Source organism: Convolutriloba macropyga, chromosome 11 (genome assembly GCF_964194025.1).
Source record: "Convolutriloba macropyga chromosome 11, txConMacr16.3, whole genome shotgun sequence".
Taxonomy (NCBI): Eukaryota; Metazoa; Xenacoelomorpha; order Acoela; family Convolutidae; genus Convolutriloba; species Convolutriloba macropyga.
In genome coordinates, this window is record NC_134478.1 from 7007795 (window position 1) to 7151973 (window position 144179).

Consider the following 144179-nt stretch of genomic DNA (forward strand, 5'->3'; position numbering starts at 1 on the left):
TCCTGACATGGAAATCTTTCTGATAGGAATGGATATTTTTTTCACAATTTTACGTCCCTCTTCATCAGTAGCGATAAAACAATTGTTTAGCTCTGTTTATACTTCAACTTTTGAAGTAATGCATACTATAAGATGTTTGTTGAAAACGCTGTCGAATTACTCAAGGTAGTCAGTGTCAATTAAGAAAATACTCTATCTTTTATGATTTTTAAAGTGAGGTTTATCTCAAAAGTAACAGTAAATTTTTTGAGGTATGGATACCCAAGTTTCGGGTTCACTGAAATATGTAAAGGTTATAAAGTTGTATAAATATGTAAAGGTGCATAAGTAAATCAAATGCAAGTAAAACAGTTGAAGAGTAAATTTGTGCTGGATCAGAGTTATAAGGTGACTTAATAATTAAATTCGACTTTAAATCTGAGAACAACGGTAAATTGTTTAAGTTAACGGCAAAACGTGTTTTTTTTTCAATCACCTTCTTCGACTCGTACTTGTTAAATTAAGGCAATTCAATCTGTTAAGCATTAATTAAGGCAATCGTATCTGGCAGTAATATTTGACTATAGCCTTTTGACTGTGTTTTACTGCATCATATCAACGCTAAACGATCACTGATTTCTACCCGTTGATCATTGGACCAACTAAATTGTTTGAGCCGAACTTTTCGTGAAGTTTAGTTTTGCGGGAAATCTTCATGGTTCTGTGTTTACGTTTTTCGTCGTTCACGTGATTTTTTGAATATTAGTCTATTTATGAGATCCATAATGGAGGCTTATTAGAGCCATCTTATATCTTGGCATAATTTGTCATTTAATTTGTACCAAGATAAATCCGCCAACGAGATAATTTGATCAACTACTCTATGTTTTATTCGCCTCTATAGGCTATAAAATTAATAGTAGAGAAATTATTAGACATTCGATGACAATTGTGAATTTCATACCATAAACGGAGCGTTTAAAACAGTCAATTTTCAACATTACACTAAGCAATTCTAGTTCAAAATGCTACATTTTTTCACAACTATTTTCAATTATTCAGGAAACTTGATGTGAATGACATAGCTTTCAAACCATTTGATAATTTCAGTTCAAGTACTGCTCCCAGTCCTTCATGAGATCCGTCGCACCTGAGTATCTTGTTCAAGTTAGAATCGAAATGTAGCAACTTTTCTGTGAATCTAACTAACTTGGATTTTTTTGCATCAAAATTTTTTGGTGTTCGTCTGACGAAACGGGGTTCAAGCGGTTCTCTGATTGGAACACGGAATGGATAATTTAAACTTGCTCCATTTGGTACAAAAATTTTGGTGTGATGTATTGATATCAAGACGTTTGCAGTTGCTTTGTATTTTTGGGGGCTCAAGATTAGTGCCTGAGGACAGAACTAATGAGTTTTTATCCCTAAACGCTCTATTGACAATATTGCCAACTGACATTTTTTCTCAAAAATTGTGCAGAAATTTTAAAATTTTCATCATCCAGGGCTTCGAAACAGGCGTCGTGATCCAATATGCGTTAGCTTTTTGACCCTCGTGGTAATTTTAATGAATTTCTGGGAATGAGAACTTATATCTCAGTGGAGCTAGTTTAATGTATATTAAATGGCATTTGAGTGGAATCATGTTTTTAATATGTGTGTACCTGTACAATCTTCACCAATGATGCTAAAGTCGGAATCCTTGACGAAGTTGTGAATTGTTTTGAGCATAAGTTTAATTTGATTGCAAGCGTACTTCAGGAGGTCCATAGTACTAAACCACTCATGTTCTCTATGTTTTCCTTCAAAAGTAATATAATTGGCATTAGGTACATGTTTTTTGTTTACTGCTCTATTTAGTACACAAAACTCCAATAGAACTTTTATTGTCAAAAAAAAGTTACTGTTACCACCAACGGTGAAACAAAATGTTTTTAAAAACAACTTTCTAAGTTCACGACGTGACCACTGGATATCAACTTTTTTAAAAACTTTTGTTGTACTCTTTCCAACAGATGTATGTGTATTCGCCTATTTTTTCATGAGTAGAATTAAAACGTCTCTTTAATTTGGCGTTGACTACATGATGTTTTGCTAGTCCCATAACTGTCATCAGTTAGGGCAGTTTATTAGCAACATTTACTTCGACATGGCAAATATCAAATGTTGTCAGTTTTTGTCGGGCCTGTCACGCATTTGAAGTCTCTCCCAGTCTATGGCTGATTACCTATAGGTACTATCTGGTACTATCCACTACTGTTCGAGTGTCCATCCATTGGTTAGTACCGAAAACTGCAGTGAACCTATGATATTGATCGGGAAGCTTGCGATTATTACCAGATTAGTCAAATCACAGGTATTCCAGATTCTATCCGGAGAAGATGCTTGGGTATAATGTGCTATTGGCTTGTTTAGACGGTGAACGGACTTGCTTCACGGACTGTTTTTTTATACTTGTTTATTTTTGAAGATTTCTCAGTTTATGCACAATAGTGAGTATTCATCAAATATAGAGACAAGACTTGGAAATATTGTTCACTGAATTTTGCCGCGACTATCGTGTTAGAGTTGCCGGGATCTCCATATTCAGTTATCTCACTTATAGTTTTCTATTGTCGGTCACTTTGTCTGCTAGTAGGTTTGTATATCGATCTACAAACTCGATCAGAGCGATTTTTATGGCTACAATTATGGCATTTTATTTCGATTTCCAGACGATGTGGTTTGTTAACTTTCTTAAATGAGAGGCCACGATTTCTACATTTGTTTGTGACGAATAATTGCGGGCGTCCGTACGTTTTGTCTTACAACCCGATGGGCTCGTCTCTAAAGCTGAGGCTGTCTTAATTTGTGACCCTTGTGATGGGGCTGAATTGCGGGTGCTCATCTCTATTAAGCCACCGATTTTATAGATATTAATAAAATTTTTTTCAATTATTTGAACGCGTTCTGGGCTGACTGCTTCCTTGAGCAATGAGATTTGAATTTTGCCTTTACTTGTATTAAATATACCCGTATCTCTTATCATCTCAATCTCCAACTTTACCAATCTGCTGTTTTCTACAACTTCAGCTTTTTAACGCCATAAACTCTTCCAACGACTCATCTTGTTTCTGTTTTTGTTTCAACATTGTAAATCTTCCGAAAATTACGTTTCTCAGATTTGTGAACGTACCTTCGAGAACATTCCTTAAACTTTTGACTTCGATTGATTCAATGACCTTGTCGGATTCATATATTGAGTTGTTTACGATACTCCTTCTCTAAACTGAGAATCCTCAGTGAACAGATTTTTGGTCTGCTTTTTTCTATGGCTTGTTTACAAACATGCTAACAAGTTCCAAAATTCTCGTACATCTACTTTGCCATTTCATTCTGAACTGCCTATTGCGTATACGTTTTTCTGAATTGTCTCTCTAAGATATTGAATAGGATCATTTGCAATGGATCCTGAAGGTAAAATAAAATTTTCTGGGGTGGATTTTAGGTTGGAGCTAACAATGCGAGCTTCATGTATGCCATCCATTTTCCAAGGTAGCGGTGGTTCACTTGAGGTTCTCTCTTAGAACTGTTCAGTTCCTACAGGTGTTCTGACAATATTACATAGCCTACAGTTTAGACAGCCGAAGATACGCAATTGCGGACCGCTGTTCATGGCCTTGTCAGTCATCCGCTGTGAGATAAAATCAGGAAATCGCGGGTCGGTGATCGTGGCAAAGACGCGACGCGGTTGAAGTGCTGCCACTGAACCGCCAGTCCGAACTTTTTTTTGCTTTGTAGTCCAATTCAGATAATTGCCAAGGCATGGCCTATTTTATTATTTTCTGTTTGACATAGTTTGCGCATACGTGGAAAGTTAATAGTTGTCACCACTTGTTTAAAAAATCGCTCTTTCAAAATTTGTCCAGGAATAGCCACCCTTAAGCATAATATGGGGCACTTGTTGAAAAATCCGAGCCATGATACAATTTGTCGTTTCTCATTAAATCGCATTTGCAATGATTTTGATTTAAATTTGTTTCTAGTCATTAGTGTTGATTTCATTTCTAATAGGTCAAACGGAAAGCCCTCAGTGCCAAAATGGCTAATAGAAAATTCTATATCTTTAGTTATTTCATATCTTTTCAACAATTGCACCCCGCGATTTGACGCAAGGGTTTCGCTGCAATTTTCGGATTACATCCCACAGTGTTTGAGAAGCATGGCTATGAACAGCGGTCCGTGATTGCGCTCAAGTTGATGTTTGGCTAGCTTTAACCTAAGCTCTTGGAACCACTTCTTTTTCCCCTGTTGATGGTGTGATCCCTATTAGACAATTTAACGCTTTTAGATTGAAATACCAAAGTTTCGGCGAGTAATACCATCCTCTATGCTGCCTAAACCATGATCTGTGGAAAAAGAAGTATTGTCTCTGGTGGCCTTGTATCGGCCCACAGAGCGTTTAGCCAAAAACCAAAAAGTGAGAAATTTAGCCGAAATTTTAAGTAAAATGAGCAATCAATTTTATTTCGAAGCTGTGATCGGCCAATTTAAAAACTATTTCTTAAGCGGACTGATATACCGCAGTTTTTTTATTTATCAATTAGCATAACGAAGGTCTATCCGTGGTTGCAACCTCCTCCCCTCTCCCCATCAGGAGGGGGAGGGGGTTGCGGCTACATAGAGGCCGAGTAGATAGCCACGCGAGCGCACACTAAAAGATAATGGTCCAACGAACTACTGATTTACGGACCAATGAGACTTTTTTGACTTTAATTATAAAACTGTTGGCTAGATTTCTCATTTTTTCCTTGTCAGCTAAATGCCTTACCGGCCAATTTTCCTAACACCATTGTCTCTGTTCACTCACGGCAATGAAAACAAACATTTTTGGTAACTGATGCGTTCTACATTTTAAACTCACAACATTCTAATTCCTTGAACACTTTCCAGTAATATCTTGTTTTCCTCAAATGAATGTCTCTTGTGATCAAGTACAAGTCAAATAGAGAATGTGCATAGTTTTTGTAACCGTAGAATCACTTTTAAAACCTCCCAAGGTCACAAAAAGTTGAGTTAGAGTTGAGTCACACTTGAAAACTTTGGCTCCGTGGTTCTTGCACCATATGGTACTTTCTACCACAAACACAAAAGAAACAGCTACTTGAGAACCAACTTTTATTTAAAATAAACTTGCTGAATAAATACTGAATCACCAAATGGTGTGTAATTTCATCCTGCAACGTCAGATATCATCAACCCACCTGACGTGGCGCAAATGGTTCTCTCTCGAAACGAAGTGGAGAGAGAGAAATCTCTGAGTTGAAATAACAGAACACACCGAGAAGCCTGAAAATCAGTTGACAGAAAAATTGTAAAAAAACAGCCAAATCTTTTGACTTGTGAAACTCAACTTACTTTCGCAACATTTTCCTCACAGACAAACTCCCAAACCAAACTTTAGTTTTTTTTCTAAAATTTAATCCGTCCGTCTTGAAACTAAACTGGTGAGACGAACTTAGTACAGCTCATAAGTTCCAGCTATCCCCGCTGATCTAAGAACGAAGAGCCTTTTATAGATGTTCAATATTGTAGCTTTATAATTTAGATATTATTAGATTGGAACGGGTTTTTTAACTGTATACATAACTTGGTGAATTAATAACTTATTTAACCACATTAGTAATTTAACTGAGACTTATACGCACTAAGCGGTAAATCAAGAGCGATAACACAGCGATTGGTTTACTTTATCATTTTCGAGGTTGTGTACAATTCGGATATATTCTGGATACAGCCCCGATTATGATAACTGGTGCAACCAGAGGAAAGAATCACGCCTGATATTTTGTTTTTATTTAACTGATAATTCGGTTTTAACAAATAGCACGCGCGTATACCGTAATTGCACCGCTTTTATTGAAATCAACTGCTAGCAGTAACGAAAAGAATAAATTATCAGTCCAACTCAATCAGGCAGAAGTTTCTTTACTCTGTTAACACTATTTTTACCCAGGTGGGATATTTTTAACAGAGAAGTTAGTTGTTTAAATTAATTCTAACCAAACTTAGATATTGTTAACTCTCTTCTAGATTTATAAACCTTGTGGCTTTTTCAATTTAAGTTTACTATTCTAGCACCCCTCATCCTTTGATAACTTAGGTTTTAACAAATGATTTAATGGACAATGTGGAAACCATAATAGTTGAACATCAGAATTTTACGGTTACAACGAATAATAAAACGGGCAAAGTGACACGGTTTAAAACAAACAATAGCACTTTCCTAGCAATTTTCTACAAATTTGAGCCAGCTTCCTTTGCGAATATTTCTATCACGCACATTTGGAATAACCCTGAATTCTTCAATATACTAAACTTACTAAAGATTCCAAAGAGTAATATTGAAATACCCTCACACAACTCAATAGATGTTACAAATATTAACCAAAACACTTCTGACTCATAATTAATAAACTCTATTTTATCAAATATATATATATATATATATATATATATATATATATATATATATATAGAAAACCCTTACTAGATCGCTGAATTAAAACGTACTACATTTTTTCACCTTGTACTGTTAGCACTTCAAATTTATAGGTCTTCAGGCTTTCTAAGTAAGTCACAAGTTCGATAATCGTCCCCACGCATTGTTCATTGCGTACCGAACATTATGATGCGATCCACTCAATGCAGTTCTCTAGTCCTATAGGCTAGAGGTCCCACATTTGTTAGTAAGTTTAGCTGGGGCCTGAGTGGTTGAGGCTGCGGGTTCTCTTTTGAACCAACGCATAGGCCGTAGACGGGGATAGTCGAACATATATAGGTAACAAAGCCTGATTTCTCATATAAAATAGCGCCTTACATTTCAGCTATAACAATCTAACCCAATACAGGTATATCTAAAAAAATTATATATATGTATATATATATATATATATATATATATATATATAATAATAATAATAATAATAATAATATTACATTTACCCACGAAAAAACATAATTTTAAAACAAAATTTACGGTCCTAACTTTAATCAAAAATGGCAAACGTAGTAGCATATCCCGACATAGCACTTGAAAAAATCACTGGTTTAGACATATCAGAGGACGCACAAGACTTTATTAACCTTATAATAAGGAAAATACAATTCTCCCTCGGAACTAGACCAGCAGCTGACCCTGACCAAGCCGCAGTTTATGATGCTAGGCAAAGAGCACTTTTCGGTTCAGTTTTGCGAGGACCCGCCGCGCAGTGGTTTGAATCATTGAATCCAGCATTAGCGTGGAATGACATCCGAACGCAATTCATAGCCAGGTTTACAGATGAAAAACATAAGTACAGAAAACGGATTGAGGTAGAAAACTTAAGGAGACAACCAGAAGAGCTAATCAAAAGTTACATACACAGATTAACCAAAACAATAGAAAAAGGTTGGCCGGATCCCGATTTCAATGAAGCCTTCAGAGAGGGAAAAAGTATGGAATATTTTGTTAGAGGACTAACACCACCCACTCTAAAACAGAAAGCACATCAATTTCTAATCGAAAATGTAGGTGCCACTTGGCAACAACTTAGAGATCATGTATCGACTTAAGATTTGAGTTTTGCAGTGAGCAGTGAGTACACTGGCACATCATCCAACAACATGGATAACAAATTAGAAATTGAAGGTCTCAAAAATCAGATCAGGGAACTAACAAGTTTAATGAAAGACCACAAAATCAACGCAACATATAATAACAACAACCCCCGAATGAACCAAAATCAAACCAGATTTTGCAAATTGTCGAAAGTCTGGTCACACAATTGCGTACTGCTACAAGCGAAAAGAAAATAAAGAACAAAACAAACAGCCTCCGCAAACCAGAGATAAGTTTACAGATAATTATCGTCAAAACCGAGGTAGGTCACCAGGACAGCAAAGTCATTACCCGAACAATAACGATTGAAGAAGAGATAACTATCCGAGTGAAAACAACAGACAAAACACCGCTAACTATAGGAATAACTCTCCTCACCCATCCAATTACACTTCATCAAACCGATATCGGTCAGGTAGTTACGACTCTTGAGATAGACAAAATCAAAGAGATTCATACAGATCTGATAAAAGTAGTAGCAGAGATAGACCAAATAGTGAGCAGAGATACAGAAATTATTCAAACGAACGAAGCAATGATTCAAATAGACAACGTAACAGACCTAACAGTGGCTATAACTCACGAGATAATAGCCGAGAGCGAAGTCCTAAAGTGCATTTAATGAACAATAGTTCTAGTTCCTATTTCAGCGATGATGAAAACAACCATGCTAATTTAAACTAGACCAGTCTCCGTCACCCTCTGAAGCTAATAACACTAATAAAATTATCAACAAACCTATTTATATTAACTTATACCAACCCGTCGGAGACAAGAATAAAAATAACGGTCTAGAAACCCAGTTCCTTCTTGATACAGGTGCAACCAGTTCTATTATTAACTACTATACATACAGTGAAATATGCAAAACACAAAAATTAGATCTTGTCAAAATAAAAACTAACACTGTAGCCGTTAACGGAGAAAAACTAAAGCTCTTGGGATATATTACTTTCAATTCATCATTCGACATAGAAGGAAAATACAACGTGAAAATAAAAACATGGGTTTCAGCCAAAGACGGATGTAAGCCAAACATTTTGGGAATGGACTTTCTTGATAGCTCTACAAAATCAATTGATATTTAAACACCAAAAATTGAACTAAAAATTTATCCCGGCATTTTCATTTCACTTAGCAGATAGCAAACTAAAAGTTACCCCTATGTTAGTCTCTACAAAACGGTTTTTATGGACATCCAACTTCATCTAGCTCCCCAAACAACTCGTGTCATCACCATAAAGCCCACTAACGAATTTTTCCGAAAAGGAACATCCTTTATTATTGGATCAGAGTTACAGAAAAAAGGTATTTATACCTATAATGTAAGATGTTTCCAAAAGGAAAAGGAGTTACCTATAATGTTAAACAATCCGCAAAATAATAAGGTTGTCATTGCTAAAGGCCCAATAGGTCACACCTTAGAGGACATTCAGATTGAGCCAAAGAAAAACTTTACAGTTTTAGAAATCTTGCTTTTATAGACCATCTTTTGACTAGTGAGACCGATTTGAATCAAGTATTTCATGTAAGTGAAAATTGTGTATCTCCAATAATAGAACCTAACTCCGAAAAAACTCTTTCAAATCACAAAACTAATAAACAGAAAAAAACTGAAAAACGTAAGCGTGAACAAGACTTTACTGACAATTACGAATTAGAAACTGATTTCAGTGACGATCTAAAAATTTTAAAACCCCAAAGTGAAAGAGAGGATAGTCTGCGACCCATTGAGGTTAAACCAGAAATAATTGGCCGATTTTCAGACACAGACCAAGTTTTCCTTAAAAAATTTGACTTTGGCCAATCAGACATCTCTGACCAAAAACTGTTACAGTTAATGGAAACACTAGTTCATAATAAAGACGTATACTCACAACATAAATATGATGTTGGAAAAATTAAACAAAAATTCAACGTAGAACTATTGCCCAACGTCACGTTGTCAAAACAAAGACCATCCAAAGTACCCCTTCATTATCAAGAAAAACTAGAAAACATTTTGGATCAGTTGTGCAAAACAGGTATTATTCGTGAAATGGGAAACGAAAACGAAATGGGTTCTGAGTTCATTAACCCGATAATAATCCTCCCTAAAGGAAATACCATAAAACTTGTAATTGACGCACGCTATCTAAATTCAATTACTGATCTCAGCAGATATTCATGGCCCCTAGAACCAATAAGAAGCCTATTGGCTAAGCTCAAAGGGAACTACTTCACTACTAGTGATTTGCGTTCAGCTTACAGTCAAGTTCCCCTCACCGAGGAGACAAAACAGTTAGTAAGTTTTGTAATCGGTTCAAAACAGTACAGTATTTGAAAGAGGTTTTTACGGCCTTTGTGGTCTTCCTAACTTCTTTAGCCGAATAATGACTATACATTTTGCACCACTAATAAAACGAAAACAAGCCATAACTTACAATGACGACACTATCTTGAAAGCTCAAACTGAAAACGAAATGTTTGAAATTATTGAAAACTAACATTTTTTATTAACAAAGTTTTTTCTTAGAAAAGTTCAGTTCCTTGGCCACATTGTTGACAAAGAAGGAAATCAACCAGTCAAGAAAAGGGTAACAGATCTCAAAGCCTTGAAATCTCCAGAAAACAAACGTGATGTAATGAGAGTTCTAGGATGCTTAGTGTTCTACGGCATGTACATAAAAAACTTGCATGTAGACTGTAAACCATTCTACGACTAAACCAAAACCGAAACTAAGTTCGAATGGACACTGGAACATGAAAAATTTTTCCAAAGTATAAAAGACCGCATTAGTGAGGACACCATACTAGCTATACCAGACACAAAACATCCTTTTCACGTTCACGTAGACGCCTCCTCAATTGGCGTTGGCTCTATCCTAGTACAGGAATTTCCTGAAGGAAAGAGAATAGTGTCATTTAATTCCAGAATTTACACTAAAGAAGAGCAGAAAATGAGTACCACCGCACGTGAACTATGTGGTGTAATTTCAGCACTCCAAACATACGAGCACTACATAAATGGCTCACCATTTCCAGTTTATGTTTACACGGACCACAAACCACTAATGTACTTATGGGGAAGACAAGGGAACCTCTCCCATCGTTTTTTTAGATACCAATTAGTCATTTCACAGTTCCAAAACCTAAAAATCATTTGGACTGAAGGAAAGAATCTAGCCTTTCCTGACATTCTAATTAGAAACGTAAAACTCAAAGATCTTGACAAACATCAACTAAAACACAAAAAAATACCGAAAGACATTTCGTTCTACGATCAGAATGGAAACGAGGAAAAGTACTTCGTTCTCCATGACAACGGAAAAGGCAATGCAGACAATTTTTACCCAATACTTAAAGAAACGAAAACAGGTCCAGCAAAGTATACATTCAAAAACGACCAATTGACACAAGAACGTTATAAACCAAGCAAAGCAACAATTTGTGGAGTAACAAATTTTGTCGACTATTTCTCACAAGGTTCTGCAATTAATCATTTTAAAAAATTAAAAAATTTAAAAAAAAAACGATCAAAAACAAACAACGAATCGAATTGAGATCAATGAATTGGAAAAAGTTTCTAACCATTCCTTTTTAAACTCAGGTGAGGCTAATAGCGAAGAAAACTCTCCTTCAAATACAATTATCGACGCAACTAATGAAAATTTTTGCCAAGTAATTGATGAGCCAGACCATGAAATTCTTACTTTTGCAGAAATCTTTGCAGCACAAAATGCAGAAGAGGAACAAAATAAAACTTCCCTAACAAAACAATCACCATTCCCTGAAAAACTTGACGAAGAAATTGATGCTAAAGAATTGATCTTGAAACTAACTTCTTTTGCAAAAAATGTCGATCTAAACACTGAAATCCTATGTGAAGAACAATTGAAAGACCCAGTATTACAACAAATACGCAAGCTTTTTCTAAGTCAAAACAAAGATCTGAAAACCATTGAAAATTGCCAATCGAAAGCTATAACAAACTATCTCAATAACTTTGAAAACTTGTGCATAATTGGAAACCTACTCTGCATGAAACAACAGACAGACGATCCTAACACTGAATTAATCAAAGTTCGTGTACCAATCTCCCTACTCATAAAAACATTTAATTTGGCACACGACGATGTGTTAGCAGGACACAGTGGTTTAGATAAAACTCTTGCAAACATAAGACGCTTTTTTCACTGGGCCGGAATGTACAAATGGGTTAAGCACCCCATAGCCAGCTGCCTTGACTGTCAAAAAAAATAAACAAAAACGAAAAGATATATACGAAGCACCTTTAGAAAAATGGACCGACACAATACCATTTCCTTTTCACACGGTACACATTGATCATAAAGGACCCTTGAACCCACCATCAAAAGGAAAACACCATTGTCTGGTGATTGTAGATTCATTTTCGAGATTTATTCGAGTTAACACCGTCAAGTCTACGGACGCATCTGACACCATTAAAGCGTTTGAAAAATTCATCCTGTCTTTTGGGATACCTCAAAACTTAGTCTATGATAAAGGTTCAGCGTTTATGAATCAAGACTGCACTAGTTGGATACATGAAATAGGAATCACTCCAGCCCCAAAACCGCATTCTCACCATGGACTAATGGAAAAGTTGAAATACAAAACAAACACTTAGGAGCACATTTTAGGATGTTTTTAGAACAAGCCGGAGGAAAATGGGATGAACTTGCCCGAAGTTTGCTTTTGCTCACAACACATTACCTAACTCAAGTACAGGAATTTCACCGTATGAAGTTGTCTTTGGTCAAAACCTCAAATTCCACTCTCACTAAAATTAGGAATATTAAGAAATTCAAACCTTACGTGCAATTCTGACTTCTGTAAAGATCTACCATTACATAGACACAATCTACAAAAATCTGACAACAAAGAAATTGACAAATTGTTGAAGCCAAAAATAGAATCTTCATTACTAAACCTTGAAAACCAATTTAAACAGATTTACAATAACACATATAAACACAGTCTAGCTCACAACGCAAAAACACATAAAAATGGAAATAAACACAAATTGGGTAAACAACCAGAAATTGGACAAAAGGTTCTGATGGAAAACCACAGCATAGAATTAAGCAAATCAAAAAAGCTCCAAGAACTCAGATCAGGCCCATATACGGTAGTAAAGAAAATTACAAACGTCAATTACGAAATAGAGCTTGATAATGACAAAAGGGTTAGAAAGGTTGCACATAGAAATCATCTTGTTGAATACTACCCGGCAGAAGAGACACTTCCAGATCTAACAGTTGAATATGGTATCAATAACGATTCCCTAGAAACCTTCTACGAAAACTTAAGGAGTTCCCAACTAAAAAAACTAAACACACCTGTCAACAGATATTCCTTTCAAATTCCTATGCAAACAGAATTCTTGCCTATCACCGATTTTGACCGAACTCCTGTTGATTTAGATAAAACACCAACAATTTTTGACTCAGGCTTCATAGAAGGAAGCTCCTCTGGCGCAGTAAATGAACATCCCGCTAATAGGAATTTTGAAGTGATTAGGGAATGAACAAGGAGTTCAACACCACATTCACATGGGCAAACTACACGCCAAGCTAACCCAGAATTTAGTCCATTGCGTTCCAGTAACCCTCTTAATAGTACTATGCCTAATCCAAGTAACAATGAGGAAAATCGAAGAGTGTCAAACAGAAGAAAACAACAGACTAGCCGATATCAGGCTGGCTTCACTTAGTTTTATATGTTTCAGTAACGGAAAGACAATTCCCACATTACTGGATCAAGTCACAAACCTTTTATTTTTACCGTTTTTTTTTTACTTCTTTTATAATTCACATTAGCCAAAGTTAGAGATAATCAGACATCTCTACGTGAAAAAAAATAAATAATAGATCCTAAAAGAAAGTAAGCGAACTTAAAATGTTTAAAATTTCTAAAAATTTTATACTTATCTTAAAATTTTTTCACTTATTTCCTGCCGGCTCTCACAGCTTGACCAAAAAATAAACGAGCTCAATGATGTGTCGCACAAGTTGCGAGTTATACATTATGATTGCTCTCAAATGAAAGAAAACAAAATGTACTCTTTAAACCAGGTAGCACCATGTAGTATCAGCCCTGAAAACATTGATATGCGCAAAGTTAGAGTAACTCTTTATCAACGGTTTCATCGGACATTCGTAAAAGCTGATATGTGTTTCATTAGTGTAAGTGTTTTAAAATATCACTGCGGTATGTTTTCTCATTCACCAATTGTCCATGACGCACCCTTAATTACCTATAATCTAATTGTCTTACCAGAACAATGCAAACAAGCGAATAGAACGGGAAAACTTACGGTTGACGACTTCCAAGATAAAATTGACATTGAAATTGAACTAAACAATAGGTAAAATTTCATACAAAAACTACGGAGCCGATCTCGAGGACGATTTATCGACCTCATGCGACGATAGTTGCGATATAAGCCATTACTCCTTTGAAACTCTAATGCAGAAAATTTCGTTAGAAGTTAATGTTCAAGACAAGTCAGTCTACAACACCCAAGGGCAGAAACTGCCGTGTGCATTGAACGAAGGAGGATGTGATTCCACATCTTTAGATCCATTTGCATACTCTTGGGACATTCCTGAGAATTGTCTTGTTTTCAAAAAATTTACCCAAGATGTCAAAAATGATAAAAAATGACATTGAAGCCGGAAATCTTAAGTACTTTGTTGTTAGCGACGAAAAATCAGAAGTTCCGTATACAGGTCCAGGAACCCATAAACCTGCCCAAATGGATATTAAGTTGCGAGTCTTAGAACAATCTGAAACATTGTGCGGTAAACCAGAACCTTTGTAAAAAACTAATTTGGAGTCTCTTTTTGTTTCTTATTCAGGTGGCTTTAATATGAGGACTGGCAAACCTAATGATTTAAAAAGTGAACATAGTTATCACAAAGTTACGGTAGCATCCGGTACAGAACTGAGTTGGAACGGTTACACTAGAAAGGTAAATGGTGACTCTCATCGCTCTCCTTCACGTACACCCTGGGCCCATGTAGGTGAAGACGAGCTAGATTATGAGGTTCACTTAGCCGTTAAGCTGGATTACATTATTTATCACAACTATTTCAGGATCAAGCAATCCTGGCATAATGTTATTATGAACCAGTGCGAACTTGATAGAACTCAAAAACAAATGATTTTAATGTTAGCCCTTCAAAACAATAGGCTAGTTGGTTATATGCTAACAGGCAACTAGTCTATGTTCCTGCACACGGACGGTAGCATTGGTTGGCTTTACCACTGCCCGAAGAAAAACTCGCCATTAAAAGTTGTCGAACACTGCTACGATCGTATTCCTATTCATTATAATGATCAAACAATGTTCGTCGATCCTATTACTAGGCAAACATTTCCTTTTGCCAATGAAGTAAAATGCGTTGGAGGTTATAAAAATGCCTACCAACTTGACCTAGATAATGAAAAATCTTGGTACCGTTTGATGCCTGCCCCTGTTCCATTCAAAACTCCTTTCTTGTTCTCACCGCTTTCAATTGGCCATATCATAAATTCAGTTGGCTATGAATCCCAACGCGCAGGTATCTATACTCTTAACCAATTAAAAGATTTTTGGGACAACATTCTGCACAGTTCCGCTTCCAAATCAATACTTCAAAAAATTTCACATGAAGTACTAATTTCGAGGGAAATTGACTACAGTGAGAAAGATATCTATTTCTCAGCAATGGGAATAAATCGTCAAATTTATCTCAATTCCCTCCTGTCACCGAACTACTTCGTGACACAATTTACGGGAACATTTTGTATAATAACGTATTATCTGGAAAAACTTGGTATATACTTTGCAGTTTTCCTATGCATAAAGTTCATACTTGACGTAATTACCACAATGCTAAAAGCCTTCGAAATTCAAAAAATGTCAAACAGACCATAGGGTTTTGGAAAATTCTCTTAGGAGCAGCATACAACTTTTTTGTTCTTTATGTTTTCACCTCAATCTTTTCCGAAGGAAAACCTACACCATCCGCACCATCACGACAAAGAAGAGTAAGCTCAAACTATAGTATCGATAAAGAAAACTATCATGAGTATAGTTCAACCCAACAAAATTACGCTCTAATTGAAACCAAAATAGATGAAAACAAAAAAATTTACCCTCCTGTTCCGCAAATAACGGGAAACGTTATTGCCACTCCATAACTTAAACAATTTGACTTCCCTTCAATTATGAAACCATTGTTTATTCGACAACCAAATCAATTGTTTATTCGGTTTGAAGGATATACAGGACAGATACTATTTTCTCACCTGCCTTTGCTTCACACTATTATTCATATTAGAGTAGCTTCATTTCATTTCAAAGATCTTTTAGATATAATTGTTTATCCCAGTAAACCTAATTACTTTAAGATTTAAGAGCGTTTATTGACTTTAACATAACATTCATTGACATCGGAATAGACTTTGACTACTACGAGGACAAGATCAATCCGATTTACGGATATTTATAACAATTTATCTTTAGAATGATTCTATATGACAATTTAAGCCTATTTCAATTCTACATTTATATGACTATAGCCATTGTAACAACTGTTATAGTTATTAGTTTCGTTTTCTACGATATCGAATTTGTTTAGATTAGAGAATTAGAGAAGAAAAACCGTCAGCTAGAACAAAAACTAGAAGAAGCAAAGAACAAGTTCAAAAAACTTAAACGGAAAATGGCTCAGAGTGAAAACTAAAAATTTGGTATACTCAAGGTGATGGTTTATATTGTAAATGTTCATTAATACTTTTCAATACAGATCATGTACAACTGATGTAGTAAATCTTTCTTCGTTCTTAAAATCGGGGTGAGCTGTAACCGTAGAAACACACTTCTAGTTCATTTTTAAAACCTCCAGTTTTGTACAAGATTGTTTTATACCAAATATTTTTTGTAAGAAAAATAAGCTCAACTAATGCACTTCCGTTATAAGGGTCAATTGGTGTCAATACTCGGTTTTTCCAGAACATTTTCTTCAGAAAATAATATATTGACCCCTCAGCTAATAGTCGAGTTCGACTACTGGGACACTTGCGAGACAGGATTTATAACATTGACACCAAACTCTAATCACTGGCATTTCTTTGTATTTCTCGCTAATATAAATCCCACTTTTTGGCCCGACAACCTTGATGACTTATAATTTTTTTAAAAAGTAATTAATTCCCAAAAATGTTCCTTCTGAACGGAAAATTAGTACACAATAACACACTAGTACCCACGTTGATAATCCATTTTGAATATTTAGACTCCTGGGAAGACATTACAGTGCTGTCAACTTCCCCCTTTCGGTACTTTTTTCTCCACTTGTCAACATCTGTCTCCACTACACTCCCATTTAATCTTGATAAAATCTGACCCCCGTTTACTTCGATTCCTTTTTCTCCTTTTGACCGCCAAAATGTATTTTTATAATGAAGAACGACTAGTTAGAAACGCGTATCTCCAGAAATCTTTCGATCTTATTTGCCTGGCCTTCAAGATGTAGAACCATGCATCATTGTGTATTACGAAGATCGTGAGACAGGCCAAAAGGGAAACCTTAAAGTACGCCTCAACAACACGCAGTGGAAACTCTTCCTGTGCCATGTCGATTTAAGGGACACTTTTCCCATTACTATCCACAGCCTTTTTTAAAAAACACTTTAAAATTATGTCTGCTATTCTAAGTTATGTATATAATTGGTTCTTTCCCAAATCCTCGTCGTGAATAATTTAAAGTACAGCCTCAAACCGGAATTTAACAATTTTAGAGTAGAAGGGAAGACAACAATAACCAATAAAATTCTAAAAACAGTGCATGAAGTTTCTGTTTCAGAGGTCCCAGTAATTAACGTATTCCCCCTTCCAAGCTCAAAGAACGTGTTGAGGACAAAAGATTGCGATGTGAAAAATAGGAGCTACAATCTGTACAACAAAACTCTCTGCACGTACATAAAAGCTCCTTATGAAGCAATAACAGCCTTCCCTGAAGAAGAAAACGGGCAATATGAATTAACAAATGCAGCCCTCATAACAGAAAACTCAACGTTCCGGCAACAACTTTTCCAACGAGAACTAGAGGTGGAAGATTTGCAACTCCAATTAGATTAGATGAATTTGGAAAGGAAAACGACCGGAGCGGCAAACAACGATTAATGGCGCCGTCAATATTTGATATCGAATCGCCTCAAATGCCAGGGCGAAGATAATACGGTCAAGCTTGCAAGGTCTTACGCCACAACAAACCTCGAACTATCTGCAAAAACAAGAAAAGCTGAGCAGCAGATCGCAGTATTAGAGAAAAAAACCGTCAGCTAGAACAAAAACTAGAAGAAGCAAAGAACAAGTCCAAAAAACTTAAACGGAAAATGGCTCAGAGTGAAAACTAAAAATTTGGTATACTCAAGGTGATGGTTTTTATTGTAAATGTTCATTAATACTTTTCAATACAGATCATGTACAACTGATGTAGTAAATCTTTCTTCGTTCTTAAAATTGGGGTGAGCTGTAACCGTAGAAACACACTTCTAGTTCACTTTTAAAACCTCCAGTTTTATACAAGATTGTTTTATAACAAATATTTTTTGTAAGAAAAATAAGCTCAACTAATGCACTTCCGTTATAAGGGTCAATTGGTGTCAATACTCGGTTTTTCCAGAACATTTTCTTCAGAAAATAATATATTGACCCCTCAGCTAATAGTCGAGTTCGACTACTGGGACACTTGCGAGACAGGATTTATAACCCTGACACCAAACTCTAATCACTGGCATTTCTTTGTATTTCTCGCTAATATAAATCTCACTTTTTGGCCCGACAACCTTGATGACTTATAATTTTTTTTAAAAAGTAATTAATTCCCAAAAATGTTCCTTCTGAACGGAAAATTAGTACACAATAACACACTAGTACCCACGTTGATAATCCATTTTGAATATTTAGACTCCTGGGAAGACGGATACATTACAGTGCTGCCAACTTCCCCCTTTTGGTACTTTTTTCTCCACTTGTCAACATCTGTCTCCACCACACTCCCTTTTAATCTTGATAAAATCTGACCCTCTGTTTACTTCGATTCCTTTTTCTCCTTTTGACCGCCAAAATGTATTTTTATAATGAAGAACGACTAGTTAGAACCACGTATCTCCAGAAATCTTTCGATCTTATTTGCCCTGGCCTTCAAGATGTAGAACCATGCATCATTGTGTATTACGAAGATCGTGAGACAGGCCAAAAGGGAAACCTTAAAGTACGCCCCAACAACACGCAGTGGAAACTCTTCCTGTGCCTTGTCGATTTAAGGGACACTTTTCCCATTACTATCCACAGCCTTTTTTAAAAAACACTTTAAAATTATGTCTGCTATTCTAAGTTATGTAAATAGTTGGTTCTTTCCCAAATCCTCTTTTACTGACGAAAATGTTGTTGAATGCCCCATTTGTTACACATCCGTCAAGAAATTTAAGAAAATGCTCGCAAATTCCCAAAATCAGCCCCCTCATTTTGCATGCATCCCTTGTCGACAACAGTTATTTGAATATAGGGACCACCCCCATTGCCCCGTTTGCAATCAGCCGATTTATACGTCCAGTTATAGTTACTATTTCCGATGCGATCTTTGTGGACAAACCAAGAAGGAGGTAGCCGAAACTTAACTTAGCCCCTTTAAGACCCACAAAGACCACATTTTTTGCATAAAATGTATCAAGACCCTCAACTCCTGTCCTGTGTGTAACCACCCGATTACCCCCGACAATCCTTGGAGTTAAACCCAACCTGATAAACAAAACATTTAAGCCATTTAAGATGGGAAATAAAAACACAACCTTTTTCCAACCTTTGATCAATACACCCACTGGAATAGTATGTCCAATTTGTTTTAAGATTTGTAAAGCGTTTTGAAAAACTTCACCCCCCAAACGGTGATCAAGACCATTTTGTATGTTTTAGCTGTTATCGTGACTTGATAGCAAATAAAAGGAATACACATTGCCCACTGTGTAAAACACAAATGTACCCCTTTCCATTGTTTTTTATTGTCAGTGTGACTTATTCTATTGGATCAAAACTCAGTTATCTTTAAATCACTCAACTCATCTTTTATCGCACCCTTACTATAGTTTCTGTAATATTTCCATTTCAAATAGTCCGTCACGTCCTGTATGCAACGAAACTATTCAGCTTTAGTAAAATTTCTAAGAATAGCAGGTTTAGCAATGAATTTTTTCCTCTCGGAACAATGCAAAACAACGGAAAGTTGGTGTTAATGATTATTCCTTATGCACACAACACCACTACGGCTTAAGAAAATAAAAATGCCCGCTTATACCGCTCTGATTTCATTTCTTCCTTTCATCATGACTCTACCCCTCATACATTTCATTTTGCAAGCTCTGATTCATGCATTCCTATGTTTCTTTGCGGAAGAATTAGAGCTCATTCTTTGGGTGATTGTCCTTGGTTCCTTCTAATTCTTTCTTTTACCGTGGTGGTATTGCATTTAGCAAATACTAAGACCACCAGCTAGTTAATAATAACAAAAAGCATTTAGCTAATAGCTAGTTAATAATAACAAAAAGCATTTAGCTAAAAATTAACTTTCAGCGTTAAACTCCTCTGTAGTCCCTCAACTTCAGCACCAAAAAATCCAATCGAGTTAGTCCAACACCCAGCAAAGAAGATGTCCAACTGTCAACCCAAAGAATACGACCCAATAACAAATTGGAAAATTCATCACGAATCTGCAACGGCAACAATGCCAGAAATGGAAGAGCCATCCGACTCTCCAATATTGACGACCTCCTAACCGAACAAGATCACCGAAACATAAAATTATGTTTGGAAACACAAAAAGTTAGAGAATATCAGCTGAATACCGAAAACCCCAGATTCGTGAATAATTTAAAGTACAGCCTCAAACCGGAATTTAACAATTTTAGAGTAGAAGGGAAGACAACAATAACCAATAAAATTCTAAAAACAGTGCATAAAGTTCCTGTTTCAGAGGTCCCAGTAATTAACGTATTCCCCCTTCCAAGCTCAAAGAACGTGTGGAGGATAAAAGATTGCGATGTGAAAAATAGGAGCTACAATCTGTACAAAAAAACTCTCTGCACGTACATAAAAGCTCCTTAGGAAGCAATAACAGCCTTCCCTGAAGAAGAAAACGGGCAATATGAATTAACAAATGCAACCCTCATAACAGAAAACTCAACGTTCCGGCAACAACTTTTCCAACGAGAACAAGAGGTAGAAGATTTGCAACTCCAATTAGAACAGCTGAAAATGGAAAGGAAAACGACCGGCGCGGCAAACAACGATTAATGGCGCCGTCAATATTTGATATCGAATCGCCTCAAATGCCAGGGCGAAGATAATACGGTCAAGCTTGCAAGGTCGTACGCCACAACAAATCTCGAACTATCTGCAAAAACAAGAAAAGCTGAGCAGCAGATAGCAGTATTAGAGAAAAAAAACCGTCAGCTAGAAGAAAAACTAGAAGAAGCAAAGAAAAAGTCCAAAAAACTTAAACGGAAAATGGCTCAAAGTGAAAACTAAAAATTTGGTATACTCAAGGTGATGGTTTTTATTGTCAATGTTCATTAATACTTTTCAATACAGATCATGTACAACTGATGTAGTAAATATTTCTTCGTTCTTAAAATCGGGGTGAGCTGTAACCGTAGAAACACACTTCTAGTTCACTTTTAAAACCTCCCAAGGTCACAAAAATTGAGTTAGAGTTGAGTCAGACTTGAAAATTTTGGCTCCGTGGTTCTTGCACCATATGGTACTTTCTACCACAAACACAAAAGAAACAGCTACTTGAGAACCAACTTTTATTTAAAATAAACTTGCTGAATAAATACTGAACCACCAAATGGTGTGTAATTTCATCCTGCAACGTCAGATATCATCAACCCACCTGACGTGGCGCAAATGGTTCTCTCTCGAAACGAAGTGGAGAGAGAGAAATCTCTGAGTTGAAATAACAGAACACACCGAGAAGCCTGAAAATCAGTTGACAGAAAAATTGTAAAAAAACAGCCAAATCTTTTGACTTGTGAAACTCAACTTACTTTCGCAACATTTTCCTCACAGACAAACTCCCAAACCAAACTTTAGTTTTTTTCTAAAATTTATTCCGTCCGTCCTGAAACTAAACTGGTAAGCCGAACTTAGTACAGCTCATAAGTTCCAGCTATCCCCGCTGATCTAAGAACGAAGAGCTTTTTATAGATGTTCAATATTGTAGCTTTATATTTTAGATATTACTAGATTGGAAAGGGTTTTTTAACTGTATACATAACTTGGTGAATTAATAACTTATTTAACCACATTAGTAATTTAACTGAGACTTATACCTACTAATCGGTAAATCAAGAGCGATAACACAGCGATTTGTTTACTTTATCATTTTCGATGTTGTGTACAATTCGGATATATTCTGGATACAGCCCCGATTATGATATTTTGTACATTCATATAAGCAACGATTTATATGTAACTTTTAGCACTGTAGCTTTATGTGTTCAAGTAGCCTATATTGGTCATAAAATAATTCTAGAATATGTATTTTATCTCATCTGGCCATGCTTCAGCGGTCCGTGTGTCTTGATATAAATCTATTACAACCGAACAGCAGGTTTTTTGGCTAAAGTTTTTTTGGTAATTATACCATAATGGGGGGTTTAAAAGTTGATGGGGGGGCTATAATGGGAAAGACCCGGAAAATCACAGATGCCTCTGACCCATTTCTGGAAATAAATGCACTGAGATGAAGTTTAAGTATGATTTAGTTTCTATCTTTTTGGAATTATAGACGATCCATAGATTTGGTTGAACACATTGTACACAGTTAATACCTGTAATGGGCGCATTTTCTGCCCATTGGGGTGAAAGGGTGGGGTACTGTGAACATTAACGACTTCCAGTCTTCAAATTCATCCCAAAATTCGGAGTTCAGACTTCCCGATTCTTCCTCGTTGTCATTACTCTCTCCCAAACTGAAGCTGCCCTCACTTATTGTCACGCTTTGGTTTAGACTGACATCCGGGGTGGCGAGAACAACTGAAACGATATTTATTAAAAGTCTCTTACGTTTAGCCCATGTCACACTTTTGGTCTGTTCGGTGTGTAAATTTTGTCCTCGACCCGAGTTCACTGCGCCCATATCTGTTTTGGGTCCAGAATTTTCATCCTAGGAAGCATATCTGTAACTTTACCATATCTCAACATGAACGTTTTTTGGCTCTTTCCAATTATAGCCGCAATCCAAACTTTTAACCTCCATTACTGGACAGTACTGGATCTTTTCCGCTAGCACACTCCCCACACTCCTACATAGCCAAACCTTAGGCACCCAAATATTAATGTTTTGCTCCCTTTTGAAAACGTTGCCTATTTTCATAATTACATGTCAGGTATAATACATCAACAGCCATGGTTGCACCATTTTTTCAAGAAACTCACTCAAGGGGGGGGGGTTGTAGCGGAAAACATCCCATCTACTTTAACGGGCGTAGGTGGGATTTGATCGCAAAATAGAATTTTTTTTACGAGAAAGCCTGCATTGTTTGTGTGTTTACGGAAACGTTTCATACAAGGGTCAGAACATCTGAAAAAACAAATTGGCACCAGTAATATTTTCCCACAAACAATTTTTATCGTTCCATTGTGATCATATGTCTGCTAGTTTAAATCTCTTTCATCTTTTGGTTGTCAATTCTTTAATTGATGATCACATATTAAAGGTCTTCTTTGTTATCCTAGAATTTATTATTTTGGATGGAGGAGTTATATTTTAAAATAATGATTTACTATGTAATGGCACGTGCTCTGTAACTGGGGGTGAATAACGTACTGTGTGTGCGGGGGGCACAAACGGAAAAGATCCCTTTTTTGATAAGGCTTCGATGGCCCATCGAAAAGTATTCCCGAGAGAAATGATTAAGCGTGGAATCGATGAAAACCGCTCGACTAAGTAAGACTTCCTGTGGAAAACTCTAGCAAAGAATGTTCCAATATACGTTAACCAAAAATATTTCTTTCGTTCTCGAAGAAAAATTCCTTTTACTATCAATTTTGTGAAGCTAAAATTTTTTTGTGAAGCAGTTTTTTAAAGCAACCTTGAGCACGACTTACTTTAAACGGGAAATTGAAAATATCACGATCTTCATTTTGTTTAAAAATTGCTTTGTCACTTATTTATCAAATTAAAACAGAAATTTAAACAAGAGCAATCGGTCTACAAGAAAATTCAACAAAAAAATAAAAATGAGTAATTTACGAAATAATTTGGTGAATTAACCTGATATATTAGAAATAGCAAATAAATAGGCGGAATTGATTGACTTACGAACTCAAACAAAAAATGAAAAAAATGATTTCAAATTTACCAATGTATCTTTTTCCACTTTTTCTGTTTCGTTTATGCCAGACTGATGAAATTTTCTCCGAACAGTTTGAAGAATTTAAACTACCGAATGAAGGGAATTCATCAGAAATAAGTTGAAAGTGATGTTAAATTTTGTTTTTTCGACAAGTCGTCTAGTTCAAGTTATTATAAAATGCCGAACCAGGTGCCCTGAATTCGGAATGTTTAATTTTAAGTTTTCACAGTTAAATGAATTTAAGCTTGGGTGATAGGCCAGAAAAAATAGCTAAAAAGAGGAAAAAACTTTTTAAAAATTATTGTCCTCGTTCTATAGAATTTTTTTCTTTGTTTGCTTTTAAGATTTATCACAATTATTTCTTTTGAAAATATTTTATGCAATTAAAACCAGAAAAAAAATCAAGGTACTACAACTTTTGAAATTTTTTATACCAGCTCAGAGAAAACAAAAATTTAGCATGCATATCATTTACACCTGTTGTATCGACGTTTTCTTGATTTTGATGGTTTTTAAAAAGGATTCTGTAATTAAAAACTATAAACCTTAAAATCTAAAACAAGTGCTGAGAGGGAGCGAAACAAATGAGTAAAAATGTTGTAACAAAAATTGTGACATCTTGTGTTGCCTTTAAGTGAAAAGATATAATCCAATGTAACTTTTTCATCAACTTTAATAACGTTTTTATATACTACTACAGTAATTTATTATGTCTCCGCCAACCTCAAAACCACCCCCCCGCCCCCCCAAAAAACATAATTTCTTTACCTGTTTGCCTTTCATTTTTCAAAATCTGCTGCCGATATGGACCTGCACTAAATAATGCATGTATTTACAAAACTAAGCATTGGCTCTAAGGGTTAAATTTTGATGTTTCTCCCATTTTCTCTACGATGTGAAAAAAGTGATAGTTTACATGAAGAAAAAAACCAGCCTCACATATATGTTCCCTCATTTTGAAAAAAATATGAGAGCAACGAGGATTAGTAATCCGTCTCGTCAAGTTTTTAGTCAGATCAGTTACATATAACGTACGCAAATATCACTTGTGTGGTGTTCACACGTACGCATATGTGTGGTGTTTGCTTGTTTTGCGTATGCTATGTGCGTGTGTTTTGTATATTTGTGTATTGAGTATGCCTGTGGTACGTATGCCTGTGGTGATCAGTATGTCTGTGGTGATCGTGTGCATGTCAGCTATTCGTTTGGGCATTTGATTGTGTTTTCAGACTATATGTCTGTCTGACTATGTTCGTCTGCAACTTTTATGCGTACCAAGGAACAAGCAAATCACATAATTGTTTTCGTCTTTGTGGTACTGTTGGGAAAACTGCACTAGATTGTGATCGCAGATAACTGGGGTATGATATATTCATGACTTGTACATTGTTGACATGTTGTTATTTCACCTCCGTCTCCAAGGGATGTAAATCGTTTCATGCTGCCCACATTTGCTTCATTGTTCATTCATCCCAGTAACCTAATTCAATTCAGGTGTTCTTTCTCTCGCATTTTTGTTGAGCCAAAAAGTAGTTTGAGTGGAAACGCAACCAAGCTTTGAAAACTAATATTCCGACTGGATTCGCATCAGCTTTCCACTACCATTTCAATAACTTGCAATTTCCAGCATCACATTTGACCACGCATTCCCGTCGCAAAACCAATCTATTTAAACTGACGGTAATGGTGTCTCAATTGCTAGACTACTCAAACCGATTATCACATGGCGAAGACAGCGCCAAACGGATGTGCTCTTCTCGGGATTGAACCACTTTGGGAAAGATCAACCTTTTACCTCCACTACAACAAGAACAAGGGTGCATCATTTAGCAAAAGAAAGAATCTCGATCGACCTTTAACGAGGAGCACCACCAAATAAAGTAACTCTACCATTTGATCCGATCTATATGGAAGACTTAAATAAAAGCCTTGGCCAAAGTAAACGCGATCGTAGATTCCGAAACGAACTAAAGAAAACTTGGCTATACAAATGTCAAAAGAACGCGGCTGCGGCAGTTCTATGTTGTGATCAACCTTGGAAAACTTGTAATGGTAAAGCCGTCTCTCTCTCTCCTATCTTAGCCTGGGCACAGAAGGTTACCAGGCACTGACTGTCTAAATTGATCAGATAACAACGAAGGAGTTGTGGGATATTTCTGACAATGTCTTCGCAATACAGAGAAATATATCATTCGTTCGTTATGCCTTTCATACAAGAAAACACCTAAAGAGAGATCCTGTTGAAAAATATTACGGAATTCTGTGTGAAATTTTCCTTAATTGTAATCTCGGTAGTCATGAAGATTCGATAATTTGAGGCGTCCCCATTGCAAATGTGGAGGATGTTGAAATTCAACGTGAACTCCTAAAGGAAAAACGGGCTCCTAAAAAGCACTATAACAGCCACCATTGTAAAGATGGGTACTCAAAAACAACCTATTATCGGGAACTTCTGCCCATACGGTAATCATTTCAAACTCCAATCCACCTGTCAATAACACTCAAAACTCTTGAAACAATCCTTGCTCAACTTCACGTAAATACAAACTTACTGTCGATCCTAAATGCGGGAATACCTGTTCTCCCAGTCGTCATCAAAATTTGCAAGCTGGGGGTAAAACATGCAAAAATTGTGGCATCATCTATAGTTTTTTGCTAAAGTTTGTCGAAAATCAAGAAACATGAGGCCAAAAACGCTCTTCAACAAGGTTGAGGATGAACTATCTGAAGCTGCAAGAGTAGGAACATCGCCATCGATGGATGATGATTTCAATCATATAAACAATATGCTACAACAACATTACATCATAATGCAAAATATGATCCAGTTTACGATGAAACCAAAGATAACTTTGTTGCAATTATTGTAGATGACCAAAATTTCAGGGAGCTAGAAACAGTGAATGTACAAGTACATTTTGGGAAGGTCGAGACAAAATTGCTAGTGGATTCCGGCAGGGTATGCATGATTATACACAAAACCGAGCAAACGCGGTGGTTATGAACGGCAAAAACGGCTTTCGGGTGAAACCGTGCAAGACTTAAAACATTTTCGAATTATATAATCAAGATGGTTGGTTTCACTATCACAACAGTGAAATGCGACAACTGCAAAAACGGTTAAAAGTACAATTGTAAGACACCGACCACTCATTGGGAGTGATGACTGGTTTGTGTGGTCTCAGTGACATGCCGGCAGCATTCCAAAAGTATTGGGTTATACATTAACCGAAAATAAACAAATTGTTTTTAGATGATGTTATTGCCAGTACAGGATCTAAAGAGGAACACTAAAATTAGTTTACAAATATCTTAAAAAATTTTACACAGATAACCTTCAAATTAATCTGAAAAATGTCATTTTGCCAAAACTGAAATCAAATTGGTAGGTTATAATTTCAATCAATCAGGCATCTCTGCAAAAGAATTCAAAAAATGAGCAATCCTAATTATTTCGGTTCTTCAATTTCTCAAACAAAAACAATTATTCTGAGGCTCAGTAAATAATGAGGAAAGTTCACTCCCAATTTATCACGTTTATGCCATTCTTTGAGAACCCTCTTAATAACAACAAAAAATTCCAATGGAATGATGAATTAGAATTACATTTTAAAAACAATGAAAGCCAGGTAGCAAATACAACTGAAAACACGCGTTATAATCCACTCTTGGAAACCAGCATCAAATTCAATGCATCGCGTTTAGTCTTAGGTGCTGCACTAGAGCAGTGTTCACCGACAGCCTGGCAAACAATAGCATTCACATCACGCACATCACGTTTCCTCAACAGCAAAGAGGAAATGGATAGTGTAATTGAATTGAAACATTTTGGGGGAATTCTGGTCTGTAGAATTTTTTAATTAATAATGTAAGCATTACTTTAAATTATTCTCTGGTCGTTGCGCATTACTATCAATTATTAAAAAACATCGATCTAAAAATTTTTACAATAATCGTTTAAAACGATGTTTGGACCAATTATTACCCTTTGACTTCAATATTGATCGCAAACCAGGTTCTAAAACGGGAATGATAGATTATTTTACTTGCCAACCAAATTAAAAAACAAGAGTTACAAAGAACTTAGACAAAGAATTTGCGTTAGCAACAATTAACCGCTCTTGTGACGCTATTGAGGCAATTGATACAAACACCACACCATCAAACTGTCAAGTGCTTTATAATAATGAGGTAAAAAAAGCACATTACACTCGTGCCATTTATAGTTGGCTAATAAAAGATAATGAATTGCCTTTTGCATTAAACCGTCGAAGTGAACAGTTGCTAAATTCCCTCTCTGCACACGCAGCACTAACCCAATCACGAAATTCTAACAACATGGGCAGCTTTATTTTATCCCCATAAACACCACCGCCAACAACGCCAGGTCAAGTAAATTTCCAACCAACCCCCAACCCTGATGTAAACGCAAAAGTCTCTTCAAATGAGGTACAAATCACACCATATTCAATCAACTTTTAGTGAATGGTTTTCTTTGCAGTTTTGATCCTAAAAGGTGCTGTCTGGGAGGAAGTTCGTGACTGCTTCTTGCATAGCGGAGAACAGCGCTACAAAAACGTAATCTCGTACTTGCACTTGTACTGGCTTGAACCAGTTGTACTGTAAGGATGAGTATGTATTGACGTAAAGATTGCAATACCAAATTCCAGTCAGGAGTATTTAAGTCTCTCAATCTTAATCATCCGGGAGACTCGGGAGATTTCCCTTGGCCAATACGCGTTCTTGCCCTATTTGCACCCCGAAATCCAAATACAAACCCTGTACGGATTAAGTATGAACTGTATACCTGTACTTCCTTCGTCAAAGTGGACAATAGATGAAAATTGTTCTGAACCCAAGGCAGAAGAACACATAGATTTTATAAATAACCAACGAAAAAGTTCAAGATTTATATTTCCTTGCATGCGTCCATTGTTTGTTCTATTGTACAACAGTAGAATTAGTGAAAAGGATTAAAAACAAGTGGTCCTAATGCTGTTTAATTGCTAGATGAATACACTAAGACTCACGGAGTACTACGAAATATTCGTCTGATCAAGCACGGTGCATAAAAGAAAAAAAATTAACATCTTTGTTAAAAAAGTAATTTTAACACAATCACCTTATATGCAAATTGTCACGGAGCTATTGGATTAGTAGAACGTTTGCTACAAACTAAAAACGAGGCTTATATTGTATGAAAACAGCATGTAATTCCAATGCTTTCACGATTAATGAATCAGCAAAGTCAATATTATATCAATTACGCATACGTAAACAAAATACAACAAACACAACACTTTTCCAAGCAAATTTTAGCAAAAAAATTCAACACTTAGTAACATAAGTACAATTCAAGTTTATTTCAAAAATTTAACATAATAACAGACTTTAAAAAATTATTTAGACGCAGAAAAACACCTGGACGACAACGGCTGGGTCTTTGCAGAACGGAGTAATAACCAGATAGTGGAAGCCATGACTCGTGCTCAAGTAGACGCTGGACGCCGCTACAACGGCAAACAGTATAAGTTAGTCAAAGTCTTCAGTTTGATTCTACATCTGAAACTTGCGAAATCCATTCCACAAACGTAAGGTCTTTGGAGTTGAAGCTAGCAAGGAAAATGACAAAACGCTCCGAGAAAAATCTCTTTGGTTTTGTCGGACATCCCGCAACTGGTAGTATTGACACACGTACATTTCCCACAAAAACAGCAGTTGGAGAGCCATAAGTAATCGAAGTAAGGGTACGAAAAGAAGACATCGCCAAATTTGGCACCACAGCAGAGGGAAAGAACACATTTTGGAAACATGCGCAAGGAAGACCTCTACTATACGAAAAAGCGACAGATGAGAAGATTGTGCGTTATACTAGGGACCTCAAGAAGAAATGTAGGCGGACACAAAAATTTGTCACCGCCAGGCTGACAACTCATCAGGAAGTTCATCCGCTAACAGCAAAATCTCTCAGGCAATGTCAGCCCGAAAACCCTAGAATCAGCAGCCACTGATTATGCGTAGAAGAAGAAATAGCAAATATACAAGAAGAGAGCACTCAACCAACAGCGGGAAAAAGCAATTTTGAAATTCTTGTCGTCAGTTCACCTGATCCACAAATCCGGCCGGCCACAAACTTCCATTCAAATTATGACTATTCTGACTAGGAATGAGAGATCAGTATGTCAATTCTTGACGTTGCGAGTCCATTTTGTTTTAAGCAACTTCTAAACTATTTCGTTTGAAACTCTTTTCCTTTAAATCTTCAATGTCGATAATCTCATTAAAACTTGGTTGCTTTAAATTTAACCCATTTTTTGTTGCCTTTCAATTGAGCTTTGTTCTTCAACAATCGTAAAACTGTTGCGTTCCATTTATAATGGGTCTCAGACGAATATCATTTGTTATTTTTTTACTTTAATTTTTTTCAAAAACAGTGGAATAGTACCGCAATTCCATTAACAGTTTCAAATGTGTTCTTTTCCTACACTTAATGCTCACCAGAATTTGCCATAAATTGCGATACGTTTACTTAAATAAAAATTTTTAGCTATGATAGCCATCAAATATATATATATATATATATATATATATATAAAAATTTATATATATATATATATGTATATATATATACATATATATATATATATATATATATATATATATATATATATATATATAGATACGATAACCTGTAATTAATGTACTTGTCTATATTCAAATTTTAATTAATTATTGATAAATTCCTTACCGTTAATTAGGCTTTTCACTTTTTAAATATACCTAATTGTTGTTTTAAATTATTGACACATACAAAAATTTTCTAAAGCGGCGGGTTTTAGATGTTGTGGGGGAGTCTGCCTTAGATTCTAAGCTCAGTTCACTGGGGTATGATATATTCATGACTTTTTTAATTGTTCACATGATGTTATTTTACCTCCGTCTACAAGGGATGTAAATCTGTTCATGACTCCTTATTTTGCTGAAGTATGCGTTCTTCTCAGTAAATTATTTGAATTCATTTTTTCTCTCCCTCGTTCCTTTTTGAGCTTAATTGTTTTTTGACTGGAAACGCACCACGTTTCCAAGATAATTGTTCAGAGTGCAATTGCATCGCTTTTTCACTAAAATTTCAATAAGTTGCGATTTCAAGCAGCACATTAGACTACACATTCGCATCGCAATTCCAATTGATCTAAATTAGACGGTAATTGTAACGCAATTGCTAGACTACTCGAACGGTGTTTCACAGTCACTATTAATAGTCTCCATTTTTCTCTCAGTTTTTTGTTGCTGCCATGGCGATGAGTGTGGGGATAGAATTTTGAACACGTTTATTTGTTTACAATTTGAAAACGCTTTTGCTGTTCTTAGATATCTTCCGATTTGAACTCATTACTTGAACGGTTTTTGGTTTGCAAAAAGTTCATGGAACAGATGGAACTTACCCGAGTGTGGTGGAACTTGACCCCAATTTAGGAAATCAAGCAAATGACAACCGAAGCAATGCTATATTTCTTTTGTTTTAGGTTATTTAAGAAAGCTTATTTAGGAGAACCAGATTGCAACGAATGAGGTTGCTTGATTCATCCAAACTCTAGCATTCAATTCTCATACATTCTTTCTTATTCTTCTTTGAGTGAGCGCTCGGGGTCTAACTCCTAGCGCCGACGATACATCAAATAAAAGAAGCAAAATTTAACAAAACATGAACCCGTTTGAGTCAATTACATCGAGAAAAATTAAATACATCACAACGTATTTCAGCACTTACTCCAATCATCCGCTGTAGCTTGATTGTTGTTTATACATTTGTTTACCGTCAATTACAAAAATTTGCAAGATTCTGGGCAGAATTATTCTTCAATTGAATTGAATAAATTTTTTTAACGATGTAACATAGCCTCAGCTCCCTTTGTTCCCACTTTTTTTTTAAAAAAAAAAATTTCCGTCTTTTTTACAAAATATTTTGAGCATGCTTTTTTGTATAAATTTTCTATTGAGAAATTAGTCGACCCTGACTTTTTAATCCTGTCAATGAGTTTGAATGAGTATATCTCGAGGCAGCGATGCCATCAATTGAAGCTGAAAGCTTGTTTTCTGAATCAACTGGCGCCACCGATCTGTTTTCTTTTTGAAAGCAATGAGGCTGCAGCTCTTCAATATTCTTAATTTTCTGTTCAGCCAGAACATTTAGATAAAAAATCTTGGATTCTATAGCGTTCGAAAACAAAAATATGAAGAGCTGTTGTTATTGAGCTAAGCAACCTCTAATCAAATTAAAGTGCGGTCATTGACTTTTGTGCTCTCAAAACCTTTTTGAATGCACCTTTTATCACACAAAAAAGCGTTTAGTTTTTTCTGCGCTCATAGTGCGTTTTTAATTAACAATGGATCTGATTGGAGTCAAATACCCTGAAAAACCAGTTCTAATGACAAGACAACATCTTAATTAAATAAATAGAAAGAAATGCGATTGATAAATTGGATCTATTCTGTTTTGCCCCCCCCCCCCCCCCCGCTTAGTGAGCATAAATTTTTATAACCCCAGGCGCACGTGCTATTTTTTTACATAGTAACGTGCTATATAACAACATATAATTTGTAACTTGGGGTCATAAAAAACACTGGGGGAGGCGAAACAGAATAGATCCGATAAATTTCTGGCTCTGAAGACACCTTGGGATTAAATCCTCCTCTAATCAGACTGATGCGCCTTAGGAGCCATTTCGAGAACACAGACCTGACCAGAGGTTAGTTCAGTCTGGGTCCTCAGCCTGGATGGTCCTCTAATTAAGGACATTAGCATTTTTTAAAACCTCTAAAAGTTTACTCACCTTGAAACTCGAAAATGCTGATTGACAAAACCAACCAAATTAGCCATAATGTTTCAGATGTAATCACTGTGACCATCATAAAAACCGTAGTAGTTACAAATAGCATACATTTAACCTCGGTTCATCTCGAACGTTGTCTATTTGTTTATAAAACTGGTCTGGTATACAATCTAAGTAAACAAATTATATAAATGAACTATTTAAGTACCAATGAGGAGTAATTTCGACAGTTGGTTTTATAATCATGGCTAGAGTAGACTAAAATAGCAAAATCAACAGCTTCAATGAGCTGTGCGTTACCCATGCCAGCCCTGATCAGACCGACTGGTTGTATGCCGCGACCGCTTCACAGAGTCTGGCAGCACTATCTACGGTCTGAACAGTCTGATCAGAGCCCGCCCAGAGTCTGGATAGTCTGATCATAGCGTGGTCTAGGGTCTGGATAGTTGTGTGGCATGGTCTGGATAGTCTGACGAGAAATCTTGCCAGAGTCTGTACGGTCCGATTAAGACACTTTCAGGAGTCTGGAAAGTCTGCTCAGAACCAAGAGGTCCAACCAAAAAGTTCCAATCGACCGGAGTTCCAATCGCGGAGGTCCATGAAAAAAGAGAAGAGATAGTTAACCCCAAGGGGAATTTTTTTTTCGGGGAGCACTTCCAAATTTTACTGGATGAACATCAGAAACCACGCAAAAGACTAAGTTTTGGTAATTGCAATGATTACTGCTACTTCAACAGTTGAAAGTATCAGTCATGCTACCCCAAGTGAGCGACCGAAGGGGGGTCCCCCGTGCGCAACTGATGTCGGTCTACTCAGAGCGAGACTAAAATCGGTATGGCACACCCTTAGTGTGTGACTCAAATCAGTCTGGAACACCCAGTGTGCGGCTCAAGTTTAACTGATTAGAACCGATTTTGGACGGGTGGTCTGATCAGAGCTGGTTTGTGTCGTGCACCTTGTCCTGGGTAGTCTTTCACGTCAGAAGAAACTATGAAATCTCATTTTTATTTCAATAATTCGGTAATAATTCTTCAGGTCATTTTTAAAATTATCGAATTCAAAACTCACTGACAATCTGATTACAGAACCAGCACAAAACTAAGCGAAACACCAGAATGATTTCCAATATTTTATCGCGAAATATTCTAAAAAATACTCGCAAAAAAATTTTTTCGTTAGAAGTAACTCTTATTATGATCTCTGATTATGTTTAATTTGATCAAAATTTTGCTCAAGCCAATTATTTATCGTGCTAACTTCGATAAGATTTGCATTACATCAGTTCCTGCAAGATATATATTGATTGTTATTATCAAGATATTCGTGTATGATCTTAGAAGACATACTGACTTTCACAAAAAGTTTGATGCTCATAACGGAGAAAGTGGGATATCGTTGCACTTTTATAATTAGCCCACATTACTTTCTGTAAAATTATGCCTGCCGTGCAAAGAATCAACATAGAGTTTAGATAATGACGCTAAATAATACTTAATTATGTCAAGAAAAAAACCGTTCCTAGTCACAATATTGTACCGCTCAAGTAAAACATTAGGGCGGTATAACAAATTAAAGCGCCCTAACGCTTAAGCCTAATGCCATTAACTTTAAGTAACAAAAAATGTGCTTTCAAAAAAATTGTTTGGCAATTCAAACAAGTTTTTGAGGTCAGTTTCTGCGAGGCTCTACTAGGGACTGCAAATGGTAGCTTCCATTTGCCCTTAATGAAAATTTTGATCAGACAGTTTTTTTAACACAGATCAGCTCTTACACAAAAAAAAAAATCATACAAAATTTTTCTACAACGTCGATTTATTTTTCTGTACGATCTTATAATGTAAATCTTTTATTTGATAAAATCCGACAGTGGCTTTGTAGTCTTAGAGTGTGTTGACTAAAAGTGTGAAAATGTGTGTATCAAACAGTGCCTTTTGCGATTTGTGCTGGTAAAGAACTTTGTCAGAGATGTATACAATCTTACACAAAAAAGTTTTGGAATCAATTGGGTTTCATAAACAATTTAATAATCAAAACTATCCTTTTATTTAGTTTCAGTTGTTGCATCGCTCTTGGATGGCTATTATGTAGATCTCTTAAGTTTTCAAAATGCTTCTCTGTCATGCGTGGCTATCTTATAGAGCTCGTAAGTGTTCAAAATATTTGGCTCTCATGGGTGGCTACCACAAAGAGCTCAAAGCTTTTCAAATTGTTTTCTGAGAGTTAAACCTGCGTTATTACAGGCTTATAAAACAACAAGCAATCATGGTGGACCACTGAAATTGTGTTCCATTTTTATACCGGCGACGATCAAAGAGGGATTAGGTATAAATATTGAAAAATTTAGGACATCAAGGATGACGTTAGTCTGTACAAAAAACTTGTTAGTCAAATTAATTAATATTTTATGATCGAATTTTAGGACAAGTTTTGGGATAAAGAATAACCAGAAATTAGTAAACTATAAAATAAGAAGTGCATATTTTACAAAAAACGTCAGATTTTCACTGATTTCTGGAGTTGATTATTGTTACTAAGTAATTACTTGTCCACAATATGACTCATGATTTCGGAAATGTGCCACCATATTTGACATTCGTTTTCCTCAGGTTACCGTTCAAATATAATTTCATACGTATTTTGATTCGAAGGAAGGTTCACACTGCTATTTGTCCGCGTAGCTGTTTTTTCTTGTTTTATAATTTAGAGAAGATCCTGCAAAAATATTCTTCATTAGTAACAACGGATTTATAAATCAACGGGACAAAAATTTTACCCCGAGACAGGACTATGTTCTAAAAAAGTTGGGAATTATTCGTGTAAATTGTCCTGGTTCAAAGTTTTTTGACAATATAAGAAAGCAATCTTAAAGTCGAGTTTCGTTCTTCGCTTGTCACATTTACTCGTTGAGCTAACAAAGCGAAAGCGGTAACGTTCCGATTCAGGTGGAAAGATTAACCGGCTTGTTTCTAACTATGCGAAAATGTGCCCATTTTACAAGAAAATTAACAAAACGCTTATCGAATTTTTTTTCTTGTCGCAAGATGGTATTATCAAATTTTCTGATTGTCATCTTAGCAATAAGGAAACCACCCGTGATAAGTTGTTTTCATTTACGATCTGAAATACTTTAAAAACAAATTATTGTCAAAGCTAACAAATCGCTAGTCAAATTTTGAAACCGTTTCCGTTTTGCGAGGATAAGAGCGCTGAATCAAATACACAAGTTTTTGTAAATACCTATGCCAGCTTTGAAGCATTTAATATTCATTTCCTTATTCATTCTGAGAATATTTTAGTTTTTGATGGCCTTACTGTGAATTCTGTTTCTGAAACTATTGCGCGCTACTTTCAAATTACGTCATCTGTGTCAAAAGACACAGATGATGTAATCGTGGAAGTTAATTCAATTAGATCTCTGAGTTATCTCACTTCTGGTAGAGTTAATTTTGAGAATTTTTCTGATTACTCAGCATAAATAGTGCAAATATAAATCTCTAAAATAGCTAACGAGTGGAGGCAAAAGCACAGAAGAGTTGACGGAAAGAGAGACTTACTCCTAATGGAAACGTCTTCTTTAAAAATGCTTTGCTTTTAATCTTAAATTTAAAAACATAACTTTCTTAGCAGAATCCCAATATATTGAGAAAATTTTCTGCGTTTAATTTAGTTAATCTAAACATCTAAGATCGGCTTCTTTGTTTGACCAGTAGTTTTGCCGCTTGTTAAGCAGCAAATTATGGAAAAAACTTTAGCTAAATACCAATGCCCGTTTTTGAAGCATTTAATATTCATTTCCTTATTCATTCTGAGAATAATTTTTTGGATAGCCTTCTTATAAAATCTGTTTTCGAAGCTGTTGCGCGCTACTTTCACATTTACGTCATCTGTGTCAAAAGACAACAAATGATGTAATCGTGGAAGTTAAATCAATTAGATCTCTCAGTTTTCTCATTTCTGGTAGAGAATTTTGAGAATTTTTCTGATTAGTTATCATAAATATTGCGATTATAAATCTTAAAATAGCTAACGAGTGGAGACAAAAGCACGGAAGAGTTGAAAGAACGAGAGACGTACTCCTAATAAAAACGTCTTCTTTAAAAATGCTTTGCTTTTAATCTTAACTTTAAAAACATAACTTTCTTAGCATAATCCCAATATATTGAGTAAATTTTCTGTGTTTAAATTAGTTAATCTAAATATCTAAGATCGGCTTCTTTGTTTGACCAGTAGTTTTTCCGCTCGTTAAGCAACAGCTTAAAGAAAATCTTTGGCTAATTACCAATGCCCGTTTTTGAAGCATTTAATATTCATTTCCTTATTCATTCTGAGAATAGTTTTTTGGATAGCCTTACTATAAAATCTGTTTTCGAAGCTCTTGCGCGCTACTTTCAAATTTACGTCATCTGTGCCAAAAGACACAGATGATGTAATCGTGGCAGTTAATTCAATTGGATCTCTAAGTTTTCTCACTTCTGGTAGAGATAATTTGAGAATTTTTGTGACTATTAGCATAAATTTTGCGATTATCAATCTTTAAATTAGCTAAAGAGTGGAGGCAAAAGCATGGCAGAGTTGAAGGAACGAGAGTCTTACTCCTAACAGAAACTTCTTCTTTAAAAATCCTCTGCAATTAATCTTAACCTTAAAAGCATAACTTTCTTAGTAGTATCGCAATATCTTGAGTTAGTTTGTGTTAAAATTAGTTAATCTAAATAACTAAGATTGGCTTTTTTGTTCGACCAGTAGTTTTGCCGCTTGTTAAGCAACAGCTTATGAAAAAATTTTGGCCAAATAAAAACAAATGAATGCCCCTCTATCAGAAGCAGTAGCAACAGCCGATCAAACTTCAAAAGATGAACAAGATTTCAAAAATGTAAAACAAACGAAAAAGTTTGCGAAATAAAATACAGCCTAAATTATTGTCACAAACTAAAAGACAAATCGCTACAACAATCAATAATAAAACAATACACCGAATCGATAGGCGAAGCCTAAGGTGGTCATCGTGGAGGTCCGCAGGCAGCGTAAGATACAGAAGATGTAGATCTCATCAAAATGCTGTTACAGATGCAACAAACTTCAAAAACAACAAAACTCAAGTCTTTCGGCAAAAAACTTGAATTCTTTTATCTCGTAAGTGGTCAGCAAAATTCTGACATCATCAATATTGTTTGTTCAGGTGGAAAAATAAATCTAACCAACAAAATAAGCGGACAAAAAGCACATGACAAAATCAGATTGGCCAATAACAACTTTTTGAATGGAACAGCTCAACATAATTGAGCAAACAGCCATCAGTCCAGTCAAATTCAAGGAATTAAAACTTTGTCTGTCTGACAACACGCAGAAACTTCTCGCCCTTCTAACGGGAAGAAACATTCGCGTTGTCTGCTTAAATGAGGTGTCGTGTTAAGTGTCGTGGTCTCGAGCACGAGTAACAAGAGTTTTATTATTTTAACAATTGAATTCAAAATGGCCTGAACGTACAAAATTTCACAGATATTCATAGTCCGTATCAGTATGAAAAGTTAAAGATCCGTCTAGATATAGATAAACTGATATGGGTTAATTTACACCTCAGTTTTGTAACAAGTTTTTCCCCTTGCCGTATATGGCAAGTACCAGTGCAGTTTTTTGCAACTAACACATTGTTCTCCCTACCTGAGAACATGTAACTTCTATCTACTGGGAGGGTCGGAGAGCTGGTTTCTGATCATATCTGGTGGTGGGAAGGTCGAATCTATCGCACAAATTTATGGTTTATGTACACTGATAAACTTGTGGTATGAACGAATTTGAATAGACGATTCGGTTCAAATTAGAAGCCATTATTTAATTTCACTTCACCAAACATCAGGTAAGATAGTTTTCTTTATATATCGAAGTTTTAACTTAAGTTGCTAAGTTCGCCACTTCTCGATATATCACATCCCCTCACATCCTCCCTCCCCTCCTTTTTTAAGCTAGTATGTAGGAATGGCTTCTCCTAATCTTTCTGGTTGTTTTTTATTTCTGCTTGAAGTTCTCGAGGCCACCGAAGATTGTTCCTCTTCAAATACTGAGATTTCTTCAGCAGAGTTGGGTGATGCCACGTCTACGTCGTCCCTACTGCTCTCAGACTTTGAGTTAGTAGATTCAGTCTTGATGTCGTCAGGTTTCAGCCGTGCAATTTGATTGTCACTAACAAGCACTGTCTTGTTTGAATTCTCTGGATGAATGAACGAAGTGCTCTTTCCCTTACGGATAATGAAAGTAGCTGGAACCGTTGGTCAACTGTTCGACGCTTTGAAGAGGACTCGTTCACACAGATCAAAATCAGTGACCGCTGGAGGTCTTACTTTGCGTCCCAGTAGCAGTTCTACAGGAGTTTTGCCCCGCGTCTTGGAATTGTTCCGATGTGTCATCAAAGCTTGCTGTAGGAAAGCGCCAAATGACACATTCAGATTTGAACTCGAGGCTCGAATAGCCCGTTTCACTGTTTGGACTGCTCGTTCAGCAATCCCATTTGCTCTTGGATGGTAGGTAGAGGATTCCATCTTTTTGATCCCCACTGATTCACACCATTGCTTTAGGTCACTGCTCACAAACTCAGGACCTTTGTCTGATACTAATATTCTTGGTATCCCAAATCTTGCAAAGATTTGACACAATGCACCTCCACTGTTTTTGAGGTTCTATTTCCCACAGGGAACGCTTCTATCCAACTTGATCCTGCGTCTGCCATCACTAAGATATTACCGTGATCCTTAACGTAGCCCCAACCCATGTGGAGTCTTTCCCAAACTTCAGCTTCCGGCCAAGGGGTCTGTTTTCCCCAGGCTTGGCCTGTTTTCTTGGCATTCCTCTCATTTACAAACAAATCGAAGAACATCTTGACTGATGCCGGGCCACCAAGACATCATTCGAACTACTGTTTCAGTTGCTTTTTTGCCTGGGTGAGTCTAATGAGCTTTGGCCATCACCATGGGTCTTAGTTTGGGTGGAATGAAAGGCACAACTCCTTTCTCTGCTTCAGAGCACTGTTTCCAGATGCCGCTTTTTATTCGTTTGATGACATCTTGAAAGAGTCGATTCGATCACAGGTCAGTTTTGACGTCTGACTGGGTGACCAGGTTGGATTGGACGAAGTAGATATTGTCAAGAGTAAAGCAGACTCAATCATTGTCATCGTCGTCGTCAAAGTCTAGTCTGCTCAAAGCATCAGCGTGGGGATCTGTTCTGTGGGTGTATATTTCAATTCGAAGTCAAATCCCATCAGCTCTATCGCCCATCTCGTAATTCTTGCTGATGCTGTTTTCGGAATTTCTTCGTCTGGGGCGAAGATATATTTGAGAGGCTTGTGGTCAGTCTGTAGAGTGAACCTTCTTCCGATTAGAAATTGTTTCAATCTTGTGACCACAAAGACGATTCTAAGTGCTTCTCGCTCAATATTGGAGTAATTTTGTTCGGCTTGTGACAACATCCTCGAGACGTAGATCTCAGGATGTCCTTCTTGTGAGAGTACCCCGCCTATATATTTCTCTGAGGAGTCTGTTGTCACGGTTGCTTCCTTCGTCAAGCTGTAAGTCTGTACATGAGAGTTAGCACATAACTCGTTTTTGAGGTTTTCAAAAACATTTTGCTCTTCCTTTTCCAATCTGAATTCTTCGTTTCCAATTTCGTTTAGGGGTAGCCTTTTTGTTGCAAAATCCGGTGTCATTTGACCGTAAAAATATGCTAAGCCCAGAAAGGACTCGAGTTGTTTCATATTTCATGGCGGTTTTGCATTTCTGATTTTCTCAACATGTTTAGGATCGGGTGCTATTCCTCCTTTGGAAACAGAGTAACCAAGATAACTTACGCTTGAAACTGGTTTTGAGTTGGATTTCTTCTCATTGATGGTGATTTTTTCACGTAGCCGGCTATTGACTGCAAGCATTCTTTTCTCGTATTGATCCTCTGTTGTTCCATATACCAAGACGTCGCCTTGGAAGATGGCCACACTCTTGGTTCCTTTGAGAGTTGACTCAACAAAAGTTGAAAGTAAGAGGCCCCATGGAGGTTATGGAAAATGGTCTCCATGTCTGGGATTGGATAGTCCTCGTCCATAACTTTGCCATTGATGTGAACTTTCAGGTCCAGGCATAGTCTCAGAGTTCCATTTTTCTTCCGCTGCCACACTACTGATGATGCATTTGTGACCCTACCAGGTAGTACTGGCTCCAGGATGCCCTGTCGTACCATTGTCTCAAGCTACTCTTTGACCCTGTCTTGGAGAGGTAGAGGTATCTTTCTGGCTTTGCAGAACATTGGCTGTGATCCCGGTTTGAGTTTCACGTGCGCTTTGTATCGTTTGACTGCAGGTAGTCTTTTATCACTCACTGCATTGATGCCTTCTTGGGGTAGTATGTGTCTCCAAAGTGGCCAAAATTTTTTGTCGGATTGCACAACAGCTAGTTGTCGTTGCCTATTCTTGCTTCCGTTCCAGTCAACATCACATTCTAGTGATCCCAGAAGCGTCAGTTGATGACCATCAGAGGCCTCAAGACGTCTGACGTTCCCATTTAACTGAGGCTTACCGAGCTCAGTCCAGATTAATGACGATATCACGGTGCTATCAGCACCGGTATCAACTTGCATTTTTATTTTGTGGTCTTTTGCTGTAATGTACTCCCATGTCACCGACATGTTTAACACGTTTTCCCGTGCATAGTACATTCCCATCAGCGTTTCGGACGATGTTTGAACAAACAATTTACCCTCTTCATCGCAGAAATTGTTGAGTTGGTCAGACTTACCTGACTTAGGCTGGACACGGCTTGCTACTGTGTGGCTTACCTCCACATCTATTACACAAGTTAGCATTGCCTTTATTACCAGTGAACTTTTCACTAGGTTTTCTGAAGGTCTTTTTGAAGTTGTATCCCACTTCTTCTTCTATTACAAATGGTCTATTACCTGTTGAGGAACTCGCAAAAGCCATTGCTTGACTTCTGAACTGTAAGTTTTCTGTCAGTTTAGACAGAGACATCGTTGGCTTAGTTTTAATGCCCTCTAATAGTCTTGATTTGGCCTCAGGGTCTGTCAATCCTGAGATAAAATTAACTTTACCAATTCTCTTCCTCAGGGTTGGTTACTGTTTTAACTTTTTCGAAGTCACAATAACGTGCTTGTTCTCTGAGGTGCGCTAGAAAATCGTCGTCATATTCTCCAACGCCTTGGACAACGGACAGAAATTTAGCCCTTTTTGCCTTTTCTACTCTCTCTTTAGGGGAAATATAGTTTTGAATAGCTTGTCTGATCTCTTTAAAAGGAATGTCTAACAATTTTTAGGGCTCATAAGGCTCCTAAAATTAAAAAGTGCGTCCTGGCCGCATATAATAAAAAAAAAATTTTTTTCCCTGTAGGTCTACGATCGTAACGTCGGTGTTGACTTTATCTTATTTCTTCTCTGCGCAACATTTCGCCACAAAAGACATGATCCAAGCATTACAGGTTTCAGCATTCTGCAGATCAAAGGTTTGTTGGTCGTTTGGTGGTCTGGACACCATTGTCGTGGTCTCGAGCACGAGTAACAAGAATTTTTTTATTTTAACAATTGAATTCAAAATGGCCTGAACGTACAAAATTTCACAGATATTCATAGTCAGTATGAAAAGTTAAAGATCCGTCTAGATATAGATAAACTGATATGGGTTAATTTACACCTCAGTTTTGTAACAAGTTTTTCCCCTTGCCGTATATGGCAAGTACCAGTGCAGTTTTTTGCAACTAACACATTGTTCTCCCTACCTGAGAACATGTAACTTCTATCTACTGGGAGGGTCGGAGAGCTGGTTTCTGATCATATCTGGTGGTGGGAAGGTCGAATCTATCGCACAAATTTATGGTTTATGTACACTGATAAACTTGTGGTATGAACAAATTTGAATAGACGTTTCGGTTCAAATTAGAAGCCATTATTTAATTTCACTTCACCAAACATCAGGTAAGATAGTTTTCTTTATATATCGAAGTTTTAACTTAAGTTGCTAAGTTCGCCACTTCTCGATATATCACATGGATCATGAGTTTCAAAAAATTTTAGTCAAAGAGAGAACGGTAAGAACCGAAGTTAAATCTGTTAAGTATAACAGAAATGAACAAAGAAAACTCTGATCTAACTGAGGGCAGAATTTTCTGGTTTTATAGCTTGTTTGATGAAGTCCATGTTTCATAGCTGTAACTCACAGGACCAAGATTTGAATTCGAGAACCTTTGATATCAATCAAAGCGCATAGCGTCTTTTTGTGGATACTTCAACGCCCACCAAAAACTGAACTGAAAATTTAGCACTGAAAAAGGTGTAAAAATTTGAGAAATGATTGAAAACGGAGATTTTAAGCTATTAAAGAACCTTTTTCACAAAAAGGAAATGCTTAAGAGATATTACCGAAGTATGTTTCACCTACTTGTTACCGATCTAATTGTTTTCAAATACTTTGGCACAATTTTGTTGTTAAAAATTTTGATAGTGACTAGTGCGCGACTATCTAAACATTAAATCTAATACCACAAAAAGTTAATTGTTTAAAAAGCAAAAGAGGATTTCAGGAACATTAAACTGGTGGTGGGACAAGAATGCGAGAACTCAAAGCTGTATCCCCCAAATTTACGGAAACCAAGTGAACTGAATAATTTTATCAAGCACTTGGAACGATCATTCCCCTCATTTGCTAAAATTACTGTTTTTCTACACCAAAACCTTTTAGTATTCACAAAAAACTATTAATTTTACCCCCAAAAAATCAAAGACAACCGAAAATAGTTTACTAGGAACAGCATGGAAGCTTGATGAAAAAAATTTCCTCCAGAAAGAAGAACAGAAATCAATTAAACGGTCGGACAAAATCAAGCACTAGAGATTGACCACAAACTCTCAAAAAGGGTACAGCAGTTTCTGGAGAATTACTTACATTTATCGGGTGAGGTCAATCATGAAACCATCAAAAAACGAGCAAAGTGACGAAGTCTTTTGTGAAAAAAGAAGAGCGAAAACAGATAAGAAGAACGCAAATGTTTAAAGGTTTTATAGCAGATTTGTCAAAACTACAAAACTGATGGCCTGCAAACTTTAACGCAACAGATAACAGACGATATCAATAGTTCTTAATAAAACGATTTGTCTGCCTAGATGATTGCCTTTGATGCCGTGTGGAAACTGACTCCTAAACAAACTCCAAACCAATTGGGGAGAAAAAAACTGTGATAAATGCCTGAAATCTTTTCCTTTCTCTGGGAAGTGTGTCTGTAAAAATCATAAACTCAAACTATGACTGCACCAAGTCTCTTGCTTATTTGTGCTAATTATTTTCCAGATTTACCTCATCTAAAATTGCGGATGAGTTTGCCCTGTACTGCAGGTAGAGGTCTTGTAATTAAAAACTGAACATCTTGTCCTCTAAATTCGAAGATCACCGAGGTCAGTAATTTTTCGTACCCTGAAAACACTGAGAAAACGTGAATTTATAAAAATATATTTGTATTATTCTAATATTTTGCAGCACAACGGTTTTAATCTCATTTCGGCAAACTGTTAAAAATGAGAAAACGGAAATTTTAATCCTTATATTAAAAGAATTTAATAAATGGCTTAGTTTACACTATATAACTCTTCGTCGATAAAATCCTGTGTAAAAAAGCGCGTGGTGCCTCAATCCGTACAAACGCGAGGCTTTTTTTGCCTTTTTTTCTTTGCAAAGCTTTATTTCTTGTCTTCTTAAAAAATGTTTTTGGCAATATTTTTGATGGAACGATAGCTGGCATTTATTATGTTACCGCTCCTGCAAAACAATAATCAAATATCCCTCTAGCCCAGAACAACACGTATAAAAATCAGAATAAACAAAATCAGCTATAATTTCGTCGGGTGCTTGAAGTAGCTCCCAGCAATGAGTACAATCAGAATTTGGTTTCGTTAACTCTAAAGAACAATTGTTAGCACTTTTTATTTTTTGAATCAAATTTCTGTGAATTGTTGCCCTCTAAATTGATTTCACTTGATTGTGCATAAATAAATAGTTGATCTTGTAGTCAATGTTGCGAATGTGTTCGGTTTTACCTGTGCTTGTTTCTTCTGATCTATATTGGTTCTTCCCCAGTATTTTTAAAGCCCTACCTACAAATTATGTGTTGTTGTATAGAACGGGCATGAAAGTTATATGTCCACTAAACAGGGCGGGAGGATCGATTCGTTTCTTCTTTTCGGCACTATGTTAATTCTGGCCATTCTAATTGGTGGGCTGCTAATTTTATTAACATATTGAACGAAAATCAAGTCATACAATCAGGGCTTAGCAAGGCTTTATTAACATCTGTTGCAAAGTTCAGCGAGTCTCAAAATTAAAATGATAGAGCTGTGATAGCATACCTGTACTTTGTTTATTTGTGTTTTCTGCCAAGCAGCTCTGTCAATTTTTCATTGTTTATGTTACATTCCCAGCATTGTATGTTTAATCAGTCAAAACAATGAGAAATATATTGACAGAAACAGGTGGTTTTTAAGTAATAGGAAAAACTGATGAGAAACAAATTTCACGATAAAGGCTTCCAATTTTACTTGCATTCTTATATTCAAAGTTATTTATAAGAAGCTCAAACAAAAAAAGCTTTTCGACAAAACTGCTAACTCAAAACTAGTAGAAAAGCGTTTATTTTGAAATGTTTTCGCGGCACATATTTTTTGGCTAATACACGTAATACACTGCTATAGTTGAGTTGTTGTCAGCTATCAAATTTTGATTAAGTATGAATTTCAAAAATTTCACGTGCTTCATTATTGTTATTCATGGCGTTTTATGATAAGTAAGATACCATAAAAAACAACATTTTTTGACGTTCGTTGAATTCAAAACGCGGCCTTGGAACTGATCTGAAAAATAAATGAAAAAATGGGATATTTTGTTTGACAGCTTATTTTAGGAAAAATTGGTAACCATAAAACGGGTTCATATTTATTTATGGCTTGTCTGCGTAATCATAAAATGTTTTTATGGTGTTTTATGGTATGTACGACACCATGAAAGTAAATTACAGAATTTTGAATTTTCAATCACAGAAACGTTGTTGTGGAACTGCAGGTGGGCCTTTGGACTGCTTGTCATCCAAACTCAAAATGTTTTATCATCGTTGTATGTTTAGTAAGTTTCCATGAAATCTATATATGGCGTTTTATGATTCGTAAATTTCTTTTTTTGGTGGCCCGGGTCATCACCATTATAGACCCGGGTCGAGACGTCAGCGTCGTTTCAGCGCTTTTTTTGCAAAAAATGCACTGAATGCGCTGAAATTATGTAAGAAATGCACTGAATGCGCTGAAATTATGTAAGAAATGCACTGAATGCGCAGAAACTTTGAAAAAGCGCTGAGAATTCAAGTTTTCAGCGTATCTTCAGCGTATTTCTTACATAATTTCAGCGAATTTTGAGTAAAATACTTGCATAAGTGTCAGCTTGTTTTCAGCGCATTTCCTACAAAGTTTCAGCGAAAATTTAGCGCATCCGTAAAAAATTTCAGCGCTTTTGAGAAAACGCAGCATGAATTAAATTTCAGCGCATTTCTTACAAAATCTTAGCGCAAATTAAGCGCATCCGCAAAAAAAATTCAGCGCTTTTGAGAAAACGTAGAAACAATAAAATTTCAGCGCATGTATTGCAAAGTTTTAGCGCATTTTAGCGCATTATTATGTAAGGCTTTTGAGCTGAGTTTTTGAAAGATCAGCGCATTTCAGCGCATTTCTTACATAATTTTTGGAAAATTTCTCGACCCGGGGAAGGCGGGGAGGGAGGGGGGGCATCCTGGATACTTTGCTAAAGTTATCCAAAATATAACACATAATCAGACCAGCAATTTTTAAAAATGCACAAAATAATCAATATGCATGCTACAAAACATTATGCCATTTTAAGACTGTCAATTTATCATATTCGTATTGTTTTTGTTGCTCCAGTTAAATTTTTGGAACTCGAAACCGAAATCAGATGCCAAATTGGCATCAGTGATGTTTGAAAAGAGGATCGTGTATCGCCTTCTCGCGTAAAAATCATCTTCATTTTCATTGATATCATCTTCTTCGCCGTCTTGGTCACTGGCTTCACTGTCTGACAAAATGTCCCCTTCCAAATTGCACATCCAGGGTTGTTCATGACATAGGAACTGCTCTTTGAACCAACTGAATCGTATAAAAGACCTGGAAAAATACAAACAAAACCCAAATTATGCTACCTTGCTCTGGGTTGAGGGGTCTGCAGCTGCAAGCGGATATTTTTTGTTAGAAATCCGCTGAATGCGCGGAAATTATGTAGGATTTGTGCTGATTGCGGTGAAAATTGAAAAATATTTCAGCACATTTCAGCACATTTTTTATATAAAATCAGCATTCGATTCAGCGCCTTTTTTGCATATTTTCAACACTTGTAGAAATTTCAAACTCAGTGGCTTTGTTATGATTATCCCGAACATTATGTATTTTCACCACTACCAGACCATTATTTTTTTCACCACATTTAAACATTTATGTAATTTCACCGCATTCACCGCTTATCTTACAAAATTTCCAGCATTCACAGCTTATCATACATAGTTTTGCGTTGAGTGGCAGTAACAGCTCGACGCGGGTGGCTAATATCACAGATCGTTTGCTACAATATTTTTGTATTCAAACAAATTAAAGCAATCATTAGGAATTAGAACTTCTTGACTGTTTAAGGGTAGGCCGTTCATATATGTTCTGATCTATAAAAATAAGATATAAATACCAAAACTTTACCATGTGAGGCATATCTTCCTATTGATTAAAAATAAGTTCCAAATGTTTAGGATAACCTAATGTTATTTATGAGTTTTTATGCTTAGCGTTTTGTTGATCGGCAAAGCACTCAGAGTTTTCGGATACACCATAAGTATGACCTAAAAAGCAAACTTATATTTTCCAATTTATATATATATATATATATATATATATATATATATATATATATGGAAATATATATGCAAAAATTAATATATTTATATATATATATATATATATATATATATATATATATATATATATAAATATGCTTATATATATATATATATATATATATATATATATATAAGTAGTAACGTATACACCATGGAAGATCGGGGGGGGGGGGGTTGTCATCCCATGTAAGAGATAGGGTTGTCCTGAGGACAACCCTACCTTTTGCACTGGGAAGGACAACCCAACCCGATACATGCGCTATGACAACCCAACCTTTTGCATGGGATAGGACAACCCAACCTTTTACATGCAGGGACAGCTCCCTTCCGGCCGAATTATTATCCAAACCTATTCCCCCTCTATTTCCCGCTTTTGAAGGAATTATTCGGTTTATGCCGAATTATTATCCAAACATTTCCCGCCTCCTTTGAGGGAATTATTTATTCTTATCAAAGTGTGAAATATTTAGACTTATCAGAAAGACTGGATATAAACTGTGAATTTACTGTAGAACCAAACCACGCAATTTGCTCAAATCTAGCAATTGAAATTTAGCTAAACAACACAAACTTGGGTTGAGAAATTGAACCAAAACTGAACACAAAATCTGTACAATCGAAAGGTTACAAATCACGACAAAACGCGTTGTTACTGAAACCAGTGTTAAGCACGGGTAGGTTAGAGTTTTGAAATGGGTTTTGAACAAAAATGGAGCCATTTTTAACGAAAAATTACAACAAAATTAGCATGAAATGAACGAAAAAATGCAAATATTTAAATTTTTTGAAGTGTCATAGGGAAAATATATACAAATGGGGATAAAATAGAGTAGGTTAAACAGTTTTAATTGAAATATAAATCATAAAACACAATCTTAACAATTACAGACGTAAAAATAAGGCTGAAAATTGCTGTTTTTTATGTGCGTCGACCCCTTTTACGCGGTGGTATTGCTTCTTCCTCCTCCGAATCGGTTATTTCTCTTCCGTCCTCAGATTCAACAGCTTCATAATCTATGAATGGACAATTGATTGGAGATTCTTCGTCAATTACTGCCTCAAAATCGACATTATCGTCACTATCCAAGTCCGATTCGTTTATTATTCTGTTGAATCCGGGATCAGGTGGCTCCCAATTTTCAAGGGCAGGATCGGGTGGCTGCCAACTTTCAGTAGAAGCAGGGAGCGTGCTGTCCGACTCATTATCCGTTTCCCATTCTTCCCCAAAGAGATCCTCGATTTCATCTTGCGTCGGTGCATCCCACTCTGGATCACTTTCAAGATCAGTGGCTTCAATTGCGTCGGCATGACCGTACGGCAAAGTTTTTATACCGCCCTCAAGAATGAAACGTTTGTCATCGAAGGGACTCAGGGACAATTTATTAATTGAAACAGTCTGTAGAACGTGACGGTCTGACACAATTCTGTTGTTCGGTGTTCGTAGTGTAGATGAGAGGAACAGAGCGTCTTTGTATTTCTGGTGCGTTAATTGTTCCCTGGCAGCTCTGGTAACACCTTTTGCAGAGATTTTTCGGGAATCTAAATACAAAAAAGTTGCGAGAAGTTTTATCAATTTGTCCTCAGAAAGTTTTTCAAAGAAATGCTTGCTTGCTTCTCTTAAAGTTTAGTGTGATGTATGTGTGATAATGACTAACCATAATAACACAAAAGTTATAAATGAACATAAATCTGTTTTACCTGTTGAAGTTATGGAATATAACTTCGGCTTCAGCGAAACAAACTCGTCGATGAGTTTTCCGGCGAATTCATCTTTGTATTTGAGAACGACGAGTTTGTTGTTGTTGTTGAAAAGTTGATGCTCCTTAGGGTAATTTGAAAAATCAAACTCCGACAAAATATTGGGTTTTGCTGCTAATTCCTTGTAGAAATCGTCAGATCGAATTTTATATAAAAGACTGTCTGTGTCAGAATATAGCAGGCGACAATCAAAATGCGGCTTCATTATATTATAGTGAAACCTATACATTTGAAATTTAGCTAATTCTAGAATTGTCGCGCCAACAATTGTTGGCTTATCCCAAAAGATTCTCTTTGGCTCGTGCGTGATAGCAGCTAAATTTTCGCCGAAAATTTTGAATGTCTTGAAGGTAAAGCGTGAGACATTCTGGAGCACTTGATCTGCATTCTGCGCTAAGGTAAGTTTCATTCTCCTTCTTTTTGACTCACAGGTTTTACCATAAGCGCTATTGTTCATAAGTTTGAACAAATTTTCTTCGAATTTGTTCCGCGCGGTCTGTCTTTTTTCCGTGTTTAATCTGATATAGGGCTCCATCCAGTTTTCTTGCGAGAATTGGAGCACGCGATGTACTCTGTCAACAACCAGACCAAGTTGTACATAAAGTTGAAGATTCCGGTAATGGAGCGTGTACCGCTTTTTGTCCGTAACGGTTTGTAGTAACTTGGGGACAGATGACCGCGGCATGTTGACATTGAACTTCAACTCTCTCTGGTAAGTGCTCAACCACTCATCGGGTACTAGTTCTTTTGTTGGCGCGAGAGGGAAATCACGATGGAGGTCTCGTATATTGTGTGGGTACATCAAATCTACTTCAAGGATGTAACCTATGGGAGAATCTGTTGGTGTATTGAGTACCTGTTCGAGTGGGACTTCCACCAGCAAAAAGTCACCAACAGGTAGATGCTCTGTTTTCATGACGCCACCATACAAGTTGTTAGCATCTACCATGAAACCAAAAGTCGACTCGAGCGCACTGTCGTAATTCTCCATATACTTGTTGTTCGCCTTGAAGTAACGTTCATCGTACACCGATGCGAGACCTCCTCTAATCATATTTTCAACAATTTCCAGATGTTCTCGATTTGTCAACAATTGAATATTGGCCCGGCAAATTTTGAGAAATGCATCACCAGCGAGGTTTGAGGCACTGTAGTGATGTGCGCAGTCCAGTCCATATGTGTTCATACACAGTCTCCGAAACTCTTCAAACACGCACGCAAGCAAGAGTGTATCGCACTTCAGATATAAGTTATGATATCCTTCAAGGTTACAACATTGGAAAGTATCAAAAACAGTTTTTGCTTTTTGCAGTTCATCCTCTGTTATTTGCAATTTTCCATTGTCTAGGCTGTTTTTCCACTTTTCGAGTGGGGGAAGTTCTGTTTCTGCGAACTTTGAGCGGTCAGTCATGTACGAATAGGGGTATATTCCTTTCTCTTTAATCAAATTTAGAGCATCAGCTGACTGGTCACTATCGAACATTGAATCGAAAATTGCGAAAGCCGAAGCGGGTAGGTTAGCAACTAACTTTTCTAAGGATGAAGTTAAAAACTTGAAAGAATCGATGAAACCTAAATATTCGTAAATTTGTCTGACTTTTCCATCTCTCCCCGTGACTGTTTTGATTAGGACACCGAACGTCAACGATATGTACTTCTCATCTGTAGATGGGATGACGTTTATTGTTGTTGATGGCTCAATTTCTCGAAGTGCCAAGCATACGTGATGAAGGTCGTAGTTAGCGATGTTGTGACCAATTACGGGAGTGAAATTGATTGTGCGTCTTATACAGTTGCACTTTTCATGAGCAAAACCAAGGAAATCTCCGCGGTGGTGGCAATGGTCCAACACTTTTGTATCTTGGGGTCCGAAAGGTTCTTCACAAATCCAACACTCAATTGTACTACTTCGATTTGGCACTTGTTGTCCCAAATATATCGGAAAGCGTCTCTTTGAATAGTATACTTCTCGCGCCATCTCATGTAGTTTTTTAATAAAATTTGTCATGCAGTTTTCGGAGCTATCGATAACGAATTCTTTTGGTGTTGAAAAACCGTTCTCAATCAAAGTCAGAGCAAAACCGGAGGGTATGTGTTGTTCGATAACTTCAGTTGAAGATGCGTCCGGATTAGCTGGACAAGATGAGACTGGCATTAGAAACGACTCAAAGTCGAAGTAAATAGTGAATGGAGCAAACCATCGCGCCTTAAAATTTTTGAACCGGAAAGAATTTTTATCATCGCCGGGCATCTTTATTGTTGCTGGTGCATGGTTTCGACATGCATCATCGTGAACTTGATGTTGCTCTTCAGAGTGGGAAAAAGCAAAACAGTTCCTGCAAAGACGCAAATTGTTTGTGAACTGTTTTTCTTTCACAGTGCATACCAGTTTAATGAGGTTATTGATCAGAACATAATGATGTACATGTTCGTTAAACAGGAGTAGAAGATCCATCGTTGGTGCAATGTTCTTGTTATTGGAGACGTACATAGGAAGGAGGTCTCCTTTTGAAAATTGAAACACGTTGACCTGCACGTCATTCATGATTTCGAACTGATGAATATCGTGAAAGCCCATTGGCATAGAAAACTCACCACGGGGTTTGGTAGCCTCAGGTTTCCTGTATGTAGCCGGGTTAGTCAATTGTGTTCTAATGTCTCGTGAAGGGTCAGCTAAGTTGGGTCCGTGCAGTTCGTGGTACCAAGCGGTGAAGCAGTAGTTGAAACATTGGAAATCATCATGGTTGCGTATATTCAATAAAAAGCGTTGATTACGAAGACAGAGGGGCAGCTCAATAAAAGATGAACCACGTATTGGCGAAAATTTAGCGAATTTTATATCAACCCACAGAATTTTTTGAAGAATCCAACCACTTCCATTAGATGCGAATACGAAGAGGACAGTGAGCATCTTTTCCACCATGTGAAAAAACGTTTCGTCAGACAATTGATGATGAACAGGTGTCATTTCAGAATTGGCGTAGATATCAATGTCCGATGCTTCTCCGTTGTCGCGCGCTTCTTTATGAAGTGATAGTTTCGCACTGAATTGAACTTTTTGTGGACCTTCGTTCAATGTTTTTTGTTCTATAATGTCACTGATTTCATCTCTCTGAGCAGTCATGAAATCGAGAAGGCCAACGGTGTTGTTACTATCTACAATACGATAAGACTGGAGACTCTTTCTAAAGGCCGACTCTGTGAGGGTACCTCGTTGTTGTTGTTGTTGTTGTTGTTGTTGTTGTTGTTGTTGTTGTTGTTGTTGTTGTTGTTGTTGTTGTTGTTGTTGTTGTTGTTGTTGTTGTTGTTGCTGTTGTCGTTGTTGTTGTTGTTGTCCCTGTTGATGAACAATTGGGTTGACAACTCTCGAGTTGTCAAGAACAGGTAACACGTGTTGTTTTCTGATGTGTTCGTTAAACGAGTTTTTGTCGTTGAAAGCAAGATTACAATAATGACAAAGATTTGTAAATCTACCATGGCAGTCAGAGAGGTGAATTTGAATTTCAGATAATTGACGGCGAGTAACTGGACAAATTGAACAGCGGTATACGGGTATACCTTTCTCATCAGCATGAACAGTGCGTTCATGACGAGCACGGTTACTTTTGTTGCTGTAAACGTTGTCACAAAAGTTACACTTTTCTGGCATTTTCAAGATAAGTTTGAACAAACGGTTTCTCAATGCAAGAGTTCTCAAATATGGCTGACTTCAATCTGAGCTCACTGTTATGCTGTGCAAAGTTTGAAAGTTTGCGCGCGCAAGTTTGAATTTGAAATTAGCCAATCAAATTGAAGTAAATTTGAAAGCGCGCCAAAGATCAAATTCAAACTTAAAAATGACTATCACTCAGTCAAAGCAGAGACAGAAGTTAAACAACCAAAAAAATGGTTTAAAAAGCATGCAGATTGAACGTACCTTCCATTTTTATGGTTTTAATATACAATTAAAAATAACTTTAGTAAAAGTTGAAAATTTCGAAATTGATAAAGTTCTTGTTACATGTCGCGGAAGCATGCATGCTAAGGAGCATATAAAGGCATCTACACTAAGGGTCTATATTAAGTTATATCATACAAGAAAACAAGTCCTGGAGTCACCAAGGCTAACAGGAAACATCAGTTGAAACTGCATCGAAAGCCGAGTTTTTTCAGAAGACTTTAACCTCTAAATAAAGGACTTTACCAGGGGTTCATGTGTTGGCAAATATGACTGAGAAGCACAGGAGGACCTCTTTGTTGATGGAGTGTTCCTATATGAAACTTTTGTGTAAACAATTTAAAGAAAACATCACTTTTTTTAAATTTTTCAATTTTTTTGATCAAAAGGATTAAGGGGATTAGGCTTTTTCTCCAAGAATAAAGAAAAACGTTATACGTATGTTACTTCATCAGCTCTCTAACAGGTTCCTATTACAGAAAAACTTCTGTTTAGTAAGGGTAAAAATGTCCCCTTCATGTTAAAAAATGGCATTTTTTCACTTTTAGGGATTAAGAGGGATTAACTAAAATAACAAAAGAAAAAATGCAAAAAAAACCATGTTGCAGTAACAATTTTAAACTGGAACTTCTGAGATCTTTGATAGCGGGGAGAATTGTCCATCGTATGAGCCTATCCCCGTTCATTTGAGATAAATTTTTCATTGCTTTCGGATCATTACAAAAAAATATTTTGTTATTTTTGTAAAAATTGTTGAAAAAAAGACGGTTTTTGATAGAAAGATGGTACCTGTTACAGCGATCAATAGCACACTACTCATTGGAATCATCGCTAAGTCACTCTCGTTTTGGATGATCATGAGTTTCAGCTGATATAAAGCAAAAAAAATAGTTTTTTTTGATTTCAAGAAAAACGGTCAAAATATTTATGCAAATAACACAAGTTTGAAAGTTTTAAACTTTTGTTTAGTGAAAACAGTAAAAGAACAAACACTGGACCAATCTCACTGGAATTTCAATGCTGGAAAAAGCTCCTTGTTTTACCACAAAATCACCAGAATGACAATTTCTGTTGTTAACCACTTTTTGTTGAATTTTAGATTCGCTCTTAATATTCAAAGTTTTTTTTTGCAAACTTTTCCTCCAAACAAGAGCTTTTCACTGCAAACCTAATCGAAGCAAAGGTATTCTTCGGTTTCCTGATTAATTAACGTTCTTTCTCTTATTATTTATCGTTTTCGTAAATTCTTCATTTTTTTGAAATATTTCAAAAAATTTCATTTTTTGAACTACGATTTGAACAAACCTTAAAACATTAAATAGACAAGTCTAATAACTAAAGAGCGGTAGAAATCTATTTTTTTAATGACCTTGCTCAACCAAATACAATTTCCTCAAAGTGCAGTGTTCTTTTGGGACATGTTTGAACTTGTTCAATTCCTTATGAAAAGGTTGAAGATCTTTATTGTGAATTAAGTCTATATCAAAAATTGTACAAAGGCAATCAACACAATTTAATAAATGTCAGATACACAATTGAATGAATGTCATATACAAAACTATTGAGCAATCTAAAGCACGCATATATTTATAGTTTTAGTTTTAAATATCAAATATATCCATCAGGTTGCTTTCTGGTCTTCGTTTTTTAGGAGCAGCACAAACTTGCGGTGTCTCACCGCTTTCCGGCGTTTCAAATAGGGCTGAATTCGATTGCTGTGGGGTATGAAAGCTTGTCCCGGATAAAATGTTCAAGTCGAAATCTTGATTTCCGTTGCAAAACTTTTCTTGATAACTTTTACTGATTTCCGCAAACAGGGATGGGCTAGGAGTCGGTGTAACTGTAGGACTAGGGTCCACTGCAGGCGTCACTGGCACACTTGTGAGACTGGTGGGAGAATCGGGCGCAGACTTGAGTCCCCACATATCTGCTAATTCGTCGCATGCTCGATAAACTCCGAGTTGATTTTCACAAAGTGGAACACACTCACAATCGTAGCGATAGAATATCCTCCGCACTTCGTCTGTCAAGGTATCAACATCGTGATTTTCGAAAGCAGGCGTAGTTTTGGGAGGCAATAACCCACCCGAAGTAATAATGCTGCTCTCAGAAGGCTCCGTTTTGTTAGGTAGAGGTGCAATTGCATTGATAAAGGGTTATGGAATTAGACAATGCTGGTATACTGTCCAAACAACGCCAATTTTTTTCTGTTGAATCAAGACGACAAAATTTTCGTACAATGTCTGATAAACAAGAGTTCGTTCTCGGGAAATTGCAGATTCAGAAAGAATTTTTACAGACATTATAGCGATCAAAATATAACACTAGTTTCAAGTAGAGAGTGAAATTGTTTAGCAAGAGGAACCAAAAGGTTTCAAGTAGAGATTGACTGTTTAGCAAGAAGAACCAAAGGAAATGAACGCAATAATTTTGGTGGTGCAAATACGTTTTTAACACACCGCTTATCTAGGATCACATTTGTTTTTAATTTCTAATTAATATAACGTAGAAACCAAGTTAACTTTGCATTGCATTTCTTATCTAGGTTAACAACTGTTTTGAATTTTCTGTACGTTCCCACTAAATTCAACGCTTTATTCACGTCACACCTAGGGTCAAATCTGTTTTTAATTTTCATGTGTTATAACGTTATAACCAGTTGAATTATATTGGTTTCAATTCTTATCTAGGTTAACATCTGTTTTGAATTTACTGCACGTTCACGCTAAATTCAACTTGTGGTCGTCACACCTAGGGTCACATCTGTTTTTAATTTTCATGTGTTATAACGTTATAACCAGTTGAATTATATTGGTTTCAATTCTTATCTAGGTTAACATCTGTTTTGAATTTTCTGCACGTTCACGCTAAATTCAACCTGTGGTCGTCACACCTAGGGTCACATCTGTTTCAGTTTTTGTGGTACCACCAACCATTTCAGTAGGGAAACCTTATCTAAGGTCACATCTGAAATTAATTATGCAATCCAATGTGAATGCAAGAGACAGAATCAGGTACGCCATAGGCGTACTTGACTCTGTATTCACATGTCAGCTGGATTTAATTAGACTAAATGACTACACTGGTTTAATCCCAACTTGCCGCCGCCATTAGTTTGAATCTTTACACATTAGAGTACCTGAAAGTGATAAAAACAAGTTGCACACTATGCCTTTCACTTCCACTAAAGATACAGAATTTGGAGATTGTTATTTTGATATTTCCAAAACTGATAAGCGTTTAATAAGGGCAACGCTGAAAACTTATGAAAAGACAGGAACGTATGTGTTTCTGAAACTGTTTAAAAAAGCAGCAGAAGAATACGAGTTTGAACAGAGAATTTCGTTAACTCTGCAAGAATTTGGGAGTTTGGTCAATACGGCAGAGAAGATACTTGAATCAGAAGAAGAATCATCAAAAGACTGTTCAACAAAACCGCCACCAAATAAAAGGCCTAAGCTCGAGAGCAAGGATGGTGGAAGCAATGTATGAACGTTCTCCAAGTTATTTCAAACAATTTCAGAAACAATTTAGATTCAAAATTGTTGATCAAAAGCCAACAGACATTACGAGTTTGAATAATTATGCAGTTTGTCCTCACTTTGAGTCTGAGTTTTGCCAAATAGCAACTAACCATTTTCACCTTTTGATTGATAGTTCAACTGATATTGGCTGTACAAAGCAAAACAAATCTTTTGCTGTCCCCTGTCTTTTCACAACTTTCAAACACCTATTTTCAAATTCTTCAAAACTGGAAACGAATGGAGAAATATTTACAAAGTTGAAGTTAGCCGTTGACTTCAATGACAAAACAGGAGAAAAAATTGACCCAGCAACGGTTCACAAGCGTCTTCCAATTTCAAACACAGCAAAGATGTTGACGACGACAAAAACGACGGCCACAAAAACTACAGGAATCACACAGAAAACAATCCACAATACCATCTCAGCAGAAACCGGCCATGAACAAACTCAAACTGATCAAATTTGTACAGAAACTTTAAAACGAGTTGAAAACATTTTAAGTGGTCCTCATTCTGGTGCTTTTTGTAAAGTTATGGACATATTTGTGAGTGGTTATGGAAAATTAGATATTGATTCTGAGTTACTATTTGTTCGTCTTGTATTTGAAGAAAAAATAAAATTTTGAAAAAAAAAATTTTTTATTCAACAGATATTAAAACATCATATGAAGTGCAAAGCGAAGCAATTGAACATCATTAATTTTTACAATTTGTCTTTTACTAAATATAACATGCGCAATATAAATACAAAAAAGTCCACACAGTTCTGAGTTTTGACTCTGAATTGGTTGATGTTCGAGAAATTGACATATTTGTGCATTAGTGTCAGAGAGTCTGCGATATAAGTCTCTATAGGCAATAATCGATTGTCCCAAGGGGTCCGCAAAAATAATTTTTTTGGTTTCGATTACATAGAAGAAGCCAGTGTGTACCAGGGTTGTTCGAGGGCGAAGCATTTACGATGAGAAAACTGTTTCTGGGGAATTTTTGGGGAAATTTGTTTGCAGCGAATACACCACAAAATTTGTATTTCAGTTTTCTACATTTTTGAATAAAGTCATTGATGTCATCTTCATCCATTAGTTGGTTAAAATGTGATTTTTTGAAACCCGGCGCGCAGAATCCACAAAAATTGTGCTAGTTTTTTCGCCAACAATGAATATTTCAATCTTGTTGGGCAAGACAGCCGAAAATTTCAGCTCGATCGAAATTGAGCAATTTGTTAGCTCGGGATGAATAAAATCGTGAGAAGCTTGTTGAGTACTGGTCAAGTCAAAAACCATAATAAAATGGTTCGGGTAGTCCGTCAAACTTATGCCATGACCATTGTCAATATAGGCTAAGTCTGATATTGTATTGAAGTAAAGCCGTTTGTCATCATTTGTTGATATTGGACTATCAGCGACTGGCATTCCATTTCGATAGATATAAATCTGTTCCAAATCAAATTTTCGGAAATGAAATGGATTCTGTCTGTTGTTACCGAGAAAAGCTTCGTTTGTGTTCAGACATAAAGCTAGTCTTCGGATTGGTTCCCTGGCAAATATGTCTTCTTGTTTCCAACTGTGCAGACCAGTAGAAGCCAAAAATGTTTTTGTTAGGGATTCAAGGTACGGATAGGAAGCCGGGCTGGAAAGCAAGGTTTTTTCAATGGCCGACACGACGTCATCGTTCAAAGTCATCTTGCGCACATACAAATTTGCCTCGACAATTTTCACTTTATAATGCTTAGCGGCATCATCTGACATAATAACAAAGTCATCAATTGATCTTCGAAAAGCAATCCGAAAAGTTACACCACTCATTAGATGCCTGTCACATGTGAAAAAGTCGACTGCAACCTTTCCGTAAAACGTGCATTCATTTGACTGTCTGACTAACGCTTTTCTTCTATTTACTTCAGTAGTTGATAAGGCTCCCGGATTTTCCTCATACGAGAAACCTTGACAAGCTAACCAAGTGTTTTTTGCGTCTTTGTTGTGTGAGAACTCAGTCTCAATAAAACTTTTGTGAGCATAATTTCCATTTGCATTCGATATTTTTAGTCCGTTGGCTGACACTGTGCAGTCAGAGAACAGTGAATGCAGCACATTATTGCAAAAGTAGGGAGCGTCAGTTTTAGTCACATCTGCAGCAGCTGTACCGTCATATTTTAAATTTGCTTCGGACGACTGAACAATTTTACATTTGACTTCGAGGAATATTTTTTGTAAATCAATGAAGTTGTTTCTATCGCCAGCAACTTCAAATTCCAACATTGGACCATTGGGGCTATACACCGGGCCCAGTTTTTGACAAAAACTGCCATCAAATGTTACTAAGAGGGATGGTTTCTCGAACAGATCGAGGGAACTGTGAGTTGCCTCGGATGGTAATAAATTAGCGATCATCTTTCACCTTTGCAAAAAAATCTGATCGACTTCTTTTTGGAGCTCTTGACTTTGAAATGAACGAGGTTTTACGCTGTTTTGTTAACTTGCTTGAACGGCTTCCAATTTGTTTCCTTGGTCGTTGTTGTCGCGCTCGTCCACCTGTTTGTTTTTTGATAGTGTTTGAGACTGTGTTTTTCAAGGCTTGTTTTGGTGACTTTTTCTTTGAGACTACATCTACAAGTTCGGGAACACCCTGTTTTAAAAGCTCTCTCCCGATACGTTTTGCAGCCGGTAAAATAAAACGTCGAGCCAATGGTAAAGCAACGCGTCCAATTCCCGCTGCTGAAGCCCCAAACCCACTTCCCCTTTGTCTATAGTGTCCGGAGAAGTGCGGCAATGATGTTACCTGATTAGCATAATAGGAATCCATACTAGTCAGAAAACTTCTTGAATTGTAAAGTTAAAATAACTTTACCTGTTCCCGAAAAAGGAACCAACTGTCCTGTTTCAGTGCGAAGCTCAATTGAAATTGATTGTATAGTGTTTGATAACAGTTTTTTATAGTCTAAATTTGAAAAAACAATTCGATGTGTTGGTTCAAGTTCGCACACGCTACCGTTTTTCAGACGTTGTTTTGAATCAATGACACGCAATAACGGAGCTTTTGCGTCACCCACATACTGATACTCAATAATGTTTGTGTAAATGAATATTAGGTGCTTTCCCGCGCAAAGATCAGCAGGAAATTCTCCAAAGTATGCTTTTGTCTCATCACTCTTCATTAATCTATTTGATGTAACTGAATCCATTTTGTAACCAATATGTACACCGCGTCCATCTGGAATTCCGGTAAAGCCCACAATGCTAGGTATTTCCTCACTAGGAAAAGTGATTCCTTCATATTTACCAAAAATTATTTCGTATTTTCCAGTACTCTTGATTTCTCGAAACGAAAAATTGGGTAATCCAACTGTTCGCTTGATAGTACCCAGAAGTTGATTAATATTGTCAAAATTACCAGTCATGAAGGACAGTTTTTCTCCATTGTAAGGCCGAGAAATGACACTAGCATCAGACGAAATTTTTTGCGAGTCTTCGTATCCCTTAAGACTGTATGCTATTAAATCTCCATTCACGACGTGCTCAATTTTTGTCGGAAAAATTATTTCACTAAGAGCCATCCTCCAGTCACCAGAGAGTTGAATTTCATCATTGAAAAAATTGCGAAAAGAGGCCAGAGTGTTTGACCCAAATATTTGCATAGAAGCGGATGAAATAACATGCACAGTGAACTCATCGTCAAAACGATTTCTACTCATTTTCCTTTACACGAACAAGCTGCAATTCTGATTGATAAAATTTTCCTTCTATTTGTTCTTTGTTTGCATCAATGAGGGAATATGATGGCGGAAATAATGTCGGAATATCTGTTATCTCAAAAACTTCGTCAGTAAACGATTGTTCGTAGCCCTTTCTGAAAGCTTTGTCTTTTTTGACAATTCTGACAAAATCTCCAACAAAGAAACGAGGTTTTTGGGAAACAGTTGTTTCAGCGCTCAAGGACACAAGCCGTGGTACGTCTTTTTTTGTAACTTTGTTTGGTGCAAGCTTAGTTATTCGATTAACACGTGAATTTATTGTATTCACAAAGTCTTCTAATTTGTCAATGTACGAATATGTCCATTTTTCTTCAAGGTACCTATGAATGATATTTTTCAGTGAACGAATATTCCGTTCGGCAAAAACAGACTTTTTTTCACTAAAAGTGCTATACAAATGAATTGCTCGTGAGTTGCATAGTCTTTTGAAAGCTCCGAGAAATTCTGTTCCATCATCAACCCATACTTTCTCGGGTTGTTTATGTTTGATCATTTTTTTGAATGCATTAGCTGCTTCTGTTGCATATTTTGTCTTCATTGGCTCTACTCTAAGGTACCGTGACAGACAATCAACTGCTACCAAAAGGTACTTTACATCGCGATTGTATTTTGCAAGGTTGTCAACATATGCTAAATCCAATGACCAAATTTCATTGATATCTTTCACAATCACTTTTAGTCTGGGAAATTGCATTCTAATCGAGCGGTATTTTGTGAAGGACGGCTTAGTATCTAAATAAGACTTGACTTTTGCTAATGACATTTTGCTGTGTTTTTGTAATCGCTTTGAGCTTCCAAACGATGCAGGACCTCTCGAGTACAGTTGTTCTAATGTTTTTCTCTCAGAAGACGAAACGAGACCACTTTTTCTGATTGGCCTTTTTTTTGTTTTGTCGTTTCGTTTGTTTTCTCTTTTTCTGTTGTGGTTCGTTTTGAAGTACCGCGTCCTGTTTGCGGACTTTGTTGCGTTGGGAAAAATTCTTGTTCGCTCTCATAGCTTTCCAATATTTGCTTGGCGTAAGTGTTTGAGACGAGATCAGGCTCAAGTCGAAGAACTAACAAGATTCTTGAATATGCCTCTTGATCAATTTTCTTAGTTGGTTGTTGTAAATCATACAAAAAAGATGAAACTTGTACATCCGTGGGTTTATTATCAATGTAAATTAGTTGGCTATCTTCCCCAATAGTGATTTGGTTTGATTGGAGAATAAAATCAAGTACTATTTCTGCACGTTTGACTTTGTGAGCTTCTTTTAATTTAACGTTTTTCATAATCGACTCAAATGATTCAACTGTAGGCTTTTTTGTAACAATTGGATCCATTTCACTATCATCACTAGAAGCCTCCATTTTTTCTTCCTCGTTAAAAATTGTTGGATCTGTTTGGACCACTCTATCTGCTTTATCTACATCTCGTTCAATATTTGTTGGATCTGTTTGGATCACTCTGTCCGTTTTTCCTATATCTTCCCTTAGCTTGTTTCGTTGCATAAGTGATAACTGAATAGCTTTGTTTTTATATTGTGGGTTTTCAATAATTTCGCTCTTTTGGGGTTGCTTTGTTATAAACATTCGTTTTGGAATTAAAATGAACTCTTCTGTATGCATTATGATTTCATCAAGTAGAAATAACAGGAAAGACCAACGGCTTTTAACAGTTCTGATTCTCTGCCAAGAATTCTTTTCTTTTCCCTCAAACCTGTTTGTTTGGATAATATTTTTCGAAATGATTTTTCGTGATTTTCGATTAGTTTTTTATTAATTTCAACATTACCGTTGACTACGTTGAGAAAACACTCGCAGAGAAATCGAATAAAGTTTTTAGAAGCTGTCTTTATCAGTTTTTTTAAGTTGATGTCGCTTGACTGAAGCATTTGCCGCAGCATACATAGTTCTCTCTGTTTCATTTGTTAGATTTGTTATTACAGCTTTCGCAGACGGTAAGTAGAAAATTGATGGTCCTGGAGGCACAATGTTTGAGCAATATCGCAAAACGTCCGACGTCTTTGGGTCTAAATCAATTAATAAATGACTAAAAGGCAGTTTGGTAGCTAGCTCGTAGCTTTCTTTAAGAAATTGTGTGTTGTTGAGCTGTCGACCAATTAAACCAATTTGTTGAACGTCACGTGGTGATTTGAATAAAATAATGTGTGTTGTATTCAAGTCGATTGTTCTCGACCACTTGCTTTGTTGGAATAAATTGTGCTTAACGTAAATAACACTTATATTTTTGTGACGACCTGCAGTCGCAAGTTTTGAAAACTCTTTATCGTTAAAAATTTCTTCGCATGAATCATCAAAAACAAGAAGACAGTCTTCTAACTCTGAGATAATTTCAAAACTTGTAAATTTTTTAAACTGTATATTCAATTTTCTCTCTAAGGACTCAAATTTTGGTTGTTCATGCTGATAGAAATAAAAAATGGATTGAAATTTTGGTGAAAAAGTGTTTTGAAGTAACACTTTGAAAATCAGCTCAGTTTTTCCACAGCAAGATGGACCAGACACTGCCATAAAGAGTCGATCGCTCGTTGAAATAATTTTATTCATAGCTTTGGGTTTGGAAGTGCGTAGCCGACTGTGCAAGAGAGGAGCGAGAACCAAAATTTTGACTCCTCACAATCCAATTGAAAAAATACCAACTTGATGAGAGATACTGCAATAAGAAAAACTATAATGAAAATTTGAGTGAAATAAACAACTTCTGATCGTGGTACTCTTGAATTGCAAAATCTCCAAGATCTCCTTTCCTGTTGATTCTCATCAAAAACCAAATCGGTTATGCCACCTCCCGAATCTAACTGATCCGCAGTTGAACTCATGGAGAAAACGTTTTTTCAAAAATGAATTCAAACAAAATAATTAAATTTAAAAATCAACATGAATATTGTTAGTCTACTATAAAAAATTCATAAGTTGTATAATGAGAGCCTTTGTCCTCTTTTTTGTAAGCAACTGTGTAGCTTGCTTTCATGCCATACTCCATCCCGTAGTACGTAACTGAATCCACACAACCTTGTTCCACAAGCTGCTTAATTTCCTTAGGTAGATTTTCATCGTTCAGAGGCAATTGCACTGGAACTGACCGCTTGGGCATAGGTAAAGGGGTTAGATTCATTCTTTGCATTTTATCTTTCATAGACGTGATACAGTTGAAAATATTCTAAAAGTGAAAGATATTTTTTGAATGATTCTATTTCGGCTCCAGTGCAAACAACTTGCTGTTTCCTCAAAACAGTTTGTCCCCGACTGTCAATTTTTTCCTCCTTGACTAATGTAACACTCAATTGATTTTCAGCCGTTAAGCAACTGTAAACGGTCAAATTTGGAGACAAATTCACTTGGAGTACAGACGGTGCTGTCTTTTCCGATCGACGGTTGTTCATGAATCAGCCAGTAGTAGAACAATTGAGCCTTCTTCCTCGCACAATGTTTGTTTTTCTGTCGTTTTGGGCAATTAGTTGAATGCAAGTCACAAATGGGGGTCTCCCGATAGAAACTCAAATGTTCAATTTTGGGGCATAACAAATCCTCAAGGTTGGTAACTTTCCTCTGAAGCAGTTTTTGCAACGTATCAGTTTTCTCTACACCCTTCGCATAAAAATCTGATAGAGGAAATCGAAGCACTACACTTTGAAGAATTTGTTTTAAATAGCAATATGGGTAATCTCCCTTCTCCCAATCCAAACCATGAAGATATTTTGAAACCCACTTATAAGATTTTTGTTCACTCAAAGCAAGAGAATTGAATGAGTGCGGAGGCGAGAATGAAATTGTATCCGTGTAGTTTTCACAAGTTATGGCCAGCTCTTTCACAATAAAATCAGATTTTTTGCTTCGAAAGCCTTCAAAGTCAAGAACAACCACTCTTGCAGTCAACATTCCAATCGATTGAATAAACGGTTTTTGAAAGTCTTTAAGTAAAAACAAAAAGTAATACCAGTCACATGACCCACATATTCATTTGTGACTGGACAGGGTAAAACGTATGAATAACCGGGTCCCTTTTCACTGTACTCATACACAAAACCACAAGCGTCGTGAAGGATTGCATGTAGTCTTAAAATTTTAAAATTTTTGAAATAAACGTCTAATGAAGAATTGTCAATCCCAATCAATCCGCCATAGGGTCTCAATTTCAATGCAATTTCCAAATCGAGGTCCGGATCCAAATACAAGCAAGTTGCTAAAAAATACAAAAATCTTTCACCGTATTGCGAATATTCTTTTTTCACTTTCTTGTATATCTCATGAATCCTATCCAAATCCACCGTAGCAATTGTTGTCATCGCGCACTATTTCAGAAATGGTAATTTCTAGACAGTAACCCAATCCCCTTAATCCCTTTCAGTCAAGTCCTTCTCAATAAAAGGGTAAAATGTTTGGATAATAATTCGGCTGTTACATGTAAAAGTTATGTTGTCCCTGCATGTAAAAGGTTGGGTTGTCCTATCCCATGCAAAAGGTTGGGTTGTCATAGCGCATGTATCGGGTTGGGTTGTCCTTCCCAATGCAAAAGGTAGGGTTGTCCTCAGGACAACCCTATCTCTTACATGGGATGACAACCCCCCCCCCCCCGATCTTCCATGGTGTATACGTTACTACTTATATATATATATATATATTTATATATATATATATATATATATATATATATATATATATATATGTATATATATAGAAACATATGTGCATAATTTAATATATATATATATATATATATATATATATATATTTATATATATATATATATATATATATATATATTTATAAATATATATGCATATATCTATATATATATATATATATATATATTTATATAAATATATATATATATATATATATATATACATAATAGAAATTATTTAAAAACAGAGTACTTCTATTTTATCTGCAATCAGTGTCAGCCGCTCTTTATTTCATCTTTGAGTGTTTTTCAAATACTTTTTATGATTTCTTAAGCATTTCAAAATATTTTTCTGATTGCAAATTTCAATGAAGAATGGTAACAACTGTTATACGCACGAAAACAAATATCCTTTAAAATTGCTCGGCAAAATGTATAACGTAGAATAAAAAAATTGAAGGTAAAAGAGCGCTATTGTCATCGATGCGGTCTTGAATGGAGAAGTCATAAAATTTTACACCGAGAATTTATCTTCTGCTACAGAAGAGAAACAGTTTCAATTTCCAAAAAAAATTGTATGACAAAAATGAAAGTTTTGAGAGATATAAATTCTTTTTTCCACCTTTTTGATGCAAAACTTGCCTTCACATACCATACGAGTCCTCTAAGATCTAACTCTTGAACAGTATAAGGATTTCTTTTGATCTATATAAAAATATCGTATATCTTTTGATCTACAAAAATAAGATATAAATTACAAAACTTTTATTATATGTATATATATATATTTATATATATATATATATATATATATATATATATATATATTACATATATATATATATATATATATATTTATATATAACTGAAATCATTCAATAACAAAGTGCTTCTGTTTTTTCTGTAATCAAAGTCAGCTGCTCTTTATTTCATGTTTAAGTGTTCTTCAAAAACTATTTATCATTTCTTATGTATTTCAGAATACTTTTCTGTCTGAATATTTCAATGAAGAATGGTAGCAAATGTAACATGATCGAAAACAAACATCCGTTGCAATTGCTTGGCAAAGTATACAAAGTAGAATAAAAAAATGAAGGTAAATGAACACCAGTGTTAGTGAAGCGGTCTTGAATAAAGAATTCAACAAACTTGATACCGAGAATTTATGTTTTGCTACAGAACAGAAACAGTTTCATTTTGCAAAAAAAGGTATAATAAAAAACGACAACCTTTGAGCGATTTGAATTCTTTGTTCTATTTTTTGTCGTTGAACAAATTGCCTTTACATACTTGTTGGATCTGTGGATAATTTTCAATCTCTGGATTACCTACTGTTCTGAAAGGCCAACTGTCTCTTGTTCAGGATACTGTTTTCATTTAGGCTTTTTATCAACTAATCGACACCGTATTACAACAATTTTTGTAATTGAAAGTCAAAAAACATGCTTTTGCTACCAATCAACTATACATATTTAACAAGTGTTTCAAAAGTATTTTTGGTTGAAAGTTTTTTGTTTGCAAATGAAACACAATGTAACAGCAAAGAGGAACAACATTGAAAAAAAAATTTTTGCTCTAGAGATGATTTTCAAATTTTTGTAATTATTGACTTTGTTCCACTTTTTATTTTGCGTTACATGCGCATAGATAAAAATTTTGACCCAATATTACATTTAAAACATTCGTTGAAAAAAACGGTGGATCGGTAGCAACAGAATGTGTTTCATCTTTTTTGCCCAAATTCGAACTCAGGGCCCAATAGATTTTGATGACCAAAAAGTTAATAACTTTATAAACAACTGTCTAAAAAAGATTGAATCATCGGAGTTTCATCCAACCAAGTTTTTTTTAAGATTCAAAGCCATACTTTGATCTATCAAATACACTGCAACTGTGAAATATATTGTTTTCTTATTGTTTTAATGCCAGTAATACGTTATGCCAACACTCTATTTCGTTCTAAAAATTTGGTTTTTCGGTTTCTTCTTCCACTTTTTGTTTAGTTTTTAAGTTTTTGAAATTCTTCGGAATATTATTTTGCATAAAGTTAATTGTCAACTTAATTATCGTCCGAATTTTCTCTCATCGCCGACAAAACTTTGTCATTTTAAATTTGTTGCATAAATGTCCTCATTGTTCATTTGATAATATTTGCAATTTATAACACTTATTAAGAAGTTAAGTCTTGAAAAATTGGCTGACTGCACCTATTAATTGATAAATTTTTCTGTCTCTAGAGTGTGAAATAACATCTGCTGACATAAATACATTAGAGGTTTCATCACTTAACCGAAACTTTTGAAATAAGTTATCTATTTCTTTTTTGAGGACAAAAAATAATGAGACAAATTTTAATTGCTGACTGATTTCTAACCATTGTGTTTTAAAATTTCTGGTTTTTTTGAACGAGCATTCTTACTCCATCCCTTATGTCTGCTCCCGTTTGTAGTGACCAACTTGTTTTGTCCCAAACTGTGATAAGCACTCAGAAAATGTAAAATTTCATTTTTTCACGAATCCAATATTCAGTTAATTAATCAACTGTCTGCAAGTCTAGTACTTCAAGTCTAGTACAATCAACTGACTTCAAGTAAATTTGAAATGTTTTGATATTTGTTTTGTTTACAGCACGACTTGAACAAAATATGTTTTATAAAGTTTGGCAGCGTGTCATTTTTTGGTGAAAAGTTTGAGGCGTTGAAGGGCCCAATATTCGTTTCAAAATCACCGTAAAACAATTTTTTCAGCTATTTCAAAAAGTTATGAACAGTTACAAACAAATAATTTAAATTAATACTGTAAATAATATAATAAAAAATATAAATAACAAAGAAAATAATATTAATTACTAAACCAACAAATATTTATTGCTTTTGGGTTTGGTTCGAGTTGAATAAAATTGTTTTCTCAAAAATCTGGTTGAGGTTCAAATTTCCTCAGAAAATCGGGCAAATTTTGAAATTGCCCGTTTCATTACAACAAGAGTACCTAACTTCTCGCAAAATTGAACTGTTGTTGAAACATTGGAAACCAAATTGTGATCTATATTTCTGGTAGACATGATATGGTTGCGATGTTAAGAATGAAAAAGTTTATTTTCTGAATGTTCAGAACAAACTCATAAAATTATCTTGATATCGGCAGAACAAAAAAATTTTTTACTAAAGATATGTCTAATACTAATAGATGTCACGTCAGAACTGGTCAAAGCAATTTTTTTTTTGATAGCTTCAATAAAACAGATGAAGAAGATACAACAATACTGCGACAAAAATTTTCCGCTAAATCTTTCCCTATTTTGATGTCCGAGACCAAAACTGATATCTGTTCGCACCCAACTTGAGATTACACCGAATTAATAGGCCCGGACATCAATTTGGACGTAAATTTGGACGATATATTGGATGAAGTTTTATCATAGATTTTTTCGGACTGGGGAGTAAAAAAAATAGAGGCCACATGCGCTTGGTAGCTGGCCGTGTCAAGGATTTACCAAAATAAAGAAAAGAGAGTAAAGAGTGTAAAAAATATGTTTACACCGTTAGTGCTGGGTTAGGGTTAGGTTAGCACAAAATATTTTTGAATATTTTTTAATCTTGCAGCACAACCAGCAGTTAAAAGTTTTTTTTACACATTCAGTGGATATTGTAAATACTTTTTTGCTTTGACACACTGACACAACTCACAGAAATTTTCACCCGGGGAAAAAGTGTAATAAGAGTGGACTAAAGGGGTAAAGAGTGTAAAAATTGTAATTTCCTTAAAATGGTTTTTGGAGGAATTGGCTTTACAAAGTGGAATTGGCTTTTAAAAACGGTGGAATACGGGCGGACACCTCGATCCGGGTGATGCATTATGCTAACCTGAAACGACCATCTGGTACAATAAAGAAGTCACTGGCCCAGAAAACTGGCAGAATAAAGGAGTAGCCGGATCGAACATCACCTGCCAGAATAATGTCGCCTTGTCCAAACCCAACTGACACTATCAAATTACTGCACAGATGTTCTTGGTACTCGGCCTGGAAAAAAATCCTCATTTTTCCCGTTTCGGGGGTTGTTGTTTGACGATTATTAATCCATTGAAAAGCATGATTCTTGTTTTGCGATAATTTTGTTAGGAAATTTGAATGTATGAACCAAATCAATGTTTGCAATACATAAAAATTGGCTTGGATAAACTTTATTAATGCATCCGTCGGTCGAAAAACAGAATAATTTATACAGGCAAAGAATAAAAACAAGAGAGAACAACAAATAAAAGACGCAGAAACAATCAAATGATTGATGCAAATAAATTAACTGTGTGAGGACAATTTACCCAATTTCAGTTTACCCAATACCAGTTTACCCAACGTGCCGTTTTGCCCAATGCCATTAAACGCAATGTAAACTTTAATTTATTCTATTGTTAAAATAACCAGAACAAATAATTGTTGTTAAATTCGGTGTCTCCGCAGTTCTAAATAAGCTTCGCTAAATTTTTATATTAATCTTTTTGGTATAAAGTGCTCGATACGTTTTTTTTTTCATTTTTGTATCACACTCTTCATGACAGCCGGCAGAGTGTAGCATTTTTGTACCTATCGTTTTTATTATCGACAATTCTCGTCTACCCATACTGATTAAAACTTACTTTCGAGAAAAGTGGAGGGCGTAGCTTACGAACAATCACTTAATAAATGGGGAAAGCGCCTGAAGCTTGCATGTGAATACATATATTCAACATGTCAATCCAACAATAGAAGTTAATTTAGATTAACTGTGGGAGTAACTGGGTAACATTAATTAACATGTTAAGGAAATCAAATTAAAAATAAGAGGAGCAGAAAGTTAGTAAATTTGCTCGAAAAATTTTTTACGGCTATTCGCTAGTAAAGTTCTTCAAACGTCATTATTATCTTGTGTTCAGTGCTGAGATTTACCCCAAATTTTCCGCTTTAGTAAAAATCGCGTGGAAACTAGATAAGAAAAATCTGCAAAAATAGGAGACAAACTTATTAATTATGTTTCGCAAAAAAGTGGTTCCGACATTTTTGAGGAAATGAGATACTTTTAAGTTGGAAATTAAGTGACAAGTCCTGTAATGTTTCATCGCACAGTTTAGGTATCTGTTTTTTGCACTGAATGCATCAAATTTTTGCACTGAATTTATCTATAATCCACAAATGAGATTGATTTAATGCGCGATTTCGAGCATGTAAACGTGGTTTCAAGCTTCATTACTTGAGAATGTAAAAATTATTTAAAACTTAATAATATACCTTGTAGGGCTCAGATAAACTTACCGGGAGATATTTAGCAAAACACCACCCCAATTATGAATATGTGCATTAAACGAAAAGCAACAAAATTCTGTTATTTCAATCAATATCAGATTTTCTCTACGAGTCCTCAACTTTTTAGGTTGGTGAATGGTTTTTAGGTTGGTCAATTTGAATGGTTTTTGCAGCCGATTAATTTTTCCGTTTTTAGTCTCTATGGTTGATTTGGATACTTTCATCAATAAGCCTAGCATTTAAGTAAAATTTTCCATTTATGAAACGAAGATTTTTTTCAGTACCAAATTCTTAACTCCTGTTTGTCCACAATCAATTAAACTCAACAGAGGGACTGTTTTTTGAAAACCCACATACGAAATGATAACTGTTTTTCTTACCTGTTTAAAATCATGAATGTTTTTTCATTAAATTTAACAAAAAATTTTCAATTAATTTTATTCAATCTTTTTTGCTTTTACTGACAGGTGTCTATTGGAAAATAAACACTAAGATAAAATAGAGAATGTTTGTTAAAAAATAAACTATTAGATGGTTTTTTGTTTTTTTTCCAGTTCAATTAAGTTAGAGAGTGCTTTTACAATGAAAATAATAATGTTTTTCTATTGAGTTGATTGAGTTTCTCGCATTGTTGTTAAGTTAACATAGGAAAACAAACAAGAGATACACAGATTGGGCAGATTTGCCCGTGAGCTTTTGGGTATACCTCAGTTGCGTTAGGTGAAGAACAATTTATGCTAACTATATATAATTTATTTTTGATTTTTATCCTTGCATTTATGCATCAAAATGTGACAGTAAAATTAGCTCTAAGTTTTTAAAAAAAACCAAGAGCATTTTTGTGATAAGCGAAATTAAAACACAATACAAGAAATTGTTTGGCGACATAGAATTTTGGTCCTGCTATCGCAATTAACATCTGTTATGAAGCAGTCGGATAGCTAAGAAATTGACAAGTTTTTTGTAAAATACAATCAATAAGTTTCATTATATAAGCAAGTTTCAAAAAATTGAACAAAAAAGTGTTGTCTTAAATTATACCTGATATTGTTCAGCTGATCTTGTCAATCTAGTTTTGCGTCCTCTCTCTCCAACTTATTTTGTACTGTTTTCGCATATTTGGTTTATTTAGTTTTAGTAAAAATTTATAAAAACGCAGACTTTTTTCGAGTCCCCTTTTTTTCGCGGTGGATTTTTCTGTAAACAAATTCTAGCAAATTAAGATAAATCAGTTTATTGAATTTAGTTTGGTTACTAAGTTGTTACTAACGTAAACCCAGTTAAGAAGTTTGATTCCATTTGTGAAGTCTGTAATTCTCATGTAGTACCCATGTGGCGAGACGCCCATTTCTTGGCCGTATGTTTTGTATATGTTCCTCTGGAAACTACAGCAAGCTGTAATATTACAAAACTTGATACAATTGTGGTAAATTTTGATGAAAAAATTACAATTTTTCCTAGAATTCACAATTGTAGATCCTAGCTAATTGTTAATTACAAAGCACTATACATATACATGGCCGTTCAGTGGTATGAATTCTTGAAAAATTCTATGGTGTAGACAGAATATAACATACTTTACAAAGTGTATCGATTTGTCGGTCGCTAATCTATCTGACAACTGGTGAAGTTATCAAAATTTGTATGAATCATGTTTTCAGCTAAGAAGATAACGTATATCCTTATATGCTTACGTATTATACACTGAAAGTGACATTTTATTTTATAACACTTTAGATACCTGAAAAGTTTTTCTTAGAAAAGTTTTTCTAAGAAAAGTTTTTATAAGAGTAAGAGTAAGTTTTTCAGATATATGATTCATGGTATTTCATACCATGAATCATATATCTGAAATTCAGAAGACGATTACAAAGATTTTTTAAAGTTTAATATGGTGCAGCTGAACCATATTAAACTTAAAAAAATCTTTGTAATCGTCTTCTGAATACCTGAAAAATCATTCAGCCAGGTAACCAAAAATAAATTCAAAATCTTGCAAGATTCTTGCAAAAAAAATTTAAGGTCTAGCAAGATTCTTGCAAGAAGAAATCAATTCTTGCAAGAATCTTGCAGGAAGAACTCAATTCTTGCAAGAATTTTGCAAGATAAATGGAAGAACTATGCATTATTATCTTGCAAGATTTCTTGCAAGATTCTTGCAAGACTTTGAATTCTTTGATCACTAGGGATTGAATCAGAAGAGGTGAAATATTAAAGAATCTTCATTTATAACAATCTCCGTACTTTTTCTCAGTTGCAATCGAAAAACAACATTTACCAAGTTACCAAGGCAAAACTTGTTTTTTTAAATAAAAAATATTAATTACGAAACAAAAATTAAATAGTATTTTGAAATTGCAAAAAAAGCGAAATTTTTAGAAATTGATGCAAAAGTTTGTGAAAATTTAAGTTTTACTGCAAATTTTCTTACAATTTGCGCTGCAAATTATTTAGTAAATCAGTTCTGGTATACAGCGCTTTAATAAACATTCAGTTTATAAATGAACATTCTATAAATAGCTTATTATAACTCAAATATGGTCCCGAAGGGAACTCTTTTGGAGCTTAGTATAGCACTATCAGAATCTGTTGTGTAAACTTCCTGACTTGAAAAAGTAGATACAGGCCAAATGTAAGAAATACTTGAACTCAGGTTGCGGCATTACTGACAAAAATTGCAAAATATGTTATTTTGGCAGTGAATTGTTGTGTTCCCAATGACTTTGTGAACTCAAGAAAAGCATGAAATTTGCCGATGATTACTTCACCGCCAAAAATCTGAGAGTTACTCTTTCCCGAAAACATCTGACAAGAAGTCGCAACCAAATAAGAGCAACCAAAAGTCTAGAATATATGTTTCATTACATAAATTGGAGACCTACCTCCGTAATTAAGAAACATAGTCTACCTTCTGAAACGGATTTTTTTTAACAAAGAAGGTGCCATCACACCCCCACTTCCCCCCAAAGACAAAGAGACAAAGAAACCGTACCAAGTTTCCGAACGAAAGAGCCTACCTGACCACCAGTTACCCAGTCACACAACACCTCCATTTGACGAGAATTCAATGGGTTTTTAGACCAATAGATTTTTCAAGGGTTCCAGACGTCACCCGATCAAGAAGGCCTGACTTTTTTTTGGTTGCAGACGTCACCAAGAGATGATCGCCCGAGGTTCAGGACGTCACCTCAGAAGTCCCTTCCCCGGTTAGACGTATCCAAAAAAAACTTGAAGTTTTTTGCGACAAAAAATCTCAGAAAACAAGAAAATTGTTCCCAAAGAGCTTTTGTGGATTATTTATGAAAAAAATAGCCGTGAGAAACTACATGCCGCACTTAGCAAAAGAAAAACACACAAATTGCACGAAAAAACGATATAGTTTTTTTTTGCATCGCAAAAATTTAAAAAAAAATTTTTTTGGATTTGTCGCAAAAAATCTACATGACAGTAAAATTACTAGTTTATTAGAACACTTCAGTTGAACGTTAATTTGGAATTTTTTTTAGTTGAGTTGTTTATGTAAAATTTTTGTTCGAAAGTCGAAAAGCGAAAAAACACCGCAAAAGTGCTTTCTTGAGAGACAAAAATCAAAAAACTGTTATTCTGACGTTTTAATGAAGACTATTTAATAAATCCAAAAAACCTATTGATTGGGCCCCCTCAGTTTGCTGTTATACAAGTTTTAAAGTTAGTTTATGGATTTTGCATTATAAACAAAGAGGCAATTAGAATTTGGCAAAATTGCTTCTTTGACTTAAAAAATTCAAAAACCGTTTTCTTGACGTTATGATATAAAAATTTAGTAGGCCCAAGAAAACCTATTAATTGGGCCCCCTCAGTTTGCCCCCTCAAGTTTTAATATTAGTGTAAGGATTGTGCATTTTAACAAAGAGGCAACTAGAAATTAGCAAAATTGCATGTTTGACTTAAAAAATTTAAAAAACGTTTTCTTGACGTTTTGATATAAACAATTAGTAATTCCATTAAAACCTATTGCTTGGGCCTACTCAGCTTGCTATAATACAAGTTTTAAAATTAGTCAATGGATTTTGCATTTTAACAAAGAGGCAACTAGAATTTAGCAAAATTGCATCTTTGACTTAAAAAATTCAAAAAATGTTTTCTTGACGTTTTGATATAAACAGTTAGTAGATCCAAGAAAACCTATTAATTGAACCCCCTTATTTTGTGCAAAACAGCTTTTAAAGCTTTTTTTATCGCTTTTGCAATTTAGTAAAAAAACGACTTGAGTTTAGCAAATTTGCATCTTTGAATTTAAAATATAAAAAAAACTTTTTGTTGACGTTTTTTTTAAATATGATTAGTAGATCAAAAAAAATACATTCATTGAGCCCCCTCAGTTTGTTATTAGTATTTTTAGTAGTGTTTTTAGTAGTATTTTTAGTTGAATTAGTATTTCGATTTTTGCATTTTGTAAAGAGGCAACATAAAATTGGTAAAATTGCTCCATTCACTCAAAGAAAAAAAAATTAAAACGTTTTCCCCAACGTTTTTGGTTAAAAGATTTAGTAGATCAACGAAAACCTATTGATCGCAGCACTTCAGTTTATTTCAAAACAAGCTGATAAATAATTTTAGCATTTTTGCAAAACTGCAAAGAAGCAACAGAGAAGTGGCAAAATTGTTTCTCTGACTTATAGAAATCAAAATTCATTTTTTTCTAACGTTTATTTAAATCATCAAGCGAGTTTTAAAACGACCTATTGAATCAGCCTCCACATTTTATTACAAAAAGCCGAGAAATTATTTAATCATTATGCAAAACCGTGAAGAACAGAGAGAAAAGTTCCTGAAACGCTTCTTCAAAAAGAAAAAGACCATACAAATGAATTTTGTGTTTTCTTTGACCTTAATTGCATACTACTAGCCCCGAGCCTAGTTAATGGGGTAGTATCTATTCTTAAGAAAACCAGACACTCACATTTTTTTATTTTAGTTTGTGCATACTACTAGCCGCGCGCCTAGTTAATGGGTTAGTATGCACTGAAAACAATTTCTCAAAAATAGAGAAAAAATTTAGAACTCGCTTTTCTTTAGCTCAAAAGCAAGAGAATCAAAAACTCGAAATATTTCCCCACTTAAATTTGCTCACGCAAACAAGCTTTTCGAGTTGGATAACTCAAACGTCTCTTCGTTTTTGTCCGCGGTCTTAGAAGTTGCCGAAAGAAGTCCCTTTGACCTTTTCGGTCTCAGTAGTCACCAGATAGAAGAAGAGAGCAATTTTGGTGTCAGTACTTACTATAGTAGATGATCTTCAAAGCTTAGTGTCAGCAGTTTCAAGAGCGGAGGGAATTATCAAAGTAAAGATTTCAAAACTTTTGAAGAGAAAACAAGAATCAAGCAGTTCAACATAAAGGGAAAGAAATTCAAAAGTGCTTCAGCACAAATCAATTTGTCTTGTCTGCTTGTCTGTAGCTCACGTTGTCCATTCGCACCGCAAAAAAAATTGATCTTTTTCAACACAGGATCTCAGCAGTAGCATTTTTGGTTCCTTTTTCAAAAAAAAGTGTTTGCCATATACTTATTCGACTACAAGATCATTTTCATTTTCCCACGTTCTAGCAATTATTTGGTCGTGTTTATTGTAATAACGAAACAAGCATGCGCAAATGGTTATTTTTTTTTTTTTAGAGATAAAAGTAGCTAGATTTAGCAGAACAAAAAACACTAGGATTATATTTTTTCAGAAAAATTGCGTCGTATTTTTCAACAACAAAAAACCTGGGGTTGATTAGCCTCATAGTGCCATAGGGATTGTTTTTCAACTTTGAAATTTGCGTCACTCCGGTTTCAAAGCCGTTTTTTACCTGTTAGTACGAAAAAGACCAACAAGAACAAGATGCCAAAGAAGAACAGTCAAAGTTGTCAGTACGCGTTAAACAAATTCAAAATTGCAGAACTCACTTTGAAAAGCAAGCTGGACCTCTTTCAGTCTGCTTTTGATCAGCGAAAGGGTTTCAGATCACTCACCCTGCTCATCAATAAAGCAAAAGCAAACGTCAACGAACTAAAAACAGCACTTGATGGCGTGTTTAGGGAAACTCCAAACTCCAACAGCACTTCATCTGTCATGGAACGATATTCAAACCTTCTGTCACGTCTGGAAAAACTTGAACTCAAAATTGACAGTTCAGATGACGCTGGACTACTCAGCCAATCTTCAACTAGGATACGCGACGATGTCAGTGTGACAACTCATACGACTGCCAGGTGTCAAACCTCACGGAGATGCTCACCATCAATGAACGAATTTCCAGAAGCAAGCAACCCGGAACGTTTATCATTACCCAACAAAACACCACCTCTCCCACCGAGATCGGAGAAACCATCCCTGTTTTGTCTGAATGCCACAGGACCAAATCAATGTTGTCAAAACTTTTAAATGGCAACAACGAGTATGCCCCTTCTATTGGAATGAGCACAGCAAATTTAATCACACCAATGAACATCGATAACACAGTTCAATCCAGAAGAAAAACAGATTAACACAGTTCAATCTAAACAGAAGTAAAACACTCGGATAAAATTTTTGCGAAACCTGAGACGACCGTCGCAAAAACTCCCGATCGTTTTGCTCTCAGTGATACATCGTTATCTGCTGTTGATAATTTTACAGTCAACCAGCAGCAGTTTAAAGCACAAAATGATGTAATCCAGTGGCTTAATTTGTAAACACGCAAAACAAATTTCGAAACCATTTTCCTCAGGAAAACCTTAATAATCAATTTCAGTAAAAAAACATGCTATCTGAATTTTCTCGCGATATCGCTGAGGAACGGTTTCAGACGCAAACGTTTCAACCAAAGAGCATGGGTTGTTCCATATAGCAAGGAACACATAATCCCCTCTTGATGAATCCCTGTTTGGTTAAAAATTACAGTCACGAAAACGCACAGAATCTAGATTTTGATCTGCAACAGACAAAACAACCATTTGAACAGAGTAACACAATGGCAAACTTTAATCAGTTCTCTGAAAATTCCTGCCAAAATGCGAACAATTTTCAAACTTCTAACATAACATCTTTACCAGTACATAATGAACAGGAATTGAAAAACACAGAGAATAAAATTTTACCTGGAAGCTTTACTCAATTCCAGCCAAATTCACAAGTCAAAACCGTTGGCATTGAGCCGCTCAACCCATTTGGTGTTCAACAAACAACCTGTACAAAACCATAAACTGAAAGTGTTCCCATTGCTCCGTCAATCTCATCGTTTCCCCCACAAACACTGCCTTCAGCAGAGCGAAAACCCGAACAACACATTCCACATTCACATCAGATTTCCAGCGTTTTACATCCGATATCAAACGAAAGTTTCAAAAAACCCTTAATTTGAAATCAACTTTTTACCGCTGACCTCAAACACAGCTCCATATTGGCACAATTCAACAAGTAAACACTCAATCAAGTTACCACCTCTTACGATTCAAAATTTTAATGGCAACCCATTGAAGTACCACGAATGGACAAATAACTTTTTTTTGCCTCGTACATAAAAACACCAGTATTACTGACACATACTTGCAAAATGCAGTTACTGGCAAAGTAAAAGATGTGATCCAAGCGTAGTCATGCGATCTTGATTATTATAACACAGTTTTAAACGAACTCATGTCATATTTTGGTGATCCTACAAAAGTGTTGAACGCATTCATAAATCAATTAGAAAACTAGAAATCAACTAATGACTATAACAAACAAAACTTTGTAGCCTTTGCCTTGTTCTTGAGACGTTTAGTGCAAGCTTTCCAATACTTGGGTTACACAGCGGACCTATAGAGCTCAAAACTTATGAAAAAAGTTAAAGAAAAAATCCCGCGTAACATCCTCCTCAAATGGACAGAGCACACTGTTACATCAATCGAAACACCAACCAATTTAGTTGAATTTCAGAAGTGGTTAGAAGTTGAAGCACATGTGTACGATAAGATAAACCGCGAAAACTTCCAGCAAAATAACCTTCCTAGAAATAATTTAACTAATTCTGGGAACTTGAACGTCAGTGATAGTCACGCAAGAAATTTAAGCAACCAAAGTTCAGGCTTTCCAGCACAGCCGACTAATTGAAATCAGTCAACAACAACAAGCAGCAGCGGTACTGTGAAACCACCTAGCGCTCCGTCACTTCCAAACCTAAACAACGCAAATCAATCAAAACGTGTTTGCGAGAAATGACGTGGAAACCATATACTAGCCACCTGTTCCGATTACCAAAATGTTTCCAAAGCCAGCGATTTGACATTCTAAGCAAGAGCAATATTTTCTCGAGCTGTTTGAGCAATAAATACAAGAAGCAGAACTGCCCATCAACAAAACGCTGCCAAACATGCAGCGGATACCACCACACAACACTGCATGACCCTGGCAAAATTATCAAGCGTCCGCCAGCTGCTTTTGCCACCAGCAATTCCACAGGTACAAATGTTACCAACCAAGAAACTCAACCAATCAAACAGCAATATGAACCAGGAAGTAACAGCAACGCCAGCGTCTCATCCAAATAACAAAAGAGCCGCTACGGACAATCTTTTGCAAACAAAAATCAGAATCAATTTCAGCGCGCTAATTTGAACAATGCCAATCAAAAAGTTACCGTGAATCATCTACAGTCTACACCAATCGACTGCTTCGACCAGCTTCAACTTATCCCAGTATCTTTTCTAAACGACAAGAAAGCCTTCGATACGTACGCTCTGATCGATCCAGGAAGCCAATTTATTTTCATGCTTTACAAAATCACAGAGTTCCTTGCACTTCCATGCGACGATCAAGAAGCCACTACGCATCAGCATCTTAACACATAGCATGATATGCAATTTTCAAAAATTTTTGAACAAGTGACAGTTGCACACTACGAAAATTTGGATCAAAAGTTTCAAATTACAACAACTTATAGCACTCCTTGTTTAAATGTAGCACCAGCTAATACATTTGAACTCAACCAGTTTTGCGATGCATTCAAAAAAGTCAGTCATATTCACTTCCCAGTAATAGCTGAAGCCAAAATTGGTGCACTTTTGGGAATATACACTTTTAATTTCACACATCCAATTGAAGTCATCCCGGCAACTAAAAATCAACCTTTCGGCGTAAAGACGAGGCTTAGATGGACCCTAGCTGGAGAGTACGAAAGAGTGCAAAAGCAACCCAAACAACGATTTTACCAGCAGAAACAGTAGGTGTACCACGTATCACGACAAAGCTCCGACGATCAGCCCCTCGATGAATTGCTTGAGCAATTCTGGAAAACTGAAGCTGAAGGAACTCAACCCGAGAGTGAAACTTCAAATCCCGCTGACAAGGAAGCCCCTGACCTATTGAAAAAGACAATCACTTACAATGGTGAGATGTACGAAATTGGAATCCCTAGGAGAAAGCCATTGATAATAGAAAATAACTATTTCGCAGCTCTCAGCCAGCTGAAAAGTCTTCATAAGCAACTCAGTAATGACATCCAATTAAAGGAGTTGTATGAGCAAGCTCTCACAACAGATCTTTAAAATTTTTATGTCAAGCCAGTTGAAATGCACCGGAACAGATTTGCTGAACAACTAGGAAGGAATCCTTCTGTGGTTTCGTGAAAACCCAGTTTCCATTCTCTCTGATATTAAAGGCATGTTCACGCAGATAGCAATAAAGCATAAGGACCTATCTGCACTACGCTTTCTCTGGCCCAATGAAAGGATTGTTAACCAATACCAGTTTACCAGATTAATTTTTGGAGGAACCTGCTCCCCCATTGTGCAATTTTTGTGCTGAACCGTTGCGTAGAAGATAATGCAATTGAATTTCCAAAAGCAGTTTCTGCAATCAAAAAAAGTTTTTATATGGACGACTAGATCCATTCTTTGCCGTCTATAGAAGAAGCAATTGAAACCATTAACCAGACAAAAAGTAGCCTTCATAAAGGTGGCTTTCGCTTAACAAAGTTTTTATCAAACAAGCATGAAGCCCTAAGGTTCATTGAGTAAGAAGATCGAGATGAACTAAAAGAGATCAATTGAGTCCCCTGTCAGAAATGGAATACCAGAACTGACTGTTTTTTAATGAAGACATTAGAACAATTTCCCTGAACTGCAAGTGAGCATACACAAAGGAAAATTTTCAGCTTAGTATCAAACATTTTCGATCCCCTAGGATTTTTGTCCCCGCTCACAATTAGAATCAGAATGCTTTTAAAACAAATCTGGAAGCTAGGCAAGAAGTGGGATGAACCACTTCCCGCAGAACTACGTTCCAAATTACAAAAAGTGCTCGATAGTTACTTTGCAATGCCTTATATCGAAATCCCCAGATGGTTGAACATCTCAACGAAATAGGAAAAAATTCACCAGCTCCATGTCTTTGTTGCCTACATTCGCACCCGAAAACCGGACGAAATCTTTCAAACATCTTTTTTGCTTGGAAAATGCAAACTTGCACCAATTAGAGAAATAAGTGTGCCAAAATGAGAACTCAAAGCAGCCGTTTTAGGTACACGCCTCCGCACATTGATACAATCCAAATTGATATTAAAATTTGAAAAAATCTACTTGTGGAACGATAGTCGTGTTGTCTTAGATTGCATCAGCTCAACTTAAAAAAAAGCGCTTTCATCTCGAACTGACTCGAAGAAATTAAGAAAACAAATAAAACTAATGAGTAGAACCATGTCCCAACTAATAATAATCCAGCCGATCATGGAACGCGTGGCCTTCGGCAATCAGATATCCCCTGGAAATGGCTTACAGCACAATAATTTTTGCAGGACACTGAAAGTTTTTGGAAAGATATGGAAAAGATTTCAACCGTGGGTGCCGTAGCCAGATATACAAAAACACCAATCAAACCTGTCCTAGACCCGAACCGCTTTTTCAACATGGAATAAACTACTTTTAACCCTCACAACTGTCTTCAATTTTATTTACAGAGCTAAGATGAATCGTTCCAACAAAAGTCAACACACTAAGGATGATGTTTGTTTATCTCAAAATTTTCTGCTAAAGTTGTCTAAAAACAATGTTTTCTCTTAAACAATCAAAGCATTAAAAAGATCACAAAAGTTAGACGCCAAGAGCAAATTGAGAAACTTAAATCAGATAAATGACCAAAACGGACTTTTACGATCTAATGGCCGTCTCCTATTTGCTCCAACAGAATTGGTGATCGAAAAAAAAGCAGAATTTGTGCTCATCAAGCAACAGAACCGGTCAAAACAATCGTAAAACAACGCTACTACGTTATCGGACTTCGAAAAACACTACTTTCAATAAAATACCGATGTTTTCTGTGTAGCCGTTTTGACACCCAGAATATGCAACTAATAATGGCCCCACTTCCTGCATTTCGCTTCCCCACAGAAGAAACCAATTTTCCGTTTGCCAACACAGGACTGGACTTTTTTGGCCCGTTTTATATTGAAGACAAACGAAGCAAAATCGAGAAACGTTATGGACTTATTTTTACATGTCTCGCTACGCGAGCAGTCCATTTGGAAACATGTCCAGATTTAAATACAGATAATGCATATCGACGGTTCACTTGCCGAAGATGCCAACCAATTTTGTTGCACAGCGATAACGGAAAAACATTTGTCGGCGCTTCCGAAGAGCTGAAGAAATCGGTTAAGGCTTTAGACAAAAACAAGATATATAATGCCCTAGCTGCAGCCACAAGCACATGGAAATTTAACCCACAGTATGGCCCTCATTTCGGCGGCGTGTGGGAGCGATTGATTCAGAGCACCAAGTGGACACTCTTGATCATTCTAGCATCTAAGCGTCTCTCCTGCGACATCTTTGAGACAATAATGGTTGAAGTTGAAGCAATACTGATTTCCAGACCCCTGACAAACGTTGCCGATCAGCCTGAAAACGAAGAACCACTCACTCCTAACCATTTCCTCATTCAACGCCTGTACAGTTCCCTGCCGCCCGGAAACTTTGGAGATCAACAGCCAGCTCGTTTCAAGAACTGGAAGCACCTTCAGCAGTTGATGAACCACGTGTGGCGGCGTTTGTTTAGAGAGTACCTGCCGACATTACTCAAGAGACGCAAATGGACAGACAACAACCAGGCTCCTCTGAAAGTTGGAGATGTTGTGTGGGTACTCAGAGATTTGACGCCGAGAGGATTTCGGCCCCTTGGAAGAGTTGTGGAAACATCCCCTAGACGAGACGGTGAAGTACGAGTTGCCAGAGTAAAAACGGCTTGCGGCTCGTTGGTGCGTTCGGTCGCCGGCCTCGCGCGTGTTTTTTCTCCGTAATTTTTAATTCAGATTTTTTGCTCCGGCCTTACGCAACATGAGCTACATCCACGCCCTTTGATGTTATTATCCTTACAGATTTTTCATTTCCATTTATATGGGTTCAAGGATATCGGATCAAACGACAATCAAGTTGATCTTCAACCCCTGCCCTCCTTCTTGGAGCATGTTCCCAATGATCTTGTGAACTCAAAAAAAAGCAAGAAAATTGCCGATGATTAATTTAGCGCCGAAAAACTGAGAGTTACTCTTTCCCGAAAACATCTGACAAAAAGTCGAAACCAAATAAGAGCAACCAAAAGTCTAGAATATATGTTTCATTACATGTTGCTAAATTTGCGGTTAGAAGTAGTCAATACTGTGTGCAATTGCATTGATTTTATAATTCGTGTTCAGAGATAACCTACGATAAAGATCATTCCCAGAATTAGGTCACGCATTTGTTTTTTTTTAATTTTTCAGAAAATACATTATTTAGCAGAATTTTTGCAGGAATTATTTTAATAATTACTTGAGATCCAATTCTTTTGTTAGAGAAAAAAGGTGTTTTCTGGTAAGCTGAAAAGCTGAAAGTTATTTCCTTAATCAGATACTAGGAATATAAGGGAATTTACTGCAATTTTTCATCCTCTAGGCTTTCTGTCATTGACTCGCCTGAAATTGTAGTGGGAATGTAACCATAAAAGTAGATACCAGAAACGGCGTGAGAATAATACCGGATAGAGTGAATAAGTGCCCAGCTCTTGTCACTGCTATTCATTTTAGCTCAAAAACATGCATCTTTGGAAACAGATATGTACCCGTACCGAGCTACAAATGTAAATCAGTACGGGGCAATTGCAAATGCAAGTCACCCATGTAATATTTTTTGCTCGCTTTCTCGCTTGAAATTTGCTTCTTTCAAGCGTATAATAGCGGCGCAAAAGACATTTCAACAGAATTGGTGGCAACGAAAGGAGGAAAAACGTCTAGGGAGCGTGAGATCGTGGGTTCACTCCCCGTACGGAACTTTTAATTTGCACTTGGCCCAAGTCTGACCATTGTAATATCAGACTGATCGCGAATCTGACAGTAAAAAGTGTGACATGCATCAGTCTATCATTCAGTAATGATGAGGCATTGAATTTTTCCTGACCTAGTACTGAAACGCACTTTGAGTTAGGTACGGGATGTGAGTAATATTTCTCTACACTAGTTTAAATTTTGCAACGTAATGATTTTTTTGTATTTGGAACTTAACACGGGAAAGATTTTTGTGAAATTTGGATAAAAACAATATGAAGAGTTATTTAGAAGCAATTTCCGTTAGCCTAAAGCTGAGATGCTTCAATTATGTTGAACTCCTAGCCGGTAACTGTAATAAAGAGGTTTTTAAAGAAAACTTAAAGGAGCAGAATTTCTATAGACTCTTTGTTAGTGGGAATTATTGTCACATATGAGGTTTGTGTTTTGTTCGTCACGTTTTAAACCTGATGATAAATTACATGCACCTTCATTTGAGATCATAATTAAAGTAATTTCACTATCACATGTTGATTTCAAAACTTCCCTAATTCGAAGAATAATGGATATAGGGTTTATGTGATCATAAGTTTTACAGAGTTACAACAGATTACCTGGCAAACCTGCAATTTCTTCGCAAAAAGTACTCAAAAATGTCACTAAAATTCTGGACCATGTCTTTCGATTAGGGTTATGCGTGTGTGGACATTGCCAACATTTAAAAAATTAGTTCAAATTTGCTTCAATTTTGTAAAAACTCGACAATGCAAGTTTTTGAAAAAGTGCAGAAAGCAATGACAAGATTATGTGAACACGTTTATGTCGTGAATGATAACCACAATTGCTAAAGTTGATAGTGAACAACTAATTAATCAGACCAAAAGGAACAAAAAACTAATTGCAGGTTATTTCTAGAAATCTCCTTTGTATTAGTAATTGTGGGTGATGAATACTTTTAACCGTTGTATCTACCATAACTTGAGTCTAATTACAGGAATGTCATAAAATACCAATTAATAATGAATAAGAAAATTGGCAATAAGACATTTAACAGTTGTTTCTGCCCATAACTAGCGTCTAATTAAAGAAATGTCATAAAATACCAAATAAGGATGAATAAGACAATTAGCAATAAATAGGATAGAAAATCAAGCCATAACTAATTAATTCCCTAATAAAATTTTAAAGGTCTAGGTTAACTAAATTATAAAAGTCTGGACAATGGTTAAGTGATCTGCGAATATAAGCGGCAACTTCATTCTATTTTAATCACATTTCGCAAGAATACGTAATAGTCTTTTCATCATGGACAGGACTAAGTTCGAAGGAAAATATGCGTTTTGTCTGAAGTTTCAAAACAATCTCAAATTCAACAAAAGTCAAACTATCAAGAATTACTAAAAACGCCTAAGAATTATCAAAAAAGTCTCACGGCACAATCCCGATTTGACCAGAATTATTTACCACAAAGAACTGTAAATGGTATACTAACATCGATAGAACGGTCCCTGTATGACCCATCAAAGCAGTATTAAGTTACCGTTTATATTTCGGCTCAATTTGTTTTTTTAACGAAAATTAGGTTTCCTTAAGGTAGATTGTTTTTTGACTATCTCATATCTGGGACATAATAGGTACTTTTCGAAAAAAATGTTGATTGACCATATATGAGCCGATTTAAGCTTAGAGAGGTGCCATTTATGGTCAACTTCTTTTTGGCTTGTTAGCAACAATATTTGGTTGATTTTATGCCTGTGGCGAAATTTTACACCAAAAAGCTGTAAGATTAGAGGTTAATCGGGTCATTTTTAGCCTATTACCCTCAAACATCTTCAATCATTTTGAGGAGTAAGGTGGGGGGAGGGTTAAGAGGGGGATTCGATGCAAGAGAAGGAGTTTTGGGGGTAATTTTGGGGGTAGAAAGATGTAAGAGGAGGGGATAAGGGGTCAAATACCCCTCACTCTTAAATAGTTCCCCCTCGAAAGCGCCACTCTCACATCGTTTTACCTCAATAGACGGAGACTGACAGCCTTGAACACACAACTTCTTTTCCCTGAGCTAATTTGCCCTCAGACCACCGACACTTGCCCAATATTAGCCATCCCATGTATATGAAATAAACATTTTACCCCTCACTCCTTCATCATTTTACCCCCTGAAATTAATTTCTCTTACTTCTTCCTTTTCTCTTCTCTCTCTCTCTCTCTGTCTCTTTCTCGCTCTCTCTCTCTCTCTCTCTCTCTCTCTCTCTCTCTTTTTTCTCCTTCTCTATCTCTTTCTCTCTCTTGCTCTCTCTCTCTCTATTTTCTCCCTCTCTCTATCTATCTATCTTTATCTTTTCCTTCTCCTTCTCTTTTTTTCTTTTATCTCTCGGCTGTCTTTCTTCTCTCTCTCTTCTCTCTCTCTCTCTCTCTCTCTCTCTCTCTCTCTCTCTCTCTCTCTCTCTCTATCTATCTATCTATCTATCTTTCTCTTTATCTTTTCTCTCTTTCTTCTCCTTTTATTTTTTCTCTTATCTCTTGACTCTATTCTCTCTCTCTCTCTCTCTCTCTCTCTCTCTCTCTTCTCTCTCTCTCTCTCTCTCTCTCTCTCTCTCTCTCTCTCTCTCTCTCTATCTATCTATCTATCTATCTATCTATCTATCTATCTATCTATCTATCTATCTATCTATCTATCTATCTATCTATCTATCTATCTATCTATCTTTCTCTTTATCTTTTTTCTCTTTCTTCTCCTCTTCTTTTTTTCTCTTATGTCTTGACTCTCTTTCTCTCTCTCTCTCTCTCTCTCTCTCTCTCTCTCTCTTACACACCCAAACAAACACAAGCATACGTTTCATCCTGGAACTTAAATTACAGTATCAAATTATATCGTTTGATTCAGCAAGTTGTTGCTACGACAGCAATTGCAAACTATTAAAACAATTGCGAATCCAAAAAGATGCTGGCGCTGAGAGGTCGATCAAATACCTCAAAATAGTTGTTATGCGACTAAAAATCTTGCCAGTAAACTTTTTCAAGACCATCTTGGCAACAGATGAAAGTGTTAAACGAACGAAACACCATTGTCATTATAAAATTTTTGTAAAAAGAATAATTTAAATGTTGTGATGTTTGAAGCTTAACCCTAGTTTGCTTCAATTAAGCTGAACTCCTAGCTTGTAATTGTAATAAAGCGTCTTTTAAAGAAAACATAAAGGAGCAGTATTTTCATAGACACCTTGTCAGTGGACGCTACTTTCACTTGTCTTGTTTGTGTTTTGTTTGTCATATTTTTAACCTGATGATAAATTACATGCACCTTCATTTGAGATCATAATTAAAGTAATTTCACTATCACATGTTGATTTCAAAACTTCCTAATTCGAAGAATAAATGACATAGGGTTTATGTGATCGTAAATTTTACAGAGTTACAACAGATTACCTGGCAAACCTCCAATTGCTTGGGAAAATTTACTCCAACTTGTCACTAATTGTTACGACCATGTCTTTTGATTAGGGCGATATGCGAGTGAGGACAATTGTGACATTAAGCAAATTCAGTTCAAGTCTGCTTTGATTTTGTAAAAAAAAATTGTTGCATTTCTCCACAATGGATGTTGTTGGACAAGTGCTGCAAAATTGTACATGATAATATTTTGTTACATTCTATGTCGTGAATGATGCCCACATTTGCTAAAGACGATAGTGAACAACTAATCAATTAGACCAGAATGAACAAAAAACTAATCAGAGATTTGTTCTAGAAATCTCCTACGTAATATTAAATGTGGACTAAGAAGAAACTTAACAGTTGTATCTACCCATAACTTGCATCTAATTACCGGAATGTCATATAATACCAATTAATAATGAATAAGAAAATCAGCAATAAGACATTTAACAGTTGGTCCTACCCATAACTGGTGTCGAATTACAGGAATGTCAAATAACACCAAATAAAGATAAATAAGAAATTTAGCAAAAAAATCATCGGACTGAATTGGAATTCAAGTAAATACTAATTAATTCACTAATAAAGTAATAAATGTTTAGGTTAAAAAATTATAAAAAATGGACAATGGATACGTAATCCGAGAATATAAGTGACAAATACATGCTATGTCCATAATTTTTCGCAGGAATAAGTATTAGTTTTTTCATCGTGGATACGACTATCTTTGAGGGAGAATGCGTTCTCCACGAAATGCCAAAACAGTCTCAAAATCAACAAATGTCAAATTATCAACAATTACTTAAAACACCAAACAATTTGCAAAAAATATCTCACGGAACAATCCCGGGTTGACTAGAATTATTACTTGCCAAAAAACCATATTTGGTATATTAACATCCAAGATAGGAACCACATTTTGTTGATTTTATGTTAAGTAATAAACAATAAAAAAGCTGCAATGCATCTAATACCTGATACAGTTAACAACAAATCACTTATTCCAAAAAAGAAAACCTAATTGATGATTAATTTAAGAAAATTCCATTGTAATACTGATTCTGAGTTGTGAAGACTATTAATAATCTTGCAACTGCTAAAATCACTACCCACAAGAACAATTAATTCTCTGAATCGGCTCTCAAGTCATTACTTATTAAATTTGAGCAATAAGATTTTAGGCTAATTGGATGCTCAAGATCATATATGCACATGAGGTTGTGTTACGTTTATCCGTGAATACAGGTGACCAAATTCGTGCTTTTCCCTCACTTCGTTATGTCTAGGATTAACGTACCCTTTTGTGATCTTGAATAAAAGTGACGCAAAAGGAAAACTGTTCTCGAGGTATTGTCATTGTTGCCCTCGAAACACCAGATAGTTTCAAAAACAGCAGGTTGGAATTGGGCGCAACTTGCGGAAAACAAGTTAAATGGGTTATCAATCTAGTAAACATTATTAGATGCAAATTATAAGCAAGCAATTTAATCCTTCCTTTTTGCTAAATGGCGAGACAAAATAATTTATTAATACTTCTTTGTACTAGGTTGCATAAGGAAACAGCATAGTTAGCTCTAAATTAACACAGCACATTAATGTTTTTTTTTGATGTAGTACATTTCAACATATTTCTTAAAAATTGCTTTATAATTCTTACTTTTTGTCAATAATTTAATATAAAGGTTTTTAAGAGTTAAAGTCACGCATTCTTGGTATGAGGCTTGTTCTACTTATATTTAACTATTAGAAAAGTTCACATTACCATTCGTGTTTTTCACAAATGAGTAAAAATCGCGGAAAGACTATACTTATTTCATACTAATTTTTTTCTTGCAATGGAATCCTGCAAAATCCTTGACCCTGATCAATAAAGCTAGGCAAGAACTCACTGCGTCTAAAGTGGGTTAGAGGGAACCAGTTATATTTGAAGTACTCGTGTCTGATCAGGGCCTCAAAGGTGCGACTGTCTTGCCTTCTATTCTCCCTCTCGCTCTGTGGGGTAAAATACTCATACTTGAACAGACACGCATATTTGCTGAAACAAAAAACATCTCAGGTTGAGGTGCCATCCGAAAGTGACCTCTGATCAGACCGTTGCGGACGAAAGTAACCTCTGGTCAGACCCTACCAGACCGACGTATTCTCGGATCAGACAAAAGTGCGCTCGGAACTGTCTCTGTTCAGACCTTGCCAGACGGAAATGACCTCTGATCAGACCATTACCATCCGGAAGTGACCTCTGATCAGACCATCACCAGAACGGAGTGACCTCTGATCATACTATTGTAAGCTTGAACCAAATCCCAGACCCTGTAATTTTGGTCTGGGAACAAACCATGTGCGTTGGACTTGGACTTGGTGTGATCAGAGATCACTTCCGTATGGGACCTCAACCTGAGATGCAATATAAGATGTTCTCCATGTCTCCAAATCTGCCCCTCCCAGGACGTCACGCACCCATCAGTTACAGAACACGTGCCATTACGTAGTAAATCAGTACACAGGTTGCTCATCATACAAAACTCTTAGTAGTCATACTAGGTCATATAAGAATCATAGTAATCATACTAGGTCATGCATGGTTTATATCATTGCTTAGTAGTCACACAAGGCTCATACATAAAAATCAAACTTAACACTAAAATGCTTAAGTTGTTACGCCCTCAACTACTGATACCAAAAAACTCAATCAATGCAGCCATACCTTAAGAAAAAAAATCATCTTGGTAATCATACTAGGTCATATATGAATTGTATGATTTCTTAGTAGTCATTCAAGGGTCAAAAAATTTTTAATGATGCAGCGCATCACAACTTTTGCAATCAGAGAGTTTCAGAGCAAATACAAATATCAGTATTTTGCATAAGCAACCGTTATCTACGGTTTCTTAGTAATCATACCAGGATCATATATGAGTTTTTAGTAGAAGGTCAAATTATTTCCCCCGTATGCCCCGTTTTTCTACGTGCTAGAAGGTTTTAGATTTTCACATATGATTTCTTTGTAGTCATACAAGGATCATGCATGACTTCTTAGTAGTCATACAAGGACCATAGATAGTTTCTTAGCAGTCATACAAGGATCATACACGATTTTTTGTAGTCATACAAGGATCATATACAATTTCTTAGTGGTCCCTAATCTGTTTGTAGCAATATCAATTCAACGTTCATTGACTCTTGAATGCGTGTTTTTCACGCACAGTATCATCAATCATAAATGGTTTCCTGGTAGTCAGGCAAGGATCATAAATGACTTCATGCAAGTCAAAGAAAATCTAGCAGCAGCTTCAATTAACCCACTTTGGGTTTTCAAATGCTTGCATGCTTTGAATAGTAGTATCTATTGCTATTTGTGATTTTTTGAAGTCATACAAAGATCGTACTAGGAACGTTATCATTTCTCTTAACCTTTCCGCAAATCTCGCTTTTCTTTTTGTAACGCTTTTGAATAACCCTTGAAGAACCAATTTTGTTGTTTTTTGACAGATTTAGTTCATAAAAATAGAAAGGATTCCAATGCAGAACTATTATGCATGCATTTAAAGTACGCAAATCTAAGTACGCAAATGCATCTACCGTTTCAACGAAAAACGAAAAAAAAATGGTTTCCTTTTTTTAATAAAAATTTGTCGTCTGTTTGCTTTGTCGGTTCTGATTTACTTTAAATTTTTTTTTGTTTTGTTTAAATCAAAAACCATCAGAAATACAAAAATGTAGTAGGCTAACATGGCTGTTCCAAAGAAGAGAAGGAGCTTGCGAAGTATGTTGTTTTTTTTAGTTCATTTTTTTCGAATGACTAATTTTTTAAAGGTTTTCTCGTTTTGTTTCAAAAATAATTATAGAATCAAAAATATTTATCTCATATTATCAGCCAATTTCATGAAAATGTTTCTAGCATTTTGATTGATATAATTTTACCTTACAATTTATTAATCCTTCACCCGCCCCCTTCCTTCCCCAACCCTCCAATAAAAATTGATCTTTTCCTGATTTCTTTATAAGTTTTTCAAAAATGTCTTTTACAACTTGCAATAAAATTTTTAGTCTTTTTTTTATCTAATTCAAGACTAGATTCAGTACCACCCCAACCAGCAGAATGTAACTTAAGATTATACCATAAATTGTGTTGAAACCACTCATACGCCATTTTGGTTTTCATTAAGTTTGTAATACAATTGACATCAAAATTTTGTTAGTTTTGCGTCTTTTTTTTTAAAAAAAATTGGAAAATAAGAGTCCATATAAGTGGTTCCTGGTCATCTAATGATGATATCAGATATCACTAAAAAAGAACTATTTTTTTTAAATTGCTTTAAAAGGCGGATTTTTATCTCATTTTTGCCAAATTGTTTTTGATACAGTAACTAAAAATTTGCTCCATGTAACTTTACTCTATGTAAAAAAATGTGATATTGAAAATCAATTGCTTTCAGGAAATCAAAACACAGCGGTAAGACTTTGTAGTGTACTGGATGTAGAAAATCCCTTAAGGACTAGCCAGAAATTATGTCCACTGAGCGACTGAAATTGTTCTAGTATTTTTAGTAGTTGTTCTAGTATAATAGTGTTTCTCTTTAAACAAAGACAACAAATAAAAATAAGTACTATTCATATTCTGAACCGGGTGAAGAGTGGGAAAAGAAATCAAAAATTGAACAAATTATATTTTCAAATCTGATTACAATATATCTTACTAAGTTCTGAATATTTTGTTAGGTCCCTACACACGTTCCAAGGAAATTCTGTAACAACGCTTGTATTTAATCAGTGATTAATAACAGAACATTGCAAGCAAAAAAAAGAAACTCCGAGAACGATCAAAAAGGCAAAAATGAATAAAAGACGATGAGTAAGTACATCGATTCATTGAAAACTGGCAGATCAAATTTTCAATTGTCAAAGGGTAGTAAAAAAGCAAAATACTGAGTTCAAATAGGCGAAGCATAAATACTTGAATACAAAATAGTTGAACCAAAGGAACCAAAAGCAAAAGAGGCAGGCAGAAATTTTAAAAATTAGGCATAATTTTTGACATCGTTTACTCAATTTTGCTCGCCAAATACATGTCAAAGTTAGTGGCAATCAATTGAAAAGAACAACAAAATAACTAAAAACTTCCCAAATACAGAAAACAAACAAAAGATGAATTTAAGGTGCCCTGAACCACAAAATGATAAATATAGCTCAAAATTGAATCCAATTGTCTATTATATGCTTCCAATAGTCCAATGAAGCTTTAAATGTATAATGACGGATCAATATAATTAGCCCATTGACTAAAAAATCAAAGCTAAAATATGTTCGCTTAGAGCAATTGTTTTGACATGTACATAATCAATGTGTCCAAAAATTTTGTGAAGACAGCAAGTTTTTTTATCATACAGTTCATGCTGCTATTTGATCGCATTATTAGCATAGTCATTACAAAACCCTCAATTATGCCACTGTAATTGAATCATTGAACAAAACTGTTTCCTCGTAAAAATTTGCCAGAACAATTAATTAGACACCCATCAGCTGAAAAACTGTACTTCTTTTTAAAAATTGAGTTTGATCTGACAAATTTCTTACAAAATTGTCTAATAAGAACTTACAAGAAGATGCATCCCTTTACAAGAGCTTATCAGACGATTTGTCAGATCTTAAACGATTAAAATTCTAAGTGATTATCTTACCAGATCTTACACTTCAGAACTTCAATTTTATAAGATTTTATAAGTTCCTTTTTGTCAGCGGAATTATCAGTTGGGGATTTAGTTACGGTTAAAGTTTTGCCGTACATAATAAAAATCAGCCAGTAAGAAATAACACTGGAGCTTTTTGCTGTAATTTTCATAGCAACAAATTGTGGTAGCATAACAGATTATTCGATTTTAACCAGTACATTCAGTGTGCCGAACGGCATAAAATCGCAGCAAAGTCTAATAGTTATCATTTTTTGTGAGCGCCTTTGTGTAAAAGTGCATGTGTTGCGTATGAGTGTTCAAGTGTGTGTAAACGTGTTTTCTTGTGTGTGTGTGTGAGTGTGTGGGTGTTTGAATCTGTGCAGGCTTGCGTGTTTAAGCGTTTGTGTAATTGTGTGTCTCTCTGAGTGCCTGCGTATATTTGTGTGTGTGTGTGTGTGTGTGTGTGTGTGTGTGTGTGTGTGTATGTGTGTGTGTATGTGTGCATATGTGTGTGTGTGTGCGTGAGAGTGTGTCTTTGTAGGATCCTAGATGAATTTCTATCTCGTAAGATCTGATAAAATGCTTACTAAGAATTTTTTTCGTTTAAGATCTTATAAGAAAGAATTTTTATCGTGTATGATCTGATGAGATGCTTACCAAGAATTTTTATTGGGTAAGGTCTTATAAGATTTCGTAACAATATGCATTCTCTTATTAAATCTTATGCACGTTCTTACAAATATAAGATCTTACACGATAAACATTCTTAGTAGCAATCTTACCAGATCTTGCTTGATAAAAATTCTTGATAAACATTTTAACAGATCTTACATGATAGAAGGTCATTCCTCTAAGATCATACAAACACGCAATCAAACGCACGCACACACGCACACACTCACACGCACACACAAATACACACAAAAACTCATAACTATTAGACTTTGTTACAATTTTATTCAGTTGGGCACATTGAACGTATTGGATAAAATCGAGTAATCTGTTATACTACCACATTTTGCTGCTATGATAATTACAGTAAAAAAACTCCAGTTAATTTCTTACTGGCCGAGTTTTTTATGTACGGCAAAACTTTACCCGTAACTAATTCTTAAAAATCATGGGTTCTTTTTTGATATTTTTTCTGGCGGATATTTCATAGCAGATTTAAAATGTTGTTTTCCCCGCCGCTAATACATGGCAACGGGGATTTTTCAAAAAAAATTGTTGAAATTTAGAATTGCTGAAATTTTATTTGCGCAAATGTTTAACTTAATCGAATCTAACATTTTTTTGAGAAAATGACACAGAACTGTTCGAGAAAACCAAATTGCGGCGCTTCAGTGGAATTTTTAGATCTTTTCCGTTTGTGTGCCCCCCCCCCGTACGTTATGCTCCCCCAGTGCACGTGTCATTGCATAGTAAATCATTATGTTAAAATATGGCACATACGTCTGGGGGGCGAAAATAATATGCACCCACTAAGATGGGGGTACAAACGGAAAAGATGCATTCCATCTTGTTATGTAACTCAATTAGGCATGATTAAGCCAATAAGTTTTCTGTTAATTGTAATAATTGGGGTGTTTCGACAGAGCGTCAGTGAGTGTCGTTTCCTCACCTGTATCGTTGGCATCGCACACCAAAGACGTTGATTGGGGTGGGGAAGATGAAAATGAGAGACTGCCAGTTATCGTAATGATTCCCATAGTAAGACTCATCATCATGAGTTCCACAACATGGTTCCAGGACAACGTCTGAAAAATATCTGTCTAGAAAAACTCCTGAAGAAACAATTTTTTTTCAGGGCCTTACTTGTTCTAGTTTAAACTTCTCATAATCATCAGACAATTTATTGACCGATTTTTTAGATCAATACTTTTGAAATGACCTTTTTTTACCCAATAATGTATTTTCAACATGAAAATAAACTTAAACGCCTAGTTTTACGAAGCAAACGATCAATTTTTGAAGCACTATTATAATCCAATTTTAAATCACATTTTGAAACAATTTTTGATATCTGGAAAACTATTGTTCACATACATTAGTTTCTAATGATACAACGATATATGAACATTTTGATCGGCAAAAAAAACGTAGCTGACTACGGAATACCTCCTCCTATTATATAGTGGATTATAATTCCGTTTCCCTATCAAAACATATGAGAGATGTTCTTTCCTGCATTAAACTTACTTGTACTTTTAAATCGAGAGGTTGAATGGAAAACTGTCAGTAGAATCTGCAAGGTTTAAATCGATTTTTTCGACAAAACACACATATAAACAATTTTTGCGGAAATCATCTACAAATTTCTTGTCTCCGAGAAAAATAATTGATTTCAAGTAAGGAAAACCATCAATAGACGCGAAAAATGTTTGATTGAAATTATTATTTGTTTTATTTTATATGATTTTTATAGTATACTTACCTAAAAAAACTGCAAGTGAAAGTACAAAGCTCTTGTTGCGAAGAAAACAATTTGTAAACATTTTGACACCATTCACTATTGTAATGTTTATCGATTAAGTCAAATTTACTCAGAAACATTCTATTTGAACATCCAGTTTCGATTTAAGAACTCGACAAACTAGACTAAAGGTCGAATGTTCAAACTGACTCATGAAAAGTGAATCAAATAATCGAAAAACCTGAATCCTTCAAAATTTATTATTAAAAATGAGTTTTACTATAACAAAACGTCTGTTCTTCCTTTCGCACCGATTCACTTAACCCCTCATTTTTTAAGTTTATATATTTTCAACCCTATGTCATTTCACGTCGCAATTTTTTCACGCCCTGAAACTGTTTTTTTAGACCCGACGTGTCTCTAATTATGAGTATATTACAGTAAATTTTTGACGCCAAAACTTGTATTCGATACCAATTTTTGTTAAAAAATTTTCGTCTAGGATAACCAACAATATGAAGAAAAGTATAAGTACGTATCTCGTCTTTTCAACTCTAATAGGTTGACCGCTATTATTTAAACCGAATGAACTAATTTTTTAAATATGATTGGCTCAATATAATTACAAAATTTGGGATAAGAAGGGTTCGCATTACGGGCTAAAAAGTTTTAATATCAGAACTCATACAAAACCCATACATAGATGAAATTTTTGCGGGGTTAAATAATGAAAACGCGAAAAAGTAGAATCCTATACGGGAATAAGTGAGGCGAGCAAACTTTGGCTTATGGGCCTTGCCTCTTTTTTCCATCCGTTTAGCTTGTTCATTTATTTCTCCTGCCCTCAACTAATTTTAGACCAATTAGCTGCAAACATTTGAACTTTTTGCTTAGATGCTCTGATGAAATTCGCTTTCGCTCCATCAGAGCCCCCTCCCTCCCTCCTCCCCCTCCCCAAAATATAGACTGTTCGTATCCAATTCAAAAGTCAGGCAACTAACGACGGCAATCGGCCATATGAAAACCACCGGGAACAAAAGAAAAAAGATTCCATAGTAGAACTATTTCATCATACTCCCATCCAAGTTGAGGTGTCAAGCCAAGTTCAGATCTAATGCAACGCTCCAATACTGAATTGAGTTCCTATGAGAAAGTCTCTTACCAAAGTGACGGCATATAATCCGATTATCTCTCGATATAATGATCACTATTTCTGTAAAAAATCTGTTTAGGATGCAAGCAGTTTTTAGTCTACTCATCTTATTATCTGCTCATCTTTATGAATCAACCATCCTTGAAAACAAATAATAAAAACTATATTCTGCTTCCTTGGGATCCGTTTTAACCGCCCTTTCTTGTCTTCGAGGTTATATTCTGAGGTGGAAGTGTGGAGGCAGATCATTGAGTTGAGCTTGTCAAAACCGGTCGGATCGTAACTTTTCAGCCCCACACCTCAGCTCCTCCATCGCCCACTCGGACCTTCGTAGCATACGATTCATGGAGCGTGTGATACATATGAATATATATATCGAAATCCCTATGTGTACTAAATTGTAAACTACCCTCTATTTTTAATATTCGTATCATGCATATTATAACTAAGGTTATAATGACTTTTTATTATTCACGTATAAATATGTTCCCGCTAGTCTACTAAATTATTTCATATTTTGTTCACCGTATTTTATTATAAGTAATAATAATCTCGCTTAACAATCTGAATTCAATTTGCCGTTGTAAACGCTCTTCATTTAACTGAGACAATTTCTAGTTTGGATTCGCACTGCGATTCCACTAAGTAAGTTTAACAAATCACGCTTAATTACGGATTCGCTCCGCGATTTCCTTATAATTCTGAGATAGTGTATTCGCATTACTATTACAACTCTTATTGCTAAACTCAGCTATAACATGGCGCAGTCAGCATTAAAGGACAGCGGCAAATCTCCACTCGTTATTCAACCCTTTTGGGAAAAGGCAACCCTAGAGCCCCCACTTCGATGGGGTTATTGGAGGATGCAACTCAAACTCGCAATTCTTGCTCGCGAAAGAATTGTAGTGGACCTTCCCTTGGCCGACCCTCCAGAGCATGTCATTCTGCACCCGAACCGGCATTTGAAGATGCAGTCGAAAACCCTACAGCACAATCAGAACGAGATCGACGCACTCGTAACGAACGAGCAAAGACGGCGTGGAAAAATCATTGTCAACATATTGCGGCGGTAGCCATCCTGTGCGGAGATAAACCGTGGCAACTTTTAGATAGAAAATTGTCTCCATTGATGTACTTGAGTCTCAACAAGAAATCTTCGGGATGTTTGAATAAAAGTTTTATTCGAATCCATAATATAACTTTCGACCGATATCTCGTTCTTACACGAAAACAGCAAAAAGGGGAACCGATTGAGAAATTCTACGGTCACCTCAAAGAACTCTCCGAGAATTCTGATCTGGGAGAAAAGGGAGATACTATTATCAGAGACGTTTTCATCGCAAACATGCAAAATGAAGACATACAAAAAAAACTTCTCAAAGAAACGGTGGAACCTGATAAAGCCTTAGCAATAGCAATTAACATTGAAATGGGCACCCTCAATCAACTCAAAATGAACGCAAGCAAAACTAAACTTAATTCAACTGTTAATCAAGTACAACGGATGCGCATCGCGAATGCTACCCCTTTTTCTACTATGAACACCACTGCACGGAAAAAGCCCACAATTCGTCATTTCTCTGGAATGAGTTGGACTCCAGAACACCGTAATAGATGCCCTGCACGTGGAAAGAAATGCAGTAACTGTGGGATTGAAAACCACTTCGCAAAGGTTTGCCAAAAACCTAACGGTTCTAACTCCTATCTAACACCTAAGCCACGGGTCAATAATGTTGAAAAAGATGATCAAGCTGAGGATGTTAACCAAATTTTGGCTGATTTTGACCCCGATTTGGAATCAAACTACTCATCGGATGAAGATAATTGTGTAGCCTCAGTATCTTTGGCAGATTTTACTTCCCGATTTGGAATCAAACTAACTTCTGTAGAAGCAGTCAATCTCCCTGTAGTGCTCGGGAACACAGCAACAATTGTTCTGGTGGATTCGGGTAGCGTATGCACAATAATAAAAGAGTCATTGGCAAATTCAATCATTTCCCAAGACCCAAATTCGAAGTGGATACGCGAAGCGAATCCCAAACAATTGAAAACTTTCTCTAACGAGCCCATTCAAACGCTATGCATTCTCCAAACGTCAATTCAAAGCAATAATTGGTACGCGAATCCAATTGAAATCCAAGTAGTGACAGATGGTCATCGTTCTCTATTGAGTATAAATTTGTTCCCTGTTCTCGGACTTTCAATTCAGCAACGTAATAATCAAAAGACAGTCAATCAGGTAGATCAAGAATAATGTTCAATCAAAAAACAAAATGCAACCGATTTTTCTGACCTAATCTCCAGAATCGGTAGGTCAAAAGTACATATGGTTCGTTGAAAATTTCTTAGAAATTATGCCCCATCTTACCAAAAAGGTCGTCCTGTCCCTATAAATTTGTTAGCCAAAGTATCTTATGAATTGAAGAAACTTTCAGAACAAGGACATATTGAAAAATTACAGGAATGCTCTGATAAGAACTTTATTTCTCCAATTGTAATCACGGTTAAGAAGGACAAATCAGTAAAAATAGCCCTCGATTCCAAAGTCCTAAATAAAGCAATTCATAAAAATAAGTATCAAATGCCAAACATCGATAACCTTATCCATTCGATTTCACAACACATTAACGATTCTAATCATGGTGATAGCGTTTATTCTTTGACGATTGACCTAAAATATGCATATAGCCAACTAAATTTGCATCCGGATACCGCATGTCATTGTAATTTCAATATCATTTGTGTCGAAGCAACGGGAACCTATCGTTTTATATCGGGATTTTATGGCCTTACGGATATGCCGGCAGAGTTCCAAAAAGCGATGGATTACACATTGGTTGGCTTGTGTAATATATACTGCTTCCTCGCTGATATAATTGTAGTTAGCAAAAGTAATAGGAGTCGCACCTCAAATACTTCTACAAATATCGCAGAAACTTGAGGCTGATAACCTCAGAATTAATTTAAGTAAATGTCACTTCGCAAAACACCAGATAAATTGGCTTTGTTTCACATTTTTACAAAATGGTGTTAAACCTATAGAATCAAAGACCGCAACAATTGCAGAAATCAAAGCTCCAAAAAAATTGAAACAATTACGATCATTGCTTGGTAGCGTTCATCGTTTAAGCAAATTCATTCCCAATCTTGCCAAAATTTGTCACGTCCTCCGGCTTTTACTAAAGAAAAGTGAAAAATTTATTTGGACTGATAATCAGCAAACACATTTTGAGCATATTAAAACTATAATTGCAAATGCTACAAAAAACACTCACTTGAACCCGACACTGGAAACGCGAATAAAATGAGACGCATCTCGCCAATGCTTAGGCGCTGCGCTTGAGCAACTGGATTGTGAAGGTTGGAAAACGGTGGCTTTTGCTTCTCGCTTCCTTAATAATAATGAAGTACGTTACAGTATAAGTGAACTAGAATTGCTTGGTGTGGTTTGGGCCATCGAATATTTTATTTATTACCTTTTTGGAAAAAAATTTACAGTTTTGACAGATCATAGAGCACTTCTTTCAGTTTTAAAATCTCATCGTTCAAACAAATCTTACAATAACCGATTAACACGATGGATCGATCGTTTGTTACCTTTTGAATTTAATATAGAACACATTCCCGGCACTAGAATGGGTTTGGTTGATTACATTTCGCGCCAACCGAATCAAAAAGCAAAAAGCATCACTCAATAAGATGAGATATTCATGGTAGCAACAATTTCCCGCTTTCGCGACGCGATTACATCTTTATTCAGTCGCTCAAATAAAATTCCTTTCCATAAGCGGCACACTACCAACAATTACAAATTACAAGTAAACAAGACACGCGTTCACTCTTGCAAACTTGCTAAAAGTAGCACGCACAATTCAATTGCTTCAAATAATTCATTCACTACTCGAGCACAAGTAAACAATTAAAATTCAAAATTCATTTCTAGCTTTGAATGCCACGCAAATAACTTGTCTAAAACTAATACTGCACTCGCATCGCAAATCCAGTCGCAAAATTTCAATTGTAATTCCACCGCAAATCCAGAACAAAATATGCAACGATCGTTATTCAAAGTATCCGACGGTTAGATTTTTTGAAAAAGCTAATGGGGCAAATGTAGTAAGATTTCTTCGAGACTACGCAAATACTCACAAAAATCCACGAACAAAACGTCTAGGTTGAGCAACTTGTCTAGTAGGTAAACAAGTTACAAATTACTGTAATGAAAATAATATTAACATTCTCGACGCCCCGGTCGGCGATCATAGAGCTATCGGATTAGTGGAACGAATGATCCAAACAATAAAACGACGTTTATCTTGTATGAAAGCTGAAAGCAAAGATAAATTCTCAACCCCCAAAGCATTTAAACAAATGATCTCAGATCTACGTTTAACAAAACAGAAAACTACAAAGATAAAACCGTTTGAAGCTCACTTCGGAGGTCCTGCATTTAGAAGCCGATACAGTTCCTGCAGATGATTTCCTGGACGAAGCCGGATGAGTCAACCCCGACAGAGGTGAATTGGAAATTGAAAAATCATGAGTCGGGCACAGCAGGACGCAGGCGGCCGCTATCGCAATTCAGACAACAAGGAATCGCGGTTCATCATTCATCCAAAACTCACGGATCCCATTTCCCGAACAGAGAAATCATTAAGTATCAAAATATCTCGGAAACTCCCTAACAAAAAGAGAGCGAAACGGCAACTAGCTGGCTTATACGAAGTTCTCAAAACCAGATGTTTTGTAACAAAATCATCCACAGCAACTAAACTACATTTTTTCATTCATTTCATGTATTTGCTTTGCGAATCCAATTTTCATTGTGTGTGTTAATTTTAATTTATTCCAATTGTTGTCCAATTCATAATTCACAATCTGTCAATGTATTCGCCCTGCGAATCCACTTTATTGTGCGCGTGCATTTAAGTTATTCACTCAAATTTGATGCGTTTACATGTTCATAAATCTATCATGTATTCGCTCTGCGAATGCACTTTTCTTTGTGTGTGTTAATTTTCAATTTATTCCGATTGTTGTCCAATTCATAATTCACAATCTGTCAATGTATTCGCCCCGCGGATCCACTTTATTGTGTGCGTGCATTTAACTTATTCACTCAAATTTGATTCGTTTACATGTTCATAATTCTATCAAGTATTCGCTCTGCGAATCCAATTTTCATTGTGTGTGTTAATTTCAATTTATTCCGATTGTTGTCCAATTCATAATTCACAATCTGTCAATGTATTCGCCCCGCGAATCCACTTTATTGTGTGCGTGCATTTAACTTATTCACTCAAATTTGATTCGTTTACATGTTCATAATTCTATCAAGTATTCGCTCTGCGAATCGAAAGTTTAGTGGGATTTTCTTATTTAACGTGCTGCAATTGCCCTTCAAGCTTAACAATACGACAGCCATTGCGTATATGATACTTGTGCAAATGAATTTTCCCCGCTTACATATGCTTTGCATATACATAAAAGCCAATCTTTTCGTTCTTTAAATTTAACAATCGCGGCACCTTTCCATTCACAGTTTATGTTGTGTTCATTCATTTTATCCACTTATTTGTGTTTTTTTGAAATTTTAAATACATTTAAAATTTTTCTTGTCATGGGGGAAATGTGATATATATATATATATATATATATATATATATATATATATATCGAAATCCATATGTGTACTAAATTATAAACTACCCTCTATTTTTAATATTCATATCATGTATAATATAACTAAGATTATAATGACTTTTTATTATTCACGTATAAATATCTTCCCGCTAGTCTACTACAAAATTTCATATTTTGTTCACCGTATTTTATTATAAGTAATCATAATCTCGCTTAACAATCTGTATTCAAGTTGCCGTTGTAAGCGCTATTCATTTAACTGAGACAAATTCCAGTTTGAATTTGCACTGCGATTCGATTCCATTAAGTAAATTTAACAAATCACGCTTAATTACGGATTTGCTCCGCGATTCCCTTATAATTCTGAGATAGTGTATTCGCAACACTATTACAACTCTAATTGCTAAACTCAGCTATAACAGAGCGGTTTGCTCGTTGAATCATTCTCGGATTTTAACCATGAAACACAACGTGAGAACTAAACCAACTTTGGATCGGCTATTTCAGTCAGAAGAGATCTTTGACACAATCCGTAATCCCCCCTAACTCAAAGTTCCCTAAATATTAGTGACAAGTTGACAATATTTTATCTACCCACAATAGAAGTTCACAGAAACAAGCCGCTAACAGTTAAGGAATGAGCGTATGTTCTGAACCCTCAACTAGTTTAGCGCAGCCGATGAATGCCCTTACGAATAGTTTTGACGGATCATTTCCTAATTGCAGGTGGAACATTTCTTTTCCCCCAACAGTTAAAGTATTCTTCATAAACTTTCAATCTTTGAGCACGATTGAGTCCACTCCAAAGTGAGATACATGCAATGGGCTTCAGATTACGATGGGTGAATGTGCTCTAAATCAACTCGGGCATATTCGCAATCATTCAATTTCTTTTAGCAGAGAAAAAGATACCAAAAACCTTATCAGCCCGCATAGACGAGCTGTCTCAATTTGAAAAACTAGGAATTTCTACAGCAGGCCTAGTACAAATCCAAAAATTGCTTGATTTGACAGCTATTTGAAATAAGAGTTATCCACAACTGCCAAAAAAACCGTATTGGTCTTGAAAAACTGCATCCGAAGTGAAACGAAATTCTTTACTCGATGGACGACTATAATTGCAAAGTTCAAGTCAGTGATGCAAAAATGCTCTTGTAACTGCAACCTTTTTTCCAGTTTTACAGCCGCTGGAAAGTCCAAGATGTACCCAGAGCATCTTTGAAACAGCTTGTCTTTTTCCAACCTAACAGCCGATAGACCGTCCAGGATGTGCTCGGGGAATCTTTACAAAATCAGTTGTTCAATTTTGGATCAGTCCCAGCCTGCAATCACATTCATAACCAAACTAGTTAACTTTGGTAGCAGAGGCCAGCTCCCATTTTATTGCCCAAATTTGGGTAGTGCATCCTTAACAGAATCAGAGACAAAGCAATCCGGCGTTAGACCTATTGCTGTAGGTGAAGTTATTCGGCGTCTCGTCCCCATGTGTAAAGCAAAAGAACTCACTCCTATTATGACTCGCGTCATACCGAATTGTTCTTCAACAACTGCTGACAGTCACTCTTGAGTGCAATAGGGAGATCTATCGGGCCCATTTTTGTTTTCTGTGGCCATTTGGCCTCCAATTTCTGAAATTGAAAGCAAATTACAAAATATCGCGCAACACTGCTGGTATCTTCTTGACGATAGTTTGTGTAAAGCGTTGGAGATCTTAACAGTATCAGGAGCGAAAGTGAATATGATTTATGGTCATGAGAAAATTGCTAGTTTGATGATAAGTAACAATGTAGATAGATTTCAAGTCCTAGGAACGGCTAAAAATCTGATGCTTTCTTTTCCATCTTACTTACTAAAACGAGTTAGAAATTTAGAGGAACGTCAAAAAAGTTTATATTTTTAAGATGATCCGCAGTGCGCCTTGGTTTCTTGCATTGTTGACTTGATACCACCAAACTGTTCTACACCTTGCGATGCAATTCTTTTTCAGGCAAATCAAAGAATATCTTGCAAATGTTGGCATTAGTTCAGGGATTTGCCATAGGACTAAGTACGTCTTAAAAATAACAAAACTGGTGTTGGAATAAAAACGTCAGCTAACCAAGGTCAGCGCATAAATTGGTTCTGTTTTTCATTGCTCTGCACTGGTAGAAAAACTAACGGGACGGCCCATAACCCTACTGAGGACGTCTTAATTTTTAACACCGTGAAGAATTACCTAAAATGACGTCCGAGGAGACTTCTTAAAAAAATATTCAAGAGGAAAATGGTATTTCAGCTTGTGAGTACTTTATTGAAAAACAAAACTCAGCAAAAAAGCTCGCTGGCTTTGTCTTTTTCCACCACAATCAGGTGCCTTTTTATCAACCAAACACTTGGCTTAAATTTTTCTCCGAATCAGCTGGTCATTTTGTGAATCTGGGACCATACATGTAATGGAAGACCTTGCGTTGTCATGCCATAGTCGGGCCATATGATTGCTTCTCAAGGTTGCATACAATACAAAATCTTATCTGTTGCTCGGGTGCCCCGTTTTTCCCAGTCTGCGACCAGTAGAGTTTACTGTCCCACAACAGGTCCAGACACCGGGAACATATTATTAACTGCATGTACTTGGGGTCAAGCAGCAGCTTTTGATGTTACCGTTCCTTCTCTTTTGCAATCAAGCTTTATCACAAATGCGGGAGAGAAAAGTTATTTCGCCCTATCAGTTGCTGAAGACAGGAATAACGAACAGCACACCCTGAATTGTGGCAAAGTCGGAATTCAATTTAATCTTTTGGTGTCCGAGTCACTTGTGGGATTCTCAGCGAAAGTTGGTAGGACCCTTAAACAAATCGCTACTCTGGCTAATAACAGAAGCCTGCAGCCTGTTGGGTTATATTTAGCATTCAGCAGGTTTTCTCAATCAGTCTCCGCTATAGCTATTCGCTGGTCTGCAATCTTGCTGATTGCAAGAGACCCTGGACTATAGGCAAATAAGAAACCCGAGCAAACCCTTGTATCCTTATCTCACTCGTCCGAAGAGGAGTAAATTGCGTCAACTACTGAGCTGGGACAATTAGTACTGATACGTGACGTCTCACCCAATGAGAGGAAACCGCAGAATTTTTTGTTTTATCATTTGGATAGTTGAGAGAGTGGTTAGAGCTGAACTGATAATAACAGCAATGGTCAGCTGTGAACCAAGATTTTACACTTATTGTCGAACTAATCAAATTCGGAATTAAAAAAATTCGTCAAAAGTCCCAAAAATTTGAATAAGCGTTTGTATCAACTCAGTTCCAATGCTTTTTGATGAAAAATGCGACAGGCAACGTAATAATCGTATTAATCATTCGAGTTATTCACTTACTTTTGATTGTAATATTTGAACAAAAAAAATCAAATTAATTTTCAAAATTTTCTGCGAGAGTGTTTTCTAGTTTGATGTAACTTTGTCTACCAGTTTGTTTCTATAATTGCTCGCTCTGCATCACTCTGCAACTGTCTGCTAGTCGAGAAAATTCTATTTCAATGGACGCTAGCTAGTTAATGCAATCGCAGCTGTCGCAATGTCACCTCCCTTCACAGTTCCGTTGGATGCCAACTTTTCCCAAGGAAGCTGTGTTCAAGTGCGCTGAGTTGTTAAACGTTGAAGGTACCGCTTGCCTCAATTGTCAACATTGCCTGATATATCAAATTTGTGATACAAATACACGTATGTTCTAAGAATTGATACAACGACAAAAATCAAATTAAATTATGTTAGTGCAGTTGGGCTGCGCGCGGCGGTGGAGAGATAATTTGGAGTCAATAATTTGGGTGAGATTTACCCTGCTCACCAGTTATCATTTCAAAACATTTTAAGAGGAAAGGCCGAAAAAGCCTCTATTTTCATTGAAGTTCAGTGTAAATTCATTGTAAAACCAGCTTAAAACCAGTAAAATCTGGTAATTACTATCGCGTCATGCCCAGACATGCATTGCACGAGCTATCAAACTTTAATTCAAAATTTTTTATTTAGTTATGAGTTTTTATCTAAATATCATGCGGAAAAGTTTATGAGGATCCTCAAATTTTCCGAGAAAAGACCTGACTCTGAGTTTCAACTGTAACAGTACATGCATGCGCCGTATGTTATCCTGTCAATACCATGTATCAGCACTGCACATCTCTTATACACTTGGATTATAATGATTCAGTGCTGAGATACAATTAAGGCAGACCCGAGGTGGGCTCCTTTTACAGCCTTAAGGTGTAAAGAGTTGAGCTACTTATTTATACTCGCGAAGTAGGCTTACCTATATCTCTCAGACTAACCAACTCGGTAAAACACTGAGGGTATATTTCAATTATAACGGTGACTACAAAGAGTAACACCGGAGTCAGAGATATGCACATCGTGCAACCCAGGTTGAGGTTCAGACTGAAATGGCTTCTGATCAGACCATCCCAGACAAAAGTGCCCTCTGATCAGACCAAGCCAGATTGATTTGTCCTCTGATCATACTGAAGTGCGCTCGAAGCTCCGTGTGCGCTCAAAAGTGCGCTCGAAAACTTCTATTGTTCAGCTCTATCAGCCTATTGTGCGCTCGAATGTCACCCCTGATCACACCAGTGTGCGCTCGAATTCGCCTCTGATCAGACTGAAGTGCGCTCAAAATTGCGTACGATTAGACTAAGGTGCTCTCAAAGTTGCCTCTAATCACACTAAAGTGCGTTCAAAATAGTCTGATCAGTAAATGGATGTGAGCTTTAACAAATCTCTCAATATTGTTATAATCATTTCATGAAAATTGATTTTATTCTGTAATATATTCAAATAAGGAAAAGCGAATTCGAAAAGTTTAGCTGTAGAAAAGAAATCCCAAATGAAGAAAAAATATTATTGAGTATGCAGGTAACTCACGTTTTTGACTGAATAGATGAACTTAGACAGCTTTGCATAACAAGGTCTTGATCTACAGTTATTCCAAAGCGTTTCCAAAGGGGACTAGCAGTTGCTATCAGCTAGACCCCTTGTTTCTGGTCAATCCATCAGAATCCCGATGAGGCTTTGATCAGATCTTCTCTGTATTGTTGACTCTTGACAAAAAAACTTTAAAATATGTGCTCGAATCTGCCTCTGATTAGACTAGTGTGCGCTCAAATTGGCCTCTGATTAGTCTAGTGTGCGCTCAAAACTGCTTCTGGTCAGACAGTCCCAGACCAAAGTGACCTCTAATCAGACAAGTTCCAGACCACTGTCCAGACAAAAAGTGCTCTCGTAGCCTTTTCCAGACCATGTATTTCGAGCGCACCGAGAACATGTGTGCGCTCGAAGATGGTATGATCAGAGGTTACCTTGGCCTAGCCACCTCAACCTAGGATTTACTCTAATAGACTAAATATAGTTAGTGAAATTCTCTCTATATAAAAGAGAATAGTGTCTTCTGAGTCTGTGATTGGATGGAGGTATACATCCAGTATTTCTACTGCTACACAATGGCACTAGTGTCCGGATGAGAAGACATTGGAATTAAGGATTAAGAGTTTATCACTCAGATTCTTGTTGTTAGGCGTCATTTCGTTAGTGTTGTTTTGTTAGGCGTCGTGTTGTTAGGCGGGATCTCAACATGTGACTGTAAATTTATTGAAACCCTTGATGGTTTCCTGCTAGACATATTGTGTTGCAATTTTTAGCTTTCATTGTACGTTAGCTTTCAATTATGAACCACCCAGAAAAAGTTTTGAGACAATTTACATGTATTATTACAGGAAAAGAAATCTTTTTCACTTGTCCAGGTACATCTCTTTTTCAAATTTGGCTGCATGAAGCTTTGTCACTTCCAATTTGAGGAAGGGAGCGATGTGTTGTGATTTATCGAGTAGTTTAGAACTTCCAGTTATAAATTAAACTTCGATAACATTAACAAAACAATCTCCACAAAATTATTAGTGAGCATAAAACCATAAATTCTTGGAATAAAAAAATGGACAACCATTTAAGATGATTACAAACCAACTCGCCAACCCTCCGTCTAGATATTGGGAGACACGAACTCAGGCTGGAAAAAAGTATCAAGCGCAGAGCAACCGCACCATAATTTTGCAATAAACGTCAAGTAAGTATTGAAAAACAATGGATATAATTTAGTCTATATCTGAACAGATCTGTGAATTTTCACAATGATACGGACAATTAATACTTGCAAAGTTTTCTTCATTTAGGACATATTAAGTTAATTTTATAAATCAAACAATTTCTTCGTATTCAAGCTGGGTACCAAAACAATGATGTCGACACCAATATCGAACTGAACACACTTAGATCTGCTACATGCTCAATCGTGTACTGCTTGAAATAAGTCTTCTGAGGCAAAATGTGGCACAGAGATGAAAGACGACAAAGAGAATGTTAAACATACCATCAGAGATCTACCGGTAAAAGATCTCTTTCTAAGAAGGTGCAAGCAGGACACAGTACTTAAATTTACAAGCCTTCCGTCCTTTTTTTGATCTTTTAGTTACTCTTTCACGAGCGATTTAGAGCGCTGAAGTTCAAAATTACATCTCTCTAAAAAGAATTTAATACAGCAAATTGAGATAGGTTAATCAATTGTATGAGATTCTAGTAGTAAAATTCTACGACGTATTAGAGAGGATACGCGTTTCTGACACTTTGAAATATTTGCAAAAAAGCAGTTTAGTCTTAAAAATTTATGAGTGATCTAAATTTACTTATAACGCCCAAACAAACCTGCTCGGAAATAAAAATTGCCCTTGTGTTGCTGCCTAATTTCATTGCGAACGGTTCTCTGCTTTGCTTTACGCAACAAAAACCAAAATTTGTGGACTTTAGCCGCTAAATGCAACAGACAATTTACAATATTAATAATCATAATCTTTTCATTGTTGAAAAGTTTCACACCTTAAAACCATTTTTTGCATGTACTTATCTACGTTTTGTGCAAAGAAAAATGTATAATGAACGATTGGGTTTAATTTTGCAGAGCTCATTATGCTGCTGCGAGTTCTCTCATGTTTCTAACCCTTCCTATAATGGCATCAGCGATTGAACTTTGCAGTTTTGTCATGAACCCAGCTTTAGGTCACTGTTTCAAGTTTTTTAGCCTTCCTCGTGTTTTTTTAGAAGTTATGAAAAGCATGTCATCTCAAAGTGAGGAGACAGAAATCTAATTGATGTAACTGGAGACTACCAACAAATTAAAACAAACTATTAAGCATCGAACTCTAAATTCTGTTGTTTTAAAACTTTTAGTTAACTAAAAAAAGACTCATCCCATTAATTTTTTCAAACATTAAACTTTAGTCAGATTTCCAGTACAATTTACGGCTTATTGTTAACCGCATTTTACATTCAGTCAGCATCAGAACTGATTAAGAACATGTTCAGAGTAAAGTTAAATCTCAGTGCTGATTCAAAAAGTTGCAAGCAGGACGCAGTACCTAAATTTAGGAGCCTTCTGAGCTTTTGATCTTTCAGGAGCGTTTTAGAGCGCTGCGTTTTCTATTTTCAGCAGGTTTTAGAGCGCTGCAGTTCAAAATTACATCTCTACAAAGAAGAGTTTAATACGGCAAAATGAGATAGGTTAATCAGTTGTAGGAGATTCTATTAGTCAAATTCTACGGCGTATGAGAGAAGATACAAGTTTTTGACTCTTCGAAAGATTTTTAAAAAAAGTAGTTTAGTCTAAAAATTTTTGAGTAAAATAAATTTACTTATAACGCCCAAACAAACCTGCTGGGAATTAAAAATTGCCCTTGTGTTGCTGCCTAATTTCATTGTGAACGGTCCTCTGCTTTTCTTTATGGAATATAGCCAAAAATTGTGCACTATAGGCGCCGATTGAAAAGACAATTTATAATCAGAATAAGCATAATGCTTTCATTGTTGAATAGTTCGACACTTTAAAACCGTTTTTACAAGTAGTTAGCTACGTTTTGTGCTATGAAAAATTCAAAATGAGCCATTGGGCTTAGTTTGGCAGGAGCTCATGATGCTGCTGCAAGTTTTCTTGTGTTTTTAATTCTTCCTATCATAGCAACAGCGACTGAACCTTGCAGTTTTATCAAGAACCCAGCTTTAGGTAACTGTTTCAAGTTTTTTCAGTCTTCCTTGTAGTCTTTTTATAAGTTATGAAAAGCATGTCAGCTCAACGTGAGGAGACAGAAAACTAATTTATGTAATTGGAGACTACTAACAAAATAAAGCAAGCTATTAAACAGCGAACTCCAAATTCTGTTGTTTTAAACTTGTTAAATAACTAAAACTTACCCATCCCATTAACTTGTTCAAACATTAAATTTTTAATGAGATCCCAGGTACAACTTACAGCTTACTGTTAGCCGCATTTCACATTCAGTCAGCATCAGAACTGACTCAGAACATGTTCAGAGTAAAGTTAAATCTCAGTACTGATTCAAAAAATTTGCAGAAGAGTTTCTGCATCGACTCTGAAACCTCATCTAATCAGAGCAAACTTTTGCGTCGTTGCTGTCTTGAGTTTCTGTGAATCAGAGGAAAATTCAAACTGCAGTTTTGAATTAGCTATTAATTCAAATGAAATTTAGAATCAATTTTGAATACTGAAGGCAACCGCAAAAATTATTCCCATCGGTTTTTAACCATTTTTTAGGTTTTAGAATCGCAAAGTGGCTGATACTTTTTGCTATAGTGGAACCAAAGAAATTATTGTTGGATTTTACAATGCTATATCAGTCTTCCCATATTTAAAACAAGTAATTCAGGCACTGCTGCTCCTCAGCAGGGAATGAAGTAGGTGGAATGTTAAATACTGCACAAGGCATGCTGGAAAATCTCAAAAGTCAACGTTCAACTTGACTTGAGAAATCTTCTGACAACTTTCCACCTATATTGTAAATACGTTGCCTAGTTTCGACTTGTTTTATTGCTTATTCCTGTCTTGTTTTGTTATTGTTTACTATTTTTAATGGTTTTCACCAGGCCACCTTTATTTTTCCCACAGTTTAATTCAGTAACTCCGTTACTGCCGGAACTCAGCACGAAATGGAAAACAAACAAGAGATTAGAAACCCACTCACCTCATAGCGGGGAAAACTCAAAAAATGTATATAGCTTGACTTGAGAAATTTTCGGACAACCTTATAGTTATAAATTTAAATTAATTCCGACAGAGAGTGATTCCGAATCTGAATCAGAGATTATCAGAGCAAAATGTGTCCCAAACGCACTATGAATTAGTAATGAATAGATTCTGAAAAACTTCTTGATTCAGTTCTGAATTGCCCTGAAGGTTAGGTACGGGTATAAACAGGATAAGTCGTTATGGGTAAAAACTTGGTTTTTAGGAGACCTTTTGAGCTGTTTTTGTTTCAGCCTTTCGACAAAATTATTAAAACTCGGAAACATTTAGTGGCGCCTAGGATATAACACTAAGTTAACACAATGTAGAAAAGAATCAAAACAAACAGTATGACAAACCTTCTATTAGAAACAAAAGTAGTTCACAGTTTCTCAGAAAAAATTGACGAAGAAAAAATTGTCTCAGAAAAAATTGTCATTCAAAAGCAGCGGTACTGTCGCTCTCCTCTTCGACGGCATCGGTGCTGTCGCGTTCCTCTTCGACAGCATCGGTGCTGTCGCGTTTCTCTTCAACGGCATCGGTACTATCAGAATCCTTTTCGACGGCACCGGTGCTGTCGCGTTCCACAGGAGTTTTGTTCACAGATCTTCGACAATTGGGTTGTTGGTGGCCTGGGCAGCGATTGTCAATTTCAATGGTTCCATCACTTGAATTGACGGATTTAGTATCGTTTTGAAACCCGATTTCAATACCAATACCTCCTCGTTTCAAACTTCTGACCTCATTCTTCAATAGTGGAACACAGTGAGCAACTTGATTCAACGCAATGCACGCAAGAACGGCACCAATGGCAAACTGGATAATGTTTTTCTAAAAGCAAAATTAAATGATTCAAGAAAATATGAATGAATAGCCTACATATAACAGTGGAAGATTTTACTGCTCGCGGAGAGAGGGGTAAGTCTTGCATATAAAGTCTTTACCCCCCCCCCCCCGCTTAGGTGCTATGAGAGCGTACAGTTTAACCCTCCTTCTCGACCCCCCCCCCCCATAAAGCAAATATCATTGGGTTTTTGGGGCGAGAAAGAAAAACCCGACATGTTTCAAAAATACATTTCGTCTGATGTCTGATGGATGTAAAAACAAACAACGTTCATTAATTACAACTATTTACAAACATTACATTTGAATCATTTTGAATTTCTGTAACAAAATCTGATTGAAATTTTTGAACTCACCATTTTGAAGGAAAAGGAACAACAACTGAGTAGGTTGGTTGCTGATTTAGAACTTTCAACTTTTCAATTTAGTTACAGAAAATGAATAAATGTTCTGATGATTCAGATCTTATTCTGAAAAATCCCGCAAATTTATGAGTATAAGTCACTCAGGGAAAATTGAACATTTCCTTAGAACAAAATATGTTATATCAGTAATGAAATTTGGTTGGGAATCACGCGCAAAACGAACAAAGGGTACGTGTCAAAGTCTGCACTTCGACGGTAGTCGCGTGCATGCTTTTACCGTAGCCTTTTATTATCATGGGCAATTTATTTGAGAGCTTTGGCACTACAATATTTTAATTCGCTCGACGAAGATACCAGAAATAATAACAAATGATTTATGATTTTGTTTGACATTTGTGAAACAATACTACGAACATCTGGAATTCTTAAGACGAGCTCTTAGGGAACGAAATTAATGTGAGTCTTAGATGTTTAATGAATTCTTGACAGACTTTAAAATTCTTGCTAAGGAAGGTTACCCTGATAACTCTGAAGAATTAATAGAACATCTCGTTATGCAAGCTTTCTTGGAAGGATCGCCTAATGAAAATGTTGGCTAAAAAAATAAAAAAACAATAGGACACATCCTCATCACATTTTGCATCTAAAAAGAGCAGTTCATTTAGATGCAATCTATAGGCTAGAGATCCCAAGCCAAGGTGGCTTCGGCGCTGGTTCAAATTCAGGTCTTCAAGGGGTAGGGTCAATTGATAGGCTAAACAATCGCATCAATTCGATGATGAATAAAATGGCTACGAGTCAAATTAACTCTAACTCTGGGAGAGACTCTACACGACCTAATAGACCAAATTAGCCCTAGAAAGAATCACAATCATCTAGACAGGAGCGTTCTCAAAATTAGTTAAACTTTAGGCGGAAGCAATATAGGACAAACCGAAAGAACAAGTAGCAAATTTTATCTAGTTGCTTTCCGCCGAAATTCTCGGTCTAGATCACTTTGCAGACCACCTAGTTATTTGTGATCACCAGACATTGATCGACGCGTTGACTTTAATAATGATCCTGTGTGCTATCAATGCAACCGTGAAGGGCATACTATAAATGATTGTCGCAACTGTTGGAGATATGGTTCTATTTCTCATACCAGAAGAGACTGCCAACTATCAAAAACGTAATAAACGTTTCAAGATAGGAATTACAGTCTTGTTTTGTTAAATGACACAAACAGACCGATAATAAGGGATTCAGTCTCTTATCAACCGTATTAAAATTATGTATTCTTAAATTCTGTTTTTGAACTGATTCGGCGAACCTCATACTTAGAGACTAGTAAGTCAGAAGGCTCATAAAGAAATCATTGCCCTACGGGTTTTACCTGTTGATGCGCTTTTTGTGAACTCAAAGTCACATAATACGAAAAAATGGTTCAGTCTCATTAAAAAACTACATATAACACTGGAAGATTTTACTGCTCGCGGAGAGAGGGGTAAGTCTTGCATATAAAGTCTTTACCCCCCCCCCCCCGCTTAGATGCTATAAGAGCGTACAGTTTAACCCTCCTTCTCGACCCCCCCCCATAAAGCAAATATCATTGGGTTTTTGGGGCGAGAAAGAAAAACCCGACATGTTTCAAAAATACATTTCGTCTGATGTCTGATGGATGTAAAAACAAACAACGTTCATTAATTACAACTATTTACAACATTGCATTTGAATCATTTTGAATTTCTGTAACAAAATCTGATTGAAATTTTTGAACTCACCATTTTGAAGGAAAAGGAACAACAACTGAGTAGGTTGGTTGCTGATTTAGAACTTTCAACTTTTCAATTTAGTTACAGAAAATGAATAAATGTTCTGATGATTCAGATCTTATTCTGAAAAAACCCGCACATTTATGAGTATAAGTCACTCAGGGAAAATTGTACATTTCCTTAGAACAAAATATGTTACATCAGTACGTGTATCTTTATTTCTGATCAATTCCGAGAAATCATATTATGGACCAGCTCAGTTGACTTCTGATCACGTCTTTGACCAATTTTTGTCAAAAATTGTAATTCGCAGATTTATATCCCCAAGTCGTATATTATGCTCGGACAAAATTTCTCTAACGTACCTTTTCCACGATGAAAGATAACAACGAGCAAATCAAACAGAAACAAAAGAGAACATAATTGATAAATAGTCGCTGAATAATGTGTCCAGTATATGCGTCTGTGAGGATAGCAGAACAAACCAAGAACCCGCAATATTGAATGGTAGAAAGATTTAGATGAATAGTGATCTGACCCGGGTTGAGGACTGAATTAATATTTGACCAGACCGTCTAGGCGTCCAAATGCGCTAGAAAAGTGAAACTCCTATATCTCAGGTCGTGCCCACAAAATTCTAGACGATGGTCTGAAACTAGTAGGATAAGCGATTAATTTGAGCGCTCAAAATTTGTCATCTCACAGAAGTTTTGTAACAACCCCCTGTTCCGGTGAGTCATACATTTGCCTAGTTTGTTTCTATTATTTTTTATGCTTCACTGCTTGGTTGTCAAAGGTTAAATGGTGGTTCCTAAAGTTCGTTGGTCTTTCTTAACAGTTCAATGTTTTCATTTAGGTAAAAAAAAGAACGCGTTTCGGTAGCACATCGCGGAAATCTTTAGAGGCGAAAAACTGCTTTTTATGTAAAACTTTGTATCGCTGTTCTGATTGAAACTTAGAAATAACAATGTATGTGAAATAAGTCTTTTATATAATAAGACTAAGAGAATTTTTGGTGGCTCTTAACGAAAAGACCCAAGACGAGCTGACGCATATTAAAAAGATTTGATTTTTCAATAATAATATCGGGTAGGATTGCTAGATTGGTGACAGGAGATTCTCACCATCATACCCTGCCAAAAGAAACTAGATTTTAAAAATTGAAATTGTCTCGGATTGAAAAATTAGAGCTGGTGCAAAATTTAATGAAAATTGTCAATTATTCTGGAAATTAAAATAATAAAGTTGCGAGGCAACTTTTATTGGTTTTTCCAACTATTCAAAAAAAACAAGCAAATTTTGGCTCATCGACGGATTCAAATATATAAATCAAATGCGGAGCAAATGAAATTTGGTTGGGAATCACGCGCAAAACGAACAAAAGGTACGTGCCAAAGTCTCCACTTCGACGGTAGTCGCGTGCATGCTTTTACCGTAGCCTTTTATTATCATGGGCAATTTATTTGAGAGCTTTGGCACTATAATATTTTAATTCGCTCGACGAAGATACCAGAAATAATAACAAATGATTTATGAGTTTATTTGGCATTTGTGAAACAATACTACGAACATCTGGAATTCTTAAGACGAGCTCTTAGGGAACGAAATTAAGGTGAGTCTTAGATGTTTAATGAATTCTTGACAGACCTTAAAATTCTTGCTAAGGAAGGTTACCCTGATAACTCTGAAGAATTAATAGAACATCTCGTTATGCAAGCTTTCTTGGAAGGATCGCTTAATGAAAATGTTGGCTTAAAAATAAGAGAACAATAAGACACATCCTCATCACATTTTGCATCTAAAAAGAGCAGTTCATTTAGATGCAATCTATAGGTTAGAGATCCCAAGCCAAGTTGGCTTCGGCACTGGTTCAAATTCAGGTCTTCATGGGGTGGGGTCAATTGATAGGCTAAACAATCGCATCAATTCGATGATGAATAAAATGGCTACGAGTCAAATTAACTCTAACTCTGGGAGAGACTCTACCCGACCTAATAGACCAAATTAGCCCTAGAAAGAATCACAATCATCTAGACAGGAGCGTTCTCAAAATTAGTTCAACTTTAGGCAGAGGCAATATAGGACAAACCGAAAGAACAAGTAGCAACTTTTATCCAGTTGCTTTCCGCCGAAATTCTCGGTCTAGATCACTTTGCAGACCACCTAGTTATTTGTGATCACCAGACATTGATCGACGCGTTGACTTTAATAATGATCCTGTGTGCTATCAATGCATCCGTGAAGGGCATACTATAAATGATTGTCGCAACTGTTGGTGATGTGGTTCTTTTTCTCATACCAGAAGAGACTGCCAACTATCAAAAACGTAATAAACGTTTCAAGATAGGAAATACAGTCTTGTTTTGTTAAATGACACAAACAGACCGATAATAAGGGATTCAGTCTCTTATCAACCGTATTAAAATTATGTATTCTTAAATTCTGTTTTTGAACTGATTCGGCGAACCTCATACTTAGAGACTAGTAAGTAAGAAGGCTCATGAAGAAATCATTGCCCTCCGGGTTTTACCCGTTGATGCGCTTTTTGTCAACTCAAAGTCACAAAATACGAAAAAATGGTTCAGTCTCATTAAAAAAACTGCAACTCTTATATAATTGCTACAAAATTGATGTAAATCTGTCAGATCTGCTCCTGTTATTAAAAAAGTTAAAACAAAAGTAACAAACTAAACAAAAAAGTTACCTTTTTTTAATCTAAGTTACATTGAAAACACTAAAAGAGTTGCTCATACTTGTCGAGCTTCTAATTACAGGCTATCAAATGCAAGTGCGTTTAATGGGAGACAATTTCGGGTCAACTTGAGTCTAATGAGAAACAATTCCAAGCGCTAGTGGATGTTTGCAGGGCTGGAATGTTTGATCTGAAATGGCTTCGGACGCATAAACATCCAGAAAATGTAGCAACTGTGAGCACAAAGAAATCTGCAAAATTTATTTGAGTTGAACCTGATCACTAATGTTCGCATTCGTCTCCCATGTTATGATCGGGGTCACTTCAAGCGCAATTCGAGAAAAGAAAGATTTTGGAGCGAATTAAGAGGTCATTTTGACATGGAGCCACCACGTATGGAATGATAGAAATTACAAGCAACGTGTTGGACATTTTATTTTTGGTTAAGGATAATAAACTGCTTTAAAACATTATTAGTTTCTAATGATAGACATAGTTTTGATAAATAAATTCTACATTACAGTTTCAGTTGAATTCAAGTTTGTGAACGAGGTCCTCAACCTGCGAAATGTCCAATAAATGCAGCGACAGAGGTGAGTAAGAAGTCTAAGTTAACCTTACTGTACGATTTTGACGTCACTTTTTATCCACTCAATAAAATTTACTCAAAACAAGTTAAGTTAAACTAATGTCGACTGCTGATGTCAAGACAGCCCTCGTCTAGGCCTGGAATTTTATGGAATTTTAAAAAGAAATCTCAATTCCAGGTCTGGGTTAATTATTGAATTATATTACACGGTCTAGGACCCCAGTGAAATTTGAGGTGCACTCTTTTCATATGACCAGCCATATTTTTTATACAAAAATTAGTCAAACTAAAAAGTTCCGCCGACCTCTGGGTTCGAACTCGTTACCTTCTCCAACCCTACCCAATGGTTAACCAATTGCGCCACTTGTCCGTTGTCTTGAAGCAAATTAAAAACAAAACATTGCTACGGTTGTGAGCGTAATTCGATGATTTTTTTTATTTATCCAGCCAAATTCCAGGACAGGTTTTATAGTCCAACGAAATTCCAGGACACGTTTTATTGCCTGACCAAATTCGAGGACGGCTGTTTTAGTTCCAGTCAAAGTCAAGGCATTACGATGAAGAGATATACCCCAAAATTTCCGCCTTAGTAAAATTGGCTCGATTATTAGTTACATTCAATAAACGAATTTAGGTGACATCCTTTGTATCTTACTTTTCGCAAAAGGGGTTCCGCCAATTTTGCAAAATAATAGAACATTCGGTGCGAAAAGTAGGTAACAAATCCTGTAGCACGTTTCCGCTCAATTTAGGTATCTATTATTCGCGCGCATTTTGAGCATGCAATAAGCACTTAATTTATTTGAAACTTTCAAAGCTTCAAAATGCTTTAAATACATGCAACCACAAAAACTATTTTTTTTCCAAAAAATCCCTCGCACATCAAAGACTTTGTATATCAATGTGGGACAGGCCAATTTTAATAAGTAGTATTAAATAGTACAAATAAGTAGTATTAAGTAGTAATAAAGTACTATAAGTAGTAATAAAGTAGTAATAAAGTACTACTAGTAGTAATAAGCTAGGCTTAATTAAATAAGTAGTAATTAAGTTAGGCTTAGTTGCAGATTATATGCGAAATCGAGCTACATTGTGTGCGAAAAAACGATACATAAATGGAGCGGATGCTTGATACAACTCGCGCGAAAAATAGGTTATTAAGTTTGGACTTGTATTTCTCGGCTAAAATTAGGACACTTCTGCGAACACGGGATACGATATTGGAGTCAGTGATGACTTCTAACAAAAGGATTTAGAGACTTTACTTATGTTAATAAATATAAACTAGAATACTCAACCATGATTGGTTAAAATTATGGAAATACTTTTCCTTTTAATGTTTAATTGTTTACCCGTTGGTAACACAACACGCTACCCCTTTAGTCGGTACCAGTCAGACCTGATATAGTAATAAAGTATATTTCTCTCTCTCTACTCCGCTCTTGTTTTAGTATTGAGATATACGTTAGACTTTAGCATTTCGGCCGGTGCACTGTCTGCTGAAGCTCAGATAGAAGAGTAACAGACTAGAGATCTAGAACTTTAGTTAGTCAGGTAAGCCTTAAGATTGTACTATTTTCTTGAAATTCCATAAGACAGAAGTAGAGTAACCTCTCAAGGTAACCCTACCTCAGCACCCGTCTTATCTGGTGCGACCATTGAGTTCTAAGCGGAATAAATAACACATATGATAGAAAAAATTTTAAAGGAAGACCACTTAATTTATTTGAAACTTTCAAAGCTTCAAAATGCTTTAAATACATGCAACCACAAAAACTATTTTTTTTCCAAAAAATCCGTCGCACATCAAAGACTTTGTATATCAATTTGGGACAGGCCAATTTTAATAAGTAGTATTAAATAGTACTAATAAGTAGTATTAAGTAGTAATAAAGTACTATAAGTAGTAATAAAGTAGTAATAAAGTACTACTAGTAGTAATAAGCTAGGCTTAATTAAATAAGTGGTAATTAAGTTAGGCTTAGTTGCAGATTATATGCGAAATCGAGCTACATTGTGTGCGAAAAAACGATACATAAATGGAGCGGATGCGTGATACAACTCGCGCGAAAAATAAGTTATTAAGTTTGGACTTGTATTTCTCGGCTAAAATTAGGACACTTCTGCGAACACGGGATACGATATTGGAATCAGTGATGACTTCCAACAAAAGGATTTAGAGATTTTACTTATGTTAATAAATATAAACTAGAATACTCAACCATGATTGGTTAAAATTATGGAATTACTTTTCCTTTTAATGTTTAATTGTTTACCCGTTGGTAACACAACACGCTACCCCTTTAGTCGGTACCAGTCAGACCTGATATAGTAATAAAGTTTATTTCTCTCTCTCTACTCCGCTCTTGTTTTAGTATTGAGATATACGTTAGACTTTAGCATTTCGGCCGGTGCACTGTCTGCTGAAGCTCAGATAGAAGAGTAACAGACTAGAGATCTAGAACTTTATTTAGTCAGGTAAGCCTTAAGATTGTACTATTTTCTTGAGATTCCATAAGACAGAAGTAGAGTAACCTCTCAAGGTAACCCTACCTCAGCGCACGTCTTATCTGGTGCGACCAGTGAGTTCTAAGCGGAATAAATAACACATATGATAGAAAAAATTTTAAAGGAAGACCAAAATTTGCACCATTTTGCAGTTACTGTAGTTCACACGGTCTTACAGAAGGCCGATGTTTTAAAACACCAAGACGAGAAAGCATACCAAGACCTAAAAAAAGACATTTTATGGACATATGAGAAATAACCAAAATTTACCGAACAGAAGAATCGATTCCAACAATGTCAACGGAAGACAACTACCATCAAAATCACCAGTATACAACAGATCAAGAAGTAGAACACCATATAGATCACAATCAAGAAATAACTACAATAATACCTCACATTACAATAGAAACAACGATTCGAATAACAAATATAATAGTCGAAACACAAGTTATAACAGAAACAATTTCAATAGAAGTAGAACAAACAGCTACAACAGAAACAATAGTTACAATAGATATAACAATAGTAGATCAAACTCAAGATACACAAATCGTAGTCAATCAAGGCACCAATCACCATATAATAGAAATAATAATAATATTAATAATTATTATAACAAACAAAGATTCGACAGCAGAGATTCAAATAGAACTGACAGATACAGACAACGATCAAATAGCAATAACAGATATTATTCAAACAATAACAATAGAACGGATAGAAGACATTCGTCACACCGAGAACAAAATAACAGACATCAGTCAAAAGACGGAAGGACAGATGGAAACAGATACAACAATAATCACAATAAAGGCAGAATAAATAATGTAGAAACAGATATACCAAATGAAGATCCACCAGGCATTGATGAATACGAATACACATCAGAATCATCAAATGAAGATCAAGAAATACTTGACAAATTTTATAATGCAAACGAAGACACATGCAATACTATAGTGAATGCACTAGAAAGTAACCCAACATGGATACTACCAATGTATCAGTTTAACAAATTCGAACGAGACTTTTCGAAGCAAAAACCAATAATAGAAAATGATTTCCTACTAGACTCTGGAGCAACATTAAACCTCTTAAATGAAGACACTTGGAATGAAATAAAATACAACAACCCTGAGATACATCTCGAACGAGCAAACAAAACACTAACCGCCGCAAATAACACAACCAGAGAAACATTTGGAACAATAATATTAAATCTAACACCAGATAGAATATCAAACAACAGAAATAAAATACAACACAACTTCAACATTCATCTTTGTGTTACTCAATGTAATCACAACATACTTGGAACTCCATTCTTCAAGGAATATATAGAAACATTAAATGTAAATACGAACAAATTAACGATAAACACTAATACAATTCTAGATAATGACATTAAATTCTTCATGAACAGTACAAAAGGATACCCCTACTACTCTAGACTATACCCGATTAAAACAAAGAATCAATCTATCTTGAAAAAGAACAACACAAATGCATAACATTTCCGATACCCATCTTCAAACAAATGGAAAAGTCAAACGGAAAATTAATTTATAGTTCAAACTACTATTTCGAACCAATTAACAAGTATCACAATCTATCATTTAAGGATATAAAAGACCTTACAACAGAAACAGAACACTTCATGGACATATTCCTAGTCAATAAAAATCAACACAAAATAACAGTTAAAGAAGGCTTAATTGGTTTTATGTATCAAAACATTACATTCAAAGAACAACACGAAGAAATATATCAGTTTAATTCTCTAGACTTATTTACAGCATTATGTCACTTAACATATGAAAACGAAAATGATATCATCGAAATACTGAACATACAGGACAATGAAACAATTGAACAAGTTGCTACATTCGAAAGAAAACCAAATTTCAAATGCAAATTTATCATTAATAAATACACAGAATCAGAAAAAGAATTTATTCAAAAAGTTCGACTTTCAACATTCACCTTTAACCCAAAACGAATTTGAAAAAGTAGTAACAATCATATTAGACTACAGACAAGTCTACGCAACAACAAAATTTGACGTTGGAAAGACAAAAGTAAAACTGAATCTACCTATAAAGAAAGATGCAATTTTCAAAAAACGAAGAATAAACAAAGTACCAATACACTTAAGAGAACGAATCTAGAAACTACTGGACGTACTAAAAAATACGACATCATTGCACCAGTGAACAAAGAACAACTATCTACAGGAAATACATTTACAAATCCAATAATTTTATTACGAAAGGGAGAATCATTAAAAATAGTACTAGATGCACAATATTTAAATAGCATGATCGATGAATAAAAATGTAATTGGCCAATTGAACCTGTTGATGTCGCACTAACACGCATAAATGGAACAATATTCACAACAGCAGATCTAAATAGCGCATACAATCAAATACCATTAGACGAAGAATCAATGAGATACACTCATTTTACAATTGGCAATGAACAAAATTGCTTTAAACGTTTATTTTACGGAATATCAATAGGACCCGCAGCATTTGCATCGATACTAACACACTTTCTTTATCCATTAATTCGTAAAGGAACAGTAATAACATACGTTGACGATATATTCATTCAAACAAATTCATACGACCAAATGTACGGAACACTCACTGAATATCATAAAGTACTCTTGAAAGAGAACCTCAAGGCAGCGCCTGATAAAACATATTTCATGTTGAAAAAAGTCAAATTTCTTGGACATACCATTGAGGACAAAAAAGTGAAACCACTGACGTCATGAATTGACGGTTTTCAAAAACTAGAACCCCCGAAAAGCATGAAAGCACTACAAAGATACTTAGGAACAATTAACTTTCTTGCAAAATATGTATATGGCATGCAGCCAATAATACAACTATTCTACAATCTCTTGCACAAAGAAACTGATTTCAAATGGACACAAGAACATCAAAGAATTTTTGAACAAATGAAAAAAACAATAACACACAAGTTAGAACTGACGATGCCAGACACTACAAAACCATTCTATATCATAACAGATGCATCGAATACAGGCATTGGAGCAACATTGCTACAACAACATCCAACTGAAAAGAAAATGAAATTAATATCAGCAAATTCCAGATTGTTCACACCTATAGAAATGCGACTATCTACATTGATCAGAGAATGCTCTGCAATCATTTTCGCATTAACCGAGTACGAATTCCTCTTAACAGAATCAAATCACCCAATAGTATTATTTACAGACCATAAACCGATTATCTACCTATTTACTCAAAAGAACAAACCAAACCATAGAGTTTACAGATTTCAACTCATTTTAATGAAATTTCCAAACTTACATATCATTTGGACCGAAGGAAAAAACGTAGCCCTTCCTGATCTCCTCAGCAGAACAATTGACGAAGAACATTTTACTGAAACATGTGACATCACAGTAGAAATACCAGAGAACATAAAATTCTTTTTTGCAAAGACGCCATTCGCAAATAACCTGGAATGCAAATACAGCATATGCAATAATACAAACGACGAAAGTATAGAACGAACACAATACCCCATACTAGCAAACATTCATAACAATTATTTCGAAATTAACATCGACAAAAACGAATATCACCTGATATCATACGAAAAATATCACAAAGAAACAAAAACTAATCTGATACCAAAATACAAACCGAAAATAAAGAATTGGCAATCTCCAACGAAAGAGAAAGGTGACCTAATTATTGAGAAAAATCAAAAAGGACCATACACAATTCATCATGACGATGATTACTTTAGATTAATAAATAACATAACAATCCAACAAAAACAAAACTATGAAAATACAAAAATATCAGATATTTTCTATGACGAAAAAACAAAAGTAACAGAAAAACTAATCAAAGAAACTCAAATTTTAGACCCTGTACTTCACAAAGTGAAGATGTGGAAAAAACATAACAGTAAACCACACTCAGTAACAATGGACATACGTGGAAATAAAGGACTATTCGCATACTTCAGAAAATACAAATCGATCATTATTGACGAAAAATCTGAACTATTCAAAACCGTAATAAATGTTCATAGAAAATCAATACAAAGAATCTGTCTACCACTAACACTATGTTTATGCACATTTTATGAAAACCATTGCATAGACATAGTAGGTCACACAGGACTCGAAAAAACAAAACGACACATAATGGAAAAATACTACTTTCCAAACCTTACAACTTGGATAAAAATAATTATTGCAGATTGCATACATTGTCAAACAAACAAAGTGTTTGCTAACACAAAATTGAAAAGTAAACAAGAACAATTAGCGCCAACAAAAACTTACTTTAACGAGATGATAATGATAGATACAAAAGGACCAATATACCCAACATCAGAAGGAAATAATTACATCTTTGTAATAGTTGACGCCTTTTCACATTATGTTACCATAATGTGTGCACCAAAGAACAATGCACATTACGCATTTACAGCATTATTTGAACATTGGTTCATGAAATTCGGACTACCCGAAGAAATCCGATCAGACAATGGGTCTGAATACATTAATACGGAATTAACACATTTATGTAATTACTTCGAAATAAAGTTTAAACCTAGTACGATATATGCACCTTGGACAAACGGACTAGTGGAAGGAACAAATAAAAGTTAGACAATTCATTAGAACATTATTGAATGACAAGTACAATAACTGGTCACGAAAAGCAACCGTCTTTCCATACGCGTACAACACACAATATCAAACACGACTAGGTATGTCACCTTATGAAGTTGTTTTCAGTCAGAAACCAAGAAAACCAACGAAAATAAAACTCGGAACAACAACGGACGAGATGGGAAATTGCAACCCATCAGATAAAAGTGCATGTAACACACAACCTACACATACACACTTAGAAAACCATTTCAGCCACACTAAAATCGCAAAATTACAAAAAGGAACATTCGCAAAATGGTTCCCTGACAAAGAGAAACAGTACAATGACACATATCAAAAAATAGCAAAAATTCTTTAAAACAGAAAAAAGCTAACAGATGAAATAAACACTCGATTTCGAACAGCAAAACCACTTGAGAAAAATACCTTTGTTTTAGTCACTAAGCAACAACAGATTGAAGGAGTATCGAAAAAACTACTACCCTTAAAAACAGGACCATACTTGATTGTTGATAAACCAACTGCAACAACATACATATTAAAAGACAACAATAAAGAACAAATAACAATACACAGAAATCACATTGTACCCTATTATCCAAAAGAGAAGCACATCAAATTAGAACTACAAAATTATCTCCTAACAAAAGAAATACCAACATTGAAACAACCAGAAACATCGACCCATATTCAAAAAGATGTCCACAACCCGGATAAAACATGCACATCAAGACAACCTTCGGAAAAGGACGGTCACACTACAATAGCAAAAATGTAAAAATAATAATAATAATAATATTAATAATAATAATAATATTATTAATAAGTAATTACATAATATTAAAAAACATGTAATTCCTTAGACGAAACTATGATAATTCATACTAGCAACTATCAACACACAAGCTAAACCTATTACTATACAAGCTAAAGCTACTACACCAACATTATATGTTATTACATTGCATATCAATATTAGTATATATATATATATATATATATATATATATATATATATATATGTATACATACTATAAACAAACTATACTATCCAAGAAATATATTTATGCCTACCTAACTTTATACGGAATAATTTTCTGCTAACAAACACTATGTATTCTCCAGCTTTGTAATAGACTCGCATGTACCCAAACATGGACCCGGTATACATTCAGTATTTCTACTAACACACTTACCTAACCCGAACCCGTGTGTATACCACCGAAATTAAAGTCATTCAAAAAGAACATCTATATTTAAAACATTAATACTGATAATACACAAAAAGTACAAAACAAATCAATTTAGAAAATGTTAATATCAGATTCACCTAACCCAACCCCCAACCGTTAAAAACATAGATTATAACAAACCTCAGACTGCCGTTCACCAGATCGATCACACAATATAACTTTTCACATATATGAGATCCCAGATTCTCAATATGTATTAACACCTTAAACGACATCAAATAATAAAATAAATAATTTTTAACAAAACGGTGAATACTATCTTCGTCATCAACATCTTCTTCCTTCGTCATACATAACTCGTTCATAGATCTTCTTCACATACCTCAAGTCACAACCTCCTCTCACGGTCACTATCACCTTCCACTCACCTCCGGACGCATCCATCTCCAACACAGGCCTCCACCACATAAATCCACTGACAAATAAAACAACAGATACCAAAGAACAAATAAAACAATACAAGGCAAGCAAAAGTAGTAGCAAGTAACAAATAACTACTATAAAACAAACTGGTTATGATAGTAGCCCCTGAACCAATCGCTAATGATTAGTCATGGCAATTTCATGTAAACAAAATATCAAAACACAATAAAACAAAAAACAAACGGTATTTTGATGTTCACAGGCTTGGAACTGGAATAGACGATATTGAAGTTAATTGAAGTAAAAAACAATAAATAAATCTCAAATAACAAATTGAATCAAATAACAATATCCTCTAAGACCGAGGACTCACGGAATGGAGTAGAGATTTTGTAGAAATCAACATTAATAATAAACAACTTATTACAAAACGATAAATAATATAAAAAAGGGAACACTAATAATAATTATACGGAACAGGTAAAGCAAAAATACTAATATTACAAAACAGGAAAACATTAAAACGAATACGAAATAGAAAATAATGAATTCGACACAAACAACATAAGTATAAAAGAAAAGAATAACTTGCTCTTTGTAAATTGGAATAACTTCCTCTTTTTGAAACGAGTAACACAATAACAATCCAGAACAAAGACAACAACATATAACACTGTTGACAAACACCGTTAGCCTAAAAGAACTATTTCACACATATACTCGCCAGATAATAACCAAATAGTGATATAACTATGCGTAACAATCCAGTAAGAATAGGGTAACAATTCATTCGTTGTAACAATACGTATGTTACAGCTTACATGTAACAACCCAGACAGTAACAATCCAGGGTGAGATGGGTCATCACCTGAACCATACAAATATAATTTAGTTCAAATCTCATTAATCGGTCGAATGACCTTCGGCTAATTAAACATTTCACAATGACATTTTAACAAATAAGACGTCATAACCCAAACCTACGTCATAAGCAAAAACGGACGTTAAAAAGACGGACGTCACAGTCCTCATTAACAACAAAATAACTCATTAGTAAACAAACAAATCATTTAAACAGAAAAAAGATTAAAACAACCATCTTCATCAGTAAGATGAAGAGACTTGAACAACAAAGTACCGGGACAAACGGCTCCCAGGCAGACGCAATTTGTAACAAACTACAAATGTCAACTCAACTAACATTTACCACCTTTACCAAATGATGATTAACAAAATAGATCTAACACGATCAATAACGTGTTGAAGTAGACATTTCAACACAACACCATCCATCAGCGCAAGACGTTGCTAACAAAAAGACTAATTAACAGTTTGCACCATTTGCAACATTTGCACCATTTGCACCATTTCTGCACCATTTAACGAACATTAGCACTAAACTATCTAATTAGAACTAAAATATCAAAGGATTTACAAAAGCAAGTAGATGGAGACACCATCTTCACTGAACAACATCACTGAACACCATCAATAAAAAACCTACTCGAAACCAATTACAACTATTATAATTGGTATTGGTAACTTCCTAATTGGTATCTTACCAACTAGCAAAACGATAACGTCAGTAATCAATCAAACATACCAATTACTCTCAAACATACCAATTACAAGAAGAATACAGTGACAAGAAAGCCACAGATTATCTACAAAAGACACTTATAGATCAAAGGATAACAATTCAAAATACTAATTAAAACCAGAAAAATTAGTAAAAATTGGCAACTTCAAGAACCAAGAAAGAAAAACGGAAGATATGAAAATGTCACCAACATTGTAGAGAGCCCCAAACATTTGAGTAAAAATCACAACTCCGATTTTGTCTTGTACAAATCACAACCTCTCTAGAATCAGAAAAATTTTCTCATTTTCTCAATTTCTCACAAATACTCTTATTTTCAGCTAAGGTGATCAGAAAAGTTGAAACTAAAACAAAAACTCCCTTCCAAATTCAACACAGAATCTTAAAATTATTCCAAATTCAACAATATTTCATTGACAACTCTCAATTGTAGAGATAATCTCTTGAATCATAAACTATCTCAAGTCTCATTCTTAAACAGAATAAAAAATTTCAATCCTCAGTTTTTCTGAAATCATTCGGAACCAATTTGTATCAACTGTCTTTAGAAGTTTCTCTCACACCTTTTTCAACTTTTCTACCGAAAACAACTCGACAAAACAGGTAAAACTGAATTACCTTAATTTCATTTCAGAAAGACTCATACATCATCATAGTCACCATCATATTGAAACACCACCTATGTTGTCAGTTTCAGAATTTTTGAATTAATTTAGTAAAAATCAACTTGCTATCAGAATATCAGTCCAAATAGACAATTTTATTGAACTTGACTACCCACCTAGCAGTCATATACATTTTGACGACGATAGCGTTCAACTAACAAATTGCAAAGTATCACCTCAAAATTATCTCTTTATCATAGAAGGAATAACAAAAACAAAACAAGAGATAAAACTATTTTGGGGAGAAGAACATTTTGATTTACTTAAAAACACAGCACCGTGTACGGAAACAATCACAGAATTTGAAGTACTGAGACAACAGATTAACACTCAAGAGTGTTTAAACTTGAACGAGTTACACACTGTCTTTCTAGTAGTTTTAAAAAAGGAAGCTATAAACCTTATTGACGACAGAACAAAGAAGTAACAACAGGAATGATACCACTCATTGTCATAGTCATCTATCACGCATCATTTTAATTCTCACAAAATTTGATAATGCGACACCGCTAAGTGTCAGTTACAACAGTAAATAACTGTCACTTTTCAGTGAAGCATTGTATCTAATTTACACTAACATTCATACTAACATACACAAACACATAAAGAACAGATAAAATTAGTTTCAAAAATTGATTTTACAGAAGCATTAATAGCAACCTACTTACTATTATCTAAAGTAATATTTTTCTTAACTATTTTGCTCGTACCATGTATCGTAGTAATTTCAACGTATCTAGCTATAGTAACCATAACTGAAATCATTCGAAACCGTAGAGTTGTCTATGCAGGCCCACCAGTACAATAATTACAACCCATGCATGAAATACACTCTGATATATTCCATATCTGCAAATCTAATATAGATATTATAGAACTAGAAATATTTAAATTTATTAAGATTGCAATTGTAATTTACTTTTTCATACAAATGTGTTTAAATCTAATAGAATATTTTCTATATCCATAAAAATTGATCCTATTCCTGATATTGAAGAATCCATCTACTACACCCTACACTCACAAAAATTCTATCTACAAATCGGATTTCCAGAAAACTCTCAATTATACGGTAACGTTATAATATATCAGTTAAATCTCAGATTAGACTATAACGAAATTTGGATATCAAAATAGGGAGCACAAACACATACACCAGGACAGGAATTAACACCACTCATTATTTTACAACCACCCTTCATTAATATCCCACCCCACGGACCTGGCTCAGGAGCATAACAAATAGCCCGCAAAAATTGTGTCATCAAGTACTAATCACAGTAACAATCACCCAGAAAGACCACACCATAACGAAGTCACAGACCTAACAAATATTCCAACTTAACCAGAAATAGATGGCACACTAAATCCAGATAACGAAAACCCGTATACTGTACGACGGGAACGACTGGAAAGAAGAGAGCTTTTAAGAGCACGACGTCGATCGTCATTGTCATTCCCTACACAAGACTCAACATTAGTATCATATGGCTCAACAGACATAGAATCTAATATAAAAAGACCTTTCGAAATAGGACATTCAGAACCACCAAGTAGAACAGGAACACCTACACTACACAATTTTAGTCTCAGTTCACCAAGTGAACACTCAAGTACCAATACTGATCATACACCAACACCATCCGAACTAAGAGCAAATCCATTTTTGCCACCGACATTTTCACAGAGACAAGACTTTAACTTTGTTCAAGAACATTTTCGAGTGCAACCATTACTTTCACCTAATAGTTCACTTTGGTCAGAACATCACCACAAACCACAAGTACAAATACGACACCAGTAAGAACAAATCAAACATCATCATCAAACACATCAGTAAGCGTACCAAGAGTTGAAATTCCCAACACTTTACAAACCCCAAGAAATACAGCATTATCCCCATCATCATTCATACCCGACATTAGATTACCTTCAAGCCATCCAGGACGAGTAAGATCTACCCCCATACATAATTGTAACCCCCCAACTCAAAGTAGAACAAATGAGCACACATATCTCTTCCCATTAGATCACAAAACTTGGAATCCACCCCCACCGTTATACGGACCTACCAACCTTGGTGATACACTAACCAATTGGTCAAGAAATAGACTTACAAAAACTTTAAATCTACGCAGCCCTTAACGTTCTAGCGACACCATCTCTTGAACTTAAATTTAACACAACGATAAAATATATCACTATTTTTAACCATCCATTTCACGCTACAACAACATCAATAGTCACAACAACAATCCCAGCACCTTTCATCTGCATTGAATTTATATACAAATTCGATAGATATACAAAACAAACCTTAGGGTTTGCAACATTTTACAATCCATATACAGATCTATCATACACATGTCGCTTCAACTGAAAGCTATTATACTCATATTATTATTAATAATAATATACATATATATGAAAGTAGAAACAAAAATACAAATTGAAATTAGACTAAAAAATGAAGCTAAACAACGCATTGAAGACAGTATCAACGAAAACATGGAAATACAAATTCAACGCTTTAAAAATAAAAACAACACAAAAAATTAAAATACTATTAATAATTACCACACATTTAATCCACAAAAATATGATAACCTCCAACATTATATATTCCAACACAATCACACCAACACCTCTCCTAAAGTAGAAGAATCAAATAACACAAAAAACTATTCAGATTACGAAGCTATGTGGGAAATAGCTATCGACAAATGGACACGAAATTGGAATTTCTATAGAGAACGATTAACAGATAGTATACTGGACAAGTTCAATATGAACAATAAACGACAAAAAAGACAAACACAAATAGATTTTGTAGAATTAACTGGACAGAATATTAACGGCTCCGCAACCGGACCACAAGATATATTCATAGAACATTATCATTGTGATGCAGAAGAAATCACAAATGTCAAATACTACGATCTAAACAAAATTAGCACATGCAAGTTCAAACCATTAGATCTAGATATGACAAAAACAGAAGTACAGTTATTATCAAAAGCACAAGCAGTAGAAATAAAAGCATACGCAGTTGCAGGAACAATTAAAGAACGTGTAGAATGGTGTTCACAACACACCAACTACATTAGAGCAAACAGACCAAGTTATTACGTATCAGATGCACAAAGAACAAAAATATTAGATGAGGACGAAGTTCGAAACGAATTCGCTAGAATAAATCTACTCAAAAACACAAGATATAAACCAACAAGATATAATATATCATTCAACTACATCGCGAATCCACCACTTCAGAAAAAGATTGAAGAAATGCAAGGTCGAACACAATTCGATATGAATACCTCATTAGTACCGCCATACGGACGAATAGTTTATGACTACACAAATCCCATGTATACCAAGCGCAAAAAAAATGCACAATCCAATAGCATGAAAGGACCACGAAAACAAAATAGAATAGATATATTAGATTGGACACAAGAAATACGTGAAGTATCACTGATACTAAACCTTAATAACGAAGAAATATCATATATGGGAACAAAACTACCCTGCGATCTCCGTAAAGGGGAATGCCTCCCAACACCATTAACAAAAGCAACAATAGTATGGGAACCACAAACCCATTGGCAACTATTTGAACTAATTAGATTTGACGCATTCATGGTAAAATATCAAGATAGATATTGGATAGAAACAAACGCTGAATGGACAACAGTCCAACAACCAGACATAACACAAAAAATAAAATTAAACAAAACAGACACGATCGCAACTAGATTCGAAGTATTCCCACTCGCCAAACGCGAGTGTGGATCACTCCAACCATTACACAAAACAGAATATGATGATATATACATCATCTACGAATACGGATTCGATATGCATACGGGACAAAAAGTAACAAGAAAAAAAGATGAATTTGACGACAAAAAATTTATACGAATAAAACCAGAACAAATAATATCAGAACGAACACGATATGAAGACGAAGATAACAAACAATACTACTATGGTTTTGTAAACGAAAACACACATTTGAACATGAAAATGGATCTTTATATGAGTAACATTTACTCACGAATAAGTCTACAAGCTATTGAATTCTATTCACAAATTTGCGAACAAACTAGAAACCTTAGACAATTAACATTAACACAAGTACAAAAGAACACTCCACTATTAGGATACATCCTCACTGGAGACCGATCAATATTTGTTAAACAAGAAGGAGTAAATGTGATGAAAATGTACAAATGCGCAAAAAAATCATCACCTCTATATGTACCGCAAACACGCGAATGTTATGACAAAATACCAATTCTATACAAAAACAGAGTACAATACGTACACTAATTAACACGACAAACATACTTATGGGCGAAAAAAGTCCCATGTTCGCATAGTAACTTTTATCAGTTAATATCAATTGACACAGAAGGGACAGCGAGATACAGAGTTACACCATACCCTGTAAAAGTTGAAACAATACTGAACACTATTTCACCTGAAGAAATAGTACTAGACAACATGTTTAGTAAAGCAAGTTTGATAGAAAAAGGAATATACAGTAGAGAACAATTAATACAAGAACGAAAACGAGATTTATTACACGAATACATGCGAGACCGCGAAAAACCATTACAGGAAGCTACATCAGCAAATGCACAAAAATTACTAGAACTTGAACAACTCGGATTACTCCAAACATACAAAAATTATGAACAATCACTAAAATGGTTAAAAGATCTAAATTTTAATGGATATAACTTCCAAATCGACCAACCTAGTGTAAACTGGAAAGAAATTTTTGATGGAGCATGGCTAAAAGAACAGATATTATCAATCTTTGGTTGGCCATGGTACATCTTAGAAAAACTGGCAATCATATACGCCATGATTAGCATTATACTATTCTTAACAAATCTTATATAAAAATTCTACAACGCTTTTGCAATTCATAAAGCAATTGGCAAACAAGCAAGTATTACAAAAATACTCTTAACAGGAATATTTGGTATATTCTCACAGACATTAACACAACTAGTCGCACAAATTCAAGAAGAAGAAAATAGTCACGATAGTGACGAGAACTATTCACATTATACCAAACATAATAAACCACGGAAGAACATTTTTCGAGGACACTCTTCAGATATAACACATATAACAGATCACAACGACAATGATAAACCATCACAAGTTTATATTGACACTAATTATAAACACTATAATAAAATTATTCGCAGAACAGATAAAGGACTACAATTACGGACAATAGATTCACCACCGAAGAAACAAAAACCACCATTGCCAGAAAGAAAATATAAACAAGAACCATTAAAAATTGAACCATTAGAAACGATAACTGAAAACAAACTACCTGTACTATCACCACAACTAATCACTCCGCCACCTGCATATCAATGTCTAGGAAATAATGTATCTTTTAATACACCTCAAGCACCATCAATTACTACACCACATATAACACCCATCCCTAGTGCGCCTAACTTACAACAACAATCATCAACCTTCAGGGAAGTTCATATGAACCTCCACTAAGTATTAATAAAACAACACCATACGAAATTCCGCAACCATCATCTACATCAACAAACCAACAAAACCTCATTCCATCAGTAAAACTAATAGAAATACAATACCCTCCACCTATAGATTTCAATCAGTTGAAATTAGCAGCGAATAAAATGCATAACCGCTGTCATAGCTTAGATATTCTGAAAAATGATGACCAACCACACACGAATGAAGTCACATATTTTTCATTCGGCAGATACATATGAAGTGTAAATCTGCACTCAATCAGGAACAACTAACATGTTTTATACTACTGCAAAGACATTCTTTTCTACTAATAGACACTCTCTTTACTTTTCCAAAACCACATACTATTCACTAATTACATATATTTTTTTGTATTTTATTGTATTAATACTTACCACACTTAGCATATTCCACAGATATCTGTAAAATTACATGTAAACCTATTACATTTATAACAAACAACACATTGGTACTAACCATTATATCCTTGTACGAATATGAATGAACATTGTCTTCAAAAAACATAATACCGACAAATGAATAGTAACTGCGTAACTGATAAAAGATAGTAACAAAGATAACACTGATAATGAACAACGTTTCATATATACACCTGTAACAATAAAATTGTAACTAATACAAAGTTAAGAATATGTAACAAATTGAATTACCTTTTAGCAAACAAGAGACGAAATGGCACACAAAATGGACTATGAACCCGAGAACCCATACAGAGCAGATTCGCCCCTCAGCTACGATGTTGAGGAAGGAGAACTAAGTTCCGGATCAGGACGTTCCAGTCCAGGAACAATTCGTGATAATGCCTCTGACTGTAGCACGCAAACAGAGGATCGTTTCGACAACCCAAACGACAGGATAACAACTATGAGAGTCGAAGTGGAATGCGCCACTCCCGATCAACACACACAGACAGCGTTGAAACAACCTGCACCCAAAGAGATTGCTCAGTTTATAAAAGAACAAGTAACAAAGAGAAAGCAAACAGATAAACGTAATCAAGATTCCTTTTCCCATAGAACAAATGTAACAGAACAAGGAACTAGTACTAGCATACATAGTTATCAGAATAACAGACCACGTAACAATCACACGTTAAACACAGTATACCACTCGCCACCTTTACTTAATTACCCACTTCCAGTACGACCACCTCCACCAAGCGATAATGAACACGAGTTACCGCAATATCACGTTCAACAACGTATATCACATAGATATCCGTCACATATTAGACCGAACAATTTACGCTTCCCGTACGCCGTAACACCCCGAAGCAACAGTCGGAAATCATTTTTCCACCAAAATACTAACGAACAATCCCCTACAGCAACAGTCATGGAAACAATATGGTTTCAAGACAAAGATCCCCGAACACTGAACAATCCCCATAACAGCAACTATAACCCACTGTTAAGCTATCGTAACTGGTTTGAAATGCCATTCGATTCACGGGACTATAACTTTGTAATGGCACCGTTACACAACCTGAAAGATCGTATTTCTGATTTTTTCCCACCATTACCCTCTGAGAACACAAATACAGTTAAACGTAGCACCAAAAATATGGGACGCGATAAGTACCATCAGACAGCGTATCCAATTTTGAAACAATTTTGCAGTCTCACAGAACGTTTTTTGCACGACTACGACTATGAATTTAGAATACCTATAACATGTACATTTGATAATCTCGTAGCAAAGGCATCACAAGGCCTTTCCGCTTACAGCGTTTTTGACCACCAGATTTTTCAACTAAGCTTCAACTTCCTACATCCGACACCAAAGGATGACCAGAACAATAATTACAGAGTACATGAAACAAAGCTAGTTCACAATTTAAAATACTATACGTTTTTACGAGACAAGAACAAGAACACTACAAAAAGTTATGTACACATAAACGATCAACTAACGTCACCCTATTTTCTTAATTATGGATACAAACTCAAATGGGAATACACGATTGGAACACTCCGTAATTTCGACCCGGTAAAGAATTACTATATCTTCCAACCTAAGGAAGCGCCCGAACGACCGCTCATCGTACCTATAGAAGCCTTAGAACAGTGTGAAGAATATCACACTTACCACTTGGAAGGCAGCGTAACAAACAGAGCTGTCCTGAACAGAATACACTTTAACAATGAACGCAAGACTTCAGATATCGAGAAAGAAATACGCAACTCGGTAAAAGCATCAATAACAGAAGTGTCACTAGAGGAAATAACTGATCTAGTGGCACACTTTCTTTCAAAGGATGATCACTTCATCAAAGAATATCAACAATATAGGGATCGAACAAATCACCCTAAACAAACAGAGAGACTATAACAAATTCTGATTTGTAACAATCTTCAATGTAGTAACAAATTTTGTAATATTCCGAACAATTGTATTGTAACATTGTCATGAATACTTATTGCTATACATCTGACTATAGATGTTCCTCTGCATATTTCACGTGCAGTAAATATTTTATAAATGTTAGTACGAATACCCATTTTACAAACAATCCTTAAAGGTGAACCCCATTTATAGTATTACGACACTTAATGTGTAATAAACTCTAAAAAACAAAAAAAAAATTTTACTTTATCTTTCAACCCCTCTTCTTAGTTACTTGTATACATGTATATATGCAAAGTTTTCCATAGTTAGATATATGCAATTTTGTAAATAAAAAGAAAACAAAAATAGAACAAAGTATTAGTATTAAGTGAAATGAGTAACACAGTGTATAATAACACACTATAGTAAAGTGTACTCGCACACATGCACAATTCTATACTAACATAGATTACATGCAAAGTCACTGACTAACACTATGAGTCAAAACATGACAATACGATTAAAATAACTATTTGATTTAACATACAATACATATAGAATCTTCCAAAACAGAACATAACATATTGTAGACAAGGTATTTAACCTACAATCACCAATACTTTCCAGACGAAAATAACAAATAATAAAACAAACAAAATATTAAGATTGTTCACAATTCGAAATTTTCACATTTCAACTTTTCATATTTTAAAACGATAATTTAAACATTCAATGCAATCACATGTAGTACAATAGTAACAACTAACATCTATTTTTGTAACAAATCCTATGAATCCTTTTCCTCCAAAAGGAAATAAAGGTATTATTTGGAAGACTGTATCGTATCCGGCAAATCTTTTAAACAATGATGAAACAACCGTTAATGGGAATCAGCAATTGGGACATTTTTGCATGTACCCATTATAAAGAAAGTAAGCGAGATCTGTAACCTTCAAAAAATTTACAGATACGACAAACGCAAAACATACAATTCGTCAGAACTAATAGCATCAGAATAACTATTGATTTCAGGAGACATCAAAGGACATAATACATGTTCAATACGTATTATAGGTAGTAACACAGAACATTTATTAAACACTTTAACAACTAACAATATTAACCAGGTAAGTCAGGTAAGTCACCGGACATCAGGAGCGCCACAACACATCGACACTGGAGCTGTCCAAAAGGATCTCCACCCACTGGACGTGGTACTGGAATAGATACTTTTGTGGTTGTTGATGTTCATTCTTTGCTTCGTGGACAACCTATGTCTGTTGACTTTACTCTTTGACGAAACCGATCACCAAGCAACACACTCAAAAAAGAAAGAAAAAATCTTCAGAGAGATATAAAGACAAATCAATCCATAGTATAGAAGACTTTCAAAAAACTCTAAAACGCGGAAAGATGGAGTCAGTGAAGACTTCCAACGAAAGGATTTAGAGACTTTACTTATGTTAATAAATATAAACTAGAATACTCAACCATGATTGGGTAAAATTATGGAAATACCTTTCCTTTTAATGTTTAATTGTTTACCCGTTGGTAACACAACACGCTACCCCTTTAGTCGGTACCAGTCAGACCTGATATAATAATAAAGTATATTTCTCTCTCTACTCCGCTCTTGTTTTAGTATTGAGATATACGTTAGACTTTAGCATTTCGGCCGGTGCACTGTCTGCTGAAGCTCAGATAGAAGAGTAACAGACTAGAGATCTAGAACTTTAATTAGTCAGGTAAGCCTTAAGATTGTACTATATTCTTGAGACTCCATAAAACAGAAGTAGAGTAACCTCTCAAGGTAACCCTACCTCAGCACACGTCTTAATATTCCCTTCCATTTTGCCGGTTTCTGCTAAAGTACCTTTTTTCCGCAACATTGTTCCACTTTCAATGTATTAACATAGTGAAAACGAACACGAGATACACGCATCGGGAACATCTGCCCGTGACGATTTGGGTGTGCCTCTGCATGGTAATGGGAAACTGTTGAAGTCTAGAAATTCTTTTGATACCAAAAATCTATCCAAGACAGTCTTATTTCCATGCCTGATATCGGATGAGGACCCTCTTTTAATAATTGCACGTCTAAACTGGAGAAATGTTACAATAACTTTACCTTAAGGTACGTTTACGTACCAAGATTTTAATTTGTTTGCAATAAAATTACCTTATAGGGGCAACATTGACTACAAATTAACGGTCTAGCATCACAATTAGAGCCGCTGTTAAGGCAGCTGAAACAAATAGTACAATAAATGGTGAGAGTTTTATTAAGTTCCCGGGTCGAGAAAAAATGCAAAATATGTAAGATAAGCGATGAAAAGTTAGTCTTTTCACCGCAAATTTTGTACTTAATTTTGCGGTGAAATGCGGTGAATGCGGTGAAATTATGTAAGTTCACCGCTTGACTAAGCGGTGATCTTACAAAAATTCACCACAATTCACCGCTAAAATTTGTAATTTTACCGCCCTTACAAGGGTCCGAACTTCGCAACTCCTGCATGTCATCCACTTCTTCTTCCATTGCGCCATATCTCACTAAATTCTATTATTTTTTGTTTGAATATAAATCGAATTCACTCCACTTTCTGCAAAACATGCGCGATGAATTTTTTGTAAGATTTGCAATTTTTAGCGGTGAAATATGGTGAACTTTTGTAAGTTCACCGCTTACTCTAGTGGTGAAATTACATAAATTCACCGCTAAGAAAAAAGTGTCAAAAAGACGTAGGATTAAGGGGTAGTTTTAGTGGAAAGGCAAAATTAACATATCCTCCCACACTCACCTTTAATTTCACCGCATTCTATGCTGATCTCAAACATCTTTAACTATTTTTTCTAAGCGGTGAATTTATGTAAGTTCACCACTAAGTTGAGCGGTGAAATTATGTAATTTCAGCGCTACAAGGCGATAAAGTTTTTTTAACCGCATTCACCGCCTGATTTATGTAATTTCACCGCCTTCACCGCTTATCTTACATGATTTGGACACTTTTTTCGAAGCGGTGAATTTATGTATTTTCACCGCTAAATTCAGCGGTGAAATTATGTAATTGCAGCGCTACCAGGCGATAAAATTTTTTTTCACCGCATTCATCGCATGATTTATGTAATTTCACCGCATTCAACGCTTATCTTGAAAAATTTCCGCATTAACCGCTTATCTTAAATAATTTTGCGTTGAATGGCGGTGACACCTCGACCCGGGTTTTAAGAGATATCAGTATCCCGGAAAATAGCTCTTCAGAGTGGATAGAGTGTAAGCATTCATCTTGTTTGGGGTTGACAATGCAGTTAGATATGATTAGTCCCATAATATGGTTAGTCCCATAAATTTGCAGCGCTATCGAACTTTTCAAAGGTCAAAATTCAACTTTGAAGCAGGTTGAGATCAATTTTTCGTTGTTCAAATGCATGCAAAGAGTTTTTCGAAGCTCCATTTTTGACCGTTGCAACTTTATGTGACGAACTATACACCTATGTGTTATGTTATAAAACAAAACAAACAAATTCAACTGTTCATTTTGTGTTTTCGATCAACAATTTTAAACCAGAAGCACTAAGCAACCATCCCTGATCACAACACCATAATAATAGCGCCAATGGAATCCGGTGACCACCGTTGGGTAGAACTGGCAAACAATAAAACTGCAACAATAGGAAACTGGGAAAACTTTCCAAAACGGAAAATCAATTTAATTGCACCTATTTTGAAAGCAGTTGACAGAATGCAATACGATGAGTTTAAACAATGCATCCGAGATACCGCCTGCAGGAATTGACAATGATATCAAAAATCCAACAGCAAAAAACGATGCTTTTGGAGAGAAATGTGGAAGTCGAATGATAGCACTAACTTAAAAAAACACGGGAGCAAAATACTAAGGTCAAAATAATGACGAGAGAGGTAAAAAGTCCCGACTGAACGGATACTTTGCAAAAGAAGATCGCATGATTTCTTTCATATACATCAAAAGTTTAAGTTCAGGGAGGAAGTTAACAGATAACACAAATTCACCAATATTAGAACCAGAGCAGTTGAAGTGTTGAAATTTAATCGGACCTGATCTGCAAAATTTAGCAAGAGAGCATTCATTGTGTCTGGTGTTAAAGAACCCACCCACATGTTTGAAGAACAACAGAAATTTGATTATTTCTTTCTGTCTAATTGCCTAATAAAAGCACTTAACCCAGTACTCTGTAAAATACTCAAAATAATGTTCTAGAAGATGATAAAAGAATGCAATTTAATGATTGCCTTAAGGCAGCTAAGGTAGTCCCAGTCTAAAGATTAGTGAGAAAGTTTACCATGGCAACTACCAACCAGTATCTCTTCTTTTGATTTTTGGAAGTTATTTGAAAAATTGATTCAGAGTCAGTTACTGAGTTCCCTAATCAAAAATAACATTCCCTCAAATAGACACTTGGGTTTTCTGCGTAAGCGATCAACTGTAAATGATCCTGCAGATACACTTGAACATTTGCAAAGACACCAATAAAATAACCTGCCTACTGCATGTTGCTTGATCTATCTAAAGCTTTCGACACTTTTGATCACGATATCTTACTAGACAAGTGACATCAGCGTGGCCTTAGACGACCTCTGCATACTCTTCTAAAATTTTATCTAGTGAATAGGCAAAAGTTGGTAGTTTATGGTTCAAAAGAATCCAACTCTCAAAGAAATAGGACACGGTGTACTGCAAGAATCAGTTTTTGGTCCTCTGTTTTTCCAGCATAAATAATCAAACACCAAAAAACAATAGCTAATTACTTTATCCTGAAGACACTAATATAGACGGTATGTTTGCACAGAAACAAGCCAATTATGACCTCGGATTGACTAGCAAATTGCTTAGCTTTTTGTCAGAAAATCAACAGACGGCAAAATTTTTCCGAAAATTTAATGAAACTAAATGTTGTTCGAAGATCATGCACAGTTTTCTCAAACAGAAGTGCAAGAAATCCATCATATCCATCTTATATCACACGAGAATTTTCATTATTATTATTTGTTTTCTTTTTTGTTATATCACACAGAAATTTACTATAAAAATTATAAACGATTCATTTGCCCCATGTACCAATATTTGATTCTGTGTTTTGGAGTCGCAGAAATTCTTCCTCAGATTTTTTTTGTTGCTAACCAAACTGTTTCTATTTCTGAATTTGATGTTTTTAATGTGCTGATTTTTCCTACAAAAAGCTCAAGGAATTTACAAGTCTCACAACCATTGAACATTGAATATTAGTTTAACACATAGAAATTGAGCAGTTTATGCTGGCAGAAGAGAGAAAAAAAGGCTGCCAATTCTAGAAAAGCAAACAGTTACAAATATAAAGAAACTGTCCCTTTTCAGTACAATTGCTAGAATGGACACAACAGTAATTACAAATCTCCTACAGTTATTTGAAAGGATCTGGAATCCTATATACATATATATATAAAAAAGATTAATTGATGTTTCTTTTGAAAAGAAAAATAGAATTTTCAATTTTTAAAATTTTTGTGTCCATTTCCAAATTAACTGTGCCAGCGGATCAGAATTAAAGTGTAGTAAATTGTTCAGATTTTATATATTTATATATATATATATATATATATATATATACATACATATACATATATATATATATATATATATATATATATATATATATATATACATATATATATATATATATATATACTTATATAAATATATATATATATATATATATATATACAAATACATATACATATATATATATATACATATATATATATATATATAAATATATGTATATATATATATATATATATATATATATATATATATATGTGTGTATATGTATATGTATATATATATATACTTATATATATAAATATATATATATATATATATATATATATATATATGTATGTATAAGTATATATATATATATATATATATATATATATATGTATATGTATATGTATATATATATATATATATATATATATATATATATATGTATATAAATATATGTATATATCAATATATAAAATCTGAAAAACTTACTACACTTTAATTCTGATCCGCTGGCACAGTTAATTTGGAAATGGACACAAAAATTTTAAAAATTGAAAATTCTATTTTTCTTTTCAAAAGAAACATCAATTAATTTTTTTTGTAATGTCGCGATCAACCAAGTTGTATTGATCTATATAATGCAATGCTCCAAAGAACCTATTCAATTGCTGTTTTTCAAAGTACTTAGTAACGCTTTAAAACAGGCGATAGTCCTTCAGCGGCCATTCGACTTGATGTCCTTGAAAACGTACCGATGAAATTTGTAATGCAAATGGTAACGAATTAATTTATTTGGTTGCAATCTAACTGCACCAAAGGTTTTTCTAGTTCCTATATCACTGACTCAATTTATAATCCACTTTCAATTCAGCTACGTGGATATGTTTTGAATAATTTTTTTTACTCTGAGAGGGTTTGGCGGGTGGTTAGCTTGAATTGTCTGGAAACACAACTAAAGTCATTAATAAATTTCAATTTAAGTTGTTTGACAGGAAAGTTGTAATATATTAACGATTCATAGCCGAAAAAAGGGGAGATAATTTGGGAGACAAAAGAATCGAGGAAAGTTAAGTTATTTCAGAACAAAGATTTCATAATATTTCCAAGTTGACACGATAGTCGTTTTTATTATATAAATTGAAAGGTTTGTGATTACAAGAGTTATAGGATAGAGAAACTTCAGATAAGACTTTCAATAAGACAAAATACAATTCAACTTTATTGAGTTCAAAATAAAATTTAAGGAGCAAATTCAAGTGAATTCGTTTAGAATTTGAAATTGATAGTTTTAGTCAGCAAATTGAGAAACAAGATTTACTGCAACAAAATTTAAAATTAATCTAAAGTTATTAATGTTATGCAAAAGTGGGGAAAACTGAAGTAATAAAGGGGGGATTTAATTAAAGTTTTAATTGTACTTTTTCCCGTTTAACACAAAACTGGGGTCTTTCCCATTTATGGCCCCCATGAAATTATAGCCCCCATTTTGGTATAATTACCATCATTGGGGGGCTATAGGCTATTTGACCACGAAGCTGGGGGGGGGGGGGTTGTTGGGGCTATAACGAGAAAGACCCCAAAACTGCTACAAATAAAACAATTGACGGGAAGAAACATGAATCTTTTGGGATTGGTTGATAGAAATTTATATAATTGCTACAAAAGTGATGTAAAACTGTCAGATCTACTACTGTTATTATAAAAGATAAAACAATTGTAAAAAACTAAACAAAAGAGTTAATTTTTTTAAATCTAAGTTTCATTGAACTAAAAGAGTTGAGTGAGTAGGAAGTGTAGGTTAACCTTACTGTACGATTTTGACATCACTTTTTATCCACTCAATTAAATTTACTCGAAACAAGTTAAGTTAAATTAATGTTTACTGCTGATGTCAAGATAGCCCTCGTCTAGGCCTGGAATTTCATGGAGTTTTAAAAAGAAATCTCAATATCTCAATTCCAGGTGTGGTTTAATTATTGAATTATGTTACACGGTCTAGGACCCCAGTGAAATCTAT

General features: G+C 35.5%; 3 protein-coding genes across 3 annotated transcripts in view; all 3 read right to left on the minus strand.

Moving 5' to 3' along the window:
- The window catches only part of LOC142349548 (uncharacterized), a 46402-nt gene extending 13385 nt beyond the window's left edge, over positions 1–33017 (minus strand). The window contains exons 1-2 of the mRNA XM_075401183.1: positions 32866–33017; positions 22505–22709 (exon numbers count right to left, since the gene is read on the minus strand). Of these exons, the coding sequence (XP_075257298.1) occupies positions 22505–22709; positions 32866–32971 (311 nt within the window). The 5' untranslated portion in view covers positions 32972–33017. The remainder of the gene's footprint in view (positions 1–22504; positions 22710–32865) is intronic.
- Positions 33018–46684: 13667 nt separating this feature from the next.
- LOC142349748 (uncharacterized) lies at positions 46685–95609 on the minus strand. The gene is made up of 6 exons (XM_075401495.1): positions 95532–95609; positions 94719–94854; positions 89318–89463; positions 71993–72117; positions 69308–69465; positions 46685–47071 (listed from the first exon to the last, which is right to left on the minus strand). The coding sequence occupies exons 1-6, from the start codon at positions 95590–95592 to the stop codon at positions 46795–46797; spliced, it is 903 nt and encodes a 300-aa protein (XP_075257610.1). The 5' UTR covers positions 95593–95609; the 3' UTR covers positions 46685–46794.
- A 16129-nt stretch (positions 95610–111738) lies between these two features.
- LOC142349296 (uncharacterized) lies at positions 111739–112723 on the minus strand. The gene is made up of 2 exons (XM_075400766.1): positions 112592–112723; positions 111739–112223 (listed from the first exon to the last, which is right to left on the minus strand). The coding sequence occupies exons 1-2, from the start codon at positions 112592–112594 to the stop codon at positions 111828–111830; spliced, it is 399 nt and encodes a 132-aa protein (XP_075256881.1). The 5' UTR covers positions 112595–112723; the 3' UTR covers positions 111739–111827.
- Between the last annotated feature and the right edge of the window lie 31456 nt (positions 112724–144179).

Excerpts from the sequence above, each read along its gene's own strand:
- LOC142349748 (XM_075401495.1), bottom strand. The coding sequence starts at position 95,592 with ATGTTTACAAATTGTTTTCTTCGCAACAAGAGCTTTGTACTTTCACTT. Across the intron at positions 94,855-95,531 it reads TTCACTTGCAGTTTTTTTAG|ACGTTGTCCTGGAACCATGT; the intron begins GTAAGTATACTA and ends GATATTTTTCAG. Across the intron at positions 47,072-69,307 it reads GTACCAGATGGTCGTTTCAG|GTCTTTTATACGATTCAGTT; the intron begins GTTAGCATAATG and ends GTATTTTTCCAG.